We start from the raw sequence: 116,325 nt of genomic DNA, 5'->3' as shown, positions 1-116,325 counted from the left end.
TTGGGAAGTATCATGCAGTGATGGGTGAACCTCAAACACATTGGAGGCTCTGCTCATAAACCTCTTTGATCTAGAAGTCTCACCCAATGGCAAAAAATTGGTGATCATGCATGCACAGAAGAATGCCAACCATGACATGAGAGGGATTATCAGGGTGAGCAGGCAGTACAGTCCCCACTACAAACCCAAACTGCAGCAGGCCTAAGTTTCAGCAAGAAAAAACCATTTCTTTACCAATAATAAAATAAAACATAACCCAGAATCATGCTATTCAAGTTAACAATCACCCCTCCCCGCCCCATCAACTCCCACTGCAGCCATATCTCGTAGAGCCAGTTCTAACGTTGCTCTCAAATCTGCAGCTGCAGAGCGCCTTGCCAAGCCCAGTTCAGATGCTGGTGGAGCGTTAACTGCTAGTTGTTCCACAGTGACAGAAAACTCAAGCTCTGCTGTGATGCACCGCCCTTTTTTTTATTAATCTAAACTAAACTGTTGAACTCTGGAAGAACAAATTTGACTTTTGGTGGATGCCACGGTTCTTCCACTGGGACAAGTCCATCTGTAACCCAAAGTCATTCCAGTTGCAGCTTCAAGGCTGGCTTTTTATTTCACGGTGCAGAGCTTTGTGCTTTCTACATGAAAGACTTGCTGTGTTAGGTGGGTGGTAACTGATGCTGCAGAAACAAAGAACTCTGAAATCAAGGTAGAGGGAGAAAACACAGCAAGGCACCAGGTGCTCTCTAAGCGCGTCTGCCCATCTGCCTGCCTCTTTTCGAAGTCCTGCAGGTGAGGACAGAGGTGACTTTCATTCTCATAGAGAACTTTTTCATTGTGGTGATGAGTTATGGAACAGAGAGCCTTTTTTCTGCTACTAATAATATTAAATTTCAGAACTTACTCTTCTCTAAGTCATTTATTTGTTTGTTATGGTAGACAAGTCCCCAGGACACCAGGCTCCACTACTTTGTTTCCCCCATGCTCCAGGATGAGGATAATTCTTTACATCCTTGCCCCCAAACAGATACAAGTGATAGACCCTAACGGGGGGTCTAATAAACCTGAGAGGTTCAGTGCATCATTGAAGCACTATTAAAAGGCTGTTACGTACAAAAGAACCTACCTCTGGTTTTTTACAAAGTCCAAGCAAACAAGGAGCTGCTGTTTCATAGTCACAGACTCTGCACTCTGTGATGCTACAGCAACTGTATTAGCAGAGAGTTGTGACAGGTTGAAACAGGGTTATGTACCTGCAGCCTCTAGAAATGAGGGGAGAGAGTCAGTCCTAAACCTGTTAGAATGATTCTGAGCAAGTGTGAGCAACTGCTCCAACTGTGATGTCCAGTTGGGTAGTATCTTATTTCTAATTTTAACATTCAAGAGGAACTTTTTGTTTGAGCTGGCTTGGTCAGAGACCCATTGGCAGTTGCCTATGGCTCAATTGCTAATATGTCAGGAATTCAGGCTGGCATCACCAGCGAGGATGTGTTGTTTCTCAGTGAACTCTCACTTCCCGTCTGCTTCGCCGTCGGCCCACGCGAAAGCCACCGAACAGGAGACTTGCAGGTCATGTGGCTCGGTTCCCATTCACTGTAGGCTCTTGCAAGCTTTCAGTTGTATATCTGCACGGCTCCTACTCAAGTGAAATAGACGTCACAACCAACCAGAAAACCTCTCAAGTATTAGCTTTTTTATGTTTTATCTGATACTCTGTGTAATATGCAAAGCTGCAGAAATAGGCTGGAGAAAATAAGACGTGAACCAAAGTGAACCTTTCACTGTAAGGTCTGAAGAGATTCCATTGTGTTTATTATCAATATTATGTAGCCTTTTCATCTCTGATATCTAGCCAGAGTGGGTGCAATACCAAAACAGAAGAAACACTACACTCACATTCTTAACTATACATTAGTTTTACCTTGGTTAACTAAATATGATAACCTTAACTCAGTAGCAGCAGCAGCCCTGAGAGTATAGCTCTGAGTTGCCTAATACTGGAAGGACTGACAGGGAGAGGAGGTTATACCCTCCGTTTCAAAGGCTTAAGCAAATAGGAAACTTTCCAGGGGCAACCACCCCTTACCTGTGTGCTTGGGACACAGAAAGCCAACTGTATCCTGGGCTGCATCCAGCACAATGGGACCAGCAGGGTGAGGGAAGGGGATTCTGCCCCTCTGCTCTACTCTTTGAGAACCCACCTGGAGCCCTGTGTCCATTTCTCAGCACAAGAAGGACACGAATCTGTTGGAGCGAGTCCAGAGGAGGCCACGGAGATGATAGATGATCTGAGGGCTGGAGCACCTCCCCTATGAGGACAGGCTGAGAGGGTAGGGGTTGCTCAGCCTGGAGAAGCGAAGGCTGTGGGGAGACCTTAGAGCAGCTTCCACTGCTGAAAGGGCCTCCGGGGAAGCTGTGGAGGGACTCTTAATCAGGCAGTGCAGGGAGGCAGAACAGTTTTCGGCTGAAAGAGGGAGATTGAGATGAGATCTTAGGAAGAAATATTTTTCTGTGAGGGTGGGGAGGTCCTGGCCCAGGTTGCCCAGAGCAGTGGTGGCTGCGCCATCCCTGGAGGTGTTCAAAGCCAGGTTGGATGGGGCACTTCTGTGAGAGAACTCAGATAAATGTGGCTAAACCTGACCAACATTCTGATACACTGAAGTTTGAACAAGGTCATCCCAAAGCACATTAGTGAGATGAGACTGAATCAGCCCTAAATTAGAGATGCAAAAGACAGACTTCATCTTTCCTTTCTTAGCCCTTCTTCCCGTTCCTGCCCAAAGTTACTCAAATTGTTTATTCTAATATTTCCTAGTACTTTCATGTATTTATTTTAAATAAAATGAAAGAATGGGGTAACCTTTATGAGTCTTAGGAGATTCCACAGTCCTCCCTTGCTAGTCAACATAAAATTTTCTTCCCTTTCACCCTTGAGATCCCATCTCGTGCATTTCATTGTGTGGTTCCTCTTCCCACTAAGGGCTTTCATATATTTGAACTCATTCTCCTCCCTTGTGCCATCACTTAGTTAAACTCTCAATACTTCCGTTCTTTTTAATTATTTCCCCTAAAGTTTTTGTCTTACTCACCTGATTATTTTCATTTCTACACACTCTCTCATATCTTCCACCCAACTGGGACACACACAACTGAACACGATATCCCAAATCCCAAGATGCCAGTGACACCTAAGAAAAAGCGTACTTAATATCTGATTTGCTGTCTCCCTAACTTACAGGTCATGTCCAATAATGCTGCTTCCCAAATCTCTTTCTCTCTGATTAAGTACTCACAGTTTCCTTTAGACATATTAGCTACATTTTTCTACACTGAATCATGTTTGTTTTCTTCTTATTATAGTACTAATCTCTCGAGCCTTCTTTTGTACAAGTGGATGGAAAGAGTTTTTTCCCTTTATTATTGCACAAGAGGGTTTTATGTCTTTGGATGTGTCATAATAAAATGGTTTTGGTAGCAGCAAACCTAATTCCTGTTGTTATTAAACCATAACACACTTCAGGATGACTTAGTCATTGTGGAATAATGCTGTCTTGAGTGCACCACATATACCTTGCAGGAAGTGCTGATGTAAGAGGGAGTGGGTTGGAGAGAGACAAAAAGGAAGGATTTACAGGCTGACTAAGAAATTAAATTCAGCTACTCTTAATTAATTAGGTTAAAAATACCAGTAATCAATAACAGCTAAAATTTTCTGTTACTCAACAAATTTTGCAGTGACCCCCCCTTCATATATTTAAAGGAAAGGAAAAATCATGGTAGGAAAATCTTGATCCTTAAATGTATATATACTTTTGATAAAAAAAATAATCCAAATCCAAAATTTAATCCCATTTTTGTCTTAGCAGAGAGGCAGTATGTGTCCTACAGCAATTATTGGGGTTTTCAGCTGAAAGACAGGAGATTGGCATGAGATCGTAGGAAGAAATGTATTCCTGTGAGGGTGGGGAGGCCCTGGCCCAGGCTGCCCAGAGCAGTGGTGGCTGCCCCATCCCTGGAGGGGTTCCAAGGCCAGGTTGGATGGGGCTTGGAGCCCCTGATCCAGTGGGAGGTGTCCCTGTCCATGGCAGGGGGTGCAACTGGACGGGCTTTGAGGTCCCTTCCAACCCAAACCATTCCATGATTCTATACTGTGCTGGGCAAAGAGTAACGTGGGAGCTGGTTGAAAAGGAGGGGAGCTGGAACACCAAGTGAGGGGGAGCTCAGTGGCACGCTGACACCAGCACTGCCTGCTACCACTGCCATAGAATCATAGAATCATAGAATCATAGAATCATAGAATCACAGAACCATAGAATAGTTTGAGTTGGAAGGAACTTTAAAGCCCATCCAGTTCCACACCCCTGCCATGTGCAGGGACACCTCCCACTGGCTCAGGCTGCCCAAGGCCCATCCAACCTGGCCTTGAACACCTCCAGGGATGGGGCAGCCACAACTTCCCTGGGCAATCTGGGCCAGTGCCTCACCATTCGCATGGTGAAGAAATTCAGCCTGGCAACATGTAGGCTAGTCCCCACCACCCAGACATCTGAGAGGTGTGGAAGTTACAGAGCAAGGGAGAGAAGCAGGTAGAATTAAGAGTGGAAGGAATTAATTGGTCCCAGAAAAGTGAAGTGGATCAGCAGCAAACATTTAAGTCAATAAATAGAAGGAAAAGGAAGAAACAGAAGAGCAAGACGAAAATCCTCTCTTAACAGTTTATAGTAACAAGCCCTAAGAGAACTCTCCGAGTTTGCGTCCCTTGGAAACGAAGCCATCAATAATGCAATCCTGGAAAAGCATCCCTACTCCAAGCCTTGAACAGTATGGATCCAGGAAATATTAAATCCATCTGCTGTGGAGAAAATGTTTTATTAACAACAAAAAACCCCACTTGATTTATTCTCTAGACACTGGGCCCAGACTCAATCACTAAGCTGTGCTATCTAATGTGGTTAGACAACTTCTAGGGAACTAACCTCTTGTTGCCATTACTCACAGTATTTGCTTTTCCCCTATTGCCTTGCTCATCTGATTCCTCCCTTCTTATTATGACTCTGGTTGAGTTGATAGGTCATAATTTATATTGCAGGCTGAGGCTTTCATGCTTTTGTCGGTAACTTAAGCCAAGGAAGTGAGTTATTCTTGCCTTTGCCTTGTTTCTCCATCTCATTCCTTCTCCATCTGGGAGTTTACCCAGACCTAGAACATACAAACTCCATAGTGCTACCCATCAGGAGAAAGGTCGATTAGCTTTACCCCCAGTTTTAGTAACAGTGTGTCTGTGAGTGTCTTTGGATGAGTTTTTTGCTAGATACCAGGGATTTAATAGAAGCCTACAGTGATACAGCACCATTAGTTCCAAAATGCTTTCCAAAACATAGATTTATTCACCTAAGTTATCTTAGCTAACATTAAAACAGAGGCATCATCAGAGAAGAGCACACACACTTTCCCTCAAAGCTGACGTGTGTTCCTTTTTTCCCAGGTATTGTGTCCAGCTCAGCTCCAGACACTTCAAAAACCATCTCACCTACCTTTGATGTTAGTTGAGGTCAGTTAACTAACTCCTCACATGTGGGTGAAAGCCAGAACAGGGTTTACACACATTTTATAGTGTAGCCCATTCATGTTATGCAGTGGATATAGACTAAAGCTACGCGAGTCCAGACAGTGAGCCTAATTGCTTTCTCTCGATGATCACATGCACCAGTAACAGTACAGAATGCTTTTTCTCCATCTTTCTTAGCAGCAGGACCTACCTGGATACAAGGATGAGGCTCTGCTCCAGGCTGCAGCTGCGCTGGTCTTCCTCACAGTATAAAATGCTCCTCTGTAAAATACCAGTAACTTCAGCTAATTCTGCTGTGATAGCAAAATCAAGAATGAGTTGAGATGGGATCCTACGCTGGCAATAATGTCTGCTCTCCTAATATGCGCTCTCGTGTCCATGCCAAAATGCTCGTTACCAAATTGCACGAAGATGACCAGATCACTTACTGGTAGGCAAAAGGAAAAGGATTAACATAGGGCAAAAATACCACTCCCATCTCATCTCATCTAATCTCATCTCAAAAAAACCTTGCATTCTAATCTTCAAGAATGAGCTTCCCTGGATAGAGAAGGAAGGCTCTACCTCAGCTGAGCATTTTCTTATTAGAATTTAGGACCATCCGTGCTTCTTCCATCATCAGGAGTCCAGCATGTTCATTACCCGTGGCAGTCTAACTCAGATCTGGCTGGTTCTTGCCTAGGTGACATCAAAAGAAAAACATAAGGGTTCAATTGGGTAACAGTAAGGTATAATCAGGTGGCCACTTGAGATATATTAAGTTCCTTTCCAGGAAGCGTTAAAAAGTTGAGCTCACCTGCCAATTTTTCAATAACAAAGCCATAAAACAAACAAAACCGCCAAAACATCCTCCTCCTCCAGAAGAGAGAAAGACATGTCTGAACTTGAACTCGCCCCAGCAAGAGGGACCAAGGCAGAGCTGACCTGTTAAAATGCTCTTTACCTGCTTCGAAAATGTTCTCATGGTCTTTTTGAATTGGAGCAGCTATTCCTTATGTGCTGTTTGACAGCTGTCACGGCCGTGCCAAGGGTGGTTCCTTCTCGGTGGCGAGTGAAGTGATTATTGTATCTGCAGTCAGCTAGACACTGCCGTGTGGAAACCTGGGAGATGAAAGGCACCATATAAACATACAATATTATTACAGCCATTACTATTATTTCACTGGCCTTTTGCCTCACTTTCTGGTTGAGCAAGACAATCCGAGTACTCCTGAACGTCCCCAACCCTGCACTTAGTCAAGCCTCGTCTTTAGCACTGTAGACCTTCAGATATAATTTTTTCCCATCATCTCAGTTCACTGAGCCACAGACCACGTTTCTTTACTTGGTATTAACTTCAAAGTATTTTTCCTTTTAAAATACAAGTCAATGTTATTTGTTAAATGACTGTTTTGAACTCTGATCCAATATTTTTAGTTAGAGAAAAAAAAAAGGAAAAAAAGTTTTGTCTTGTTTTCTAACTGGAAGGAATCCAAACTATCCACGGCTTTTATAACCCAACTTCCTTGTGAGTCAGGACATTTATTGCCAGAAAAATATTATTTTAACTTTATTAGTGCAATATAGCAGTGACATCTAGTGGCTTTCATCAGCGTCATGATGAACGAGGGAGAAGCGCGACTGGCAGGCCTTGAAGGAACAGATCCAGTTCAGGGTTATGATGCTATTGTCGAGAGTTGTCAATGAGCTCTTCTATGAAGCTTATCAAAATTATAAAATTCTGATATTATAACGAAACTAAACTCTAAGATAAGAAATGCTAACAGTGTAACACCCAAGAGGGATTTTATTAGGAAGTATTTTGCTGTGAGAATGGTGAGGCCCTGACCCAGGTTGCCCAGGGAAGCTGTGGCTGCCCCATCCCTGGAGGGGTTCAAGGCCAGGTTGGATGGGCCTTGGGCAGCCTGATCCAGTGGGAGGTGTCCCTGCCCATGGCAGGGGTGGGACTGGGTGGGCTTTGAGGTCCCTTCCAACCCAAATGACTCTATGATTCTATGATTTCTTCAGCTCACATTTATACCAATTAAGGTAAAATTGGTGATGCACTTTATCCCGGCCAAAATATCGCATTGTTTACATTAGAGAACTCCTTCACCATGAGCTAAAGAAACAATATTCTCAAATATCTAGATCAATGTTTAGTCCAAGGCAAGCTACACACCAGGTTTCCTAAATGTCATGGGCACAGCCAGCTCCTTTTGAAGGAAGCAGGAGTAGTGCCTCAGTTTTCCTTAAGGCAAGATCATGTCTTGAACATTATCCTTTTTCAAAGCTGAAGCTCCTTCTCAGGCATGCAGCCAGGACATGTTTGCACGAAGACTCAATTTTACACTCAGGAATACCAAAAAAGGTTAAGATTTGGTCCTTTAATAACAGGATTAAGGCAAAGCAATCACCAGACTGGCAGAGGCAGGGAATGCTCACAGAGTTCCTGGAGTAAAACTGATGCCAGAGTTTGGTAGAAAAGTAACAATTCTCCTGCTGGCAGGAAAGTTTATCAGCAGCTTTGTAGCTTAAAATATTTTGTTGTTAACCATGGAATAGCATTAATATCATAACCAACTTGTGGGTTTCCCTTTCTTTTTGTCGGTGAACTTGCCTGCAAAATTTAGTTGGGCACAAAAATTGCCAGATGTTCCCGGAAGACAAAGTCAATTTAATTGTCTTTGGCTATTAAACATTACTGTGATTCAAATTTTACCGTAGATCTTATACTTCTTTCTGTCCCTTTGTCTCAAAGAGTTCTTCATTACTTTGTCAAGTTTTCTACACAGAAGGTCAGTGTAATGAAAGAAAACCTATAGGTGAGAAAATGCTATTAATAATTGTTTTATTTAGCCATGGACTCCCTAGCTACATGCAAAAAAAAAGAGATAAAATACAGAATAGAATCATAGAATCATTGGGTTTGAAAAGACCTCTACGCTCATGCAGTTTAACTGCAAGTGCAACATCACGGTGCCCACTAAACCATGTCTCAAAGTGCCATGTCTACACTCTTTTTGGAGCGGTGTTTTGTACAAACATTATCCAGTGTTGGCTGGCTGCAGCTTAGCTAAACCCTAGGATTGCTCTATAACAGACACAGATCTTATATGAGCTTTGCTGAGAAAGCCTGAGTGATGCAACTGTTGGGTTGTGGCTCTGCAGGTGCGTGCCTGGATGTGTGTGTGTATATATGTGCACGCATGTGTTTTATTATGAAAGGATTTACTTTTCCATGTGCAGCAGTGACAGCACCCCAGAGGAAGTCATGGCTGGGAAGTATCTAATATAATATTTGCATTGCGTCTGCAGCTTGTGTCAGCCTGCCAAACGTTGTTGCTCCGCTCTCCCTCCTCGGGATTATTAGGGGGGTTGTAACATTAAATATAATGACCATCTTTGAAGTTTAGACTTAAAAACTGAGATGTTTTTTCCATGTTGGCAGTTAAGTTGCAGCCTTCTTCCACGGATGGCAGGCCAAGGAAACAAACGGTCAGTTCCACATCTGCCTGAAGCACCTAGAATCATGGAATGGTTTGGGTTGGAAGAGATGTAAAGATCATCCAGTTCCAACCCCTGCCATGGATAAGGACACCTCCCACTGGATCAGGTTGCTCCAAGCCCCATCCAGCCTGGCCTTGAACACCTCCAGGAATGAGGCAGTCACCACAGCTCTGGGCAACCTGGGCCAGGGCCTCTCCAGCCTCCATTTCTTCCCAAGATCTCATCTCAATCTCCCCTCTTTCACCTTAAAACTGTTCCCCCTCATCCTATCCCTGCACTCCCTAATCAAGAGCCCCTCCCCAGCTTTCCTGGAGCCCATTTCAGTACTGGAAGGCTACTGTAGTGTCTCCGCAGAGCCTTCTCTTTTCTAGGTTGAACAACTCTAACTCCCTCAGACTGTCCTCATATGGGAGGTTCTCCAGCCCTCAGATCATCCAGAGTCAATCTACTGCTTCTATGCTGGATGAAGCTCCCACCCCAGCCTTCACTTGCTGCTTGGCCCCAGTTCCATTATGCTGTTACACAGCCAGGATGAAGGATGGAGGACACCCTGGAGATGTCTTCTAGTGCTCCTTGGGCAATTCCCTTGAAGTAATGCAATCCCAGCCGCAGGGATCAATGTCTCCAGGATCTGGGCTGCTGCCGCCCACAAGGCAGCATTCCCCACATGCTGGAAAGTGGTGAGTCAGAGCAGCGGCTGGAGGGAGACTTCAAATACTCCAGCAGGTCTGGCAGAAATATTTATACACCTGCATTTTCAAATATGCTCTACTTTCTCACTTTATAAATACACGGGATCCAGTCGAACACTTGGCCCAGCAGAGCCAAACATGCCCCTTTTTATTTGATGAACCAGCCATTTTTCTGGCCTGTTCATATAAATATATTTGTGCATGTTGACTTTGCAATTCATTGGGAAAAAGAAACAGATGACAGGTCCTATGTGCATTTTTGTTACGTATATAACTACCACATAGCAAATTCCCTTCAATCTATTTACTTGTTTACTTTGCGTGAAAGGAAGCAGCACATAAAACACTCAGAGAAGGCATGGAAGGTGGATTGCTAAAGTTTTTTTAATCAAAGAAATGCAAAATCAGTTCATACGGATGAGATGTTGCGATGGATCTGTTTACAGATCACTATGAGCTGCAGTACCATGTCATATGAGCCCACACATGGGACAACCAAGTAGCCTGGACAGCAAACTCCTCTCAAATATTCATTCCTTTGGTTTTGGCTTCTACACCCATGTTTCCACGCATGAAGCAGCACTGGAATGCAGGATTTAGAGTGGGATTTTAAAAGGATCTGGGATAACCCTTTCTGGCACTAAAATGTCATGACAGTTGGGCAATTTGTAGGTTGCTTTCATTATCAGGCACTGGCAGAGGCTGCCCAGGGAAGCGGTGGAGTCTCCATCCCTGGAGGTATTTTAAGGACGGGTAGATGACTTGCTCAGGGATACGGTTTAGTAGTGGACAGGTACATTTGGACTCTATGATCTCAAAGGTCTTTTCCAACCAAATGATTTTACGATTCTATGATCTCCTGCCACACAGGCAGGAGAATGATTCTGCTACATAGGCAGATACTATTCTACTGGGCAGGGGCTCTTGATCAAGGAGTGCAAGGATAGGATGAGGAGGAGCGGTTTTCAGCTGAAAAAGAGGAGTGAGATGAGATCTTAGGAAGAAATATTTTCCTGTGAGGGTGCGAAGGCCCTGGCCCAGGTTGCCCAGAGCAGTGGTGGCTGCCCCATCCCTGGAGGCCCCATCCCTGGGTTGGCTGCCCCAACCTGATCCAGTGGGAGGAGTTGGAACTCTATGGGCTTCTTGAGGTCCCTTCCAACCTAAATCATTCCATGATTCTATGATTCTATTCTATGAATCAAAAACTTACCCACTTATCTCCAGCATCGCACATAGGTGGACAGCAGGCAATGGCTCGTGCTTCTCCCAGAGTGGAGGCTTGTCAGGAGCTGAAGTGATACTACAATTTCAACCAGCTCATAAAATTATAACAGGATGTCAAGGAATATACTGCCAAGTCTGAAAAAGAAAAATATTTCAATATCCTATTATGGCCTCTCCCCAGTCCTATAACCTGCTGAGAACTAGGCTTTAAAATGCTCTACTAGCCAATCCCTCTGAACTTTGACTTCTATTTGGAAGCATTGTTTTTTATGCGGCTATAAATAAGCTGAATTATGGGCCTTTTCAAGGGGGACGCGCATCTGGACCATTACATGGAAAACCTCAGGTTAATGCTCTGACAGTTTGTCTAGGCAGTAAAAGGTAATTGCATGTAACGCCACAGAAGTTGTGCAATACACCACATAAGGAACTTTGCTGCACACAAATCACTGGAATTAGACAAGGGATAGGATACGCTCCCTGGAGGTGCCAGATTTCATCTTGCCAGCTTTATTCTTCATTCTTACCTTTAGAATACATGTATAATTTAATATTTTGCTCTATTTCTGGTTGGCTTTGGGGCCAAACTGGAGAAACTGAAGCACTATAAAATGATTCATCCTGGTAAACATTCACGTTTCAGCAGCTGCTTAAAATAATCACAATATATTTTCGCAGATCTCTGCCCCTGCCATTTCATCAGGAATATCACGGGGCTCCTTATTCTGGGCAACAAATGGAATTTTAAAAGATCTTATTTTGGTGCGTTTGATTTTATTATGCGATTTCTCAGCCAAGCCAAAAGGGAGAAGACAAGTTAACAAAGAAAGCCCATTTCCCAGAAGAAAGGCTTGTATTCTTAATCATATCAGACGCAACAACGGCAATGGATGTGTGTAAGCCAACAGGATAAAGCACTGGAGAGGTAATAGCCAAAAAGATATCAGTAAGCTATGAAGTTTTATTTCATTTTGAAGAAGAAAAAGTAATATTTTCTGCTGCCTTAAGAATTTTACACAACTTTTCATTTCCCTGTAAGGTTTTGCAAGCAGCTGTATTTGAGAGCTCCCACAGGGCTGTGCTGAGGGACAGGACACCCATGTAACATGAATGCTCTTCACAATTGTGCGAGTGGCTTCACTTGGGAGTGCGGAGGTGAGCCTGCTCTGCCCAAACGCTCCCCATTCCTCCCAAGTGCGATAAGCACACAGGGTCCCCTTCACTCCCTTCGTCAGCCGGACAACCCCAGTTGGACTGGCACCAAAAGTAAGTGAGGAGAACAACCTCCTTTATCCACAGCTGAGCCAGGTGGCTGGATATATGGGAGAGAAATCATTTCCAGGTTGCGTGCCAAGCTCATGTTCTCTGCAGTGGGGCCCCGTTTTGTGCTGGGGAAGAGTTAGGGCTCAGAATCGCAGTGTCATGGGATGCTTTGGGCAGAGAATTGACTGCTGTTGGCTGGAGGTGCTGAGAGACAGTGCTGATCTTGCTGGAGCTCTGAAAATAGATCTGCACCTGCTATTAGCGTCAGCTTTGCCATCAAAATCCTGTCCAAGGGTGTAAATAACTTACCAAGAGAAGAAGTTTTGGAAATAGACTCCACTCTTCCTCTCTATCAAGGGAACAACACAGACAAGTAGTCCAAATCGTTCTGATCACTCAAAAGTCAAGACAGGCCATTACAAGTGACAGAAAGAAGGAAGCAGAAATCAAACCCCCTTACAATTAAGAACCATGAAATGGAAGCATGCAAACTAACTAACCTAGATTTAAAAAGCGGTCAAAAATCAAGGTATAAATCAACTAGAATGTACCTGAAGAACCATCAGGGCAATTAAATGAACTTGCCTGCGCCAGCTTCTCTGCTTCTTTTTTGTCTCTCTCTTTGCCTTGCTCATGAGTTCCAGACTTGATAAAACACTGATCGTCTCCTCCTGACCTCTGCTTTGTACCTGCTGCCCAGGACCACAGCTGCAGTTAAACGTGGTTTGTATTCTGTGAATGAAATTATAAGATACCATAAGTAAAAATTTCAAAAACAACTAATAATTTCAAACATTTTTATTCTGAGATATGACTTGAACTGCTTAAAATTCAATACCTGCCTTGCAAAGTATTTCAGCAGTGCCTCTAAACTCACCTTCAACCACTGTTATTTCCAAAATCATGTGGCATTTTTAAAAATCTTTGCCTACGAGTCTACAATGAAGGGAGAAAAACCCTCATCTACTCCAGGAAGCAGAGAATCTATCCTTCAGGCAAAACTGGAGGGTATACAACTGGAAGAGGTCCTTTTTGAAGGTGCTCACAAAATACTTGCAAGCAATAGGTTCTGGGATGCTGCTAAGGAGGAGCAGGATAACGAGTAGGTATAATGAATAAAACCTGATTATACAGGGAATATAAACCTAAAGAGAGCAACAGCAACTTCAGCTGTACATGTCTGCTAGCTTCACCCAACCATGGGCTTGAGGTGTTTGCACCACACACTTCAAATCAGCACCACAAACCCTATGTTCGGTTTTGGGCCCCTCAGTACAAGAAAGATGCTGAAGAGCTGTAGTGTGTCCAGAGAAGGGGAATGGAGCTGAGGAAGGGCTGAAGAACAAGTCTGATGAGCGGCAGCTGAGGGGGCTGGGGCCGTTTAGTCTGGAGTAAAGGAGGCTGAGGGGAGACCTCGTCACTGTCTACAACTGCCTGAAAGGAGGTTGTAGCGAAGTGGATGTTGGCCTCTTCTCCCAAGTAACAACTGATAGAACAAGAGGAAACAGCCTCAAGTTACTCCAGGGCAGGTTTAGAGTGGATATTAGGAAAAAAAATTCTTCACAGACAGAGTGGTGAAGCATTGGCACAGGCTGCCCAGGACAGCAGTGGAGTCTTCATACCTGGAGGGGTTAATAAACATTTAGATGAGGTGCTCAGAGATATAGTTGAGTAATGGGCAAGTACAGTGGGACTTGATGATCCCAGAGGTCTTTTCACACCAAATGATTCTCTGATTCTATGATTCTGTGGTATTGACAGCGAGATTGAGTGCACCCTCAGCAAGCTTGCAGATGACACCAAGCTGAGTGGCGCAGTTGCCACACGGGAAGGACAGGATGTCATCCAGAGGAACCTGGACAGGCTGGAGAAGTCGAGCTGTGAGAACCTCACAAGGTCCAACAAGGCCAAGCGCAAGGTCCTACATGTGGGTTGGGGCAATCCCTGTTTTCAACACAGGATGGGGGATGTTGTTAATGAGAGCAGCCCTGCAGAGAAGGACTTGGAGGTGCTGATTGATGAAAAGCTTGACATGAACTGGCAATGTGCACTTGCAGCCCAGAAGGCCAAACATGTCCTGGGCAGCATCAAAAAAAGTGTGGCCACTGGGTTGAGGGAAGTGATTCTGTCCCTCTATTCCTCTCTTGTGAGATCTCATCTGGAATACTGTGTCCAGTTCTGGAATCCTCAACATAAGATGGACATGGAGCTGTTGGAACGGGTTCAGAGGAGGATACGAAGCTGATCAGAGGGCTGAAGCACCTCCAATATGAGGACAGGCAGAGAGAGTTGGGCTTGTTCAGCCTGGAGAAGAGAAGGCTCTGAGGAGACCTTATAACAACCTTCCAGTACCTGAGGGGGGCTACAAGAAAGCTGGGGAGGGACTGTTTACAAAGGCTTGTAGTGATAGGATGAGGGGCAATGGGTGTAAACTGGAGAGGGGCAGATTTAGGCAAGACACAAGGAAGAATTTCTTCATTATGAGAGTGATGAGGCACTGTAACATGTTGCCCAGGGAAGTTGTGGCTGCCCCATCCCTGGAGGTGTTCAAGGCCAGATTGGATGGGCCTTGGGCAGCCTGAGCCAGTGGGAGGTGTCCCTGCCCATGGCAGGGGGCTTGCAGTGGGTGATCTTTAAGGTCCTTTCCAACCCAAACTATTGTATGAATCTATGATTCTGTTTGTATTGTACGCACAAGTAACATTTCAGTTCAAACTAGTCCCCACTTAGTGCCCAAATGTTCCTGTTTGACAAACCACTTTGCCTCCTCCACACCCAGCCAAAGCAGAGCATGCACCAGCCAGGAAGCAGTGGGTCCCAGCTGAGAAAACCTCTCATCCTGTCAACCCACACAACACCACATACTCTTGCTACTCAACAGCATCTTGCTACCACTGGGGATTTTATTGCCGGGAATCGAGGTGAACTTGTGTTGAATTCTCCCCAAAGATGGAGAAAGCAAGCTACTGGTTTGGCACAGGTAACCTTGAACTATCTCAGAGGAAGTTGAATTAAAACTTGCCTTAGGGTCATGTCCCCATTTACCTTGAATTCTGATGGCCCTGCGGTTCACATGAACGCTGATGCTCTTCTCCCACTGCACCACAGCACTGGCTGAGCAAACAGGACACATATCCAGTCCACGAAGTTCCTGCACAAAAAAATATCGATTTTCCTTAAAAAGGAATATCTGGATGCCTGTTCTATGACTGCAGTAACTGAGAAGGAGCATGGCCCAGCATATTTGGATCATGTCACATGGGACAAGTTATAAACTCAGCAATGGGCTCAGGAATTGCCAAAATGTCATAGAGGTAGTGGAAGAAGTAAAAGTCTCGCCAGCTCTCACATGAATGTGTGTTGGCTCTAGCTTTCATGTTGGAAGTCTTTATGTGGCAACTTGAATTTCCTTATTTCACTCCTCTTGTTTCAGTTATCCCCTGGTGGAGTGAAAAAGCAAACCAAAACAAAAGCACCCACAGTACATGATTAATCACTCACTCTGCATAACTCACAGTAAATAGCCAAAGGCAAGTCACGGCAAATAATTCACCAACACTCTGCAAGCCGAAATGTATTCGTAGGGAGTGTTCAGCCAGTTCTGACTGGCAGACTCCTAGAAATGGGTATTTGCAGGAAAATATGGTATTTGTTCCTGGTTCTATTATTTGCCTAAATACGACAAAACATGGTAAGGATGAAGCAAGAGATGCACACAATCCATAATATGCTCACCAGAAAACCAGCTGGGTAGGAGGGTCCCATACCACCTGGAAGGACACTTGACTTTATTGCCCTGCAGGATTCAGATCTCTTGGCAACCACAGGTGAGGCACAATTTTCATAGAATCATAGAATTGTTCGAGTTGGAAGGGAACTCAAAGCCAGTTCCACCCCCTGCCATGGGCAGGAACACCTCCCACTGGATCAGGTTACTCCAAGCCCCATCCAACCTGGCCTTGAACACCTCCAGGGATGGGGCAGCCACCACTGCTCTGGGCAACCCCACCGTCACAGGCACAAACGTCTTCCTAAGATCTCATCTCAATCTCCCCTCTTTCAGCGTGTAACTATTACCATTTTTGAAAGCATTGCTTAAATTCAGCGCCGTACATGGCTCAGATTTTCAAAAGCCCATTAAACCAGATGTACAGAGTACTTTTGACAACTCCGCCATGCAACCAGTCCCAAACTGAGGACTCTGTTGGATTCAAAGCTACAATAACCTGGCTTCAGCCTTGCTATTGTCTCACAGTGGTCATCAGATGCCAGAGAAAAATAAAACCTTGAGGGTGAAAGATCTTATCCAATATTATCAGTTGAAACGCATTGCTCTGCAACCTTGTTTTCTAAATGGGCTCCCCTCCCAGAATACCCCAAGCGGCGCGTGGCCTGGAACACAGATGGATCAGCACCAGCACATGTACAGCTGTAAATAGATCATATATAATGGTGTTTCATTTTGTATTCCCAGCTTGCCAACAGATATTAGGCCATGTGTCTGGTCGTGAGAGAGAGAACTTAAGCCCTGGAATAATAGCTACAAAATTTTCCTTTCTATATGATTGTGGGCCCCTAAGTAATATGAATCATAGAATCATAGAATCACCAGGTTGGAAAGGACCCACTGGATCATCGAGTCCAACCATTCCTAACACTCACTTCAACCATGTCCCCAAGCACTTCATCAACCCGTTCCTTAAACACCTCCAGGGAAGGCGACTCCACCCCTCCCTGGGCAGCCTCTGCCACTGCCCAATGACTCTTTCCGTGAAGAATTTTTTCCTTATACCCAGCCTGACCCTCCCCTGGCACAGCTTGAGGCCATTCCCCCTTGTCCTGTCCCCTGTCACTTGGGAGAAGAGCCCAGCTCCCTCCTCTCCACAACCTCCTTTCAGGTAGTTGTAGAGAGCAATAAGGTCTCCCCTCAGCCTCCTCTTCTCCAGGCTAAACAACCCCAGCTCTCTCAGCCGCTCCTCGTCAGACGTTCTCCAGCCCCTCACCAGCTTCGTTGCTCTTCTCTGGACACACTCCAGAGCCTCAACATCCTTCTTGTGGTGAGGAGCCCAGAACTGAACACAGTACTGAACACAGTACTCAAGGTCTGTGTTGAAGGTCCTGTTGTGGCCCAGTGAAATGATTCATGTGAAGTCATGAACAAGCAGGTAAGTATTTGGACTGCGCCAGAGCCCGCATCTCCCAACAAGGGGTGGCTGCTCACACTCACCTCGCTTCTCAGAAACTCAACTGCAGTTCCAGCACCTTCTCCAGGCTGGGATATTGATCCCACCACTTTGGCTGTCATCTGAGACAGTGTCATGGCAGAGCTTAGATCAAGGACATAATCCGACAAAAGCAGACTTAATACAAGGCTTTTACCTGTAGGAAGTTACAGCATCCTATGGGACAGCCCAAACCACTATTCCTGACACAGGAGTACATTTCAAATTAATGGCAACTGGAAAATAAGCAAAACATGACATAAAAAAGAAAAAAAGTGTAAGGCAATTACGGTCTAAGTCTGCTCTGAGCCATTGTTCCCAAGAAATTAGGCTGCTTTGAGATTAATTAGCTAAATACAGTATAGAATCATAGAATCGTAGAATAGTTTGGGTTGGAAGAGACCTTAAAGCCCATCCAGTTCCAACCCCTGCCATGGGCGGGGACACCTCCCACTGGCTCAGGCTGCCCAAGGCCCATCCAACCTGGCCTGGAACACCTCCAGGGATGGGGCCTCCTTGCAGTCCTGCAAAATAACTATGCATTCCAAAGGAATCATGGAGAAAAAAAAACCCAAACCACCTGCACAGCCAAGACCTTGTTGTACCTGTTTGATGGTGCTGTTTGTCACTGTCGGCACAGGAAGGGCATGAATCTGTTGGAGTGAGTCCAGAGACGGCCACAAAGATGATCCGAGGGTTTGAGAACCTCCCGTACAGGGACAGGCTGAGAGTTGGGGTTGTTCAGCCTGGAGAAGAGAAGGCTGTGGGGAGACCTTAGAGCAGCTTCCAGTACTGAAAGGGGCTCCAGGAAAGCTGGGGAGGGGCTCTGGATCAGGAAGGGCAGGGAGAGGATGAGGGGAATGGTTTGAATATGAAAGAAGGGGGCATTTACAGGAGCTGTTAGGAAGACTATTGTTCCTGTGAGGGTGGGGAGGCCCTGGCCCAGGCTGCCCAGAGCAGTGGTGGCTGCCCCATCCCTGGAGGTGTTCAAGGCCAGGTTGGATGGGGCTTGGAGCCCCTGATCCAGTGGGAGGTGTCCCTGCCCGTTTTGTCCACACCTTTATACCCTGCGATTGTGATAAATAGGGCCCTGTCGTACCTTAACTACATTTCTAGTAGCAATGCCTGCAGGCTTACTGCTTTCCCCAAGGATTATGCAAAGTAAAAAGACCTCAGGGATGTAAATCCTCCGAAGGGGCAGTGCAGCAGAGACAAACACAGTGCAAGCAAGAAACCAGTTTGAACATACAGACTCAAGACTGCGAATACCCATGTTTAGGAACTGCACACACCCCAAGATGTAACACACACCAAGAGCAACGTTCAGGGGGGCATCTTGTCTATTTTCTTCCTCGTTAACAGGACCAAGAGCACCTCTCTTACAGAAGTAAGCAGGATGCCTACTCCCTCTGCCCTGCCGGACCCACATTCTGCTCACTGAAAGCTCCCGATGTCCGAGGTGCTGTGGGGTCACCCGAGGGGCAAGTGCTCCAATTGAGAGCATTACCACGTTCATCAGCTCATCAGGATGTGCAAATTAGCTCTCTGGCCTCTGCCAACCCCCCACCTGCTGCAGGCTCTCTGCAGTGAACCAGACCCTCTAAGTCTGGCTTTGAAAGAAAAGTCAATTCACTCTTCAGCATCACTGTTTGCCCCTCTGGGCAATATTGGTGTTGCTTTCACTGCTCTTCTTGCCCTGAATATATGATTTTTCTCCCTAAATTCCGATTTTCTTTCCAAGCCCTGTCAAGGCAACCAGTACAGGCATTTATGGCCTTTCCGTTTGCTGAAATGTGATCTTTAGCAAAGCAAAATCTCTCTTGCCTTTGGGGCCAGTACAGCTTTCTCTTAAGGCATCACTGGCAGTGGGCACTGAGCAGCTTTTTCACAGCGGTAAGGACGCTGCTAGTGAAAAGACGGTATTCTTTCAAGACGAACAACACACACTCCCACATGTCCCAGCCCTGTCACATATCCAGAAGGAGTGCTGGGTGAGATGCTAAATCGGAGGTGGGAAGGAGTGAGGGCCAGTGAATCCCCAGCAAGTGCAGGCTCTCCTTCCTTCAACAAACAAAGACATGGATAACTCAGTACCAGGATACAGCCTGGCACTCTGCTTAGCACACACTTGCCTGAAAAAAACCTCCCATAGAAACACAAAAACTTCCACACCAAGCTTTTTCCAAATCCTGCTCATGGTTAAACCCCCTGGCATAGGATCACCATCATCTAAGGTCCTTCCACAGCCTCTAAGCGCAGCAGCTGCCCGCATGCATTTTGCAAACGTATGCAATGATGAAGCTAACCCAGCGACTTGGCAGATGCCTGCTGCTGTGCCCTGCTCTTTGAGCTGGTCTGTATTTCCATTAAGCCTTTCCGATGCTCGAGAAGATGCTCCATGGCTGTTGCTGTGGCAGATGGCTAAGGAGCACGCTACCCAGTCATAGAATCATGGAACGGTTTGGGTTGAAAGGGACCTTAAAGCCCACTCAGTTCCCCTCCTTGCCATGGGCAGGGACACTTCCCACTGGATCAGGGGCTCCAAGCCCCATCCAACCTGGCCCTGAACCCCTCCAGGGATGGGGTAGCCACCACTGCTCTGGGCCACCTGGGCCAGGGTCTCCCCAGCCTCACAGTAGAACATTTCTTCCCAAATTCTCATCTTTATCTCCCATCTTTTAGCTGAAAACCTTTCCCCTTGTCCTGTCTCAGCACTCGCTGATAAAGAGTCCCTCCCCAGCTTTCCCATAGGCCCTATTTGTCTTCTCCAGTTATCTATTCTCTCCCAGAGCCTGGCAGTTTGTCCCTCCACAGCATTACTAGAACGTACACGATCAGGAAGCAGATCTCCTCCCTCACCTGCCCAGGCTCCTCTCTCTTATTGCTGCTCACATTTGGGCCTTTCAGGTGTGACTTTGCAAATTTTTGCCACTTTCTGAAACCGGCAGCACGAAGAGACAAAACCAGATGGAGATAACACGGGGACTCGTGTAGAACACATCAGCCTTGCTTTAAACATACGGTTCAAACATCCAGTAACTCTAGCTTAAGATGATTGTGTCCAGAGGAAAGCCTTGCTGTAGGTGGGGTTGTCACAAGAGGTTAACACGAGGCAATGACCCAAAGGCTTTATCCAAGATGGAAATTGCTTTTCCCTCTGTGCCACAGCACCTTAGCAATGAACAGAGATAATATCTCCTTTCTCCCATCTTTATCTGTTCAGAAAAATCTGGTCATTCGTGTACACGCACACCCAAAATAGTAAGAGCCACAGGGGGGGAGGGGGTTCTGCCTCTCTGCTCTGCTCTGGTGAGACCCCACCTGGAGCCCTGTGTCCAGTTCTGGAGTCCTCAGCACAGGAAGGACATGGAGCTGTTGGAGCGAGTCCAGAGGAGGCCACGGAGAAGATCCAAGAGCTGGAGCTCTTCCCGTACGAGGACAGGCTGAGAGAGTTGGATTGTTCAGCCTGGAGAAGAGAAGGCTGTGGGGAGACCTTAGAGCAGCTTCCAGTGCTGAAAGGGGCTCCAGGAAAGCTGGGGAGGGGCTCTGGATTCAGGGAGGGCAGGGATGGGATGAGAGGAAAGGTTTGAATCTGAAAGAGGGGAGCATTTACAGGAGCTATTAGGAAGACTATTGTTCCTGTGGAGGTGGTGAGGCCCTGGCCCAGGTTGCCCAGAGCAGTGGTGGCTGCCCCATCCCTGGAGGGGTTCCAGGCCAGGTTGGATGGGGCTTGGAGCCCCTGATCCAGTGGGAGGTGTCCCTGCCCATGGCAGGGGGTGGGACTGGATGGGCTTTGAGATCCCTTCAAACTCAAACCATTCAATGATTCATTCTACAATTCATTTGTTGGTTTGGTTTTTTTTTTCAGACTATATTTCTACAGCACACACAGACACAGCATTTGCTCCATTTTCGAGAGGACAAATAATTTTTCCTAAGGTAACAGATTTGGAGTCCCCAGCTTTGCTAAGCTGGATCAGACAGACCAAACTAAATCCAATCTGGACCAAACTCACCCGCCGGAGCTCTGTCAACCAGCACATCAAGACAGCAGGAAGCTTTGGGAGGGTGGTCAAAATAAGTTTTTCCCAAGCAAAACATTTTTATTAATTTGATAACCACCAGCTTTTTAATTTGACATTCAGATTCCAGTGTGGATAATGGGAAATGGCAGCTTTCTGTGAAAAGCTGAGGGATTTGTTCTTGCCGTTTTCTAACAGCACCACTCACGCGGCTCCTGCCGGGGAGGTTCATCTATAGGCAGCAGCATATGCTGGGATGTGTTTGAAAAAAATCTTTCCATATGCTAAAGGAATGCAACCGGTTGCCAAGGAAAGTGGCTGTTACAGCAGCAGGCTGGGGCTGTTTTTAAAGGAAAAACTGCTGCAGAAAGGAGGTATCCACAGAGGTGCACTAAAGCAACACTAACTGCAATGACCTTGAGATGACCTAGACCTCCTCATATTACAAAAATGAAAAGGGAGTTAGAAAATCTGAGGGCAATTAGGCACTTTTTTTTTTTTTTTTTTCCTGGAGACATGATGAAATTTCCTGAAACAAAAACTTTAGCAAATTCTATAAAATACTTCGAGCTTTGGTGGAAAAATAAATTATTGCCTTTTTATCTCCTCATTCCTGAGGCACAGAACTGGCCCGCTTCTGTTTGTGCAGATGGATTGGAGGGAAAACACCCAAAGAAGGGCCAAGTGGTGAGATTCTTGGCACGAGCAATTAAGTGTGAAGTTATTCTCAGGGCTGCCTATTTGTTATTGCAGCAGGAATCATTAAGATTATATGGAAAGATATTGTCTGGGAAAAAGTGTGAAGTCAGGATTATATGTCCTGAAATGCGATTAGCAAGGAAAGCATCGTCCGTCCTTGACAGAGTCTCTCTGGGCTGGTGATACAAAGCTGGCTGAGCTCAGGTGGCTCCCAGAATTCTTGGCTTTTGGTCTGAACTTCCCTTCTGAAGCACATCCATGCACCAGGCACAGGAGCAAGAGCCACCATCAAAGAGAAGCTTCACAGAATCACAGAACAGTTTGGACTGGAAGGGACCTTAAAGCTCATCCAGTTGCAACCCCCTGCCACGGGGATTCATCCATGCTCCAAGCCCCATCCAACCTGGCCTTGAACACCTCCAGCAATGGGGCAACCTGGGCCAGGGCCTCTCCACGCTCACAGCAAAACATTTCTTCCTAAGATCTCATCTCAATGTCCCCTCTTTCAGCTGAAAATCATTCCTCTCATCCTCTCCCTGACCTCTCTGATCCAGAGCCCCTCCCCAGCTTTCCTGGAGCCCCTTTCAGTACTGGAAGCTGCTCTAAGGTCTCCCCACAGCCTCCTGTTCTCCAGGCTGAACAACCCCAACTCTCTCATCCCTGTCCTCACAGGAGAGGTTTTCCAGCCCTCCCATCATCTTTACTAAGAAATTGGTGCAACCAGAAGAGATGAGGCATCTCTGCAAAGCAAACTTTCCCTGCCACCACCACTTGTGGTGAGCACGGGGCTGCTCCTCACGCTGCCACAGTGCTGTTCTTCTTATCCCCGTGCCCCCCCACACCCCCTTTTGTCTACAAGCCAGGTCTAGGCCAGAATCAGATGGAGAGAGGCTGCAAAGTGGGGTGGGATGCCGTGTCAAGGAGCAGCAGGATGGGAATCAGGGAGTACGAAGGGTCCTTGGCAGATCACAGGCAGACCACGGGGCTGCATCTCTCACTAAAAGCAGGAGTCCGCATGCAAAGTCATTTCCTCTCCCATCCAAGGGGAAACAGAGGTTTAGGGCAACATCACCCTGGCCGCTTCCCCACACCTCTCTTCCTCACTCAGCGCAAGAGGGAGATGTTTGCTCTTCAATCCAACTGCTGGTGGTTTGGACTTTTCCTTTCACAGCTTGAGTCTCGTGGCATCTGCTGTAAACTATGACAAGGCTTTGCGAGCTCGCCAGGAGCATGTGCCGACATAAATGGATGCCTACGAGCGCTGGGGAGGAGCCGGCAGGATGTCTTCACGTATGGCTTGCCAAACCAGCCCGGGGGATTTGGAGTCAACAACGAGTGTGTGGAGGACTCCAAGCGCCTTTTCTCAATCAATTCCACCCCAGCACCTCCCAGAAGACACCACAACGTCGACAAGCACGTTGCAGGGTGAAGAGTACAGACACATGCAAAACTCATCAGAGATGTCATGTTTAGACAGGAAAGACCTGCAAGATCATCAGGTTCATCTGCTGGCGAGGAGCTTTGTTGTGCCGATACCAGAAATCCCACAGACAAGAAGAACTCGCATTCCTTGGACAGTGCTGGATTACCCGACCACGAGGGCTGCTCCGGGTTTACAGCCACGATCAGACAGTAGGAAAGACGATACGAGGAGAGAGGGTGGTCGGACTCCAAACCTTTCCAGATGCAGCCGTAACTAAATACTGTTCCCACAGTGCTGGTGGTGCTCAGGCACGGCAGCGGTGCAGCGTTAGGTCATTATCAAAGACAAAAAGTTGTCGATTTAATGCCTAATTGGATACATCCAGTTCTGTGGTGCAGAGATGCATAAACCATGGTGACAATTCTGTGGAATCCTTCTTTGGTTCCATTGTAATTTTGACTTCTTAAATTACCATTTAGAACAGCAAAAAAAAATCTAAATGGAAGGAAAATCTTCTAAGGATCAAAATTAACTATTTCAGCCAGTGCTAACAGCTTTTAGTGAGCCCATAGCATGTATTTATCAACAGTGGAAACACCCAGGGAAACCGAGCGAGCTCCAACAACTCAATCAAGAGACGTCTAGATTAATAAGTCCTTCATCCTGCTAAAGTACCTGGACTCAGCCGCAGCTATAGGATCTTATCTATAGATTTGGGTAATTACTGATGAATTTTGTCATCTTATGTCCTGAATTCCAGCTTCTTGTCAATAAAACCCTTTACTGGAAAATAACAAGCAATGCTGTAAAAGACATAGCCTCTCACAGCGATATTCTTTCCTGGTATGTAAGCAATTAACTACTGGCTCATGTCCTGTTTCAGTACCACAGAGCATAGCACAAATGCTTTTAAAGTATCCAGGGAAAAGCTAGAGCTTGGAAAAGTCCTTGAGTGTTCCTGCACGCCACTGCAGAGCGGTGGCACAGCAGGGTCGCAGGACACGGGGTCCGACACTGTGCAAGGGGGGCCATAAAACCTGCCGCTGACACAGAGCACGGCCGCTCGCTCGGCAGCCTGGAGCTCAAGGAAAACCCATCAAGCCATAGCACAGCAACCAAAATGCAATTTTAGCATCCCCGAGGGTGGGCTTTAAACCACACTGATGGCCACAGCCTGTTTCAACAGTGCTGTAAGCGATGCAGCTCGGGTCCCGCACATGGTGCTTTTTCTCTCCTCCTCTGCAGGTGGAGCAGCATCTTCAAGGGAGGGTTGTGCTCCCGTAGATTGGGTCTGGCCTAGGATTTTTTAGGAAAAGCACTGTTGAGTGTGAGAAGGAAAAGAAGAGGTTCTTTCCTGAGTTTATTTTTTTTTGCATTATTCCTAGGCATTTTCTGTAGGAGAATTTGGCTCTGAGGCTCCTCATGGCCCTCAGGAAGGATGGAGAGATACTTACGATGCCCCTCTGCTCCTGGGCATCCATCAGGCTCTCAGAGGAAGGTCCATGTCCTGCACAGATGATGTGCTTTCCTCACTTGCGTTGCCAGTGATGCTGTGTTGTTTAATTGAGGCTGGAAGCTTTTGGCTGTCAGAAATCCACAGCCCAGAGTGTTACACACCTTGAAAATAAGGACTGAGGCTTTGATTTTCAGCCAGTGGGATATTGTGGTTGGTGCTGTAAAAATACAGGTGCCAAAGGCATGAATCCGGACTCACTGTTTTGGAAAAGCTCCGAGAACTCCATCCTGCAACTCGCTTTAATCAGTCAGATCCCGTGGGAAACTCAACCTCCCCCAGGACAAGGCTCAAACGGGAAGCTGCACAAAGGCACTGGTTCTACCAACCCCAGGATTTCCTTGCAGCTCAAAGATTCCAATCCTGAAATCTCTCTACAGCTTTTGTTTGCTTGGGTTTATTTACCAAATAAATTAGGATTTCACCAGCCATGTTAGGGAAATACGTTTCCCATAAGTTAACTTTCTTAGCAACACATTAATCTCAATAAAGCTATTAAAAAAATGTAAGAAAAAACCCCAGAAGACCTCATATTGGATTCTTTCTTCCCTCTACTACTCTTCAGCTACAGGGAACAAGTGAGCAGCACGGGGAGGGTTAGGCAACAACTGGAGGAGCATCTTCCCATGGACGCAGGTAAGCTGGGGCCCAGGCCAAGAAGATCAGCTTCTCCAGCTGAGATCCAGGTTGCCGGCACGGTGTGCGTCAGCCTTTCCCCAGAGAAGGCAACAAACAGCCCAGGGAGGGCAAACGCCTTTAAATCTCGCAGCCCCGGCAGCTGCTTGGTGGGAAGGGACTGCTGCAAGGATGTGCTCTGCTGAGAGCTAGAAAAGAGAACAACAGCCTTCCGCAAAGAAATGGTGTCACAAAACTAAGAGCCACGTGGGACCAGTTCAACAGACCGTTCTGTCATTAGGAAACAAAGCGCGAGTGTTCACAGCAGCGTCTTTTCCCGCCTCCTGTGAGTGCCGGCTCACTCAAAATGTGAACAAGTGCACGAGCTCCTGAAAGTGAATGGGACAGAATTGCTTGTGAAACCCTGAGAGACTGTATTATTGTAGCCTTTCCTCTTTTCCTTTTAAATCACGAACACATCCATCCTTTTAAAACATTCCCATTTACAAGGCTTAATGAACCAGCACAATGCACTGCTCCCCAGTTCCCAAATTATGGCAGCCGTGCTTCGCCACCCAGAGCCCGGGGAAGCCGGCAGCCGGCCTCCTCCAGACCCACCAAGCTCCCAGTACTCTTTAGAAGAGCCGCTGCTCAGAGCACCCCAAATCCTGGAGTCTAATGAGGCTCCATCAAACTTGAGACTGCTCACCACCTGCGAAAAACCCAGGCTGGGTGCTGAGCGTCCCACGGCTCCGTATCTGCTTTCCAAAGGTGCTCTACAGCAGCTCACATTTCTAAGGAGAAACTCAAGGATTCAAGGTGAAAGAGTGTGCTTAGCTGAAGAGAAAGACGGTAAATCTGATGGCAGCAGGAGAGAGAACCTGGAAAAACATGCCACAGCCAAGCACGGTGCTCCTCTTTTTCATTTGCAGCTCTTGGCTCTAGCGAGACTCCAGGGCTGCCCCCGGTGAGGACACATCTCAGTAACCACCCGAGGGTCACCAAAGGCTGCATTGCTCTTGACACTGGGCAGATCAGGGCTGTGCAGCCGAAGCTGTGAGCCACCCCCGGCAGGAAGAAACCGAGCATTCCCCTGCTCTGCACATCCCGAAGCACTGCTGGTTGTGGCTGCAGAAGCCCCGTGCCTCAGTTTACCTTTAGTCTCTTCTCTAGAAATCAAAACTTTGGCGGTGGGGGAGGCACCTTTGCTTTCAACGGAGGGATGCACCAGCCCAAGAGCAGCCTTTGCTACCGCGGTGGCTCCTTGGGCACCCCAGGGTCTCCTCCGGCTGACAGGGCAGGCACCACCTCTTTGCCCATCGCCCTCCCGGACAAGAGGCTCAAAAGTCAAAGCCGCTGGTCCCTGGCTCGGCTGCTCCTCCAGCATGGAAGAGCCAACCCAGCTCGGTGGAAGACCTATAGGAAAAAAAAGGGTACGATTTTCTTCAAAGAGTGATGTGTTGGGAAATTAAAAATAAACGCTTCAAAGGGCTCCTTCAAAGGAAAAAAAAAAAAAAAAAAAAAGAAGAAAAAAGGAGGAAAAGGAAATAGAAAATTTTTGACTCTGGAAAAAATAATAGTCAGGAGATACAAATGCATCTCCCTCTATTTGCATTGGCCTGTGCCAAGGAAAAGATGAAATTGTGATTTTTAGAATCATGCACACAAGGAAAGATGTTCCTACTTCAGACCAAGACCCATCTCCAATAGCAAAGGGGCCACCCAGCCGTTCCTGCCGCTGGATGCGAGGGAGGCCGATCCCGCACCAACACATCGCGCACGAGTGTGCTGGAGCGGAGCAACGGCCGCCTGCCCAGCAGATCCATAAACACGTAGCGAGAACGTTTCACAGCTTGTTCTCCACCTCCAGAGGGGAAATGTCTCCCCAGAGCGGGCACTCACCTCCATCCATCTTCTCCTCCTTTTGGCACACGCAGTCACTGCTGTTCATGGAGACTTTCCAGCAGGTACCAAGAATAAACCTCCATAAATATCCACCCCTCGTGCTTCTCCAGAAGGGAAAGTTGCTGTTTCCGATCCTGCTGGAGGCTTTTGACTTGTACAAGCAGTGGCTGCGTGTTGCGGCTGAGCAGCTCTTGGAAGGGGGGAGCAGCAGCAGCCTCCTGCGGGCAGGGAGGATTCTGGGGTGAAGGAGCTCAGAAAGACACAGGGAAACCCCGGCCATAGGGACAAAAAGGAAATCCTGTGGAAAAGAGGCAGAAGAGATCCTGCCATAGAGATGGGGGAAGGGACCAGGATAAGAAGGTCCATGACACGATTCACAGCCCCGAGCAGCTGGCAGGGAGCACCCACGCTTGGAAACCAGCTCAAAGCACAGTCTCTGCAGTGCGTGGCTGGGTGGGTTTAGAGGTGCAGAGCCAGAGCATCCCTACATGGTGCCCCACAGCCTGAGTCCTCCTCCCTGCAGCCCCATCTGCTTCCAGGGAGGCAGAGACTCCGGCGCTGGGCACCGGTGCTCAGGGCTTTGCAGCAGATGCTGGGCCAGACCGTGGAACCGCACCGCCTCCGCCCAGCCCTGGGCACCCTGTGCAGCCTTTTCCCCTAACACCTAAACCGGCTCTGGCACAACTTGAGGCCGTTTCCTCTCATCCCATCACTTGTTCCTTGGAAGCAGAGCCCAGCATCCACCTCACCACAACCTTCTTTCAGGAGCTGCAGAGAGCGATGAGGTCTCCCCTCATCCTCCAGGTTAAAGAGCTCCAGGTCCCTCAGCCTGTCCTTTAAGACTTGTGCTCCGGACCCTTCCCCAGCTCTGTTCCCCTTCTCCAGACATGCTCCAGCACTTCAGCATCTTTCTTGTACTGAGGGACTCAAAACTGAACGCAGGATTGGAGGTACAGCCTCACCAGCAGCGAGCCCAGGGGGAGGATCCCTTCCCTGCTCCTGCTGGCCACGCCATGGCTGATCCAAGCCAGGATGCTGTTGGCCTTCTTGGCCACCTGGGCCACTGCTGACACATCCTTCCTCTGTACAAAGGATGCCCATCACCGTGCCAAGGCCAGGAAACCCACCAAACAAACCAACAAACCCACCAAACAAACCCACAGAACAAACCAACACACAGTGCAAGTCAGGGCAGGGACACAGCTGCGTTGCACCGCCATCGCCCTATTCCTAAGCACAAACCCTTTCCCATCACCCGGTTACCAAATGCTGTTGGTAGGGGGACTGCGCGCAGCGCGGGGTCCCTCAGCCCCCAAGAGCATGAAGTAACACCACACAGGGAGCTGCCACACCACAGTAAGGCAATGAGCGGGGTCGATCCCAACCCACCGCACGGTTCATAGCCAGGTCCACCTCCTACCTTGCAACCTGAGAACACTCCATGGCCTCTCCTTAACCAGGGCCAGATGGTCCCCAGACCCACCCTCCTTGCCCGCACGCCCTCGGGGTGTTTCACAGCATCGCGGCCAGGGCAGCGCATCGCTCCCAGCCTTCGGTGGGTGGGAGGAATCAAAAGGGGCCCCAAACCACACCAGGATGGGTGGGAGCACCCGGCAGAGGTGCCTCCACGGCTTCGCTGTGAAGTTTTCCAGTGGGAATCAACAGATGACTGTTAAACAGCCTACAACTGCAAGGGGCAAACCCAACAAACCAACCACAACCAAAGGCCACCCAGGTAAGATGGAATTTTAAAGTTTGACCTCAAAGTTTATACTCCACATCTATCGCAGAGCTTTTATGGCTTATTTGGGTAATGATATCCAGCAAGACATTCACAGCCCCTTTAGTTCAGCAAAGCTTCATGTTTTACAACGCACTTTTAGCACAAAACATGGGAGTTTACTGGCTTTCCTCTCTGTGAACTGGAGCTCCAAGCAGAGCAGCAGCAATGTTACTTCGAAAACTATTATCCAGTGTCAGAGTGGGCCAAGAAGAATAAAAACTTATCTACACCAGAGAGACATTTTGAAGAGTGAATTTGCCAATACTTAGCCAGAACTTTGTTCACATGCTTAGCACAGAGTTTATAGCACCTTTAAAAGCGTTTCATAGAATCGTTAGGTTGGAAAAGACCTCTGAGTTCATGCAGTCCAACCATCAGCCCAACCCCACCGTGTCAACTGAACCATGTCCTGAAGTGCCACAGCCACACGCTTTGAACCCTTCCAGGGATGGAGACTCCAGCCCTGCCCTGGGCAGCCTCTGCCAGGGCTTCACCACACTGTCAGTAATGAAATTTTCTTAATATTCAGTCTAAACCTCCCCTGGCGCAACTTGAGGCCATTTCCTCTCATCCCATCCCTTGTTACTTGGTTGAAGAGCCCAGCATCCACCTCACCACAACCTCCTTTCCAGGAGCTGCAGAGAGCGATGAGGTCTCCCCTCAGCCTCCTCCAGGCTGAACAGCCCCAGGGCCCTCAGCCACTCAGATTAGCGCTTCCAGCATCCACCTCACCAACACGAACACTTTCAAGACAGATCGGCAGTGAGCCCCGTGGTCAGCACGCAGAGCCAGCTCACCTGCCAGAGGGATGGCCAAAACAACGTGATTTAACAAGCCATTTCCAGCCCCCACTGCCCTCATACCCCGCCACGGACAAGATCCCGGTCAGTCCTGCTGTGCCAACAGCACGAGACAGCAGCAGAGGATCCGCACGAGCAATCACGCCTGGTCCAAGTGTGCAGAAATGAACTGGAGCAACTCATTAACCACACAGCAACAACCTCTCCAATTGTTTAAAAGCCAAATTAACTCACAAATCAAACTACTAACAGCAGACGAGGGGATAAGCAGGCAAAGCCGAGAAGGCCGAATCCGAATCACTCGTTCTCACCAGGCACTAAAGAAAACCCAATAAAACGTTTTGCTTGAGACAGAACGAGGACTGGAATACTCCACCTCTGCAGAGGGCTCAGCGCATGAACACAGACAGCAGCCAGGGACATGGTAATATAGTAAAAATTCTATCTGCATTCTCGATAAAGAGAAACCTTTTCTTGTGATGTTTCTGCTAATGCACGACTCAAACATGCTGCAGCAAAGCAGAGACAAATCTCCTCCGAGATGGGGGAACCAGTTCAGCTCTGTCCTCACCGCCTCCTCTCATCCCAAAGGACGCGCTGTAAACCCAGGATGGCTGTAAATCCATCTCAGAACATCGCGCACCCAACCACGCAGCCTGGCCACTGTGGATGCGTTTGGGGTTGGAAACGCTTTGGCCCAGCGCCTTCCATTGCCAAAGGACCCACTGGGGCAGCGCTGCCAGCACCGGCGCCACACCGGAACTCTTCCAACACAACTCCATGAGCACAACGGCTGCTGCATTACCCAACACGCGATGCTGAGGTTCGGTTCGACAGCGTTACCCATCCAAGTCATTTAATTAAGTTCAAACTTTTTTCTTTTTTATTAAGCACATTCCACAGTACAAAGCTTTAGATCATGAACGATATCTGTACAATTTAACAGTTTCAAGCTGTTCATACACCAACTTTCCAAACATAATTGGCAAACATAATTACAAGTTAGAATTAGACTATCCCAGTGCTTTGAAACATTAATATAGCAGTAATGTACAGTTGCTCAATTATGGTTAGCAAAACAAAGTCCAGAGTGCAGCCAGGATCACTACCATGAATCCCAGGAGTCGAGTTCCTTGGGTGCCAATCACAAAAGTCCACTGCTATGTTACACAAAGCACAAAGAAGTTCAGACTGCATGTTCAAATATCATTATCTCCCAAATAAAAACAGGAATTTAAATCTTACACATGCATTTTAAAAAAAGAAACAAACAAACAAACAAAAAAAAACCAAACAAAAAAAGAGGACTCCGATCTTCGGAAACAAATACTTCTTCAGGGCTGCGAGATTTTTCTCATTTTAAAGAGTTTTAATATTAAAGCCATTAGATGAGAAGGGTAACGTTAAGACACTTTCACGAACTACTGTCAAGCTTACCAAGAAGTGATCTTAGGGACGCTTAGGAGCGTGCTTGTAATCCTCTACTTCGTCACATTCAGTCATCTCGATGAAATAAAAATCATTGCAGTAACATGTAACTGGGTGCTTAACTTAAAGGCTGATCCAAACACCTCTCTCAGCGTGAAGGGCGAGGAGGACAAAACCTTAAGTCGTGCTTCTGTAACAGTTTGGTAACACCTTGACGTGTGATAGCTCCTAAACGACAGCCGTAACACCAGAGCGACCCCTCGCCTATCGGACAACCTCTAACCTTTCTGACTGGAAAAGGGAAAAATGCAAACGCAAGAAAGCGCTGCCAGCAGACAAACAATACAGGATGTACAAACAGCTGAAGGAATGACAGTACATTTCTGTGAAGCACGCATCATCTCTGGGAAACCAGGAGGATTTCACACAGAGCTTGACTGAAGCACGGAAGAAAAGCCATCGACAGGCGTAGTCACACGTGGCTATTGCGGATGAAACAGTCACGCTTGCATTTATCCATGTTTTATTCTGACATAAGAAAAACACAGTAGCGTTTACATGAACACATAAATTAGAGCGGAGACTATGACAACGTAAGAAGAAACTCCTGAGACTTCCCAGTACGAGCACGCTAACGAAGAGGAACCATGAGCAGGACATCGCAACAGCTGATAGCTATGGAAAAGAAAACTGGCATGGTGATCAGCACGGTAACCAGACTCGGAGGGATCTCCACTGCACCGTAAGGAAGTGTCACAAATCACACATAAATAAATTTAAACTTTGGCCCATGGCGCCTTCTCCATTGAGCAGCCAAACTAATGCTAAGAAAAGACATCGGCAGGCGTTTGTGAGAACCTGCTGGTGTTAAAAGAAAGACACCGGTAAATACTGCGGCACAAAAATATAAGATACAGAACATAAATTAAACTTTTTTTTAATTTTTCAAAAGTTTAGAAATGACATTTTAAAATATGTAGTTCCCATTAAAAAAAAAAATCCTAACGAATACTGAAAACTTCCTTTCGCAGAGAAAATGTCTCGGTAACTCCTGTCAACTCCTACAGTGCCAGTAGTTAGAACATCCTGCTGCCAAGTGCTACCACGGTTCGCATTAGTGTGTAGTGTCAGGAGATCCTGACTCTCAGCACCCGGAGGTGACGCGGTTATGTACATTATATCTACATGCTTATACAGTATTTGAAATGAGGCAAGCGCACATGGAAAGGTTTTACTCTACCAAACATTAGGAAGCGTAGGACGGCTGTAATACAGAGCACAGTTAAAAGGAAAAAAGACAGTGCTATACAACTAGTATAGATAACCTAGCCTGAATTACAGGTAATCTTTAATTTAAAAGAAATTATTGGTGCAGAAACAAGTAAACTGTAATCCAAAAATATTACTGAGCCATTCAGAAATATTTCTAAGAGTCCAACGTACACTCCTATCAAACAAAACAGGCTCTGGATCTGTCATGAGAGTAAAGGCTAAAGGACAATGGTGACTCGGAAAGCAAAGCTCTGTACATTCTGGGCATGTGTTTGGCACCCAAATTTCACTGGAGAATGTTTTTTTTTTCTTTAAAGTCAGACAAAAGTGCAAAGCAATATAAATTAGGCCAAGTCCTTTCTTGACTTCTGATTTATTTCTGAAAAACAAGCCATCAGAGTTCAGTTTCTACAGACAATTTACATGTGAAGCTTTGGATTTCTCATTGCAGGGAAGGACAGGCTTCTGAAATTCATCTACTCGGAGTCAGTGACTTTGTAGTAAATTCAAAGATGACCACTGAGAGCAGGAAAGATTAAGAAATTTAGATATAGACTTGTGCTGCTTTGCATCTACACAGCATCTAGAACCAATTCTGACTTTAGCTGTCGATCGACGTCTTCAGGCATGTAGTAGCCAAAAATCCAGTAGTTCAAGACTGTGGAACCCTGAAAGAGACAAAAAGACAAAGTAAACTGACAGCAGATACAAATCCAAAAGCCACGGTTGGAGGCAGCTGGAGGAGGGCAGGCCCACACCATTGTTTGCACCGCAGTCTGAAACTAAAAGAAAACCTATGAGGAACACAAGTTACAGAGCGCATTCAGGGCATGGTTGCCGTTAAATACTTCCCTCTGTGCTAACAGTCCTTCCTTCAAGGAGAGATGCACCTCTGCAGACACTGCCCTCATTGTAGAACATGCTCTGAATTCAGCTGAGTAAGAGCAAGACTCGCTGGCAGCACTCCTTGGGGGGTTGCGGATATCTTGGCGGTTTTCTATGACCCAAACCTCTTCTTGGGGATGAAGAGGTGACCCCAGCGAGGCTGCTACCTGCTGAGCACTATTTACTGGAACAGCAACTTGCACACAACCGTGAGAGAACGTTCCTTTCTCCTCCACGCTGCAGAGGAGCAAACTCTGCACAGGATGCAAGTTCAGCAGCTTTAATACATGAGTTTTTAAGAAAACAGACAAAACACACTCAAGTAGGTTTATATTCTGATTACCTTTTTCAGCCACGACTCTATGATCAGCTTGGAGCCAGTGCAAGTCGTTAGTGTAATTAAATCTGAACTTTGATTTTACCTGCCATTTCCCAAAGTCATTTTTTTATGGGCTACAGAGAACCATCCTCTCTTCTGATATGAAATTCCCATGGAAGGTTAAACATCTTCCCCTTGGCTTCCCTTCCCCCAACCCAAGGGCTGGTGCTTCATATAAGAATATTAGAGTATCATATGGTAACAATTTTTATCATGTTACAATAAACAACAGGAATTCAACAGAAAGCAATAAAACTCTCGCAGCCAACTGCCAGGGCTGTCAAAAACGATCGGCTTTGAAAAGGCATAACATCGCAAGCCTTGTAAAAAAGCATACGGGGCTGCTTCAAAATTCAGAAAGCTATAATGTTTGAAAGCATGTAAAACTGTTTCATTAAATGTCACGATGAAATATTAGCTGCTTGACCATAATTTTATGTAGATTTATGTGTTTTGGATCCTGAAGTCAGACAAACCTGTCAAAGTGACATCACAGCATCTCTCCCTCCGTGGGAAATAATTATTAAAAGACTGTCGTTACAGCTCCCAGGATATGGAGGGCTGCGTGGTTTCGGTTGTGCGTCATGGGAGAAGTCAGGCATGAGCTGTGCAAGACTGTCAAGCGTGCAGAATTTGAAAGGAAGAACACCCTGCCAAAGGCATTTCATATTTCGCTGACAAATCGCACTGACACTGGGTCTCATGGGCTGCGTGTGGCAAGAGGGGAAAGCAAGACACCAGATAATAAACAGATATAAATTTTAGTCAACTCCTGGTTTCTTTTGTGCTTAAGACACACTATGTAATGCTTTTCCATGAATGAAAACTAATAAAAGAGGTCTCATGGATGAACTGGAAGATAGATGGAGATTGTTCCAAAAAGTATTGTCTTCTCCCACAGACTATTCTACCTGCCTGAAAAGGCAAGGGGAAAAATAGAATTACTCAGAAAAGAGGTAATAAAAGATTTCCATAGAGAGGGAAACCCATTCAACTTCCACAAGCCTTGGAGCTCCCACAGCAGCAGTTCATCCGGTACATCCAGAGGTGGCACAGAAGCCAATAGCAGTACTTGTCTTAAAAGGAGCAGGACAAAGTCCCTAGGGACTCTACTATCCACGACAGCACAAACTTTTCCACAACAAGGATGCAAGTGTGTCACCTGACACAGTTTTGAAGTGGAAGTCAGAGATAAGCAGCACTGGAAGACCTGGCTCTTGGGGTCATTACAGCATTTATCTCCCAGCAATTTTTAGTTCCCACCCTGCACAAACGCTAAGTTGAGCAGTTTAGCCTCTCTGATCCTGTTGTCCTACTGCAGCAGGATGAGGAAGTCCATGACTTCAACCAAACTACCCTTGCAGCACTGTTCTTAAAATGTGGTTTTAAGGGAAAGTTCTGTTAACTGCCGATTCTGCATATGAGCTCATCTTCATAGCATAAGACTTCTTCCGTTATCCTGGGCCTAATTATATTAAGTAATTACAGGTTCAGAAAGGCAACTCGGTCTGGCAACAGCCAGCTTTTTGCTTTGACCCTCTGAGAAACGTAACAAGCTGACAGATCCAAGTGCCAGATCCAGAGAGGACATTATCTTGGCTTTGAGTTCAGTTAGCATGAAAGGCAGCCAACAGTTGCCTGAGAAGTGCTTACAGGTGAGAGAAAGCTGACTTTTAAGAACCAGCATCTCAAAGAAGGTATTTCCTAGCCAGAAGCAGAGATCCTAAAGGAGGAGTGGAAAAACCTGAGGAACTCAGTGCCGCATCTGGGATAAACATATACAGATAACTAATGAAAACTCATGCTTATATGACGACAAGGAAAGCCTTTCCCACAATTTTTAAGCAGACTATTAATTATCTACTTTAACTAAAATAAATCCTTCCTGTTGAGGCAACGTTACTCCTCCTGCTGCGGTGTCTCCACTTCCTTGGAAGCATCCAGTCTCAGCGCTGGCAGAGACGGGGCACTGAAGAACAGGCCTCCACTCAGCTTCGGTAAGGTAGTTTCTCTGTTCCCAAGTCCCAGCGTTCACAGCTGTTTATAGTCTGCAGTGCAATTGTTGGCAGCAATAAAGATGACATAAGGAAAAGGATCGACTGTCCTAACAAACAGATCTACAGCGGAGCTTTTACCCACCGTACTTTGAGGCTGAAATAAAGCTGACTTGCAGAAAAATGGAAACAAAATAGTCAAGTTCATGTGTACAGTTTCTGACAGCTCCAGAGTTGTCATGTTGCCTAGCACGATGTAATTTTCAGTTCTGAAAGCTTTCCCCACTATTTGTGGTCATCACTTAACTGCTCCTTTCTGGTGAGCATTTCTCCAAAGATCACACCCATGCTCAGCTTACTGGAGAGGCGTTACAGTGCTCGTTATAAAGCTTCACACGGTGAGCAGACGCATCAGGAGTTCTAAAAGGCTCTGATTTCACAGGATGTCTGCAATACTTGTGCCACACACCAAGACTCCTCAGTTTCCAAGGATGTTGTGAATACATAACAACTTTCCATAAAACACCTAAGTATCCAGTTAGAAACAGGAGGAATTATAGAAGGAGGTAAGTTTTATAATTTGAGGTTTCATAAGCTGAAGCATGACCACACAAAAACTAGATGGCGAAAGAAGCGGCACAAAGACGTATTAGGAAAACATCAGTCTGTTTTGACTAAACCAACCTGCAGGCAGAGTGATAATTACAAATATTTATAATATACCCAAAAAAGCAGGTAGTTCCTTACCTTCTGAGGGCAGTAAAGTGCAGACTGTTATCTGGAGATGTAAGTGTATGTTCTAGACGGAGAGCGGGTCTCATTCTGGGCACTGGGTGGCACATTTAAGAAATCCCAAATCAGAATTGTATCGTCGTGGGAACTACTAATGATCTGAAATTCGTCAAACTGGAGTCTAAAGACACGTCCTGAATGTTCCTGTGAGCAATATGGAATGAGTTAGCAAAGCAAGGAGAGGGTAAAATTTCACTGCATGTGTACCCACCACACCTGTATCTGGACACAGAACGTTATGTTTAAACTCTGGGTGCTGGTTAATAAAACCTTAGTTATAATCAGAATCGAGTCTAAAAAAGCTGATTCTGTATGTAAACTGTTTTTCAGCAGTACACATGGCTTCCAAACACAGTGCTTGTACACCCCGAGCCTCCCTGAAGGGGCCAGCCACAGAGGTTGAGATTATTAATGAGAAAAGCAGCCTATCAATCAATGTAGCAGCAATGTGGAAGGTTGGTTGGCACCAACAATCTGCCAGGGCTCCTTCTACAGAATATTTGCATTCAACATCGCTGCAGTCTCTGTTTTTGAAGAGCCCCATCGCAGCTCCAGCCAGGACACACTGCTGCAAGGATCCCTGCAGCTCAGCTACTAGCCAAGACGACTGCGTTCAAACACGGCCTTAGGACAGGGAGGTGGAGCAGTACATAGACTCATTGATTGGGTTGGGTTGGAAAGTACCTTAAAGCCCATCCAGTTCCACCCCCTGCCATGGGCAGGGACATCTCCCACTGGATCCGCTTGCTCCAAGCCCCATCCAACCTGGCCTTGAACACCTCCAGGGATGGGGCAGCCACCACTGCTCTGGGCAACCTGGGCTGCTGCCTCACTACCCTCAGTGTGAAGAATTTCTTCCTAATGTCTAATCTAAACCTTCCTCCTTCCAATTTAAAGCCATTCCTCTTCGTTCTATCACTACACACCCTTGTCAAAAGCTCCCCCGCAGCTTTCTTGTACATCCCCTTCAGGTACTGGAAGGCCACTATAGCGTCACACTCCATCAGCTCTTCCAAGACATCTCAAAATGGCACTAAGAGGCCCAGAAAGGGTTCTCCTCTTTGTCCCTCTTATCTATTTGTCATAAATTTAAAAGAAATACGCTACCTTTATTAGAGAACTACCTGGAGCTGTCAGACTGATCCCCAGACAGTAACGTGAGGTACAGTGCACCCAGAAGGGAGAGAATCAACTTCTTCAGTAAAACTAAATGCACTGCATTCGTGTGGGATAAAAGAACAGTTGAATCTCATCTCTGTGCAAGGACTACTGAGTAGAAAGGAAAATGAGAAACATTTCTGGCCATGTAATCACTTCTTTAGGTGTTGGAAAGGCAAGCACACACTGAATAAGCCAGTTACCATCACATACAGACAACAACTTTGGGTCGTGGCTATTATAGCTCAGCAAACTGATTCCTGAAATAAAATTTCATGCACACTTTGGTGAAAGGAAGTAATTCCCTCAATCTATTTTTAATTAAGTCTACTGTAATAAAGCAAAACCCTCATTACAAAGAATAACGTAATGTTTAAAGCAACAGCTTTAAACCTGATAGTCCTCCGAAGTGATCAGAGTTCCTGTGGTAACCTGTTTGACTCAGCCACCCTTCCCTCTTCACCTCTCTACCTTCCAAACTGAAGGGTTAGTGGGAAGGTTTGAGAAAGACTCACGAGATTAATCCCCCCTTTTTAACAAGAGGAAATCGCAATCCAGACCTACAATTATATTATGGAAACGTACCAATAACGGGAATGATTTGATACAGTGTCATGGTCATGATTTTTTTTTAAGACTATCTGAGAATCTGAAACTGGAAAAACTTGTTCTTTCTTTTAAGCTCAGACCCAAATCACTCAGGATATAACAATATATAATTTGTTCCTTGTTCTCAGAATAAGCAGCAGCCTAGGCTTGATAAAACATCCCCAGTTTCTCACCTATCCCACCATAACATAATAAAATGACACTCACAAATAAAAGATTTCTGATAACCCCAAATGAATTAAGTTTACATACCACTAGTGTACGCAAGCATAATGTACTTGCTGGGGCACGAGGGTCAAGAGCAGCTTGCAAGTCCCAAACTTTAATTTTGCTATAGAGGAAAATAAGAACGTTATGATGAAAGCACCTTTTCAAGTATAAGCATATTAGAAACATCTAAAGAAATGTAAAGCACACCAGATTTTCCCTACAGTAAGTTCATCAGGATCGAGCAAATTGTGAAAATCTATCTTCACTAAGATAGTAACACTAAATCTCGTAAAAATAGAGTTTTGTATTTCTTTTTAGCAGCAAATACAGAGATGTTTGTGATGGCCCAGGCGGGTTGGTCATGCGTATGCACAAGCCACTTCAGAACCACAGATCTCAAAAGCTCACAGCACTACTGATGAAATGCAAGGTTCCAGTAGGAATTAAGCTGGAAATACCAGCCCCAGTGAGACACTAAACCCACATAAAAGGCTAGAGATAAACACAGCTCAAGAATTGTGCTCAGTTATTGTTCAATTAAAGCAGAAATCAGGCAGAGAAGGAAATGGAGAATTTGGACATGGACATAAGCTGTTGTGGACCCACTACACACTCAAATTAATGAGCAAACCATAAGCATTAACAGCGGGGCTCCCGTCCTCAACCCAATAGAAATGGTTAAAGACTTCTGAGAGCCCCAGAAGATATAGTTATGTTCTCAATAAACGTCTCCAGTACTGCTGTCCTATAAACATAGAAAGCCTAACCTACTCTAAGCACACAGACCCTGGCAAGGAGCAATTCCTAAGGGAAGAAACAAAGGAACACCACTTCAGCCAGACAAAAGTTTACTTACTACAGAAAGTCAAAGTAAGAGTACTAACACAATTTAGGAGTGTGATAAAGAGCATCAGAAAAGCGCTTCCTTGCTACTTAAAACTGCAGCCTGCTGTGCTGAAATGATCACACTGAAGCCAGTCAGTTAAATATTGGTCCATTAGTCAAACAAGAAGAGAACCCTTACACCAGGGAACATGAAGCTCAATAGCTTTCAGAAGATGCTCTGCTAAGAAAAGCAAAACTTTTTGAAATTGCTTTCAAAAACATACCCATCGTAGGCTCCACTGACAATCCTCTTATTGTCGAACCTGATACATCGAACCAATTCTTCATGGCCTTCTAATACTCTTAAACAGGCACCGCATTCAATGTCCCATAGCCTTAAAAGAACAGAGGAGAAAGGATGAATACTTCATGGAATCATCACAGAATCATGGAATGGTTTGGGCTACAAGAAACCTTAAAGCCCATCCAGTTCCACCCCCTGCCACGGATAAGGACACCTCCCACTGGATCGGGCTGCCCCATCCAACCTGGCCTTGAACACCTCCAGGGATGGGGCAGCCACCACTGCTCTGGGCAGTCTGGGCCAGGGCCTCCCCACCCTCACAGCAAAACATTTCTTCCTACGATCTCATCTCAATCTCCCCTCTTTCAGCTGAAAAGTTACCCCCGTCCCATCCCTGCACTCCCTGATCAAGAGGCCCCCCCCCCCTCCCCAGCTTTCAGGCTGAGTGCTGCCCCATAGCCTCGCAGGCAGTGATCAAAGCCAGCTACTGAAAGGTTTTCTGGGGAAGATACCAAAAACTGCTTAAAAAGTCATGAGAACCATGAGATGTTTGGAGGGAAGTTTGTGTTGCAGCTGCAGTGTACCAGAATTAACTTAGTCATTCAAAATGACATACAAGTAAATGTTGGATACATGTTACATTACCTTAGGAAACTTTGATACACTCTTCTGTTCTGCATAAAGCAACGATTAGAGGTAAAAAGTAATTACAAAAACCAGTGACATCTTCCTCACCTCTCCAAGCAGAAGGCAAGGTGATAAACTACAGCATCATATGAAAGTTTTGTTTACATTTGACATAAAACCTCACTGTCTCACTTTCGCACAGGGATGCGATATGTTTACTTTCACACCAACTTAACTTTCGCTCTTAAATCATCTGCTCCAACAGCAAGACACACTAAGAATCTTTTGCACGTGTGGCAGTGCAGGACACCATCAAAGGTCAGGGAAAATCCTGCTTTCACACCTGCAAACATACACCGTTACATACTGATAGCAGCTCATGGGCACCCACCTAATAGTATTGTCTGAAGATCCGCTGACAACTAGTCGATCCCTGTACTGGAGGCAGGCAATGCCACGCTTGTGCCCATTTAGAGTACGGACAAACTCGCATGTACTTGTGCTCCAGACCTGTGAAACACAAGATAAGAGCTCCTCTAAGAACTCCACCCAAACAAGGCTTTTGAATTTCAACAGAAGCCATTATGAATTCATAAATGGAAAAGGTCTGAGACTGAGCTTTGCTGGACAGCGGAATGAAGACTCGCATGGCATTTTTCTGGGCAAAGAGTGGGATGTGGCATTAATGGAGAACTGCGTTCATGGGGACGTAGCAGTGACAAAAGCCAGGGGCACCACTGTTGCATGTCAGAACAATGAGAAAAGTTCCAGGGGTTGTATACAAGTATTTTCAAGTGGTAAAGACTGCCCCAAATGATTTAAAAAACTGGATTACACTTGAGTCTCGGTAAGTCAGTAATCATTTTTAAAAGCTGAAGTTATCACATACATAAAAACCCCACATTTTTTTACCGAGGAAATTGCTAGCAACCTACTGATAAGAGAATGCCAAAACCGTGGCCTATAAAAATTTAATGGCTGCTTCTTTCTTAAGCGATTCAATCAACTTTGCCCATTTTTAATGAACTGTAATTGAAGTTGTAACACAGTGTATCCAGTGGCTCATTTTCCAACAAAGAGCAGAGCAGGATCTCTGGCTGATATTTGGACATTAAAGCGCCAAAAGCTTTTTGGCGCAGTCTAAGGCAGCTCTGTTTCTAGAGAGGGAAGGGTGGAAACGCCTTTGTTGTATTAATACACTCTGGGTAACTCAAATCTGCTGGTATGCAACAGTCTTCAAATACAGCCTCTTAATTCTTCAAACACGGCAAAGTCGGGTTGAGCTGCTGGGAAGGCATAGTGAGGAAAGGCAACTGCTGATAAATTTCATGTCTGGAACAGGATTGCCAATTGAAATAAAAAGTACCGCTTGGAAAAAAGCGCAGAATGTGCCACATTTAACAAACAAACCGATCCTGGGACTAGAGTTCAAACAGAAAATGGGCTTCACTTTTTTGTAATTGTACAACAGAAGCCACAAAAATGTTACGAGCCTAGTTATGCGCATAAAGACATTAACAGCTAGCAAGAGGAAGCAGCAAGCTCCACGGTAAGGAAAAAGGCACAGAATTGCTATGAACACCCTGGTTGTTTGGAGTTCAATAACACTCGGCAGCTTTTCTGGCTTGGTAGGCATGCAGAGCTACATCAGAGCTCTGCCAACTTACTTTAATGGTCCTATCCCCTGATGCTGACACAATATACTTGTCATCGAAGTCTACCACGTTAACGGCAGCACGATGGCCAACTAAGACACGGCGCAGGGTGATGTCAGTAGGTGATGCCATGTCCCAAACAGCAATCGATCTGTCCTTGGAGCATGTCACCATTAAGCCGTTACTGAACCTCAAGTGAAGCACTGCCTCATTGTGATGGATCAATGTGTTCAGAACTTCACCTGTATGCACGTCCCAAACTCTGCAAAAGAAGAGAGTTTTATTCCCAATGAAGGATGATGGCTATACATGGTATAAATGGTAAACACGTACACATCTGCTGCTGTCTCTAATGGAGAGTATCTGGTTGCTAAAGACCTCTTATAGCCCGGAGAAGGCAGGAAGATGCGTGCTGGGGACATATCCTAGTTCAAGTCTCAGACTCACAAGCAACAAATTAACAACTAGGCCAAGAAATAGCTAAACTGGGACAACTGCTAAGACAAACTGCTGCTACAACTCTTTCCAGGATGACTAAAACTTGTATGATGTATAAATTGATGGAACAGACCAAAACATATGCTATCCAAGATGTGTTTCTTTTGGTTTATACTGTTTGTTCAGATTTAGCACCCTCCAGGGCTACCTACTAACTTATGTGAAGTGAAAATCTCTAAACGTACAGCACCTGAATGGTGCTCAGATCAGTTCTTAAAGCTTTTAGAGATTGGCACTGGCTCAGCAATGCCAGACACCAAGAGGAGACAAGGCTCTTCCATTGAACTGTACCTGAGCGCCTTCACATCGGACATTATTAAACGTGATGCTTTGCCCAGTCTGAATTCCTTGCTTATGGAACAGAGTATCACATTCATGTTAGGCATGTTTACTGATATTTGGATATCACTAAGTCTCCCCAGTTCTCATACTCTAATTTTTGTGCAAAAACTTCACACTCACCTAACTGTAGAGTCTGAAGATCCAGTTACAATCACTCTCTCATCATACTGCAGACAGAGAACCGAGCCAGTATGTCCTGTTAATACTTTCAAACATTCCAAGCTTGTTTTGTCCCAAATCTGTTAAAAATGAGAAGCATAAATGACTTATAAAAAATGTGGATCCAAGACCGGAATGTTGCTGCAACAGAGAAGGAATGAAAAAAAATGGAGATAGCAGGAAGACTACATGGGTCATTAGCCTGTCCAGTGAGGGGGTCGTCCTCACTTTTAGCTTGAGGAAATCTCGGCACAAGTTTTTGACAGAACAGTGAAATAACCAGTGACCACAAAAAGCTAAAAGCCTATTTTGCAAAAGAAAATGCCATGGGTGATCAGTATGAAAGCAACCTACTAGCAGGAAAGCAAACTACTTGCAATGACAAGACACAGCTGAGGACAGTGGTGAATGCAGCCTTCATTCCTGTTCTGTGAACTCTGCAGTCTGCCGATATCTATCTCCCAGCTTTAGCAGTCCCCAAGGCTTCTGGAGCAAAGTGCAGGGGAGACCTTAGCTTGGCTACAGAAGACATCGCTTCCTCACAAGCACTGTACAGATCAACACTGTCCCATAAAGAGACAAGAGAAATCATCAAGGTGACACAAGCAGCCTCCTTTCCGAGGCAGAATCACCCATTTACCTCCATGGAAAAGAAGGAAGTGCTTACCTTAATGGAGTTATCTCGTAGGCCACTGATAATCTTTTCATCGTCGTACTGTAAACAGTAGACACCTTTGCTGTTTTCAGAGCGGCACTGAATCCTTTGCAAATTGTGTCGCCCACATCGCCAGTTAGATTCTATAGTCTAACAAGAGGGGAAACACCCAGGAGTTAGGCACGAGGCTGCACCTCGAGCGTGCTTGCTCCAACACACACACTGCAATCTTCCCACTTTAGCATACACCATCCTTAAATCGGAAGTACCTAAAACTTAAATGGATCTTTTCTCCCTCTCTAATAAAATTACAGAAAACACAATGAATTAGAACTTTCATCATTTGCCATGACAACGTCAGTGTTTAGTGGTGAAAATTATGGTCAATTAACCTTAATAAGAATCTCCAAAGGAGCCATTAGTGAGCGACCTTTTCTAACGGTTCAGTTCCCTCCCATATTTACACAATCATCTGACAGAAGAAGCAAAGATTAAACCAGGGGCTCATATGGTGCCATGTTCAGCCTCATTCGAGGAACCAACATTATAGAACCACCAAGTCCCACAGGGAGGCTATGGGAGTTCTTGGACTTTTCCTTCCCTATCCAGTCACTTCACTTATTAACTGATGTTACACACCTTAGAAAGGGATTTTGAGATATGAAAACCTCCTCTAAGCACCTTAAAGCCCGATAAAACCAAAACTGAACAGGGACTATGAGATTTCAAGTAACCCAAACTTACCTCCCCCCCCCCCAAAATCTGCAGAAGTCTAATTCTTAACATTTTCAGTCAGAGAGCGATTTTTAAGGAAAGAGACCTGACACACCTTAAGAAGCTGCATATTAATTCATAGTAGAACCAGGATGATTGCCATGTTTTAATCAGCTTTATTACTTGTAAAACAACGAATGACGGTTTCAAAGAAATGTGGCATTTTGGATAGAACATTCGTACCAACAATCAAAAAAGAATCCGTGCACAGAACTCCAGGGCAAGACCTGCAGTACCCAGACAGGCTGGGGTGCTTTCTGTCTTCCAGCACATTTGCTTAGCCATTTCCCTGAGATTCCCCCCCAAACACTGCATGGAAACCTGGGGAGAAGCTGACTGACTGCCAGGTTGTTCAGAAAAGCATATTTATAACCAAACCCTAGCATTCAATGCAATAGCAGGCACCACTGCAGCATCTCCAGGACGGGAAAACAACCAAAATGCTTATTAAAGACAAAAGCGCAGCATGACTATGACATTCCGATTCCAGGAAAACACATCTGCTCCAAGGGAAAACTAACCTACCACTTTATTTTCCATGCATTTGCTCCTTCAGTTGTCTCCCATTATGCATTTTGGAGAGTATCAGCCACAGCCATAACATAAACCTGATGGGGCACAGGAATTTGTCTAAATCAGAAGTACAAAGAGATGCTTTAGAGAAGTCCGATGATGAGCCATTCATCCCCTCTCGTTCCTTTCCAATTCGTTGAGGAAGCTAATGGAATTAAGACAGCAACTCATCTGTCAGTTTGGCATCAGCTTTTCCAGCCAGCCAGTGCGGGGGTGATTGTCAGACTGGGAACTGGGCTTAAAACATCCAGATCTGACGCTGCTGGGTCAGCTCTGGCCTCCTGCCTGCAAGACAGCAAACTGCGCATCAGGCTCCTTGCTCGGAACGGGATGGAGGTTTGGAAGAGGAAGGACAGGCAATTCTCAAGTTTTATCTGAAGATTCATCTGTGCTTTCTCTGAAGACTTATCATCTGTGCTAAGAGGGCAGAGCTGCAACTCATTAATCCCTTTGCTGCCACAGAGGTGACCCTCAGAAACAGGAGAGGATTTTAGACATTAATAGCATGAACCACTGTAATTAAAGATCTGAAGGCAAGACCATTTAAAAATGCAATACTAACACTGAAGGCACAGGAGATAAAGCATCAGAGATTTGAGTTGGCCAATTTAAATACTTGTAGAAACCACATACATTCAGATATTCATTTCTAAGAAGTGGAAGGGAGTTTCCCTAAAGCAACGTTCTTGGAAAGCTCTGAACTAAGCAGCTGTACGCAACACGCGCTGAATTACTCAAGCTGCTGAGTGCTCTAACACCATTCGAACACTTTCACACTTCAGCTTCCTGCGACAGTGATTTCCAATAGCTACAGAATATATTAAGAACATAAAACCCGAGAAATTTTGCTTATAACGGCTTCCCAAGTGAAGCAGCAGCAAGTAGAGGCACGGTCACTGGACACTGGGGACACTGGTGGCCTTAATCCTCACATGTTCACTATAGGAAGTGACTTAATAAGATCCCCATAAGAAAACGCTGGCTTCAAATAAAAGAACCGAGAGATTATTTATCTCTATACAAAGGCACAAAGCAGTAAGTCACACGCAGGTGCACATTTTAGTTCTGTGAATAGATGTCATTTCATTTCGACATACGGTGTGGCTACTGTGGGAAAATACTTCATGTTTTTCGAGAACTTGTAAAATCCCTTTACACTGCGTAAATTTTCAATACGCTGGGAAAGTGGCCACAATACACAGAGAATATACGGCAGCGTTTCAATTGGCAATAGAGTGAAAACAGATGTGTATGTATAGAGAAATAACATTATTTTAGATGACTAAATATGTCTGAGTGGGTGGGCAACCTGGAGGACCCTCTGAAAGGGAACACGTTTAATACAATACTGGCAACCGCATTAAAGCCTCTGGCTATAGGAAATGTCTGGTTGTTACTGGATAGCGCAGTCAGTAAAATCTTCATCTGCAGCCTCCGTCCAGGAGATATCTTAATAAACGGTGTCTACGCCAAGTAGGCGGGCACATACAAGGGGTGAGAAAGAGACTGCTGGTTTATGGACTGTTACCGAGTCAATTATGAAGAGACCCAGGGTTTATTTGCATATTTGTGCTACCAAACCCAACACTAATAATGTGCAACACCTACTACTGCGTTTTCCACAGATCCTCCTCCAAGTCTCCAAGACAACTGCCTCTAAACTGGGGCTTCATAACCAAAGGCAAGATGTCGCAGAATGCTATGTCCTCACTGCACATGCAGAGAAAAAAGGCTTCTCACCCTTTTCTAAATGCTCACTAGAGAAAAGCAGCAAGTAGCTGACAAATGCTGTGCAACCAACAAAACCTGGACATACAAGGGATAAAGAACAAGCACCGGAGCCAAAGCATCTGCCCCAGCAAGAGAGCCATTTGGCAACTGCAAGAATGCACAAATGGATCAAAAAGGCATTTAGAGGGAAAAGTACACATCGAAATCAGCCCAAGATGCAGAGGTAAAGCCAAGCCTTGACCATGCCAGAATACGTTCAGTGGTACAAAGATGCACAGTAAAAAAAAAGATGCAGTTCATCTGGATGAATAGTTGGAACATTATACATTGGAAGTGTTAAGGATAATCTACTAGGAACACACTTTTCTCCCTTTGATAATGTACATGATGTTCAGCTCCTTGGCTAAAAATTGCTTTTTTATCCCTGTGAATGTTATTGCAGAGTAAGTGGGTTTATCTTAATCCCATAAACCAAGGAGTTGCTGTTCCCTCTGAACATACAATTTTCCTGCAGGACAAATTAGGCAGAAAAAAATGAAAGAGGAACCTGCACATTCATTACATATGGAGCGATTTCTCCTGAAATATTAGGCACTGAGACCAGAGGCAGTTAAAAATAAGAAACTCTTATTCTTCACCTGTCTTATTCTACAGGAAAAAAGAAAATTCCCCCTGACTGTGGCAGAGGAACGGCAGAAGCAAGTGAACTTATGTCATCAGGCTTAACACTTCATTCATTATGAAACTCACAGAATCATTTAGGTTGGAAACGATGTTTAAGATCTTCGAGTAAAAAGTTCAGAGGGTTTGATAAGCAAAGACAAAGCAACAACTTGGCCACAGCACCAAATGCCCCACATCTCTGAGGTCTTTTCTCTCTAGGACACTCTCTGAAGATCCTGCAACCGTTAGGGAGGGGGAAAAAAGCATCAGGCCCCTGAAGAAGGACACCGATTCCCTCAATCATAGCTAGAGCCCAGAACTCACTGTTGGGTCTCCAAGCTGCTGTCAGTGTGGGCCAAAGAGCTTTTGTAGCTTGTACATCAGCCTGAAAAGGAAACGCTAAATGATGCAAACTACCTAGAAGGCTTGAGCTGGTCCTCAAGAGGAACCTGCAGAAAGCAAGCTGTCCTGTAATTACTACAACAGCCTAAGCTGCAAATTTTCTGACCACACATGGATGACTGCCTCACAGCCACAGATGACAAAACATGCCAGCAGCAAAGCTTTCTTCCAGAGCAGCCCACAGAGGGACAAAAACCCTGCAAGTAAAGAGCATTACCATCTTTCTTGTTAACATTATCACTCCTAAAAACTGCTGTTAAGAAGCTAAGGGCTGGCGGTAGGCATGCAGCAGCAGAGAGAGCTGAAATCTCCCACAGGAGATATAGGAACTGGATCACCACTGAGGCAGGAACTGTGCACAGATAGCAATAAAATCTCTGTACCATGGCAGTAGGACAGAAGAGGCACTTGCACTGTATCCAACAACCCATCCACCAAACACCTCTCACCCAGACCAGCTGCATAATGGAAACGATGAACAAGAACATTACATGGCCATTAAGTTCTACAGAGCTTACACCTCAGTGGAGGAGCTGAAGAGTTTTGGCTGCAAGCATGGTATATGCGACGATACCTTCACCAAGACGGGAGTGCACTGTCACCCTGAGCCAGTAATAGTCTTCAGAAGGGAGCAGCAGGGGATACAGGTGCCCACACCAACACTCTGAACATGAACTGGCACTACTGTTAGAAGAAAGAACACCAAGCGCTTGCCGTTTATCAACCTAATTCTACTGTCAAGCATAGCCTTTACATATTAATTCTCTTACCCTATACCATGAAAAAGCTGAACCAGCCCGATTCATGCTAAACTACATGACAAAGAGTGATTAGATTTGGGTTTTACTCTCAAAATGCTTTGAAATGTAGAAGGCAGCAGCTGTACAACTGAGAGCTGTGCAACACCAACCCTTATAGGTGAACTGTTCAGCGTTCGAACTAAAATTTACACCACTGATGGCACTACTGTTCATCAAAAGAATCTGTGCTTTCCACCACCTTCATTCCTCTTACTTTAGATTATTCACAATTAAAAATAAAAACACATTTCACTGAGAATAACTGAAGCAAGTCTAACAAACAGGGAACAGTGATTCACTATATAAGACTCAAATATAACATAACACTAATTTTTATATATATGTATGTATATATTTGAAGTTCAGTCTAGAGAAGAGAAGGCCACGGGGAGACCTTAGAGCAGCTTCCAGTGCTGAAAGGGGCTCCAGGAAAGCTGAGGAGGGGCTCTTGATCAGGGAGTGCAGGGACAGGAAGAGGGGGAATGGTTTTCAGCTGAAAGAGGGGAGATAGAGATATCTTAGGAAGAAATGTTTTGCTGTGAGGGTGGGGAGGCCCTGGCCCAGGCTGCCCAGAGCAGTGGTGGCTGCCCCATCCCTGGAGGGGTTCAAGACCAGGTTGGATGGGTCTTGGAGCAACCTGATCCAGTGGGAGGTGTCCCTGCCCATGGCAGGGGGTGGGACTGAGTGGGCTTGGAGGTCCCCGCCAACCCAAACCATTCAGTGTGCATTTGTTTAATACAAGTAGAAAGGTCCACTTTAACAAGAAAAAGGTAAAAAACTTCCAATAACTGAAAAGTGGGTTTCTGGCTTGATTTGTAAAACCCTCAGGCTATGTTTTGAAGAATAGCCTGAAATTAAAGCGAGGCCAAAAGGACAGGAGTGTCCTACCAAGAGCCACTCAATGTCTGAACACTGCATTGGCTTTCTGAAAAGTTTAGGGTAAGATGTCATTTTTAGTATGAAATCCAAGACCAGAAAATCCATGAACAGTGAAAAAAAAATCTAAATAATACTAGAGAAAAAGGAATGGGAAGCTTTTCCTAGCAAGTGTTACAATGAAATCATGATTTCTTGGCAGAACTCAAAACATAAAAATTAAGTTCATGATGTTTACAGCTGCTTAGATAAGATCCAAATGTGGACAATATAAACTCATGCAGTGTTGTCTCTTTCTGCATGTGATTGATCCAATATGTGAGAAGCTGCTCAAAGGTCCACTAAGCAAAGCTTTTCCTGAGCCTCACTGCTGCTCTGCTGAACGGTTTTTAGAGCCACACTTAAAAGAAAAGATTGACCTTAGGATGCTGAGTGAGATAAATCTGGACAGAGGAATATGCTGAGGGCTTACAGAGGAAGAGGAGAAGACCTGCAGAAATTCTGAACCTCAGGAATTCAACATCAGGACTACGGTACTGCCCAGGATGCTGGTAGTGATGCATTTGTTGAGGGAGATGGAAAATGAGGCAGGACATGAAACACTTTCGTAACTCCCATGTAGATGATGTGCAGCTGCATCTGTACTCTGCTCCACGCATCTGCTACCAGATGCTATCCAGAGGTGGGATGCTCTGCTAGACATTCTTTGATCTGATCATACAGTTAGTTGTTCTGTTTCCCCAGGAAGGGAGTAAAGAATCCCCTCAATTCCTGTCCAGGACAATTTGCAACAGGAGGATGCAGATGAACAAAGCAGTCCCTCTTCCCTGAAAGGTCCATCTTCTCTATCAAGCACCTCTGCAAACACAGCCACAAAGCACGAGATCTCAAAAGGGATTCCAAGGCAGCACCTGATGAACAAAACTCTGCAGCTGCAAGCAGCAATGATCATGGTAACACCCATGGAGGGGTCTTGCTGGTTTTCTCTCCCATTTCCACCAACTTCCATCAACTGGGGGTTCAAGGCCAGGTTAGATGTGGCTTTGAGCAACCTGATCCAGTGGAAGGTGTCCCTGCCCATAGCAGAGGGGTTGGAACTGGATGATCTTTAAGGGCCTTTCCAACCCAAACCATTCTACAGTCATTCTAGGTATATGAATGACTTCAGAGACAGTGGAATTTCAGGTTACAGATGCAACATCAAACTATACCAACTTTAACCGGACTGCAGCTTACACCAAAGCCACAGAGAAGTACTGCTGTAAATTCCAGATATGGAGGGGAAATGTTAAAAACACAAGCCAAGAGCAATGAAAACAGAGCGCGGTCCTCCGAGACACTTCAATGACATTGCATCGGGGCTGTACACAACACCTGAGAAGGAACAGGGCTGCAGAACAACAAAGTTATCGCACCTTTTAGTTTCCATTGGAAACACTAAGTTTATTTGTAACACCATAAAAATACAAGGTTATATTTGAACAGGTACTTATCAGGCCCTATCAGAGCATGGGGCATTCAAAGAACTCAATCAGGCACAGTGAATGCTTTTTCAAATCTGCAGAAGAAAAACTGCAGCCTTTTATGCCTGTTTGTGGAAAAAAAAAAAGGTAGGTGTGATGTGGGTAAAGTGAATGAAAATGCGAAGTCCAGGATCCATCTCGTGCTAGGGGTATCCAAAAAAGGAGTCTTCAGCTCTGTTCAGACATGAGTTGGAACCTGTGCCTTGCACCACAAGAGCTTGGTCCTTGTGGCTCAACAGCCTCCCCTCTCCTTGGCTGCTTTCTTTTTTTGAGAAATATCTTTTGGGAAGTGTCTGTGGAGCAGGGACTTCAAAGGCTGTCTGACAGAATTTTTAGGCATATAATGCTGACCAGATTCTCCCCATACACGCACATAAAATTTCTCCAGCATCAAATTAGAACAGCAGTAAACAAACTCATTTCCTCAGAAATGATACAGTGCAACTTTCACAAAGCCCTCCCGGTACTGGCAGGGATTGGGGGGCGAGAGTTGACTTTTTCCCCTTTTCACATTTAAAATTTCAGTTCTAGTCCTTAAATCTGAACTTGCTCAAAATTCAGAAGAAGGCACATTGTTTACCCAATGGCCTGGAATCACATTTTACTAAAGTCTTCAGCAAATTCTCATTTTAATTCTCATCTCAATTAGGTGGACCTAACTCTCTGTGGAAACAAGATATAGGCACCTGCCGTGTGCCTAAAGATGAGGAGCACATGTGTCTTCTCAACTCATCAAAAGAAACAGATACTAACGCTGATCCTGAGGGGAAAACAGAACAGTTGGCCAAGCTTCACAAACAATAGAGAAAACATCCAGGGACTTGGGGTTATGGAACCAGCAGCAATAAACTTTCCACCCTGGCAATGTGCCAATTGACACAATCTCGTTAAAAGGCTGATCTTCACCACGCTTTGAGACTGCACCAGAGCACAGAATACCCCACACCAACCGGATCAGCTCCATAAATAAGCTCTTGCAAACTCAGGTTCAGTCTTCTAGAATAAGCCTTAAATCAGGGTTTTTTTTCCCCCCTTTAAAAAGGCTCCTAAAGAAGCTTGGCAATTCAACATCTGACTTGGAGGCATTTAAAATTACTGGACCACCTCTTGTGAAATGAATCTTAATTAAATACTTGGCTTTGCAGTGGAGGTGGAGGATAATGACCTCTTTCCAAGAACTTTGTTTCAGATCTCTAAATGTCTCTAAATTATTTTCAAATCCAATGATTTCAGAAATGACACTGTGTTCCTAAAATGTGTTTGGTATGAACTAAACAGATACAGGCACTAATAAATTCTCAGGAAGGTGAGTGAACCTCCCTTTGCCAAGTCATAGCCTGTAATACCTCGCAGCTAATGACACTTTGTGGTTGTATGGACTTTTGACCAAAAATGCCAAAAAGGGAAAGGATTCCAATTTGCTGTTTATCATTCCTCAGTTTTCCTTCAATTGTTAATTCAGGTTTTGGGTTACTTTTCTAATTCTATCAGTCAATCCAAAGGAGAGAGCCCACTCTGCTTTGAGTTTATCTCTAACCAAAACCCAATTTAGTATCAGCTGCAGGAAGTTATTAATAATTTCTCTTATCATTATCAGTCTAGCAGAATTTGGTTAATCATTGTGCTTCACTAGTAAAATACTGAATGACAAGATTTGTGTTACATCAAATATAATTTACTACACTAAAATAAAAAATCACGCCCTTCAGACACAAGATATTTATCTTATTAAAATACTTATATAATGATATAAATGCTAATATGGTAGCCTTTGGCTCAACACTAGCTCCCCGAACTCCAACTCTCTGACAGAAACAGGAAGATATTATTGAAGTTCCAGGCAAATATTTAAAGAAAAAACATTTTGGTATTCAGAGATACACGATTCTTCATCATAGCTAGGATGGAAATCTTATTTAAGAGTTTCAGCACATTGCTTTGAAAAATGAAGGAATGGGAAAAGTATAAAACTGAAGGAGAGCATAACTTTAGGCTTAAAATCAGAATAAGGGGAGATAAAGTTTAAGAAGTGCTCCTGGTCATATAGCTAAGTTTTGTTGTTATTGTTGCCATCTCCATTTTTAAACACTGTTCAAAGCTTTTTTTGACAGTCCTTTAGGGAAGCAATTTGTGAAAAGTGATTTATTACAGGGAGATTTAGTAAAAAAAATATAATACACTTTGGGAAGTGGAAGAATTATCGGACCCTTGACTATCAGCAGAAACACCAACCCCACTGAATACTGCTAAAACCAGCAATATTTCAGAAAGCTTGAAGGAAATACTTAGAGGGAAACATTTCATGTGGCACAAATACCCTGTCCTCTGCCTTCCCTCTCTAGATCAGCACCCTTAAAGAACCAGGAGTGAGGAATGCGCCCTCACTGAGCAGTGAGTATTCTGGTAGTAGACACTGGTTTTTCAAGAGAGACTTCACCACTCCAGAGAGCAGAAAAAGATGCATTTGTTTCCTGAATCTGGGCAGAGGCTTACACCTACTGAGAGGTAAGAGCCCACCGCTGGCTGGGCCTGGCTCCTTTCAGCTTTCCTGCTCTACCAAAGCACCCATGGGGCCATCAACAGACCTGGGGATGGTTGCCAATACTTTAAATTCTACCCCAAGTGACTGACAGCCACCCACAACCAAAGGTATTTCATATTTTCATAGACAAAAGCATGGAATGGGAAGTCCAAGGTTTCCCCTGAGCAGCCCTAATTCTGCTTCTCTATTCTGCCTCCCTCTGAGTTTGAGACACAGAGGGGTTTCCCGCATGCCCTAGTAATATTTAACATCGGGAAGGATAAAAGCATTAGATAGAAACTACGGAACTCATATGTAAAAGTAGCTGGATTGCGCCAGGCCGTTTGGAACAGGCAGAAACTATGGCAACAGCTTACAGTTTACTCTTTGAAAAGCTATCCCTTTTTCCCACGCTCATTACTCACATTCCTATTTTTAAGCCCTAGTGGCACGGTGTGTTTCACATACAGCACGTTCTCCCCTCAGCCCCAGCCCAGAGCCTGACACAGGATAACCCCTTACGCTGCACATTCTACATTTATCACATCATCCACCTGAGCATTACATAAGGGAAAAATAACAGCTTATGAGTCAAAACTATGAAAGAAAGTTAGGGTTCAAAAAGCGTTATAAATCTGGGTTTCTTGACTTCAATCACCGATGTGTTTTTCATCCATGCTGAATACTTGAGCCCTTACTTTTCAGGGAGTGCACATTTTTCTCCCCATTTGAGGGTATAACATATTTACAGCTATCTTAATGAAATTCAGTTTTTCATAAACACGTCCATTACTATGATCTATTTGCAGTGCCATACTTTCTTCCACACTCCCAGACATTTAAGAGACTGAACATTTAGTATATTAACAAGCAAAGCCTGCGGGGTTTGGTTTGTTCCTGCTTATTTCATACTAGCGAAACCTGTCCAATTCAGGAGCTTTGTTTCTTTGCACAGTACTAGCACATACACAGCAACTAAAGAAGGAAAGTACTAAATAGCCGATTTTGGCAGTTCAAAGGCCCCAGAATAGCTCCATGGAACACTCCCTTCTCTAACAATAAGAATTCCTATGCAAATGTCCCACTTACACCTAAACAAATGAGTTTCAGAAAAATAACTTGAAAAATCTAAGTTAGAACAACACTCTTTCAGTGTTACTCGTCATCACAAAGGTCACCTTTTCACACCGCTTCTCACCCATTTTTGTTACTGAACATTACCAGAATTTTGCAGAACAGAAGAAAACACCACATTAAACTCTACTTAGTCCCACAGGCTTATCAATGCAGCATCCCTCTGTCATTCCTTACAGAGGACAGACAGCTCCCTTTGGATAACAAAATGTCTCATTCAGCTCACAATTCAATAGTAAGTTTGATCTTATTTTGCCTAGGCTCAATCTCATGCTTAGTTCTTGACCTTTAAGTGTTTATAAATCATGCAGCAAGGGTTATATCTGAAAATTGGATTATGTTTCCAGCAGATACATTTTACAGATAGGTTAAGAGTTCTGAAAAAGGTTGTTTACTGAGTGCTAAAGCAACAAACTCACATTTGTCACAGCAAAATGATTCCATTAATTCATATTTGTCTTAAACATAACTACACATTTCCCCACTGATGAATTTCAGACCAGTAATCTCACATCCATTACGTAGCTGAAATAAATCTATTACAGTCTGTGGTTAACTTAAGAGTTTGTGGTGGGTACACAGCAAACTCAGCAAGGCAGATTTTCTGCTGGTAGACAGAACACCAAGATGATCCCAAGTTATCAGAAACGTTTAAAAATAAGGGAATGAGCCCAACTTTGTAACTCATGAAGATGAGCAAAATTGTATACCAAAGAAAGCAGTCATTTCTACAGCCTTTTTAACACCAACACCTCTACTGTGTTCCTCATTGTAGGACTGATTGTTCTCAGCAAACCATGAAGAAGAAACCCATATCCTGGAGAAAGCTGTGTTTGCAACACAGACTGCTTTAGAAATCATACGATACTAAAACATGCTACAGTTTAAATGACTGGTAATTAAGGCATTACCTTAATCCTTTTCTAAGGAAGCACCACCAAGACATGAAAACACTCAGTAATACGTGGAATTCTCTTGGAGTAGTAAGTCTCCTAAACCAGCTGTTTTATTAAAATCCTTAGTCCCAGAAGAGTTCCAAAAATTTCTAAATGCCAAAAAGGTGGCGTTAACTCTTAAAGTAGCACTTTAACGCATGTACTGCAGCAGCAAGTTACTGAGGCTATTTCTGACACTGTCTGAAGAGCCAGAGCTCACAAGCAGCAGTGACACAGACACACAGGTTTTGTCACTCCAGCATGCACCACCTCTGAAACACTAACAATATGCAACATAATTGTTCCGGTAGATATGACATAGCAGAAAACGTACCTCTATATCCTGTATTATCTTTGGGTATAAGGACCTGTAAAACGAATTTGGGGGGCCATCTGTTGGTCTGTTTTTAAACAGGTACTGATCCCTAGAAAGAACCAAAAACATATTTTTCAATGTATCGCGAAGAATCCAAACTTTAAAGGAATTCAAAGCCTGCACAGAACCAAACCTTAGGACATGTCCTGACAGAATACTCATAAGAGTGTTTGGTATTGCCATTGCAACCCTTGTGACTATACACTTTGACAGCTGTATTTAAGATGCCCAAGACTAAAAAGGTGTTTTTCTTAAGGTTTTCCAAATTAGGGTTCACTGCTTCACAAGGCTCTTAGCAAACAGATTGCTGTCCTTTTGCTCTTAACCTTATGCCTTGCATTTTCTTAGGCACACCACTAGAGAGCACAGAAAAGCAGGTTTCTAAAGCAGAACACCTCAGCTCTTCAGATACTCTGAAAGGATAGAACAACGCCATTGCCACAAACGTAAATGATTTCTCTTTGTGAGAGGCTTCTGCAGCCCAAGCTGCTGTTTTATATTTTAAGCAAAAGAACAATTTAATTGGAAACACTTCACTCAGGATAAAGCCCTGCAAAACACATTGTTCTTTATTCATGAGCCGATTCTACACGATCATTCTCCCTGCAGACAGACTTACCCCAAGGAAGCAAGTGTTGAAAAACTTTGGTGCACAGAAGGGCAGGGGACAAAGCTAAAGTAGCAACGAGAGCTGCCAGCTTTCGCAGTGGCTGCCCCACTAGTCCAGGGCAGAGGGAAGGATCTCGGAGATCCTAGTTTACTACAAACTTATTTTTGACAGAGCTCATAATTAGGGACATTTGTAAAGGAGACCACTGTAAAAGGTGAATTTGGTTATTACCAAGGTACTTACCAACCCCTTCTCTCTGACAGTCCCTTCCATAGTGGATCTGTGCGTACCATTCTTTCAATCAGTTTTTTCCATAGCATTCCCTCAGAGATGACTCTCTGCCATTCCTTACACACCAGCTCTGCTGCACAGAGTGATCTGGCATCAAGATAGGAAAGGATGTTTTCTGCTATGTGATCTAAGCCTTGCTCTACAAAGAAATAAAGGAAATCAAAATGTCAATCACTGCACAGTAAACTGCTAAACAAGTTTTGCAATACATTCAGAGAGTGCCGACACTGCTTTAGGACGCTGGAGCAATGCGATAATTAAATTACCATACGTAGAAGCATCAGTTACAAATTAATCCAAATAGATAAACTAAAATATCCCTAACACATGATTCCTTTTCTAGTACAGTCCACCTGCTGCACTGTCCCACTTCCACAGAGTGAGAATGAGCACAAACCAAAATCGAGCACAATATACCCTGTATGCACCCTCCTTGTAGGTGTTCAAAGCCAGGTTGGATGGGCCTTGAGCAGCCAGGTCCAGCGGGAGGTGTCCCTGCCCAAGACGGGGGGTTGGAACTGGATGGGCTTTGAGGTCCCTTCCAACCCAAACCATTCTATGATTCTATACCAGCAGCAGAAAGCGTTTAGCTGCTTCTGGGCACAGAATCCTGGACTTTTTGAGCATGTAATGCACTGGGCTATGTGATCCAAACAGATGATAAGCTTCAAGCAGATGCTTTGCTAAGCAGCAGTAATAAAAATATAAAATATTGATTATTTTACTATTCCTTTACATATAACAATAAATAATTCAGCACAGCAGAAGATAGGGCTCCACAGATATAGCCAGTAGAAGGAGAACGAAAGATTCTGCAAAACCTCTCTTGCGTTAAATGCAAGGACATTGTTTGTATTTCAGTTTCAGGTATAAACTGCAGGTGCCAAGCCCACTCCTGAATTTTGTTCAGCAGAGACACACTGCCCTGCAGCCTCGTGTAGGGACGGGAAATCCACGAGAATGAGTTCAATGGTAATGCATTAAAGGCAAATGGTGGTTATTCCAAGGCAGTTATCCTGATTCACAGATTACCGTCACTAGATTCCACACTTACAGAATGATTACTGAATGACTTACACCAGAAGCTGGGGGCTTTGAGGCATCTCTTCAGCTATGGAAAAAATCAAGAGGGACAAGTGTTTTGTAACAGCTTCAAGCTGAGTAAATCAGACTGGAACACTTAACACAGCATTCATTTGGTGGGGGAATTGATGCAATTGTTTCTGGTATGAGCATCAGCTAAGGAACCTCAGGATCAGCAGGAGTCAAGTAAGTTAAATAATGAGAGATGACAGCTCAGCTTCTGCACCGCGAACTCCAGTGCAAAGTAAATTCAGTTTAGCTGCACAAAGACTTCCCAATGTATTTATAAAAGCTGTATGGACAGGTATTCCCACAGCATCTTTCCCACCCTCGAGGCACACTACCTTCCATGCAACAGAGTGGTGTTTGAGTTTGTGCACTGTTGATCCGACATCGCAGCTATACTGCGTCACAGGATGAGCGCAACTATGTACTACACGGAAACTACCAAGTGAAGAAACATCACCCCAAATGAAAGCCCTTTGGCAGTACTTAGACATCCCAGAAACAACATCTACCCGGGCCACTCTCATGCTCTAATTTCACTTGCAGTACAGGGTGTGTTGGTCAACAAGCAGAAGTTACCTGTGGACTGGGGAAACACGGACTTTCACAGAATCACGGAATGGTTTCGGTTGGAAAGGACCTCAAAGCCTATCCAGTTCCAACCCCCTGCCATGGGCAGGGACACCTCCCACTGGATCAGGGGCTCCGAGCCCCATCCAACCTGGCCCTGAACACCTCCAGGGATGGGGCAGCCACCACTGCTCTGGGCAGCCTGGGCCAGGGCCTTCCCATCTTCACAGGAAAACATTTCTTCCTAAGATCTCATTTTAATCTCCCCTCTTTCAGCTGAGAACTGTTCTCCTTTGTCCTATCCCTGCACTCCCTTTCATCATGAAAATCTTAGCTACCAGAAGCAGCTTATTAACCCCTGTGATCCTTTCATATCCTGGATGAGTTGGATTTACATAGTAAATGCACACAACGAGCCAGAAGTTGAAATATACCCAAACCGGGATCCTGCCCATTGATCCTGGACTATGCAAGGCAACGTGCTGCAAAATATTATTTAATAAATATCAGTTAGTACTTATCCAAAAGCACTAGGAACTCAACTGAAGCTGGTAGAGAGAATAAGCACACCAATAAAGATGATGAATACAGTAAGCTGCACCACAGAGCCATCAAGACAAACCAGGTAGAATGCTGCATGTGTTTTCTTATGTCCTTTGCCAAGATCCTGTCTCCTGCCGTGGGTGCTAGATTTAAAAATGTGACTGCAGTTGCATAGGGGTATGCACAAGCAATCCCCTTACAAAATAGACTTGCACTAAAATAGCAATCAAACTCTTCTTCTTCATATTCCAACTACAGTGTCACTGGTCCCATAAAATCTCACTGCTGATTCTGTTAATTATTTCCAAGGCCTTGCAATTTTGCTTTCCCAAAAACTCCACTAAATCAGAGACCCAGAATAACTTAATTTTTGTGAATAACGGATGCCAGTTAGCCAAGCACAAAGAAAATCTTCAACAGTGCTCAAGCTTTTCCTGGAAAACATAATCATTGCAAGGTTATTTTCAAGAGTTCATTTCACATTGTGACTCCTTGGCTATCAGGAAGACAAGCTAATGCAGTGAAGTGGAGGACACAGCCAGATAAAAATAAAGAAAACAAACAGGTCTGCTGAGTAAGCATGTCTCAGATTTTGAAGGTTACAGGTGTGATCAACAGGGCACACATTGTGTTTCAGCAGAAACAGATCTAATGGTTATTATAGACTTCAGTATAAAACAGTCATGTTCAACAGACCAACCTATACAGAGCAAGTGACTGTCCAGTACATCTGGATGGCTGCAATCATACAAACACAGTCCTCTACGTGCCTACGTAACACTTTACATTTCAAAGAGAAAGAAGAAGAATTATCTGCACAAAGCATTGCACTTCCCAAAGCAAACAGTGCAGAATGAACCAGCGTAAACTGCAAGCTCTGTAGCTGAGCCATCAGACAAACACCACTAAGCAAACCATAACCTTGCACGTACTCAGAGGAAGGTTCGAAGCAGCCTTGCTGGCATGTGAATATACTGTTAACACCTTAGTGTTGTGAGCAGTTTTTGAAGTATAAAGATCATGACCACGTCAGATGGGAGATGAGCAATTCCCAAAGGAGACAGTGCAGACAAACAGAAGATGTTCAAGTGATGTTCATGCACAAAATAATATCTTAAAAGTTTATCTGTTACTGCCATCTCCTGGCAACAAACTAAATAATTCTCCTCCTCCGAAAGAGGAAAGGAGAAGTCCAAGGAGCAGTGAAGTTCCCAGTGACCACTCTAATAAAAAGGCTATGCTGCAAAGCATCCTTGGAACTTAACAAGGGCACAGTCTGTGGTTTCCTGGTGGCAGTGGTAACGGTGTTCTCTCCCTATTCTATAAGATCTGTATCGTTGTTTTGAAGATATGGAAGAGGGTAGCATGAAACCTGAATTCAAAAGGCCTTTCAGAGTTCAGACTACTGTATCACTGTTTTCTCCACAGCAGGCAAGTGTTTCTGAATCAAGTACAAATACCTTAGGAGTTCCACGTGCAGCACAGAGCATATTCCACAATTAGAAATCCACAGGTTGTATGTTAAACCCGTTGTGCGAGTCAGAAAGTACATGTCCTTTAAATAGTTTCAGAATAATTTGATTTCTATTACAATTTTAAGACCATTACAAAAGTATCTGGCTCACAGACAGGCTGGCAGACAACACTCACCAGGGCTAGCTTTCTATCCTAGCACATTTATCACGAGGCTGATACAGGAATGCTGAAGTCCAGCACAAGTGTGAGTGGGTTTTACAGCGTGTCTGCTGCCTTTCTCTGGCCTCTGCAGAACTCGAGGTACCAGGCCAAGATCCAGGTCCTTCTCAAAACGCAGTTTTTAAAAACCCCATTTCACTGTAACACACATAACCAAGCATTTTGAGACAGGGCTAGAAAAGGGTACCTAAGGAAAGCAAATCTCCAAATAAACTCCGAGTACAAGAAAACCTTCCACCTGAAGGTGACTGGTTTAACACAGGTTAGGAATGTTCTCCAGAAAATTTAGCATTGAGAGGAAACGGCCTCAAGCTGCACCATGAGAGGATTACGATGGATATTAAGAAAAATTTCTTTACTGAAAGAGTGGTGAAGCCCTGGCAGAGGCTGCTCAGGACAGCGGTGGAGTGTCCATCCCTGGCGGGGTTCAAAAAGCAGGTAGATATGGCACCTGGGGACATGATTTAGTAGACACTGTGGGGCTGAGGTGCTGGTTGGACTGGATGAGCTTAGAGGCCTTTTCCAACCTTAACGATTTGATGACACTATGAGTGCCTGCCTGGAGAAGGATGTTTTATGGAACAAGCAAATCAAGTATTTGGAGTGACAAGTGCTCAGCATGCTTTTACTCCCTCCACTAACCCAAGGCTTTCTCAGACTCTTGCCTGCAGTGAAACCCTATCACCAAATGCTCATTAATATTTATTTGATTAAGCCAAGGTTTTCAGCAGAAGCTACCTGTGATCAGCTACCGCATCTCCACACCAGCAGACACACATGGGCACCCCAAATCCGGCACTTCTAACACCACCAACCTGTTCATTAAGAAGGCAATATTCCATGGCATTTTAAGGATCAGCTGCAGATTCCTAGACAGAAGCCCTTTATTAAGATGAATAATTTTTCCAATTCTGTGTAACAGTCACAGTTAAAACCACATTTTTAAAAAGTCAGAAGCTCAAGTAAGCCAAAATCCCCCATCACCTCCAAAAGCGGAATTCCTCCAGGTTTTGTGGAAATACAGCAGCAGTTCAGGGAACAGAAATTCATAACATGCCCCGAACCCCAGGGCAGCCCATACCCACGAGACACCTGAGCACAGAAACAGCTACAAAACCTTCAGGGTTGTAATATGACCAAATTTGAAAGGAATTTTACTTCAGTGGTCTCTGTGCTCAAAAAATGACCAGTTACAAATTCCTTTTACAATCTGTAACACCTCCTTACCCGCCCTCAGCATCCACTGTCATGTCTTGGCACACTTGGGATAACATCCCCCGAGTATGCACTCAGTGTAGGTATGAATCTGTGCTATTACACTGCTGGTGGCAAACAGAACACGATGATCACTTATTTCCCACTCTGGAAACAATGTCCACGCATTTACCTTTCAAGGAATCAAAGGACTCATTCTCCCCAGCAGCAAAAATCCAGGGATACAATTCCTTCCAGAAGTTAATGGAAAAAATACACAACTTGCCTGGAGATTGAATGCTACAGACTCTATACACCTCGTTCTCACTGCTCCATGTTTTAAGAAATGCATTCAGCAAGTGTAAGAAGAGATTTCCTCTTGGAACTCTTGATACAGGTTCACACTGACGAGCGGCAGAAGAGGTTTTGAGCAATGGGAAGGGATCGGGGCTGGACTATAAAATAATCCACAAATGCTTTTGCTCAAGTCAGTAACAAGATCAGGCAAACAAGATTCACTCCCCTAAGCACACAGCTTTTCACTTAAGATTCAGAAAACTTAGAACAAAACTAAATGCTTTTGCTCAAGTCAGTAACAAGATCAGGCAAACAAGATTCACTCCCCTAAGCACACAGCTTTTCACTTAAGATTCAGAAAACTTAGAACAAAACTAAAATGTAATAAGGATGTCACAAATGAAAACACGTCTACAGAATTTTCTACACTCATGAGGTTCACATGAAAAAGGAAGTCAGATCAGAGCTTGCAGAGATACAACTTTTATGACCACTCAGTTCCAACAAACACAAACCATTCTTCAGGATATGCTACTCAACCTACTTTTACATGGAACAACACTGGCATCCAGTGGCCAATTCAATTAATCACAGAAGTGACTAACTTCAGCCACCCTCCCGCACTTCTTTTGATGAGGAAGTATCACTTTATTTATATGAGACACGCTAAATCAGGAGGCCGTTCTGAAAAGTTTGTATACACCCGAAGCATTAAAGAAAAAAAAAATAAAAGCCCCTCTTATAAAATAAATATTAATTTACCTGGTAACGCAGTGATGAAGTCCCGCTGTAACATGGGCTTCAAGTAAGAGTTAATATGTCCATGCTGATAGTGACACATTCGTGAAATAAGGTGTTCCACAAATTCAACCTGATCTGATTCAGACCACTGGTCGAAATATTTAATACACAAGTCTTTTTCTTTTTCGTAGTTTCCTTCTGATGGTCTTTTTCTTGAGACAATCACGGATGAAGTTCCATTACTTATCTGTTTTAAAAAAGGAACATCAGTATTTAAATATAAACAAGACCAGGAACAACTTTGTAAGAACTCTCTGGAGGAAGAAAACATGAGAAGATGCAAAGAAATAACAAATAGAATTATATTTCAAAATACATTCTTAAAGCTATGAGCTATGCCATATAAATTTCATCTTTCACAGACAAAAATCAACTAAAGGAATTAAAGTTATAAGTTACTTCTTACACTGAAGGACTTCAATTCCCTTGCATCTTTTAGCATTTAAACAGTGAGGAACTTAATTCTTAGAACAAACTTTTCCAGATCAAACCAGTGGTTCCTGCTGCATATTGCAGTTTACCGGCGCCACGTGCTGCAGTTGGCCTCCACTAATGATTCACCGAGGTTCTGACAGTTAAAATAACACAATTATAGAGACAGACCAAAGTTGGGTATTGATGCTCTAATGAACACCAAAATTCAAGACCCTCGTGTCAGTGTTGAGCTGCTCGCCCATAAATGAAGACTGAGAATTACAAGATGTCAAGGGCCTGAAAAACAGCTCATGTCAATGTTTGCGACATCCACATAAAAACATCATTAAGATCCTGTGAGCTTAAGCTACAAATAAGGATGCTACAAAAGAACACCTCAGGACTCACTGCTAACTAGGAAACAGAACCAAGGACTGATTCCAGGTTCTTGTGAGCCCTTCAGGAGACCAAGGCTGCCTGGGGACAACTGTCAGCTCTGAAAAACTCCCAGACTTCTTCAAAGCAAAATGGTTGAACTCCTTGCCATGGGAAAGTGTGGAATTTTTCCTTTTACATGACAGTTGCATGCTCAGAAAGGTTGGACTGTATTCCCAAGTATCCTTTAACACAGAATTGCCCTTTCAAGATCAGCACAAACTACAAAATCTGAGAAGATCCAGCAATTTCTCCAGTATTATTCACCAGCATCATCCTTCACTTGAAGGCCGAGCTAATTTTAGGATGATACAGTCAACTACATACAAGGATGATTACGCAGACATTGGATTTGGAAGTTTCTCAAAAGCAGGAACGTATGAAAACATGCCAACTCTCCCTCTACACAAGTTTAGTCCTACCTGCCATAGGGTATTTTTCTTTGGAGACTCATCTTCATTCTGATCCTCCATTACTGACGTGTTCTAGGAAAAAAGAACAGAATTATGACTTCAATTTTTTATTCTATGGCAATTTCTTGTTCTACAAGCACTATGAAAAAGCAAATCAAACGAGCAGATAAAATTCATTTTCCCAGTGAACGGGATTATCAAAGATTTCTGGCCACAAAACCTGAGTATTATAAATAAGTTCCCCTTTTAACTGACATGTTTATCAATTCCATTTACTGTAAAGATAACTCCCCAACCCCTCTTCAATTGCCTTTGACAGGTTTTCATGCAGCCTTTCAACGCTTTTCTCACTAGGAAATAAATTCACTTTCATCCTACTCAAGCCAAAGTAATTAAACCTGTCAAAGTAATCAACTAGCGCTTTCTGCCAAAGCTAAATTGCATATGTCTAGGCAAAAGAAAAAAAAAAAAAAGAAGAATCACTATATGCTACTTAAAAGCAACAGAACATGATTTTTTTTCCAGCTCTAGCGTACCACAAGGAGGAGGGACTATTCTCTGCAGAAGAGCTCCATAATTCACTGCCCTTCTGTGTCCTAGAACCCTTGGCAGGCACCATCATTCCTCACACTGACCTAATGACAGTGCTTTCTCCACTGCTCCTCTTTTTTGTTCAACCACAAGATGCAAGAACTTCTACATTCAGCTACAAATGTTTCTTTTAGAGGTTACCTCAGTTTTTCAAAATCTTTTGCTCATCTCTTCCCTCCCTGTGTTTTCATTCCCTGCTCCCCTTTCTGCCCACATCATCTATCACCATATCACCATCCATTCTTAATCCACACCTAGGCTGTCGCTGCTCCTTTAGCTCCCCGACCCTGTCCTTCCCACCATTCACACCAGGAGACACTGGCAGAGGGCTATCATGAAAACCTGAACGTCTTAAAACACCCTCTGCATTTATTGCAGCCCTCTTCCCCTCTATCAGCTGTCTCAGCAGAAAGAGGAACAACTTGTTCAAGTAAAACACATGATAGAACAAGTCACACAATTCCTTTACTCTTGCCATCACAGACTATGGCTTAACCCCTTCACAACTACATCCAACCCCTATACAAAACACCATTCCACCTCAAAAGCATTCACCGCTTCATTTCTTCCTCTTTCTTGCACAGGGGATGTACCCCAATAGAACCAGAAAGCCTTCCTCCACCACCTGACAGCAGTGCTTTGTCTCAAGTTTAACTTGAAGCCATTTCTGCCCTGCAGTTAGCTATGAAAAAACATAGACGTCTGCAATATACAGACGAAAGAGCATGTTATGGAAACTATGTCCACTGGGTAACGGGAAAACTCAAGTCTATCTGGTTATTATGCATTATAACAACGAAAATGCAAGCCCAGGAGATGGCTAGTGAGGAATCCAAAGTGGGCAAAGACAGTGAAGGTTTTGTGTTACCCTAAAGATACACATATTTTAGTGTTTCTGAACATACATAGAACAGGAAAACTGGAAAAGTGCTATCAGTCCATAATCTCAAAATTATGGTCTCTCGAGGGCCATTCCAGCTATTCATAACTACATCCTCTTCAGAACCAGCACTATCACTGATGTGTATACAACGCGGGGATGATGCTCTCCCACCACACGGTGCACAGGAGGGAGCACAACTCAGCCCTAGTCTGCCTGGCACCCAGCTGGCCCACACCAGTAAACAACACTCCAGGGAATTATGCAGGGGCTTTTTTAACTGTATTTAAATTTGAATGTGTAGAAATACTCATTACAGTGATTATATGTTGTCAACAGTGTTTTCACTTACTGTGTGTTTAAATGAGTAAGGAACATCTCCTTCCCTGTTGTACTCTAAGGACAAATACATGCATTGATCCTGTGAGCTAAGAGTAAGGAACGGGAACTCTCACAGAGAATACTGAACACAGATGGTTGGGGTCAGTGTATTCCACAGAAATTCCACATTACATCAGCTTAATCCCAAGCTAACCTCCCTTTGGTAGGTGCAGTGAGATGCTGTCATTGCTTTCTTTTGCTCCTCTACCAGGAAGCACCTCGGAGATCATTGCCAGCTCTCGAGGATGTAGGCTAAGAATCGTCTCCTAAATGTATGGCTTTTCATTCCAGGAACATGTAATAGAGCTGCAGCAGAGCAGCACTGTAGTACAATGCGTGCAAGAACACAGACTTCAACCAAATGATCAGACTTCCACTCTAGGCTACTGATCGCAGAACAAGTTTGCACCTACTCAACTCTAATGTGCTGCTGCCGAGGCAAAGAAATCCGGATGACAGATTTTAAGGAGATGCTACACCCCTGGCAGGTCCACTGATATAAGGGAGAAGCAGGACACGTGTTTCTCCTGCTCCTCTCCACTTGTCCCTCTTCCTTCAAAGCATCAGGGCTACAGCTTGGCTAAGAGGAGATCCACAAATGGGCAACGTGGCACAGGCAGTACAGCCACTGAGAGATGTTTCCATGACCTCTCAACATCTGGGCCATGAATGTGAGGGCAGACTACAGGGATCAATTTTTAGGCTACAAATTTAACACTGTATTTATGTATTTAGTTGGGAAGTAGGTAGCTCCCTTAATTTAATGGTATCTACTACAGGGTTTATTGCTTTCTCTCTCTTCTCCCTCCTTAACCTCACTCCATATTTTCTTACTACATTTTAGGGTTCTTTCTACTCGTAAATGTAGGACTTATTTTCCCAATTATATCTTCTCTTCCTAATAAATTCTCTGCTTCTGTCTTAAAAACCTACCTTGGGAGTTATTGCCCAGGTCACGTACATCCTATCTCGATGGATTTTACACACCGTACAGAGGCTGTCCTGTGTCTCTAAAGCACTCACACCTCCTAACAGAAGCCTGAAAGATGATCGGGTGGATCCTGCCCTGTTGTCTAGAAGAAACAATCGGACAACTCTAATCCATCTTGCACATCCACAGCACTTGGCAGAAGAAGAATTTCAGAATTCCTAACAGCTGGCGTCACTAGTCCTTGCTTGGGAAAGCCTCTGGCTCTTGTGCAAGAAGGAAGATAGAATCGTAGAGTAGATGCCTATCACCTACAGCTTCAGCTCTTCCCTTCATCACACTGCTCCCTCCTCTCAACCCACACCTTTCTGCTTACCCCACCCATCTTCTACATAAAGCGCCCATGCTGGCACCTCAGCAGGATTCCCAAGCAGCTTTGAAGCGGTTGTAACACAGACCGCACTCTACTTCCCTGCAGCTCTGCTGTCGAGCAGTACCAGGACCTCTCATCAAGCAACTCTGGCAAGGCTGTGAGTCCCTGTGATAAGACTGACCTGCGCTTGCAGGCTCTGAAAAAGCAGCCTTGATTTTCTATCTGCACAGCAACAAGAGCCTCACAGTGGAAGCATAGCTTCTAAATATTGTCAATTAATCCTGCTTATAAATTTATTTTTTCCAGAAATTCTTGCTAAGTTGCTCACAGCTCTTGCAAAAGCTGAACAGTATTTCCAACCAGCTGTCATTCCTTAATTAGTCAGCCTGGAATAAGTCCTCTCCATCCCCTACTGGGAATGGCAGCAACACCAAAGTGATAACAATGGGTCTAAGCATAGATGTTTCCATTGCCTTATAGGCCCTATGACCCGACTGAATAAATTGACAGTGAGAATAGCCTCTGCCTTATTTTCGCTAACACTAAAACCAGCAATGGCAGGTTTACAAATCACCCCACAAGCTACAGAATTGTAAAAGTTCATTTCCTGAAGATTTGCGGTGCATATTCCTTGCCTAGTTCTGCAGTAGCTTCAAGCTTTCTTTAGTTCTTGTACTCCACAACACCTCCAGTCATTGGGATTTCTGTGAGACGCAGATGAACATGGCAAATGGGTTCAAGAGTTACCAGGAAGAAAGAGGCATTGACAAGCAGAACAATCACATAAAGCTCATTCCCTTTGGAGATTAGGAAAAGCTTCCAAAATAAAACAGGCTGTAAATGATCCCCAGAGTAAAAAAATCTTGTAGGTATTATAAATCTTCATAAATCACAGCTTTAATGAAGGTCCTTAGACACCTGGTAGCAACTAAAACTGGTGTCTCAAGCATAATAGTTCCATACACACATGGTTGTATGGCAAAAGTACGCAAGTTTTTCTGTAGATGAACTCAGGAGGTCTGTGAAAAAAAGATTCCTCTAGAAAGGATGCAGCTATCGAGCCTGTATGGGCTAACCAGGTTCCTGTTAGCTACAAGCAGGTAACACTTGGGTTTGAACCACGCTTCAGGACTTGGGAGTGCCTTCAATCATTTAATTGACTCTGAAGGGAAACAGCATGGGGCAGCTTTGTTCTTTAACCCAGTTTTAGTTCCAGTATCGAGAGGGCAATTATAGAAGTGACAGCAGCAATCCTGGGAACTGGGACAAGAGACTCAGCTGCGGAAGTAGCACCTAGCAAAGCAGACAACAGTGCTAGGTTCCTTTACCAAGGAACTCATCCCCAGCAATGAATAGGTTTACAGGATACAAAGGATGGAGACACAAAACTAGAAAACAGCTGTATACCTCAAAAAAAAAAAAGAATAGCAGTCTTCAATTCTTATATTTTCAGCTGTAATGAAAAGTGATAGAAAACAAGACCTCCAATTTCCTGCTCCTTCTGAGACTACACCAGTAATTCTGATCCAAGTTAAAGACCAACCTAAATCTTGAATTTTTTACAAAATCCCCACTCACTGGAAAAGATACCAGGAAATTTCAGTTAAAATTACTAAATAATCAAAATTAATCAAAACAGCTCAGCTAAACAGGCTCTGATCTCCTTGAACAAACTCCATCTACATCTGATTTCAGGGAAGCTGAAGAAATGATAAGAAATAACTAATACATACTTGGATATCTTGAAGTGAAGCACAGATTAAGCTTGAGCTCTGTACACTCTAACTGCCTCCTGGAACCAGCTCTGCCAGCACAAGGGCTGCTGAAGGTATTAAGTAGACATTCACCCAGAGGGGGAGAGGAATCCACCATCCTCTGCAACAACTGGACCACACCAGCAGGAAGAGAGTTGGGTAACCATTCTACCATCTAAAAGCAATGAGCCTGTGACCCTTGTGGCTTCCTGCTTTTAATAGAGCCAGAAAACCCTGAACAGCTTAAAGCATTTCAAAATGAATATGAGCCTCTCCTTAGGATGCAATGGTCACCATTTCTAATCCAGGAACCTGTTAAGCAGTATTTATCAACATCTCGGTACTTCATCAGGGACACGAGGGGATTTTCTTCCTTTAACTACTGAGAAATTATTAATAAAAATCTACTGTAGTACAAACACTAAATGAAGCTGGAGAACCAATAACAAACTGCACAAGACCTGAATCAACTCTGATCACAGCAAGGACCAAACCCCTTACTTATCGCATCCCTCAAAATCCACACACACCAGTCTGCATAGAAATGCACAAAGACTACAGTGCTTCCAAATGCCAGGTCAAAAGGAGGAAGTGACTGACAAAGCATCCTTACTCAAATCTCTGCAAGGATTCATCCCTTAAAAAACTTCCTGCAGAAGCACAGCCATAGGCTAGGTACAGAGCAATGACATAGAATCATAGAATTGTTAAGGTTGGAAAAGACTCATAAGATCATCCAGACCAACTGTCAGCCCAACCCCACCGTGCCTACTAAACTATGTCCCAAACTGCTATGTCTACACATTTTTCGAACCCCGCCAGGGACAGAGACTCCACCACTGCCCTCGGCAGCCTCTGCCAGGGCTTCACCACTCTGTCAGTAAAGAAATGTTCCCTAATACCCAAGCCTCCCCTGGCGCAACCCGAGGCCATTTCTTCTTGTCCTATCACTTGTTACTTGGTTGAAGAGACCAACACCCACCTCACCACAACCTCCTTTCAGGAGCTGCAGAGAGCGATGAGGTCTCCCTTCGGCCTCTTCTTCTCCAGGCTGAACAGTCCCAGGGCCCTCAGCCACTCCTTATAAGACCTGTGAAGGCTCCAGCCCCTTCACCAGCCTCACTGTCCTCCTCTAGACACACTTCAACCCCTCACTGTCCTTCTTGTAGTGAGAGGCTCAAAACTGAACACAGGATTCAAGGCATGGCCTCACCAGCACCAAGTACAGAGGGATAATCACCTCCCTACTCCTGCTGGCCACACCATGGATGACCCAAGCCAGGATGTTGGTGGCCACCTGGGCCACTGCTGGCTCATGTTCCGCTGCTGTCAACCAGCACTTGCAGGTCCTTTTCCGCAGGGCAGCTTTCCAGCCACTGTTCCCCAAGCCTGGAGCACTGCCCTGGGTACACACACCTCCAGCTATAGGTTTAGCCTCACTCAGGGTGCCTATGAAAATGGTGCCTTGTGATATTTCTCCATTCATTATGTAACAAGATAAAACGTGTTTGGTTTTTTTTAATTTAGTGAGATAATCAAGTCACATCTCTATGCAAAAAAGAAGATCCCTTGAGAAAAGCAGAAAATAGAGCCCTCAGTCAAACAGTTTTCCAAATATAGAGTTTCTGTTGGATGCAGAGTATCTGATGGTAGATAAACTCGATCCCCTGTCCACAGTCACTATAAAGCACTTTGAAAACAAAGCCCTATGGTTCATCAAGTTAAACTTGATTTAGTTTTAGGCAGTCCTGTAAGGAGCGGAGAGTTATGAGAGGAAATGGCCTCACATTGTGTCAGGAGAGGTTTAGATTGGATATTAGGAAAGATTTTTTTACTGACAGAGTGGTGAAGCCCTGTCAGAGGCTGCCCAGGGCAGTGGTGGAGTCCCCATCCTTGGAGGGGTTCAAAAAGCACATGGCTGTGGCACTTCAGGACATGGTTTAGTTGGCATGATGGGTTTGAGCTGATGGTTGGACTGGATGAGCTCAGAGGTCTCTTCCAAACTTAATGAACAATGATCCTTATGGGTCCCTTCTAAGTTGAGATATTCTATGATACTAACTCGCAAGGCAACTCTGCCGATTATGGATATGGCGATATTTGACATCTCTATCAGTAACTGCTTGTCTCAGGTTAAATGAAACTATTGATGTGAGTACTAGGGATCTGCACAAATTCAGTTCAATAAACCTCACTTTTTACCTAGCAAGCTACTCTGCCAGCTGCCAGGTTTTATTTTAGTGTAGTTATTGCTGGAAGTTCAGACAAAAATAGACTTGAAATACTAAAAGAGTCTACCAAGATCCAACAGCTGAAGCCAAATTAGAAAAAAACCCTCATACTGAAAATAAGGCAGCATTTTTTACTTGGCCTCTGACTAAACGCTAAGAAGATTACATGGTAAACTCAGCACCAGTGGACAGTTGTCCAGTTTCGAGGCGCTAAAACCAAACACCGTAGTTTGACCACAGCCTGCAGACATGAGGTGTTTAAAATTAGAACCTAATGCTTTCACACACCTGGTTTGATGCCCCTAAAGTTCTGTCCAGATTTACATCCCCCAAGCCCAACAATTTGCTCCTGTCTCTGCAAGAGAAAGAAAACCTCAAGCCATTCTTCACTTTGGTGTCTCAGAACAGTTACTTTTGCAGCTTCAAAAGAATCCAAGCAAGTACTAAACAGGTTTTCTTGTTTAATCACCAGTGCTTTGGCCACTGGCAATTAGTGCCACTATTTTAACGTTGTTTCTAAAGTATCAGCCTTTGCCTCAATCTTATTAAAATATTAATTTGCTCAGTTTCTGTAAGGAATCAACCGCACATCTCTTAATACTCCATATGTCTGACTTAACAAAAAGTTAACCTCAGAAGTCGGAGCAGCATGGGCTGTGTCCACAGAGGACTGAACTGTGGAATTTGGTTTTAAAATGAAGCTATACATGAAAATACTCGGCAGTTCAGAATTACTACACTGATCCAATTTCATAAAGCAAGGGCTCTGACTCCATCGCAGAGCATTTGGTGATGGCACATCCCTCTGACAGGCAGTGGCACACACAAACTGCAGTCTGATCCCCCCAGCAGAGCCATTCCATTGGGAACTCAAAACCCAGCTGGCAATGGAGGATGCACCGTACCAGTAAAACCACCTGGCGGGCTCTGAGAGCTCTGGGAATCAGGCAACACAGATTTCTCAGGAAGATTAGGATTTAAAAATTATTCAGTGCTTAAATTTGCAGTCGATTTAGGATGGAACAAGAAACAAAAAACCTCTGCTACTTTTGTCCAAGTTACAGCTATTTTCAAGCATCTCTGTATTCCCACCCAGACATCACTAGAAAAAACTCACCACTATTGCAGTCCCCAGAGACACTCAGTGCTTTCAGCAGCAGGTACAGTTTCTACTTTAGATGGGGAGGAGGCTTTTGATCCATCAGCCAATTCAAGTTCCACGTGGTTGGGGCTTTTTTTGTAAATATGTTAAATAGGGCTTCTACTTCTTCAGGGAGGGCTGACCTCAACAGGTACTGCAGGATCACGGCTAACACGTTCCTTGTGAAACTGCTTCAAACACCCCTTAACTTTCATTTAATTCTCCGAGTGTCTGGAGTAAAGAGCCAGTAATCAAAAACTGCCTGTATATTAATTGGTTGTTCTTCCAAGGACAATGAGTACTGAATTGTGCAATCCTTGACCATTCCAAGTTCCGAACCATGAAGGCTTGAAAAGCTTGCACATCATGCAAACTGTTTTGCTGAATAGAAACATGTTGAGACTCACATTTCAATCACTTTCTCTCTATCTGCCCAAGGCCCAGGCTGCCCAGAGCAGTGGTGGCTGCCCCATCCCTGGAGGTGTTCAAGGCCAGGTTGGATGGGGCTTGGAGCAACCTGATCCAGTGGGAGGTGTCCCTGCCCCTGGCAGGGGGTGGAATTGGATGAGACTTACAAGGTGCCTTCCAACCAAAAGTATTCCATGAGCTGATGAAAACAGAAAGGACTAGTCCTGTGCAGAATCAGCTTCCTGAAAAATGGCAACTGCAGTCTTCAGTTCAGATGGAGACGGTTTGGGGCTACACTAAGCCTTGCTGTAACTTCTTTCACAATGCCTCCATGCTCAGCTCAAGCTGGTAATTGAAAAAATTGAATTAATAACATTAATTAAAAAAACCTTAAGTTGTGAAAGAGCACCTAGCAGTAAGGGACAGCCAGCAAGTCTTACTGCAATGCTGCACCTGAGCCTTACGGATCATGTTTTACTTCAGGTGAAAACTGGCTTTGTTCTCTAACCAGCTGGACTCGGCAGCCCTTTCCCAGCCCAAGGGAAGGTTTAATTACACCTTCAGCTTAGGAGTGTTGCTCATTTCTCAGCTGTCTCAGTTCATGCCTGTAACTACGAGGTCACTCAGCCATTCTGGGCAGATACGCTCTGTGTGCAGTACATCACACTCTTGCCCAGCACAGATAGCTCTCAACACTTCATAGTAAATTAAAGCAGTCATTAGGCTTTTATCACTGATAATCACTGCCAACAGTTCAATCGTCTCCCTAATACATTTCTGAATTAATCACAACACTAGAGTACAAATAACCCAAACCAGAAATCCTTTCTGCCTGCAAATAATTATTTTAACAGTGAAACGCTTACATCAGCAACACAGCTGCGACAACCAGGCTGCAGCAAGGCACACAGGCACTAGGAACAAGGTTCCATTTTTCTTGTTATTGTTTTTTAATTCAGAGAAGTTACCTCAAGCTCTCAGCTACAATTACCATTATTGGGTTTGCACTAACAATATTGCTAATGGTTCATCTAATTAATATTCTAAATAAACCTATTCAAGTAAAACCTACTTGCACTTTGAATCTTAATGCATCACCAAGTAGAACAGTTTTTTTCCCTGTACATGTAAGCCTCAAGAGATACTTCAAACCATGTTACCCAGACAGCAAACTCACTGGAACTCCAGAAGTTAATGCAACAAGTTTTTAAGAGTTCCACCGCACCACAGACACCTCTCCTGCACTATATATCTGTCCAGGCCATTTCCATCTACACTATAAAAATCTACCCTAAATAACTGGATTTTCTTAGGCGAACTGGAACTCAAGGATTAGGTATGACAAGCTCTTTTGTTTTTTATATAATGGAAATGTGAAGCAGCATTTACTACCTGAGAAACAGCCTCAACACCTGGTAAAGAGCCCCTTGAAGCTTTCATTGCCTGTACTAAAAAAAAAAAAAAAAAAAAAAATCACAAATGCAAACTCGAAGGGAAAATATTGCAAAAAAAAAAAAAGATCATGATAAATTTGCATCTACTCTGGAAGGAAGAAAATAAACCTCTTCACATTCACTAATCAACTCATTTGTAGGACTCGTAAAAGGAAAACAAACTATTTAGAGTTCCATTTCACTGTGACTGCTCAAATTTGTACCTCCAGAGCTGCTCCAACTCAGGAAGCAGACAAACAGCTGTAGACTTCAAGGACTCTGTAAGCAGCCAAGACATTTTTGAGCTGGCTGATGCATCCCCACAACGCACTGTTCCTATGAGTACTCTGTCTCAAAGCCCTGAACCCCCCTGCACACACCTCCTACAAGCAAAGGAGTTCAAATGGAGCATCACTACGCAAAGCATTTGCACTGTGTGGGCACCCCCAGTCAGGTGCCAGGCAAAACTCAAATTACACATCCTGCAGTACAACACAAGGCACAAAAGCTGTGTGATATATCTTTCTTTGCATTACATTCATGGGTAACCAAGGCAGAATCATAGGATGGTTTGGGTTGGAAAGGACCTTAAAGCCCATCCAGTTCCAACCCCTGCCATGGGCAGGGACACCTCCCACTGGATCAGGTTGCTCCAAGCCCCATCCAACCGGGCCTTGAACACCTCCAGGGATGGGGCAGCCACCACTGCTCTGGGCAACCTGGGCCAGGGCCTCCCCACTCTCACAGCAAAACACTTCTCCCTAAGATCTAAGTCTCCACTCTTTCAGCTGAAAACCGTTCCCCCTCATCCTATCCCTGCACTCCCTGATCAAGAGCCCCTCCCCAGCTTTCCTGGAGCCCCTTTCAGCACTGGAAGCTGCTCTAAGGTCTCTCTGAGCCTTCTCTTCTCCAGGCTGAACAACCCCAACTCTCTCAGCCTGTCCTCGCAGCGAAGGTGCTCAGCCCTCGGATCATCTCTGTGGCCTCCTCTGGACTCATTCCAGCAGCTCCACATCCTTCCTGTGCTGAGGATTTCAGAACTGAGCATAGGGCTCCAGGTGAGGTCTCACCTGGGCAGAGCGGAGGGGCAGAATACCCTCTCTCACCCTGCTGGTCTCACTCTTTGTGTGCAGCCCAGGACATGGTTGGTTTCTGGGCTGTAAATGCACATTACTGGCTCATGATGAACTTCTCAACCCCAGCACCCCATGTCCTTCTCCTCAGGGCTGCTCTCAATCCTTTCTCTGCTCAGCCTGTTAAGAACACACACCACTCTCCCCTACACAATTAATAAGCCCATTAGCAGTATTTCAGATTAAAAGTACGGCAAGTAACACCTCAGAAGCAAATTTCAGGCTAGGCTTGTAATTAGATGAATTAACATTCATCAAAAAAATAAATTAGCCTATGTTAAGATTAACTACATTTGCAAGTTGGCTGCCTGGTGCAAAGTTAAAATACTTCAAGGGTTATTCCTAGATTCCCAGAGGGAATTTCAGCTCAGATCCCTGCTGCTGGTTCCTTGTGAAACCAGCTCTGCCCAAAAGTAGTTACCTCACCGTTCCGGCCAGCAGCCAGGCACAACCCTCAACACGAAGGTGTCCCAAAAGCTGTAGGAAAGATGGGGCATCAATGGGCAGCAGAGATGCAGACACTGCAGCCAGCAGAAGATCCAGACCACTAAGCTGTTGTTTTCAAACCTGATCAATTTTTCTCACTACTGTGTCACACACACACTGGTGCTTATTACTCTTTTCTTCCCTTTAGATGCAGAAAAGGTCCCCAGCCCTTTAACCCTCAATAAAATGGAACAGAAGGAGAAGCAGCGGACATGTGCTTCCAGTTTGAGTGGCTGAATGACAAACGTCAACACCACTTCCCTTCTTTTTCCCTGGCCAACAGAGCTACATCAGGATTTATACAGATTCTTTGGGTTTTGCACTTCCCTGAGGATCAGCAGAACTTTAACCAGATTTTGAAGAGGTTTCTGTACAAACCTTTTTTGTGAAGTTATAGAAAGGTTACTCAGAACCCTGAGGAGTCTGAAATAATAGAATCTCAGTAACCGTCAATTATTTGTGTTTTGCAAGAAAAGAAGTACAGAAAAAGTAGCCACCACAATGAAATAGTCAATAAAACTAAAGCCTAAAACCAGTCAGCTGCTTCAGGAAAGAATCTCATGCTGTTGTAAGCCCATTTTTTTCCTCCAGAGCTGTATGGCAAAGCCTGCCAGAGCCAGCAACTCAAACTGCATCAATCCATCACATCTATCCTGGAAATCCTCATCACTCATTAACTGTCTGAAACAGACTTTTACCTATACACAATTTCAGTGTGCTTTTGTAACTGCTGATATCCAAGTAAATAAAATTCCGGAGAGAACTTATCTCAAGAGAGGTTACAGACTTCCTTCAGCTACAGAGAGAAGCCTTCAGTAATACAAGATGTGAAAAAAAAAAAAGCTCACAAATCATTTTTTCGAATACCCACTGAGCCTTGCCCAGGATCAGGCAGAGACACTGCAGTCGATGCTGATTTTATCTAGGTATTAAAAGGAAGGTGCCATTGCATAATTTAGATTTCACATGACATATAATGGATGTCTAAATGCTCCTGACCCTTAAGACCAGCAATTCTCCCCCTACAACTTCCAGTTACAGCTGTTTAATACAAAAAGCACATCATTATAAGACTTTACAGAGAAGGATTCGAGAGCGGGAGGCACAGTTGCACAACATCTCAGGTTCCTCTTTTGGACAGATTAAAAATAATCTGTAGCACATCAGTGACGGACGTTACATCACAGCTCACACTGTGTGTCAGCACCACTAAACAGTGGCATTCCGCTGCACGGGCAGCAGATGGGAAAGGCCTTAAAACCCACACTGTGACCATGCAGCATGCCAGTAATCACCTCACTGCCTGGAGACAGCTGGGTTGGATGCCACTTCAGCATGAAAACTACTGTTTCCTCAACATCTGAGCAAAAAGAACAGCATCAAAGTGCCAGCTACATTTCCGTGGCCTGATCCAGGATCTAAAAGGGCTTTTCCCTCCAACAATCTGCCCTGAAGGCTAACTTTAAAGTTAGCAGGGCTTAAAAAGAATTTAATAGATACTGCAGGACAATAGAAAAGCCTTTTGAGTAGGGTGATGACAAGCACTTAGCACCAGGCATCCTGCTTTTTTACTGTCCAGGAACTGAATTCAAAGGCATGAGCCTAACTCTTAACAGTTTTCCCAACATACCTACTTACACACAAGCTGCAGACTTGCAGATGACATTTGCTCTAGAAGCCTGAGCCAACATGGGCAGAACTTTACAGGGATTCCTACTACATCACAGTAAACGTTGTTTTGGTATCATATCCTTTGAATAAATTCTCTAGTTCAAACATCTCACTTAGATATCTTCACCTGAACCGTGTTTAAGTGATTTTTTCAAGCAGGGCATTTCACTATCAGCTAATGAGTGTCTCACGCAGACAGAACTTTGAGGTCCACTGTCATTCATTAATATTTTAATTAATTTAAATTTTTTTACCATTATCTGTCCTCTTTGAAAGCAAGGCCCTTTCCCTTGGTGAGAAAGATTCGAATATACTTTTCTCTTTCCTTAAAAATTCTTCCCTGGAAAACTGACCAAACACCTGCAAGGCTGAGGACTCTATGACCCATACCAGGAATAGACTGCCTTGCCTTTCCTTCTCCTCTCTACGGAAGATTTTACTCCCTCCGGACAGAAGCATGGCACTGCTGGAAGGCAGGCAGGGAGCAAGACACATTACGCAGCAAACTTCTTCGCAGCAGAACAGGATCAGACAGCAAAAAAAACCTTTTTCAAAGAAGGCTGAGAAAGCACAAACACGAAGGTGTGGCTAACACCACCTCTCCACTCAAATGCAGGATCTTCTGCAGATGCATTATAAGGGGCATCAGGAATAACAGCTCCTGCCCACTACCGGGGAAGTATATGAAGCTTAGGCTGATTGTGTCAGCTTCTCTGAGGAAGATATACTACTATCTGAAATGATGCACATCTGTTGCAGCTGTAAGCCACAGCTCTGCGTTTACCGAGACAGGGCCTAGTACCTCGTGTTAGTACGGGAATCCACCAGGAAGAAATCCGCTTGCCTCCTTAGGAACTTATCCTTCCTAGTCTGAGAAATGATAGATTGTGATTCCTAAATGGCACAGAAGGGAAACACTGGCAAAAGGCAGGATAGCAAGTGATCCGAAGAAATAAGGACCAGATCTCTAAGCTCACACTACTTTTTCACCGTTTAGAAGTCTATTCTACAGCAGACAGCAGCTCAGTGAAATATCTCAAGAGGGATTCACATCATCGCTTCCTCCTACTATCATAAATATTACTGATTAAGTAAATTACAAACTTTAGAATATCAGCAGCTTCTGAAGAAAAGATGAAGGTAAAAACTGCCCCCTAACTAACAGTCACAGGTGAAATAACTTGAAAAGCAGTTTAGAAAGAAAACCAGGCTCCTGCAAGGAGTCACTCCTCTGTTCAAGCAAGCTTGCAGCTTGAGGATGACACATGCAAGCCTCAAAGCTCTCTAAAAACTGCTGAAAACATGAAAGTAAAAAAAGCATTGGTATGTATTATATTGTTCATACCATCAAACCCCTTTACCAGCAAACAGCCCCACACAGAGGAAGTCGGTGCAGATGACCCCAACTTGCAAAGCGGTGTCACAGGCTGCCTCTGGCGGTCCAGCTCACTGCCACCACTTGCTGCATACCTACCACAGCCAGAACCGACAGAGCCGGACCCATCTGGCACAGCCAGAGTGAGCTCCAAGGGACTGACATGTCTCATGTGTCTGGGGAAAACCATGAACCAAAACTTACAGATGTGGACCCTCTTTGCTTCTGATGTCTTTTGACACCAGGGAACGTGCTTCTGGTCCTCAGCTGAGGAAACTGAAGAGGAAGAGCTCTGGTTCATAGCTCCATACTAGCCCACTGGCTGAAGGAAAGGAATCTAGTAAGTAACCACTCTCTTCTACATAAAAATAAACTATGAATTGGCCCAATGAAGAGCTTTTAATGTCTCGCTTCTTGGCCCTAGGAAAGAACAGGCGTAGTCAATAACTGAAGTCACAAAGCTGAAAGCACTCACATACACAAAGGATGACTGAACAAAGTGCTTATCATAACACTGCCCTTCAGGTAATAAATCATGCTTGGAAAAATCTCAGTCCCTGCATTTTACACTTACTTATCCTGTGGGTGTCTCAACCTAGCAACAAGCCACGGCTGCACCATCAGGAGCACAAGAAGCTGCTGACACGGTCAGAGACTGCAGCCAGAGACTTGGCCCATGAGAGGCTGCATCCCCAGCACCGGCCCCAGTCTGGGGCACTTGGCTACAGAAATACACTGTGATTCTGGAGTGCGGTCTGGCAGACATCACTGGGATGGGCCAGGCACTGGGCACAAGGAGGGGGGAAAAAGGTATAATACTTGCAATCTATGCAACTAGCCATCGCATCAGCCCTCAATGTCTGCAACACACACATACTAACAACTTAAAAAAAAACCAAACCAAGGTCTTGTGAGAAACTGCCAAAACTAAAATCCAAACTGTGATTAATTTTGAGAGGAGGCTCCAACTTCAGCCTGAAGAAACAACAATACTGGGAAGCACTGCTGCTGATTAACAGGGCAACTGCACATTTTCACATCAGCTCTCCAAACTGGGTGATTCAGGCCATCTTGCTGCACAAACCAGCAACAGGCCTCCTGTATGGATAGCTTTAACTGCTTCTACAACACTCTCCTTAGTTTTAAAGTTTTCTTCCTCAAAAAGATGACTGTTTAAAACAGAGGGACAAGCACAAATATTCCAGATATTGGAGAGAACATTCCGTTCCTTTAAAGAAAAGGAATCAAATATTCATTGCTTTATAATGGACCTGTTGGACTGCTTCCAAAAAGAAATGGTAACAGTCCCAACTGTTTTGAGGCAAAATACAGAAAACATGTCAAAGATGTATTTGTAAATCATTGCAAACCTAACAGAAGCAGCAAAGCAGTTGTCTGGCTACGGTAACTCATTTTAGCAGAGAATAACATTTTCAAAAGGATGCAGACTACACAGCGACAGCCTATTCATCATCTTCCGATTCGTGATTTCACGCTCCGCAGGAAAAAGTTTTAGTGGAAGGCATCTTCTGCATTCATTGTCATTTTAAGAACACTGCTCCATGTCTGCTTCTGAATTTGTGCTGCGAAAAAGGGATGGTGGAAGTTTTCAGGTCAATAAATCAGAATCCTTCATTTGCAAGTACATTTTTTTCCAATTGTAATTTCTGATGTTGTACTTCCTTCTGGTATCTGAACACAAACATCAACCAACAGAAGCTCAAAATCAGTAGAGAAAAACAAACAGAAGCTAAGCAACGTAATGCTAAGTTGTATCTTATCAATAAATAGAAAGATAAACTTCTTTCCGTGTGACAGCACTGAGATTCCTTACCGCTAGCAAATAATTCCCTCTGCAGGGAATGAGATTGTAAGGCATTAATATTAAAGTCTTAGTGCTCCAGAACTTCACTTGCCACTGGCAAATCCTAATTTCTTCTATAATAAATTATAAATTGGCCAATTGAAAGGCCTTTTAAGACCACGATTTTGTGAAGACAGCTTCCGCTTATGGAGAGTAAATCAATACACTCTGTTTTAACCTAAGCAGGAATGACACTGGCAAGAACTACATCAATGTCACCTTCCTCCTGTGTCCAAGACCAGGACATGTCGTGTAAGAATGAAAACGCAGATCAAGGAACACTGATGGAGCTGGACATCCTGCTGTGCAGAAGTCAAGGATGAAGGACAGGCAAAGCGAAGCGCACTATCAAAGCCTACGCCAGTGGGTGAATGGGCTGGGAGGAGGCAGGGTAGCTGCAAGTCTCAGGCAGCCACCACAGGAATTGCCAGATTTGGCTTCTGGAGGAACAGGTGGGCTTCTTGCACTGGAAGCTCTGAAAGTGAGCAGTTTATTGCTCCTGTAGTGAACCAGTGCTCTGTTAGAGCTTCCAAGACCCCTCACGTAGACTTAAAATGAAAAGCAGGACACTACCAACAATTAAGCTGAACATTTTAAGGACAATATAAATGAAAAGGTGTAGGAAAAAAACCCAACACAATGGGAGGTGTGTCTGAATAAGAAGAACAAACTGAGTAGAGTTTTAGAAAAGTGATACAATGATCCCTAAAAATGTCAGGGAAAAGTGCAACTGAATACCAAGAAGAAAGACCTGGATGAGCAGTATCTAGGCTACTGGGAGAACTTCATGTAATCCCTCTAATACTTTATTCCCAAAGCATTATTTCACCACATTCTATGGCAGGTAATAATTCAAAGCAACGTTGGAGTATTTCTCTCCTGTTGCTTAATGATCAGGCTTCAACACACACTGGAGAGGTTTCTGTACAGAAATAAGAGCACTGGACGCTTCTCTCTGTGTGACAGGGCTGCCGGAGCCATTTCCCAAACCAGAGGGACAAAATACATTCCAATCCACTGTAGCAATTCCCGAGGATGAAGCTAGGGAAGGTGATGTGTCAATATGGCTGCACTGCACTGCACAACTGCTAAAAGAACCAGTTTCTCTAAACACCTAAATAAGAGACCAATGAGCTTTTAATCTTGCAGTTACATCCATATCAAAGTGAGGATGAAAACAGGAGCTATTTGAATCCAAGTACATTCATAATGGTAAGCTCCCTGGCACAAAACCATTATTAAAGATAATTAAGCAGTTAAAAAATATGGCTTCAGAATCCATAGTAGTTTTGAATATTGTGATCTGGCATTTCATATACACTTTTCAATACAACAATAACAAGTGATGATAAGCATCAAGGACTTTATTTCCAAACGATATTAATTACATTGAAAATCAGAATAAATGAGAGCAAATTACCACAAACAGGAATAAATATTTTTTAGTCAATTATCTCCTTCCCCCACCCATTCACTGACAGCTCTCAGAATGCATAGAGTAAATGTTTCTCCAGTGAACTACAGGAACTATGGAGGTTTCTCACTGCATGAGAAAAAGCATAGAACACAAAACCAGGTTAATTGTGGAGAACTGGAACATCACATCCACTCCACTGGCATCAGAAGGCACTTACTTGAATGTTACAGCTCGATTTCAGAGGAGCCTGGTTAGGTTTTATGGCTGCTAACAACATTAGGGAAAGGCAAGAGTAAACCTAATCTCTGCTTTCACCTTTTAGATTTAGACTGACGGGATACTACTCAGGAAGCCTAAATGCTTGAAAAAAAACACAGACTAAGGGCTGCCTGAAAACATGCCACAAGGCTCCATATTAAAAGACTAGGCTTTTTCCTTCTTTCTGGTTCTTGCACTAATTACTGCACATATAAAACACACAAAGGTAACAGATAAAAATCCCAGCTGACTTCTGTGACTCACCAAAGGGCTTCTACATTTCCCTTCTTAAACTCCCTACTAATCACAATTTCGCTAATTGAACAAGTGCTACAGAACAAATATCTCCCGGTATATATGCCTTAAATGTTCTACACGTGGGCTTAGAGCTCAGGAAACAATGAAGGGCAAAGCATGGCATCAAAAATAAAAATGGGGAAAAGCAGCTGGTGCCACTTTCACTTCCAAGTTCCCTTTCGCCCTCACCAAATCACACAAAAGGAGAACCTTTTTTGTTTGCTTAACTCTCTCCCACAGATGCTTCTAAAGGACTCAACCCCTCTCACTCTCAGTTACAGTTCTACAAAAGTAAGATTTTTTTTTCCAAAAAAACCCCAAGTAATCAAGCCTTTATTTTTTAACAAAATTTAAATCACCAAAATGCTCCCTGCATCTTACCAAGCCGCACGCCCAGGTATCGGCTCCGGACTGTTATCCCTCTTATTCCCTACACAGCCCATTACGAGGGCACAGCCAGCAGACAAGTACAAGCCACACACAGAGGGGCCAAATGCCGCCCCAGTGCAATCCCTCCTCAGTCACTCCTGAAGGACAAGAGGCTGGATACATAAAACTGTCTCCTTGCACACACTGAGCTCCTGACAGCTCTGAAGCAATCCCACATGCTTCAACAACATGGTTGTCCCCACAGCGATGTACTCTATTACTACGGTTTGTTAAGCCCGTGAGCTGTTACGATTAGAGGTCTAAAATGCTCTGGGATTGCTAAATTCCTACAAGACATGGAGAAAAAAGCCTGCACAAATGAACCTGTACTTCAAATGTGGATTTCATGAAAGCTGACAGATTTGTAACAACTCCTCTATGAGATATTTTTCCAAATGACGTGTCCTGACAGAACAGCTGGATTAATTATATGACACCACATCAGTGTGATAACAGCTTTCAAAAAACCTTGTGTATAAAGCAGCATGTTCATGAACAAACTGGTTTGCATTTTACCCTTTAAACAATATTATCAACAGAAGTGTGTAATACAATGTATTCTGCATCAAATAACTTATCACCCACGCAGCCTGAGCTTTCACCTCTTCCCCTTACAGTTAACTGCTATGTACCTACTGATAAACAATGTAGCAGAAAGAAAAGTAAACCTATTTATTACCAACATTCTATTATTTCAGTTGAGTATATAGATTTTTCTGTCTGTAACATTGTTTTAATGAAAAGTTCAGCGGGAAAAAAACCCAGTTCATTTGCCAAGACATGCTAACTGAGGAGAAATTTGGGGCAGTCAAAAGCTCTCAGATTCATGATCAAGGAGTCCTTGCAATTTCCACATCAGGTACTTGCAGAGATGCACGCTTTGCCTGCAGTTGGAACCTGAGCCCATGAGAGACCCCCAGCCTGATAAGTTCTTTGAAATTCAGGGCAGTCCTGCAGGTAGCCCTCCCCATGGCCTTGACTGCATGAAACCAAGATCTACATCTACCACCACATAAAGTTACTAGCAGCAAAACCACTCCTTTCCTGACAGTCCTCAGGCTGTTAAACGCAGACAGGCACAAGTCACAAATTCAAAAGTTGGGTAAAGAAGGCAATGTTGGATGGCAGCTCGAGGTCTGTGCAAGACACAGCCTTGTGACAGCAAAGCAGCAGCTGCTCCACACTCACTGCCCACATCCCTCGCCAACAAGCCTTGAAACCATGACTAGCCTGGCCCCACCAGGCTCCACCCAGCGTCCTTCCAGCCTATCTTCAAAACAATCAGGAGCACCTGCTCAAAAATTCAGAGATGTTCTTCGGCTACGGACAAGTTAGGTCCAGGAGAAAAAAAAAAAAAAACAAAAAGAAAATCAGAATCCCCATTGAAGAAAGTTTTATTTTACTTTTCCAGTGAGAGGGTGAATGTCAAGGATCAGGGAAGAAGAGCAGGAAGATCCTAGAATAGATATATCTTGTAAATATTCCTAAGACAGACACCCAACCTCGGTGACTTTGCCCTGCAATGACTACAAGCATCTACTATAACCGTTATCTGGCTATGAGGTAGTGCCAATCTCTGTAAAATTTATCTTGCTCATGGGTCACAACCCCCCTGCACAGTATTTCAAAACTGGAAACAAAGCATTCAAAAAAAAAAAAAAAAGTTTGTATTTTAACACAAATTTTGAAGACTTTCATTCTGAAACTCAAATTTGCTGGAACTCAAGTGGCCAGGCAAGAGGAGAAGGTTTGAAAGAAATGGTTACTCTAAGGCAAGGCATTCATGTTATCCAGCATCTGAACTCAAAGGGACTGGCTGCAAACAAAACTCGATTTGTTGAAGTTTACACTCACAAAAAGCAATTTCTTTTAAGGACTCGTTTTGTACACATGAAAGACTGCACCACTGAATAACGCTATTATGTTATCAAAGACACTGACATTTAATAATAGTTATGTTCTGCTAAAAATATAACTCTCAGAAACGCTTTAGTGCCACACAGTTACTACATGTTCTGCCTTTTCTTTCCAGAGTAAATATCCTGGGAGTTCAAAATTGTTAACTGGTATCAAAACCTCCCTTTGTACCATTTTCAAAGCCTCCCAAACCAGTGCAGAAACAGCAGCAATGCCCCCCTCTATAAACTACGCAGGCTCCGCTTCAACAGCTTACTAGAAGAAAAACAACAGAAAACCTCAGCTTTAGTGGTCTTCAACACCGAGCAAAGCCCAGAGCCACACTTCTTAAAGGTTAAGAAGCTGAGTTAACAGAGCCACCCAGAGCTAACTGTTCTGTATTCAACATGCGTAATGACTGTAATAACCGCGATCATGCTTTGTAGAACATAAAAAGCTTATCCTTTCTAAATCAAATCACACAAATATTACAGGCTAGTCAGTTCACTGCAATTTAAGAGAAATGGCAAAGCTCATTACGTTATTGTCTTTAAAATTAAATGAGAAAGCAAAATGTAGCAGGCAACATGCACGACTATGCTACTTAAATCACAACTTCAGTAAGCAGGCAAACACAAAAGCTCACCCCCCCAGGAGCCTACTGTACAAAAAGCTCACTTAAGATTTATTCCTACAATGCAGTTAAGTAGAAGGTTTCAAAAAAGGATGCACAAAAAAAAAACATTTAGCAGACTTAACAATTGGATTAAACAGAGTCCTGAGAGTTTAACAAATGTTCAACAGCATACGCATAACATTTACAACAAGAAAGAAGAAAGGCACCTGGAGACATCTGACACTGGGCATGCTCTGCAGGCATCTCAGTGCGCACATGCTCTCTACCAGGTTGGAGCAGCCTAGCCACAAAGACCTTGGCACAGAACACTGCAGGGTGACAAAAAGGAAGGAAGAGAAGAAGCAGTTAGATGCCACAACAAATCACTCAAGGCAGGCAACTCATTAGTAAGTAAACGTGGGTACTTATCTATGTTATTTCTACATTAAGCATAGGGTTAGCGGCCAAGGGTAAAATAATGACTGAAGATCCTTTTCAGAAAATAAGTCATCCCTCTGTCTGAGCAAGGACAACGAGCTGATTTTCCTCTTTTGCAACCACTTGGCTTTAGAGCCCAGCCAAACACTGAAACTTATTCCCCAGGGTATCAAGAGTCGTTACGGTGTGGGTCCATCAGCATGTGGATGCATCCACAGGCTGCTGCCCACAGCAGTGGCTCTGCTGCCACAGGGAAGGACCTGACCCAAACTGGCCTGGCTGTGGCTGCTCACCAGGTTTTGTCCTGTGCGCTCAGCTTGGGGAGCAGGTCTGTAGGGTACAACCCAGAGGAGCTGCAATATTTAAGGTCTGGCACCCCGCACTAACTCTCTCAATTTGAGCTATTTATCCTTACAACAAAGCCAGCATTAATATCTGAGCTTACAGCTGCTGTACTAGGACAGGGACACAAGGATTTGGGTATTTTTAAAGCGGAACCACACCCAGTTGAGGTCAAACTGCAAGAGCAAGCCCAGTTTAGTCCATATGCAACGAGAGAAATTAAAGTGAAAACAGCAGAAGAATAACCTTAGCAGCACAAAACATATCGGAATTCTCTCTTCTCTTATCCAGCAGGAAGGCTGCAATTCCATATGGATGTTCTGTACTGTGTACTTGTCATGTAAAGAGTGGGGGCATACACCTTATGTACAGAGGTAAAATAAACATCTTTATTCTATATGGTATTATTCTTCCTTCAATATCAAAATAATTCAGTTACCTATCATTAAAAGTTTCTTATTTAAGGTTTAGAGAAATGTGATTTTTCATTTAGCTATCAAATAATTAATTCCGTATATCTATAATTCCTTTGCCATAATTTACTTTGACACCTCCTCACGCAAACACTTGAAATTTAGTTCCCAGATTTGTTCTAAGGCAGTCAACCAGTGACAACACAGAAAATACCTTCATTTAAATGAGACACAAAAAAACCCATCTCTATATGTTTAAAGACAGATAGGATGAACTGATCAAACCCACTGAGATGAATCCATATAGATTGTTTAGAGTTCCGCTTCAAAACAGGCATATGTAATGCAAGAAACTTTCTTTCTAAGCTGTTTCATTATTTAGTCTTACTTGGCACAACACCTGAAGTGTTCCCGTGGCACTGAACCACCAAAATTCAGTGCAGTGCTGCAGGTAATAATGAAAGCCCAAATAAATTTCTGTGTTTTTAAACATACAGGCCGAGTAAAAATTTAATTCTGCTCTCATCACCCAGTAAAAGTCACTGATTGAGAAACAACAAACTTCTCTCCTAAAATTTTCATACAGGACAAAACTGTGTGTATAACCTGTGCAACAAGTTTACACCTACAGCAGTCCACAGATTATAAGCTGAAAATCACTGGTTTCAGTTATTAGACTGTGCTTTCTTCTAGGAACTACTCTACCTAAATAAGCTGAACTTGAAAAACTTAAAAATCTGGGTAATTTGAGAACAATTTTTTTAATTTGCTTCTAAATATACCAGACACAGGCCACCTCTGTGGCCAGTTTGAGCCACACAAAAACCTTTCCAGTGTTACGAAACTCTGGATAAAAGGATTTATAAAAATCACTGGACACACCGCTGTAGCAACAATATTGCACAATGCCACAAATTAAATATTGTTTTCTACTTCACACTAGAACAGGAATGTGCAAATATTTATCTGCTTCCCTGTCATGTTATTTCTTGATGCTGCCTGCATAGGAACTGTCATAAATAAAAGCATAAAAGTGTACTAAAGATTTAATCCTTGCATAACTAGCCTGAATTTATGCCTTCACTTGCCACTTGCTCCTGTCACGATCTCAGGGAGACGCAGCACTATTTAATAAAGCTTGGGAGAAGGAAAAGGACCCTGGCCCATGGGCATCATAATAAAGGCACATCTAAGCCAGTGTCAAACCTTCTGGCATACAAGAGAACCATGCGGCCTAAAATAAGGCAAATTAAGATTCAAACTTTGAGTAACAGGCTAATTGGCACTGCAGAGTTTTAATCAACTCGGGTCAGGATAGCTGCCTGTTCATCTGAACGTGCTCCTGGAACGGGAGGAGCAGGCAGATGAAAGAGGAGCTTTACAGCTGCACGGCAGGGACTGAACGATGCAAAAGAATAAATATAAATAAGAGAAATCCTCACCCTGATCTTTTAGATGCCTTATGTTTGGAAAGAGCCATAAGTTGATTTTATTGTTCTATGATTGATTTTAATTCTGTTCACCAAGAATGTCTTTGCTGCCCCAGCCTCAGGAATTACATTTCGAGATTTAGGTTTCAATCTCGCATCTCAAATTTAGAAAACCCACGCAAATGCATTTGCATTCTAAAGTATAAATTCTCAGCAGCATCACTAAAAAAGGAATATACTTCAATGCCTTTAAAGGTCAGATGCTAATGACTTCTTATATTAGTGGTAAAGCATGCAGCAGTGTTCCTTCCAATAAATCAACTTTGTAGGCATAACATTTAGGATAGAGGCAAAAGAAAATTACCTATATGTCCCTGTACCTTGTACTTCTCATAGGCGTACAGTGCTGCTATTGTTATAGCACTGTAAAATGTCCTGAAACCTTTCATTTCAGAGCATTTGAAATTCAGAGTTACATCCAAACAGAAATCCTCACGCTTACTTATACTTCAAAACATAATATAATCACCCGTTTATCCTATAAAGCCCATTAAATTGCTCCAGAAATGAATACAGACGATAGCCTGTGTTCCTGATGGACTTGCTGCACCTCTGATATCCAGGGATGGAAATACTGCCAGCTCAATTATTGACAGTGTTTATACAACCAAGTCTTAGTGCTGGAAAGCATTTCTAAGACTTAGGATTTTTCACTGTATGCATTTTATATATACAAGATAATTTAAGGTGTTTGCAGTTTGGGAAACTCTGCTCTTAAGGCAAAAATACCCTTGCATTTGAAAATCAGTTTCTAGACAGAGTCCAAAGAAGATTGTTGAAGGGAGGTGCCTAAAATTTCAAAGAAAAACAGAGTAGAACAAATGAAGGAGCATTAGCATTAGTAATTATATCAATTCACTCCGCCTACTACAACTTTTTTCCTATCAGAAAATAAAGTTGAATATAAGGATCTAACAAATCATTCAAGTTTACAAACCCTGAAACCTGAAATGCTTTTTCCCCAACTTCCTAGTGACAACGAACCAGCTCCTCAGCAAGGTCCGTACATGTCCTGGATGCACCCACAGGGGTTCAGACTGGCAAACTCAGGTACAACCAAAAACTTCAGCCCTCATTCTGAATTCCTTTCAGGTTTTCAGCTGTAAGAAATTTGAATGCCATTCACCTTTGGAAACTTACTGCATAGTTCACTTTCACTTAGGCCTGGACCAACAGAACTGATACTACTTTATTTCTATTTCAGCACTTCATAGGGTAACTGCTGTTACTGATCACTCTCTATAGCTGGGAATGACAGAAAGATCAGACTTAATGCTAAAAAAAGGAGCATTCTGAAGAGCGAACTGAGTCTTAAGGACAGTGTGACCGTTTATGAAAGCTACATGGTCCCAAGTGAAATTTAGTATCAAGCTCAGATCTTGGTTTCTCAAAAATCAGCATTAACCACAACAAGGCAGAAAAAAATATAACACAGCAACAGTGTTCAAAGGCCTTCAGTATTATTTTACACTCAGCAGGGAACAGTTGCCAACGGCTCAGCGAACTCCATCCCCTCTTACCTGGTGTTTTTACCTTAAGTGATTCATTCTAAACAGTGACAAGCAGAACAGTGTTGAACCAACCAGACAGCGGAACAAGTAGTCTGAATATTTGCAAGAGGTGGAAAAGTAAAAATGTCAAAGTATGCTCAGAAGTGTGACTACTGAATTGGAAACGAAGTGTGGGGGCATGCATGTAACACAAGTACGTGTGTTCCCCAAGTGACAGCCTGGCTTGGCACGGTGACACATTCGCTGTGCTGCGCGCTTTGGCACAACACTGAATCTCTTTGCCGAGGTACTCAAAAACAAAGAAACAATTTATGGCAGACCAAGAGCAGCACTTTGTACTCCTCCAATTTTCATGTCAAATCCAAGTTGTCCCTTGAGAGATGCAGTGTGTTCACATGCTCCGTACGAGTCAGTTGGGATCAGTGCCATCGTATCACTACCTTTTCCACACCCAAAATGCAACCTCACATCCAGTCTTGAGTGTCTGACTTGGAAGGCTGTTTGTTCGTCTTTCAAAATCTGTGGAGTTTTACACAGGCATTCAAGTGTTCTGCTTCAAGAACTGCTACATTCTCATGAGAAGAAAGTTGCCTTAGATCTAATTTACTCTTGCATTTCTGTTCTTCAACAAACCACAACTGTAAAAGTAAATTTCTCAAAAAGAAGTATCCACAGAGCAGCAAAATCATTTTAACTTGTGAAACGCTCTTGATTATTCCTTTATGGTTATCACATTATTCTAGAAAAATAGGTAACCCACAGCTGAGTCACACTTCCGTTACAAAAATCTATTTAGCTAAATGATTGCCACTCAAAATCAAAGTCGCTCAACATTACAACCTTCCACCAGCCATTCAAGAACTGCAAGTAAGCTGATTGCATTGGGGGAAAATACTAAGTGAGGAATCAGAAAATATAAAGTAAGACAAAAGGAAAATAATTTATCAGATAAATTCTCCTCATTACCACACCGTTCTTCTAGATAGCACAAGGAATTCACAGAAGGGTGATCGGTAACGCAGTCCCACTCTGCTCCTGAAGATCAAAGTATGCGTTTGCTACAACCAAACGGATGCTACAAAAGGAATATGGGTTCAGTGGAGAAAAGATTAAATGCTTTCTTTGCATGTAACAACAATCTTACACCCATTATAATTTATTAATCAGGATAAGACTCATGAGATGCGGTAGCTCATTTTCAGGAGGATAAAAAAGACCAGGAAGAAAATCCTATTGTGTTTACTTAAGTCGCTCCAGACATCAAATGAAATCATCTAAATTCTCTAATATACACAGTATTTAGATTAACTCTTGCTTCCTTCACATACGCACAACCCAATTCCTACAGCTTCAAAACTCCGGAAGTGTGATATTCCTTTCTGCAGTTACATACCCTGTGTTACATAAAAAAAGGTCATTTCAAAGAAAAACAGCTTTCTGATGCTCTTATGCAGGCAGAACAGAGGTATTACTGACAGCACAGACAGCAGCACACCTCCTCGTGGTAAATCATAACTGGGAAACAAAGACGAACCCTGCAGAGCCTTAGCACTGCCAACTGAGAGAGGAGAAACATTGAATGAGTTAAACAATCAGAAAAACGTGGCTGAAACCTGTCCTAGATGTTGAAACTTCTTAGACTCTTTTCTGTATTGAGTTTCTACGGATGAGGCCTAACAGAACCTAAATATTATATTAACCCCCTCTAAAAATCTAGTAGAGACAACACAGCATGCACTTCAACGATGACTTTAAATGCATGTGAAGTCTGAGCTCCACACATAAGAAAGTGCTGGTTTCACGTTCGGGTTTGATAGCTGACTTACAACTTACTTCTTAAAGTATAAGATTCAAAGCCCAGGCAAGAACTAAGCCTCCAGCCAGCATATCCTTGCACTCTAGCCCAATTCAGCTCCACTACTGCCTTTGGTAGGTCTGCCTCATGCTTCACAAAGTTAAGCAATATTAAATATCCCAACATCGGGGATCTTATTCAGCAGGAGTACACAGTTGTGCTTCCTCTTCCCTCCCTCCCCCCCTCCCAATGTATTTAAATTATTTCCTCTTTTCAGTTTTCATCATTAAAGATGCCAAGTTCACTTCTACCTTCCCGTTCCCTCATTTCAGAAAAAGGCACACCCCAAACAGCAAATATTCCATGGGAAGATGTGATTCTCCCGTGTTAACTCCAAGGTGGGTCTGACTGGTGTGTGAGATAGATTTAATCTGATGCTAGACAAGACTGCAAGAAACGTATCAGACAAAGGTTAATGAGTATTTCCCTTAGACTTTCTCTCAGATTTTTTTTTTAAAACCTTTTTTTTTAAAGCCTTCTCCACCCTAACCAAATAAAACTTAAAAAAAAAAATCAAACCAGCAAACAACCATACCCTGGGCACAATTAATGTATGTATTCATTGATTAAATTCAAGTATCATTTTTGCACAAAATATGCCAGCAAATCAAACGCAGTGCTAAAACAATACATGAGATCAACAGCACCTACAAAAGTTTCTTCTACTGTTAGTTAAGTAAAGAGGCCTTAATGTTTGCTTTAACAGCTGCTACAGAAGAGAACACTCAAGCAGCTCTGTGTTATGGCTATTAATATCAGAAGGAATTGAGGCATACGGCATCATACCGACTTTAGAAATGAGTTGCCAAGTTCATTAAAGCGCTAACTCACAACCAAGCTGGGCATTAGGAGAGGTGCAGGTCTCCCGTTCACACCAGATATTAACTCACATAACTTTATTTTCCTATCAGCCAGCAACCCAGCTTTCCTTCCTCATGCACACAAACACTTTCCAAACTTGTCTTTATGATAGCACGCTGCAGTCTTCTCCAGTGATCTCAAAATCTCGGATGAAAGTGACTCAAAATACAACCATGCTTCCCCTGTTCCGAGATAAACACTCTCTGACTTTAAAGCTCCTCTTGAGAACCGTGCCTTACAACCAGCTCAGCTATGCTTTGGGAACAAGCAGGTACAGAACTTTGTTGAAATCTCATGAAGGATTTAAAGGTTGACTTCAAATGCTGCCCACAACAGAATCTCAAATGGCATTTCAGCTGGACAAAGCTACTGGAATTTGTGCTATGAACAGCTAGACAAGTTCTCTAACCTTCTGATGAACTCATCAGAGAACAGAGCTAGGAATCAGAGTTATTACCTTCTTGAACTCGACTAAGTTCAACGAAGTCGTAAGTAAGGCTGTTTTCTTCTTTTGGAAGCAGTATCTGTAAGCCTTTTCCTTTGTACCCCATACCTGTGGATACTGCTTTGCCACTTCGCAGAAGGCAAGTCTACCTTATGTTCCCAAGGCCTGGTTTTCACAGCAGATCTGCAATTTCCTAATAACCTGTCCATGGAATTACTGAATGTGCCCTTTCCTATGCTAAGCTCAGCAGCTAACTTGGTGTGTTCTACTACCTTAGGGACATTAAGCAGTTAAAGCAAGATACTGAATTTGCAGACAAACTCATCTAAGCAGAAGCAGCAAGATATAGTACAGGGTGACTTCTTACCTGAAACTTTGTTTCTGGGCTTCAGATCCACCAATCCAGAATGAAAGGGGATTCGAATGGGTTTTCCTTCTCAGACTTGTCTGTTAAAAGAGAGCAGCCAATCATCTTCAGCTTGGTGTACCTACTTCTTTCTTGAACGAAATCCCAATTATGTACTCTTAACACTGTTAGAGGCACAATCTAGGCACCTTACCAGTCCAGTAACAACTACATTAGTGGGGTCATTGGATTGGTGGATCTAAGACAAAGAAACAGATTTAGGGACAAGAAATCATTCTTTCCCCTGCCCTAAATCACCCAAGGCACAACAACTGTTTTGGAACAACAGCTCGCTTTGCAAAGACAAAGGAAGATGAGAAGCAACTACAAAGCAAATAGCAAAGCAAACACTAAAGCTTCAACCACCGGTTTAATGCCTCACAAGCCTGCTCCATGAACTGCCAGAATTCCCTCCAGAAGATGTTATTGCCATGATTATTTCCCTGTTCCCAGGCTCAAAATTATCTGACTTGCCTTACGCATCTGCAGCACAAAGATGGAGTCTTTAAGACACTCGTGATCTGAATGACAGCACCAAATTCAGTGAACATTCAGTATCGTTGTATCTCTGGAAATGATCTAGAGGAGAGCAAGCCAAGGCTTGCTGCTGCTGTGACAAGAAAAAGTGACCTCTTTCTGAGCGAGATGATAAAAGGCCTTCATCCCGGACCTCCAGCAGTACGCTCAGAGTGTGACTAATTTAAAGCAGCTTTAACAAAGGGAAGATGGAGCCTGCCAAAAGCCCATTCTGTGTAACAGAAAGCGCACCCTAGAGACCAGACTGTGCACCTGCCAGACAGATCTTCAAAAAGTTTGAGACATGGCCTACAAAATCTCCTCCAGCATCAGCCAGAAGCAACTGCAACACTTTCTAGAACATAAGGCTGCAACATCCACAGGCAACTATTCCTCTGCTACCTCTCAGCCCTTCCTCTGCTCTCTAGCCCCAAATGCTGAACCACACGTCCTTCAGCCCCACATCTCAAAGCACGAGCAGCTTGGTGAAGGGAGGGAGAACAGCCACTGTTCACAGCTGGGCCAAGAACCTCCTGCTGAGGACAGTCACATCCCTGCCTGCCCAATGCAACCCGAAGAAAGGAGCATCTTCATCATGGGGCCATTTTCTGCTCTTCCACCACTGGTAAAGCAAGAGTCAATTATAGGGCGACATTTCAAGGACAAAGCAGCACTGTAAGCCTGATACCATGTCCAATCTATGATTTTTAAGGCTGCCAAGTAAGGCGATAAGATGTCAGGGCATATGACTCAGAATTTCAAGAGTACAATATAGCTCAGTAAGAAGCCTGCTATCAAAATTATATAAATGTACTGATTTGCCAAGTCACAACAGAGCCAGCTGGATGTTGGAAGGAGCGGCAATTCACCATGAAGGCATTCCTTAAAAGTGTTTGCAAGAGTTTTACAGCACAGGACTGATTTTTGTCTCAAGGAGCACCAGCGTGATGGAGACAGCCTGAACACCAAGCTTCCCTGGCTCGTCCTTCACTGCCCAAACAGAACCACCTAAAAGATCTCTATCAAATACAAGCTGTAATTGTAACTTAAGTTTGCAAAAAGATTCCAGGCACAGACTTTTCAAAAAGCAGTAGGTATTTTTGCCTGAAATCTTTAAACTGGCATGACTGAAAAGGACATAGGATTCGAACAGAGGATTCATGGAACAGATCTCCTAGAAGCTTTGCTAAAGCACATGGAGGGCAGGGAGCTGATTAATGGCAGCCAGCACGGCTTCACCAGGGGCAAGTCCTGTCTGACCAACCTGGTGGCTTTCTATGATGGGGTAACCACAGCAGTGGACACGGCTAAACCGATGGATATGATCTACCTAGACTTCTGTAAAGCCTTTGACACAGTCCCCCACAACATCCTTCTCACTAAACTGGAGAGAGCTCCAGGATCATCAAGGACGGGATGTCATCCAGAGGAACCTGGACAGGCTGGAGAAGTGGGGCAGTGAGAACCTCACAAGGTCCAACAAGGCCATGTGTAAGGTCCTGCACCTGGGTCGGGGCAATCCCCATTTTCAGTACACGATGGGGGATGATGTGCTTGAGAGCAGCCCTGCAGAGAAGGACTTGGGGTGCTGGTCTATGAGAAGCTCAACATGAGCTGGCAACGTGCGTTCACAGCCCAGAAGGCCAACCGTGTCCTGGGCTGCATCAAAAGAAGCGTGGCCAGCAGGGCGAGGGAAGGGATTCTGACCCTCTGTTCCTCTCTTGTAAGACCTCATTTGGAAGATTGTGTCCAGTTCTGGAATCTTCAATGTAAGAAGGATATGGAGCCGTTGGAATGGGTCCATAGGAGGCTACAAAAATGATCGGAGGGCTGAAGCACCTTCCCTACGAGGATAGGCTGAGAGAGTTGGGGTTGTTCAGCCTGGAGAAGAGAAGGCTCAGAGGAGACCATACAGCGACCTTCCAGTACCTGAAGGGGGCCTACAGGAAAGCTGGAGAGGGGCTATTTATAAACGCTAGTGGGGACAGGAGGAATGGGTATAAACTGGAGAGGGGCAGATTTAGGCTAGACATTAGGAAGAATTTCTTCACTATGAGAGTGGTGAGGCTCTGGCCCAGTTTGCCCAGGGAGGTTGTGGCTGCCCCATCCCTGGAGGTGTTCAGGGCAGGTTGGATGGGCCTTGAGCAGCCTGATGCAGTGGGATGTCCCTCCCTGCCCACGGCAGGGGAGTTGGAATTAGATGATCCTTAAGGCCCTTTCCAACCCAAACTATACTGTGATACTATGATACCATGAACAGAGTATCAACAAGCAAGGTATCCTGATACACAAACATGCACCCCACGAAAAAACAAACTATGCAAGTTCACAACTTCTTTTGTGACAAATTCCATAGTTGAGAACATTTCAACAGCGTGAAACTCAGAACGCAGCCCCACAACTCTGAATGTGCAGTTGGGTTTCTCCTCTAAGTCAGTGAACAAAACAGAATTTCATAGCATTGCCACAATTAAAACTTGAGCTGACAAGCCTTTTTTACCAGTTTACCCAGAAAGCACAACAATCCCCATTCCTAGTAAGTAGGTACCTACCAACATCTTACAAATTTCTATTTGTAAAAATTTTTATTTGTACAAAAAAAGGGCCTGGGACACGGCACTGCTCTTTTGCTCCCCAATAAAAACGTTAATTTCCTGGGGCAGAACCACCTGGATGCAACTCCTGAGGGGACCTGAATAAACAAAGCAATGAAGAGACAACTTGCCTTCAAATGCTCCCAGTGTTAATTTAGCCTGCAAGAGAAGCAAACAAAGCTTCCAAAAAGAGTCAGCATGTTCTCTGCTGCTAAAATACAAATGGCGTTGCATTATTTTTGCATTTTCTAGTCTCCGTTGTGCACTACTAATATTGGGAAATGGGTGGAAATAGTGGAGGGAAACAGAATAGGTTGTCAGATGTCGCACCACTGAGCTCATAAATACACCGACAGACTGGGGAAGGAAGAGATTTTCCAGAAAAAGTGGATTTTCTGCAAATAACAGAATACTATCAACACCATGAAAATCAAACCGAGAAATCAGATTATACAACAACACAAGCAGCGGCATTAGTATAAAGGCGACATCGCCAGAGAAAAAAGCTGGAACGTAAATATTGTTATTAATCAGCATTAGTTAAACAACTCAGTAAACATCCTCATTTCCCTTCAATTTATTTTCTCCCTCGTAACAAAAATATTACTTGTCAAGGAGCAGCCCTCTCATAACCACGGTCTCTTATTTACTCCCACACATCATCCTTCTCGCATTGGCACGTTTGATGCACCATCCATTTCATTTTAAACCCATCAACAATCTCACTTTGCACGCTGCTGCACAAGCACTCAAAGCAGCGCAGGAAGATGAAACTGAAAATGGCAAAGCAACAGTGACCTCTAAACTCCCCAGCAATAAAACGTAACGCATCGAGAGACACACATCAAGTTGATTTAACAAGCAGCAAAGGTGTTTCAGAAAACACACATGAAATAAAAAGGTACATCCATCCTTCAAGGCAGGCTCCCAACCCTCTCTAAGGGTACAGCTCACAAGAAGGCAGTTTGTTTTGCTGAGATGCTGCTGCAACGGTGATGGGTAACCCAAATTCTCAGCAATGTCCGATGACTCCGCCTAAGGGATACAGTCGGCACAGACTGAAATGCAGAAACACCATACATGTGCTTTACAACCTTTTAAAGGAGCAACCCAACAGCACTTCAGAGAGGGCAGCTGGCGTGCACAGCAGCGTGCTGGCAGAGATGTGATCTCATTCCACGCTGACACCTGGACAAGAGATTTACGAGCACGATTCGGGACCTCCTGGTCTGAAGCCAGAGCTCACAGGCACTTATCACCCCGAGAACTGTCCAGCGGTGCTCACGCACGCAGGAAGCCATACACGTGCTGAACCCTCTCCACTACAGCTTACTCAGCGTTGTTGCAAAGATCAAAAAATTCAGTCGTGTCAGAAAATTTAACTGCACTGTGAGCTCTCTGAATCTCAAATGGGATTTAAAAAGCCTTTGGTGAGACACCAGCCTTTAGTCTCCCCAAGGCAATGTAACTTTTTTCTGTTAAGAACTACAAGCAATTTAGTTTCAGGATTCTCCCTACCAATGGAGCATCTGGAGCTTTCCTTCACCTGTACAAAGTGATCGCTGCTGCCCTAACTATCACGAACTTCAGATAACTTCTTTCTTTGTAACCTCTCTGCTGCATCTTTGTATTCCCCCTTCACCACCCCATTTCCCTACTCCCTTTACTGTTTGATCTAACCCTTCCCAAAAGACACAGCCTTCCACTTCCTTCATTTCATCACGGCTCTGGGGGCTCTGAATTCAGCTGCCTTGCTCCAGTTCATTTTCTTAAGCTCTTCCTTCCCATTTTCTCCACTGCTGCCAAAGCCACAGCAATCTGTTCTCTCTATATTTGCACCCTTCCTCTCTCTGAAATGTGACTGTCGCTCTGACAGCCTGGGCAGCAGCATGGATCTTGTATTCCCGGCCCCAAGGGCTCCTCTGTGACTACCTAAAAGACACCTCTTCAGACACCTGCTCAGGCCAGTTTCCTTTTTCCAATGGATGAAACTGTACAGCACGCCATCACTGCATGCTTCCATGTCTGACAAACAGCTACCAAAGATCCTAATTCAGCTACCAAAGATTAATAAAAGATAACTGCAAAGGAAATAGATTTTTATCCTACCAAAGAAGGCAAAACTAGTTTATACAGAGGTTTACAAATGTCTTGCTCTCCATCTACCCCCAGCCTTTGATAAAGAACAAGTCGTGCTTTAGCCAAAACAGTCCCTGCTTTGTTTCAGGTGCAGAGATGACCGCTGTCTAGTCCATCCGTATCTCTATCACTACAGAATCAAACCCTTTGAAGGATTCCTCTAAAAATCCGTGGGGGAAAAAAGAAATCACAAAAACGTAACCACCTGCTTGGCCTGTGGGAATGGAGACAGAGAGGGAAGAAAAAAGCCAGAATGCTACAGCCCTACTGAGATATACACAGCAGCTGTGTTTTAGTTTCCAAACAGAATGCTAAGATTTATTTTGCACTATAAAGCTTTAAATAGTTTGGGGGCACAGCCATCTCCAGTTGCAGTAATCCAAAGAACTTCAGGACACTGGCCAGGCACACCGATGTGAAACTGCATTCTGAGGCGGTTACCTCCTGAATTTGAAGGCCTTCAGCTCACATCAAAGTCCTGCCAGGAGAAACTGAAAGACTCTTGGCAAGATATTCAATTATAGTTCTTCATTTATTATTTAGAGAGGCATTTAAACACTGGACACTTTTATGACAGACAGAGAGAGATCTTCTGGACAGTAAAGGCATTATATTAGGAAAAGTATTTTCCATATATGTAACTTTAAGATACAAATGATAATTCGACTGCAAACAAGCACTTGTCCGTTTTATTCCCACGCATGGTTTTTCCATAACCCCTTCATACTCCTGCCACAGAGCAGTGTTACACTGAATTTAAACCACCAGTTCTGCAGCAGGGGGATCTGTGTTTGGTGAACAGCATGTGCGTCAAGGACACAGTGGAAAAGCAGACGATAATAAGCTCAATAAGTGAAAGAATTACACACAGCCAGCTTCCTGCTGCAGGAACCAGGTCCCATAGTGGCTGAGGGGTACAAGAGCCTGGGAGCAATGGATTTTCTTATTTTTAAGACTACCTTCACCTTCTCAGGCTGCACGCAGTTCTTCTCATAAATTCATAACTTGTATAAAAAAACATATTTGCCATACTTATGCATTCTTTGACAACCACTTTAAATAGACACTAAGAAGCTAATTACTCCTACTTCGAAAGCCTGCTGGTAAAACAAAAGTACAGTTCAGTGAAGCTTTGTGAGCAATGAAAAACACAAGGCTTTCAGCGGGTACTGAAGACAAACACATATAACGGGTTTGAGGCAATGGAACAACACAGATTTTGTACACAACTCGGAATCTGCAGGTAAAAAACCTGTTTCACAAAGCACTGTTGATCCTACCTCACCTTAAGAAAGAAGAGTTCGGTTCTTTAAAAGAGCAAAAAGGTTACAGTTATCTAATTTCACAGTGAAAATCAAAACCAGGGGAAGAAAGAGCCCTTTCAATCATTCCAGCCAGCCCTCCATCTGTTCTGGATTACTTCCTCACTATTCATTTTCTAATAGTTTGCCCACTCACGCAAAGCATTTAAGTGAGACAGCGTAAGAACAAAGGTATCTAAATAAAAACCAATCTCGTCAGATACGCCCTTAGCCTAAACCTGGACCTCCTGCAGCCAACACAGGCGAACCTGGAGCCCTTGGGCCCCTCAAAATCACCTCCAGAGGCAATGGGCATCTCATCTGTAGATGCTGTCCGCAAATGAAAGCCAGGAAATGTGATCACTAAATCAATTGCTCATCCCCGTTAACATGGTCAGATTACATGGTTTACACAACTAGAAAGAGAGATGTCAAGCCTTAAGCTGTGCTAAATGATACAGTGACTTCAGAACACTCGCTAAAGCCTCCCATAGCAAATGAAAGTTGTTGCTCTGAAAGCTGAACATATTTCTCTTAGATTCCAGCCTTAAAAATAGAGCGGTATTATTTCCGTGACTGATTCTTCTTTAAATAAATGCAAATGATGTCTCCAGTGAAAGCACAGTTGAGGGCTAGAACATCACGTTCTGAAACTTCCATGCAATTACCATGTTGACACATTATCTCTTGCTTATCAGCCACAGAGCTCCATTGTATTTGCTCCTCAGAACTCCTGCATGGTACATTTGCTCCCATATTTACTATAGATTCATCCTTGGCAGTGGAGAGGAGCAACTGAGTACCCAAAGGGAACCAAAACCAATCTACTGTATCAGAGAGAGGTCTAGAACACTGTACTTTTACTGAATAATAACGTTCTTACAAAGCAAAACGTCCCACTGAGTCTGACAGGGTAAGCTGATCCCTGGGTTAGGGATGTTTGCCGCCAGCATTAAGAGCCGATAAAGGGTTTGCATACAATAACAAAACCACTGACTGAGAACTCTGTCAATACAGCTTCTCCTACTGCTTCGTGTATTTAAGCAAATCTTCTGGATAATCTTATCTTCTGCAACACATGAGGCGGCAAAACCTCCTCCATGTCTTCATTTTGGAATAACTTTCAATGATTTTAGTGAGGCATTCATACTCAAACACTAGTGTTCCCAGGCAAGCCTTTGCTAAGGTTGAAATTAAATTCAACTACATTTTATCTTATAAACTACATTTTACAGAGTGCCATTTTCTACTGGAAGCTACAGAATTAATTGCCTTAATAAATTTTTATATTTATCGATTTCTTGTGAAAGAGAGAAAAAATTGTTTCTTAAACCTCCTACAACATAATAAAAATCTTAATAACCTCATCGATATTCACACCGATTAGCACATTCCCCAGGTCCAGCTGTAAACAAAGAGCACAACAATTATCAGCAAAATTTACATTTGCTTCTGCCTGCTGACACTTTGGCCCCAAACAGAAGAGCCTTCTAAAACATGAGAGCATTTACAAAGAGACAAGTAAGAAAGCTGAGGGAGGGAAATGCACCTTCCAGCCTCAAACCCTGTTTTAGTGCCTCACACACCCCCAGGCTGAGGAGTTCCAGTAACCGTGCCAGGTAGGATAAAATCCACTAGAACTCACTTTACAGCTCGGGAATTTAGCAGGCATCTTCTCTGCAGGCGACTCCTCCTGTGTGGGATGCCCGCAGAGCCTTTATCCGGCCGGCTGCAGCCTGCTCTGACGGCACCCACGGCTGAGAGCAGGATCACCCAATCAATCGGGGCGAGGAAGGGAGGAGAACAGCTTTTAAGCCACCGGCCTCGGTGACCAGGAACAAAATCACAAAGCGGGGTTGGGTTTCTCCTTCTTTTTAAACTCTCGCTGCTTGAGAGCAGACAACTCAGAAAGTTTGTATTTTCCAGGTTGGTTTAGCAAGGCCGGCACTGGCTAAAAGCCCATTTAATGTCTCCACTGAACCCAGCTCACCGTAAGAGCACCCAAGAAGCAAATATCCACATTTTACCGCTTGACTCCGCAGTACTGCGAGAAATCTTGTAGGTGAAAGCAAATTGTGTTTATGACAAACAAATTAAGGGGTATTTAGTCATTATTCTTCCTTCCAAACTCCTGACTTCATTTTATTCACCCCTAAAGGCAGTCAAATCTCTGCCCACTACTATGTGGCGGCAGAGATCCCTGCGGGGACAGGAGCTGGACTCGATGACGCTCGTGGGTCCCTTTCCAGCTCAGGGCTTGCCGTGATTCTATGAGATTCGCGTGGGTTAAGATCCAAACCCTTCTCGTTCCCCCGATCCCACCCGGCCGCCGCTCCCCTCGCCCCCATTCAGCGGCCTAAGCGCTACCGAGAGGCCGGAACCGAGGGGCCCGGCGGGGGCAGCGAGTGCGGGGAGGGCCGGGCCCCCCTCTCACGGCGGGGCCCGGCCTGGCGACGGCGGGGGAGTGTCGCGGGGCGGCACCCGGGGTGCCCGGGGGAGGCGGGGTGACTCACCATCAGCTCGATGGTCTTGTCCTCGATCACCGAGTCGGGCTCCATCGCGGCGGCAGCTCCGGCCCCGCCGCCCCGCGCCCGCCAGGCCCCGCCGCGCACCCGCCCCCCCCCCGCCCCACACGCTGCGTGCGCGGTGACGTCACGGCGCCGGCCGGCGGGCACCGCTCCGCGCCATTGGGGCAGGGAGCGCGCTGGGTGTGCCGCGTCATGCCATTGGCGGAGGGAGCGCGCCGGGTGTGCTGCGTCATACTATTGGCTAAGGGAGGGCGCCGGGTGTAATGCATCACACCATTGGCGGAGGGAGCGCTCTGGGTGTAACGCGCCATGTTATTGGCTGAAGGGGCGCTCAGGGTGTGCCGCGTCACGCTATTGGTGGACGGGGCGCTCTGGCGGGTCTCGCGATACTATTGGCTGTGGGAGCGCCCGCAGCGCGCCGCGCGCTGCCATTGGCTGAGGGCGGGGCTCGCGCCGCTTTTGGCTGAGGGCGCCCTCCGAGCAATGCCATTGGCTGAGGGCGGGCTGGGGGCGGGACTCGCGCCGCCATTGGCTGAGGACGCTCCCAGCAGGCCCCGCGGCACGCGCGGGCGGAAGCGCGGGGGCGGCCATGGCGGGGACGGGGAAGCCGGCACTGCTCTGGGCAACTGGGCCAGGGCCTCCCCACCCTCACAGGAAAATATTTCTTCTTAAGATCTCATCTCAGTCTCGTTTCTTTCACCTAAAAACCGTTCCCCCTCGTCCTATCCCTGCCCTCTCTGATCAAGGGAAGCATTACAGCATGCAGAATGAGGCGCTGATTCTAGATCATTCATTTAATAAACAGATCTGCTTAGAATCATAGGATAGTTTGGGTTGGAAAGGACCTTAAAGCCCATCCAGCTCCACTCCCCTGCCACGGGCAGGGACACCTCCCACTGGATCAGGCTGCCCAAGGCCCATCCAGCCCGGCCTTGAACACCTCCAGGGATGGGGCAGCCACCACTGCCCTGGGCAACCTGGGCCAGTGCCCCTCTCCCCATTGAGAAGAAATTCCTCCTTATGTCCAGTCTAAATCTGCCCCTCTCCAGTTTATACCCATTGCCCTTCATCCTCTCACTACAAGACTTTGTAAACAGCCCCTCCCCAGGTTTCCTGCAGCCCCTTCAGGTAAGGTCCAGTCGAGTGCCTTAGAACTTACCATCACTTGGTCAGGCAGCAGTGTCCAGAGTAACTAGTTCTGCTTGCTTTACTACCCCAGCTTCTCAGTGTGCCATTCCGTATAAAGATCTAACCCCATTCAATACAAAGACCCAACCCATCCTGGCTATCCTGGAGCACCTTCCCTGCGAGGACAGGCTGAGGGAGTTGGGCTTGTTCAGTCTGGAGAAGAGGAGGCTCCGAGGAGATCTTATAGTGACCTTCCAGTACCTGAAGGGGCTACAAGAAAGCCAGAGAGGGGCTTTTCATAAAGGCTTATGGTGACAGGACGAGAGGCAATGGGTATAAACAGGAGAGGGGCAGATTTAGACTGGACATAAGGAGGAATTTCTTCACTATGAGAGTGGTGAGGCCCTGGCCCAGGTTGCCCAGGGAAGTTGTGGCTGCCCCATCCCTGGAGGTGTTCCAGGCCAGGTTGGATGGGCCTTGGGCAGCCTGAGCCAGTGGGAGGTGTCCCTGCCCATGGCAGGGGGATGGAGCTGGATGATCTTTAAGGTCCCTTCCAAACCAAACTATTCTGTGATTCTGTGATCTTGAAACAGTGTTATTTACCAGATGGCACAGAATTTAGAAGACAAACAGCCAGTCCTCACCTGAGGAAACCTTCAGTCTAGGTTAGTTTTAGGTGGAAAGGGCCAAATGCAAGAGCTGGAAAAGGAGATGCGCCGTACTTGCAAGGAAACATTGGATAAGGTGGTGGCTGATCACAATGAGCAGCTTTTTCAGCCTTTAGGATCTGTATCGTGCTGGCAGACTGCAGCGTGCCTGCATCTCCCTCTGCCAGCACCGCAGAGAGGCACTGAGCATCGGAGCATTGGCTGCTGAAGGCCAACTGGAGCGAGCATCGGGTGGGATTACAGGATCGGTGGCACTGAAAGCTCAGGTGCTTTGAGTGGCCAAGGGCACACAGGCTGTGATCTGATGACACAGCAGGGACCAAATGCATTTGTCGGCATCGGAAATTGGAAGGAAAAATGTCGTAAGCAGCAGTCTGGGGTAACAGCACAGCACTAGCAACTCTGAAAACAGACACAGTAGCTTCCTGCTAAGCATTTTTTTCCGCTACCTGTTTAAATCTCTGCCAAATGGTTAAGAAATGAAGTATGGTGCAAAATCCTTTCTTCTTGACAATACACCTGCTTTGCAGGACATATATGTCAGCAGAAGTTTTACTCATGCAAAAATGCTTTAAAAAATACTTACCATGAAACCTAAACTTTTTTCATAGCCCAAGAGCAGCAGGTCTCCCTCCCCATCAAACAGCTGCTGCTGCTGCTTGGAATCAGGGGGTGAAACCTTCCTGTGCCCCTAAAGCTGCCGGGTTTACATTCTTCTGGGCAAAGCGAACACCAAAACTGTTGTTGCCCCCTGGTCCCTAACTGGGACTAAAAGCCCAAATTCACACATCCATGCTAACATCAGCTTGGGCTGTGTGAGCACACACAGATCCTTGCCCAGAATCACTCCATCTCCATGTCAAAAGAACATCCAAGGGCTTTTCCTGTCACACCTCAACGCCTGGACTGATGGCTGAGATGAATTCTTCCCACCTTTGAATCACAACGTACAACGAAGGGCTTGCAGGTCAAATTATACCCTGTCCTTCACATTGCAAGCTCACAAAGGTGTCATCAACTATAAGGTGGGATGAAATCCAGCTCACTTTTGCTCTCCCTGTAATCAGATGTTCGCTCTGAAGATCAAACAAGGCAGCAGATATTTCTTTGTGACACCAAAGTAAAAAATCAGCATGTCTCAGTCTAAATATACACGGGAGAGAGATTTGCTGACCAGCACGATACTATTTTATGAGGAGCTTTCCAAAGTACAGCTGCACAGTTAGACCAGTTTTGTGACTATGGAAAGGATTGCACAGGACACAGAAAAAGAAAAAAACTGAGATAAAAAGGCAAAAATCCTCAATTTATTTGAAGAAAAGAGTAAATCCATTGTCTTATTCTGGCAGTTTGAATGGTTAATCCATCACAACAATGGACACTACAGCAGCAGGCGGAGGTCTCAAATTGTGGCATGAGCGTTGGATGGAACTTGAGTTAGAACCACAGAATCATGGAATGGTTTGGGTTGTAAGGGACCTCAAAGCCCATCCATTCCCAACCCTTTTGCCATGGGCAGGGACACCTCCCACTGGATCAGGGGCTTCAAGCGCCATCCAACCCAGCCTTGAACCCCTCCAGGGATGGGGCAGCCACCACTGCTCTGGGCAACCTGGGCCAGGGCCTCCCCATCCTCACAGGAAAATATTTCTTCTTAAGATCTCATCTCAATCTCCCCTCTTGCAGCTGAAAACCTTTCCCCTCGTCCTGTCCCTGCACTCCCTGATCACAAGCCCTTCCCCAGCTTTTCTAGAGCCCCTTTCAGTACTAGAAGCTCTAGAAGCTGCTTTAAGGTTTCCTCAGAGCCTTTTCTTCTCCAGGCTGAACAGCCCCAGCTCTCTCTGCCTGCCCACAGATGGGAGGTGCTCCAGCCCTGAGATCACCTCCATGGCCTCCTCTGCACCACAAGTTCCGGTAATCTGCTTTAGTTTCATGGAAAAAACAATTTCTATGAGATGAAGGAAAGAGAAGAGGGTTGAAAATAATTAAGGAAAGCATTTAAAAAAAAAAAACCAACAAGCAAAACAAAACTGCTTTAGTGCAGAATACCAAGAAAAACAAGAACAGGGCATGTTGATCTTTATATCTGTAAATTAAGTAAAATTGTTTCTGAGCAACTCATCACGTAAGAGCCTGTCCAGACTGAGGGGCATGTCCATGGCAAGGTCTAATAAGATGGATGAAAAAATTAAGTTCTTGATAAATCTATTCCAAGATACAAGATTCCAAGATTGGGTTGGAAGGGACCTTAAAGCCCATCCAGTTCCACCCTCTGCTGTGGGCAGGGACACCTCCCACTGGCTCAGGCTGCTCAAGGCCCATCCAACCTGGCCTTGAACACCTCCAGGGATGGGGCAGCCACAGCTTCCCTGGGCAACCTGGGCCAGGGCCTCACTGCTCTCATAGTGAAGAAATTCCTCCTTATGTCCAGTCTAAATCTGCCCCTCTCCAGTTTATACCCATTGCCCCTCGTCCTATCCCCACAACCCTTTATAAACAGCCCCTCTCCAGCTTTCCTGAAGCCCCTTCAGGTGCTGGATGGTCGCTATATGGTCTCCTCTGAGCCTTCTCTTCTCCAGGCTGAACAACCCCAACCCTCTCAGCCTATCCTTGTAGGGAAGGTGCTTCAGCCCTCCAATCAACTTTGCAGCCTCCTATGGACCCATTCCAACAGCTCCATATCCTTCTTACATTGAGGATTCCAGAACTGGACACAATACTCCAGATGAGGTCTTACAAGAGAGGAACAGAGGGGCAGAATCCCTTCCCTCGCCCTGCTGGCCACGCTTCTTTTGATGCAGTCCAGGACACGGTTGGCCTTCTGGGCTGTGAACGCACGTTGCCAGCTCATGTTGAGCTTCTCATAGACCAGGACCCCAAGTCCTTCTCTGCAGGGCTGCTCTCAAGCACATCATCCCCCATCATGTACTGGAAATGGGGATTGCACCGACCCAGGTGCAGGACCTTACACATGGCCTTGTCGGACCTCGTGAGGTTCTCACAGCCCCACTTCTCCAGCCTGTCCGGGTCGCTCTGGATGACAATCCATCCCTCCGATGTGGCAACTACACCACTCAGCTTAGTGTCATCCGCAAAGTTGCTGAGGTTGCACTCAATCTCGCGGTCAGTATCATTGATAAAGATATTAAACAGCACCGATCCCAGTATAGACCCCTGAGGGACACTACTCGTCACAGATCTCCATCTGGACTTCGAGTCATTGACCACTACTCTCTGAATACCACCATCCAACGAGTTTCTTATCCACAGTACCGTCCACCCATCAAACCCATCTCTCTCCAGTTTAGTGAGAAGGATGTTGTGGGAGACTGTGTCAAAGGCTTTACAGAAGTCTAGATAGATCATATCCATCGGTTTAGCCGTGTCCACTGCTGTGGTTACCCCATCATAGAAAGCCACCAGATTGGTCAGACAGGACTTGCCCCTGGTGAAGCCGTGCTGGCTGCCATTAATCAGCTCCCTGCCCTCCATGTGCTTTAGCAAAGCTTCTAGGAGGATCTGTTCCATGATCTTCCCAGACACAGCGGTGAGGCTGACAGGTCAGTTGGTTCTCAGGGTTCCTATGAAGCCGAGCACTGTGTCCCCATGCCTACATGGACCACACACCTGCAGTAAGTCGAAAAGTACATCTGCGGGTGTGTGAACTCGGGTTAATCCACGCTGTATGAGGCACTCCACCGCGCCTGTGTGTATCACAAATTGCTGACAGATCTGCCACCCATCAGCAAAGCAGGGACAAAGCCGGTCATTAAATGCTAACCATGACCTTCCTCGGGTGGAAGCACACCAGGGTGGTGGGGCAGTTTCAGCCTAAGAGGACTCGCTCTGCCAGTTTTCCTGGGAGGATGAGGAGGAAGTGGAAGAGGGAAAATCCCGGCGCCAAAGAAACCTCCACGTTGTGCAACAGCACAAGAATTAATTGAGGCTGAAGTCATCCTCATCATATCGAATCAAAACTAATCGTGTGTTCAGTACAACCCTGGAAAGCTTGTATCACAGGTCCCAAACCAGCACTGCTCCGAAAGCTGTGGGCATCTAACCCACGGCGCTCACTCTGTGTGGGGATGAGAGGCTGCCCCGATGAGCTGGGGCTGCGCCGGGGTGCAGCCCTATCCCACCACCCTGGGCTGGGACCTCCACCGAAACACAGCCACCATCTCCGGTCCACATTTTCTATACGTTCACTGATGGTGTACTGATTTCCAGCAGAGATCCTGGAGCCTGCCCAGCCCCACGGCAGGATTTGCTCCCTAATCTCCTCCAACCTCTCCTCCCACGCGGGCGGGTCTGTCTCTGGCTCACGCTGGAGCAGCACTGCACGGCACCTGGGGGAGGATATTCAGACTGACACAGCAGAGAAATATTTCCCAGTTCGAACACCATTTGATTTTTTTCCTCCCTGCTTCTGTTTCGTAAATTATTTTGTAACCTGTGTCCATTTTCTGCCATTTTTTTTGGCCTCAAATATTCCAGTCAGGTAGGTGGCAATCATCCTGTCAGCTTGCCCCTTATTCCAGGAATCCCCCTTGATGTTAAACACCCATGGGATAAGGATAAAAGTGACGGCTGCAGGAGCCCCCCAGACAGGCTCCTCCGTCCGATGCTGCTCCCAGTCCCACTACCGACCCAGCCGGGCTGCAAAAATGGGAGATAAAGAAAAACAAGAGGCAGGTGCTGGCAGAGGCTGCCCAGGGAGGTGGTTGAGTCCCCATCCCTGGAGGTATTTAAAAGACAGGTAGACAGGGACATGGTTTAGTGGCAGATAGGAATGGTTGGACTCGATGATCCAAGAGGTCTTTTCCAACCTGGCGATTCTATGATTCAAAATGACACAGTCTCTGGGATTTGCTATGGAGCCAGCAGGAGCGAGCTGCTCAAATCCTCCAGTAGCTCCATGGATATCCATTTCCCAAGCTTAGGATGCCTCCCCGAAATCCCCAGCCTAACATAGTCTGCTTACTAAACTCCTCATCTTAGGATCTCACGATTGTTTATTTGGCCGTTTGGCCAGGGATGGAGCTTAGATGGCCAGTAACGAGTTGCAGCACAAGGAAAGAACAAGCAGATCCATTTCAAATGCTCCTGCGGAAAGAATAATTATTGAACTTCCAGCTAGTAGGAGAAAGATAAAAATAAAAATTCCTCTTAGGGTATGGATCATAGAATCATGGAACGGTTTGGGTTGGAAAGGACCTCCAAGATCATCCAGTTCCACCCCCTGCCACGGGCAGGGACACCTCCCACTGGATCAGGGGCTCCAAGCACCATCCAACCTGGCCTGGAACCCCTCCAGGGATGGGGCAGCCACCACTGCTCTGGGCAACCTGGGCCAGGGCCTCCCCAACCTCACAGCAAAACATTTCTCCCTGAGATCTCATCTCAATCTCCCCTCTTTCAGATCAAAACCATCTGCCCTTCGTCCTACCCCTGCCCTCCTTGATCCAGAGCTCCTCCCCAGCTTTCCTGGAGCCCCTTTCAGCACTGGAAGCTGCTCTAAGGTCTCCCCGCAACCTTCTCTTCTCCACGCTGAACAACCCCAACTCTCAGCCTGAGATGATGGCACTTGATGTATGAAAGGTTTATTCTTCCTTCAAAGAAATGTTTTGTAGCCAGGATGGGGTGACACAAGGTTTGATGATTTTTATAAAGATCTGGAAGGAATGAGCAGATTCAGAAGGATTCTTACCCCTGCCCAACAGCCCAGAGAGAAGCAGCCGATCCTTATCCCGGTCTTAAAATACCAAAGTCAGGAACAAAGTGGGTTTAAAACACTGTTATTTATAAATAATAATTAAAACAAAAAGTCAATGCAAAGCCCCCACGTTCTTGGGTGAAGGAGGAGGTGCCACTTGCTGCAGGACCACGTGGAGCAGCAAAGCCAACGTGGTTTTCCCAGGGCTGCTCCTCGCAGGGCCACGGCTCACAAGGATGTGGGCACGGGTCTCTGGGGCGATCTGAGACCCATGTTGAGCACAGAGCTGCTCAGGACCCAGGCATGGGACCCGGCACTCCAAGATTTCTGTCCTGTGGCTTTGTTGATTCGATAAAGATTTGGAGATGAGGAGGAGGAGGAGAAGCGGGTGTGGGCAGTGAGACGGCTGCCAGCTGCACCGCCTGGGTTCTGACTCACCTTCTCCAGCAAGATGCCTGCTGCCTTCCTGCAGCACCGGGGTTGAGCTCCTTCAGCCGACACCTCCTATGTGACAAAGCAGGACATGATCTTGTGGCCTGAAGAGCAGAGAGCCAGAAGATCCCATTCTGCACCCCGCAGGACATGGCTTTCTTTCACACTCCTCCACAGACCCCTTCTGCTCACAGACCACTGCCCATCCAGGTCAGACAAGTTGCACAGCTCCTTGGGTCTCCCAGGAAAACCAGGAACCATTTCTCAGGTGTAAGAAACCAGCACAGAGTTGCTTTTTCATACACAGATTGGTGAAGCCACTAATGCACCACCCCTTGCTCCCCAGTACAGCAGGACCTGGTCTTGAATATGGAATTAAATTTCCTGTCACCTGAAAAATACAAAAAATGCCAGCAGCTCACACGATTCAGAAGGATATTTGCAAGCTGGGAATAGTTTAGAGTGTCAGCCTTGGGTTATTAAAAGAACACCCTCGAATTTCAATGAACTGTATCTGAACCGACTGTTTGGCGGAGCTGGGCACCGCCACGTACAGGAGCTTTTCCTTTAACTGAGTGTTTTGATGCTGTTTCACTTTGTTCAAACAATTGCTCACACTTTTGGGGGTGAGAACTGTCTTGCCCAGCAGCTCTGGAGCCTGAGTCACCTGCAGCCCTTGCAGGAAATGAGGGGCTCAGCACTCTCAGCCCCACCGCACGCATCCTTCCCCACGAGCCTCGACACACAACCCTGGGCCATCCTTGGCCCCCGCTCCAGCTCCTCCCAGTCCAGCTGCTCTCCTGACTTACCCGCAGCAACCACAGCCCCACTGCGGGGACTGAGATGCTGCTTCAAAGCTCTGGTGCCCCAAAACAAAAAAACCCCAACCTAAACCCTATGTACCCTGCTAATTATTTATTTCCTGCCTTGGACATCTGCAATGTGTTTGTTTCTCTGGCAAACCCTACCTGTGGACATGTTATCAGGCTACTCCAGCAACACCTTTATTTTCTCTTGATGCCTTCAGCTTGTTTTAGACACAAGAAAGTAATATGTATTTTCATCCTGTCTGGGTGGAGAGAACAAAAACCAGCACCAAAACCATAGAATCACAGAATGGTTTGGGTTGGAAAGGACCTTAAAGCCCATCCAGTCCCATCCCCTGCCATGGGCAGGGACACCTCCCACTGGATCAGGGGCTCCAAGCCCCATCCAACCTGGCCTGGAGCCCCTCCAGGGATGGGGCAGCCACCACTGCTCTGGGCAACCTGGGCCAGAGCCTCCCCACCCTCACAGCAAAACATTTCTTCCCAAGATCTCATCTCAGTCTCCCCTCTTTCAGATTCAAACCATTCCCCCTCATCCCATCCTTGCCCTCCCTGATCCAGAACCCCTCCTCAGCTTTCCTGGAGCCCCTTTCAGCACTGGAAGCTGCTCCAAGGTCTCCCCACGCCTTCTCTTCTCCAGGCTGAACAACCCCAACTCTCTCAGCCTGTCCTCATATGTGAGGTGCTCCAGCCCTCGGATCATCTTCATGGCCTCCTCTGGACTCACTCCAACAGCTCCATGTCCTTCCTGTGCTTAGAACTCCAGAACTAGACACAGGGCTCCAGGTGAGGTCTCAAGAGAGCAGAACAGAGGGGCAGAATTCCCTCCCTTGGCCTCAGCAAGGAAAAGGGCAGGAGAACGATTTTTGTTTCATTTAAATTGTCCCTGACTATAGCACTGCAGAAGAGCCCATCCTGGTACCGTCCCCAATCACCTCCCACGTGTGCCTCTTTCAAACCCAGCCCTCGCCTTCCCCACAAATAAGCTCTTAAGATATATACTTAAGATATACGTAAGATAAATAATAAGACGTTAACAAAAACCAACGAGCTGTAAGAGCCAGCGCCATGGGATCTGCCCTTCCCACACAGAGCATCCCCAAACATCCCGGAGTAGCTCTGAGCCACAGCCAAGAGGGATGCTCCTTGCACAAAAGCCACAGGGAGCACCCTCCTTACACCCCTGGGATGCTCCTGCTGGAGCCAAAGAGCGTGACCCGGGCCTTGAACCAACCCAGGGTGAAGCAGAGCAAGGCTCAGCACAGAAAGGCAAAGGTGGATGTACAGCAAGGCAGCCCCAGCTCTGCAAAGCAAGCCCTAAATGCACCCGGTAGAACTGTGCAGAACTTGGTCCCTCCTGGAATGCACAGAGGAGACAAGAGGGAGATGTTGAAGACTCACTCAACCATGGATGAAACCAAAGTCCATCCCGGCACAATAAAAGAAGGCGGTTAAGTGGAGAAAAGAGGCCAGTGTGGCGAAAAGCAGGGAGCGGCAAGGAAGAGACAGGGCACGTCAACGTGTGACAAAACAGGGGGAATGACCCCAGCGCAGAGGTGCATGACATGACCTGGCAGCACACGGTCCCGACAGCCCACTGCCACCTGTGACACGGGTTTAAAGCATCTTCCCTTCCTTCCCCACCCTCCAGAAATATGTTCTTGGCTCCCAAGCGGTGTCTGAGCAAAGGTGGTCGACTTCGGCTGACGGCAACCGCTTGCTACACCTCTGACACTTGTGTTTCACACGGAATGTCCCCGTGCTTTATCTTATATGCAAAGCATGAAAATTGTCCTTTCGGCTGGTTATCTGCCGCGTTCCGCAGGCCATGAGTCAGCAGGAGTTTCCTTGGGCAGTCCTGGAGTTTTTCAGACTGCAAACTGGCTCACAAACACAAGATGGTGCCTCTGCCCGTCCCCATCGCCTGCTCTGTGTGGGCCCTGCGAATCACTCCAAAATACCTCTGTGTGAGCTCTTGCTACGCAAACCTCACAAACCACTATTTAAACAGATACAAATGCTCTTTCTTTAAACAGAGATGGTTTCTAAGTCGACTTTTCCCTTCTTGTTTTCTGACCTAAGTGGCTTCAATCCATTGGTGTCCACCCAAGCCACAAGGATGTCAATGCCCTGCAGACCATGGGGGCGATGATGCAAGGCAGAGCATGGACCCCGTGGGGCAGCCACGTTGCAGGGGCTCCACATTTAGGGAGAAGCATTTAAAAGCTCACGGTAGCTGCTGGTATCTGACTCAGGGATGCTGGAACATGTGTGCTTGGATCGGGCCTGGGAAGCCTCCAAATGCACTGGGTAGCAGCACTCCCTCACTGCCTGGAGGCAACATTTAGTTTGTGACCTGTAGGATGCTGTTTGGTTAGGAAAATGCTTTTTTATTATCAGAACAATGGAGAGTTGGGGTTGTTCAGCCTGGAGAACACCTGAGGACAAGAAAGCTGGAGAGGGGCTGTTTACAAAGGCTTGGAGTGATAGGATGAGGGGGGATGGGTATAAACTGGAGAGGAGCAGATTTAGACTGGACATAAGGAAGAGTTTCTTCACCACGAGAGTGATGAGGCCCTGGCCCAGGTTGCCCAGAGAAGCTGTGGCTGCCCCATCCCTGGAGGTGTTCAAGGCCAGGTTGGATGGGCCTTGGGCAGCCTGAGCCAGTGGGAGGTGTCCCTGCCCATGGCAGGGGTTGGAACTGGATGGGCTTTAAGGTCTCTTCCAACCCAAACTATTCTATGTTTTCAGGTGGCTGAACAGCTCTGGTTTCTCTGAGCACCACCCAGGTCTCAGCTCGGAGGAGCTGCCACAGGAGCCATGAGCTGTGCTAAAAGGCAGATACCCACAGAGTATCCCGTGATAAGGACTGTGCTGTTCCCTCCCCACACCTGATGGAGGCACCACCTCAGCAGGAAAAAAGCCGGAGGATGCAGGAGGGAGGCAGCTCCATCCCAGCTGGGCACCAGCAGCAAGAGCGGCTGGGGACTGTGCAGCTGCAGAGCCAGGGACGCCTGCCACCATTCAAAGCCACCCAGTGTTCCATCCAAGTACAGCAGTGCCCAGATAACACTAGCCCACCCTCCCTCTTCTCTTCTACTTCTATATTTCTCTCACTTCCTCTATATTTTCATTTCCCTTGCTACGAAAATATTTTTTCCACGTATTTTTAGCTTGCAGGCAAGTCGCCGGCCTCTGTCCCCTCCTGTCCTCAAATGATACAACTTCTCTGCTATTTGGGGTAAATTTAGACACAGCTATGCAGACCTGCCCCACTGGGGGTGACCCTGAGGACTGTTGTCAAGCCCTGGCAGAGGCTGCCCAAGGCACTGGTGGAGGCCCCATCCCTGGAGAGGTTTAAATGACGGGTAGATGTGGCGCTTACGGACATGGTTTAGTGGTGAACTTGGCAGTGTGAAGGTAAGGGTTGGGCTGAATGATCTTAAAGGTTTTTCCAACACTAGTCCACCGAGTCAGTGTCCTCCTATTCAACCCCAAAGCCACCCGTGGCCAAGAAGTGTGTGAGATGTGGGCTGTGCCCACGCTGATGACCACAGGCACTGGCACGAGAGCTGCAGTGTCCCAGATGCACAGCAAGACATCACCATTCCTGGTTTCTCCCAACACCAACTCATGGCTGTGCTGCACGCTCTGCTACCATGTTGGGGCTTCACTCAATACCCTCCTCCAGCTCCTCGATGCCAGCAGCAGGGCAGGGCCTGGCCTGGGGTGCTCAGCCCTACAACACCCAGCACTGTGGGCAGCCCAGTCCTGCCCAAACCCACCACTGGAGCCCTGGGGACACCATCCTGCAGCCGGATGGGATTTTTTAGCCTGTGCTTTGGGAATAATTAGGGTCACTGCACGTGTCCTTCCAGAAGCTACTGCCCTCAGTACCATCTTACCTCCATGGGGCTGTGGGAGCCTGGGTGATGTGCAGAGCAGCTCTCGGGTAACTGGAGGCTACTGGGAACCCACGGGGCCCATCCAAACCAAGTCCCAAAGTCAGAGCACAGGAGAAGAAAGCAGCAAAGCAGCTGCCTGGGACTCTCCAAGCACACAGCAGGGAACATCAGGACAAGGAAACTCAGCTGTGAAGATCCCATTACCAGAGAATGAAGGGTTTTTTCTGCCAGTGTGGAAACCTGGTGGCCAAACAGGTGAAGCGGCTTCTCAGAAAACTCCTGCTCTGGCATTAAAAAGAAGAAACAATGGGTTAGAAGCTGATTTTGTCTTACAGGGGTGGTTGGGGATAAAGGGAGTAGTCCTGCACACAACAACTCGATACTCAGCCATCCAGACTTGCACAAAGCATCCTCCAGGAGCTCCTGCCTCTGGATCTGGCTTTCAAAGAGTGGCCATGGTCAGGGTGGGCACCACCACAGCTCTGCAGAGAGCAGACCCGCATGCACAGCACCACCGTGGAGCAACACAGGAGGAGACCCAGGGGAGACAGAGAGAAAGACAGGGGACCAACCCTGGCAAGGGCAC

General features: G+C 45.1%; 1 protein-coding gene across 4 annotated transcripts; it reads right to left on the bottom strand.

Annotated features, from left to right (window-relative positions):
• Positions 1–31,088: 31,088 nt before the first annotated feature.
• On the bottom strand, positions 31,089–103,158 carry FBXW11 (F-box and WD repeat domain containing 11). 4 transcript variants are annotated; one of them, XM_054079620.1, is made up of 16 exons: positions 103,052–103,158; positions 93,950–94,029; positions 91,388–91,496; positions 86,455–86,556; positions 64,675–64,737; positions 63,365–63,590; positions 57,167–57,353; positions 56,272–56,362; positions 44,018–44,155; positions 43,312–43,430; positions 42,364–42,613; positions 41,088–41,206; positions 40,050–40,160; positions 38,983–39,061; positions 36,919–37,107; positions 31,089–33,581 (listed from the first exon to the last, which is right to left on the bottom strand). In XM_054079620.1, the coding sequence occupies exons 4-15, from the start codon at positions 86,503–86,505 to the stop codon at positions 36,946–36,948; spliced, it is 1,596 nt and encodes a 531-aa protein (XP_053935595.1). In that variant the 5' UTR covers positions 86,506–86,556; positions 91,388–91,496; positions 93,950–94,029; positions 103,052–103,158; the 3' UTR covers positions 31,089–33,581; positions 36,919–36,945. The 4 variants fall into 4 exon arrangements, with proteins under 4 accessions (XP_053935595.1, XP_053935597.1, XP_053935594.1 ...); XM_054079622.1 differs by lacking the exons at positions 86,455–86,556; positions 91,388–91,496; XM_054079619.1 differs by lacking the exons at positions 91,388–91,496; positions 93,950–94,029 and having other exon boundaries at positions 103,052–103,078.
• Between the last annotated feature and the right edge of the window lie 13,167 nt (positions 103,159–116,325).

The sequence above is a fragment of the Cuculus canorus genome, chromosome 14 (assembly GCF_017976375.1).
Source record: "Cuculus canorus isolate bCucCan1 chromosome 14, bCucCan1.pri, whole genome shotgun sequence".
NCBI lineage: Eukaryota > Metazoa > Chordata > Aves > Cuculiformes > Cuculidae > Cuculus > Cuculus canorus.
The sequence above is the reverse complement of the archived record's forward strand: the minus strand, read 5'-3'. Positions and strand labels throughout refer to the sequence as shown.

Bases quoted from the DNA above. Each gene is read 5' to 3' on its own strand.
- FBXW11 (XM_054079619.1), bottom strand. The intron at 63,591-64,674 runs GTAGGACTAAAC...TTTTTAAAACAG, and splicing joins AGAAAAATACCCTATGGCAG to ATAAGTAATGGAACTTCATC. The intron at 39,062-40,049 runs GTATGTTTTTGA...TTTCCTCTATAG, and splicing joins GTCAGTGGAGCCTACGATGG to CAAAATTAAAGTTTGGGACT.